Source organism: Aphis gossypii, chromosome X (genome assembly GCF_020184175.1).
Source record: "Aphis gossypii isolate Hap1 chromosome X, ASM2018417v2, whole genome shotgun sequence".
Lineage (NCBI taxonomy): Eukaryota > Metazoa > Arthropoda > Insecta > Hemiptera > Aphididae > Aphis > Aphis gossypii.
The window spans coordinates 29864765-29982292 of NC_065533.1; the positions used below are offsets into that span (position 1 = coordinate 29864765).

Sequence of the window (117528 nt, forward strand, 5' to 3'; positions counted from 1 at the left end):
TGTGTAGAGGTATAAATATATTATATTTGATATTTTATTTGTTATGAATCAATGTCCATAAAGTTGAATTAAATTATTATTTATTGTTCAAGTTTGAAGTATTTGTAGTATACACGTAAACATTTTACATTTATTTTATCATGGAATTAAATTGTTCATTAATATGCACTCGGACAGGATCCAACTGCCTCGTCTCTCGTCTATCCACTAAGGATGACTTCTTAAACGAGACCATCCTAGGCTTCAAATCAGCGGCTTATGGCTCTACAAAAATATGGTGTTAAATTGCAAAGAATCGCAAGGAAAATGACCTTTGTGTTCCGGTGGTCCCTGGAAACAGGCCAAGCACGTTATTAAAATACGTCTTTAACGGTGTTGCCCTGTTGCTACGGACTCCTGGAACACATGGGTAATTTTTCATGCGATATTTTGCAGTTTAACATTTCAACCTGAGGAGCAAGTCGAACGTTTTCCCGAGACGGGCTGTTTTCTCTAGAGTGGATACGTCTTTAAAAGCGTTTCAACGGATAGTAGCCTGGCAGTTTTCTCCACAGTGAATAGGTTCTTTTGGGCTGTTTTTTTCTCCATAGTGGATAAGCTCTTTATGCGTTTAAACGGATGGTAGAATTGCACAAACGTTCTGGTGAGTGCCGTCGTAATGGTGGTTTCGATCGCTTACGACCGTGCATTAGTAGGATAAAACTCACGTTCCCCTAAGTCAGACGCAGATCCAGAAGTCACAAATTTGTGCTCCACCATTTTACTATAAATGTGATATTTGTGATCAAATGTTTTCTCAATCAGATCATTTAAAAAATGATACAAGAATACATACTGGAAAAAGCAATATAAATGTGATATCTGTAAACAAATGTTTTCTTGAGCAGAGTATTTAAAAAAGCATGCAATAGTAGGTATATACTGGAGAATAGTCATATACATGTTATATCTGTGCATTTTATAACTATTGATTGACTAAATTTATACAGCGAAAATCATAATCACTCAAGAAAATGTGTATAAGTATAAATATATTATATTTGATTTGTTATGAATCAATGTCTATAAAATTGAATTAAATTATTGTTTATTATTCAAGTTTGTGTTCAGCAGCTGCAAACCAGAAACTAACTGGAAAATATTAATAAAACTGCAGTGAGTATTCACAATCGTATTCAAATACAATCCAAATTAGAAAATTTGTCAGTTCACAGTCATCACGAGGTTTTCCGTGTTCCGTCGAACGACTCGACCATCGAGTTGCCCAATGGGCATTATAATACGTAATACGTGATAATATCAGTATAATATAGTAAATATTATAGTACCTAGTACTGCAAGTCGTAAGTGTGACCAGTGACAGTGTGTTCATTTTAATTCGTTTAGTCGCGACCTACCCACCTCTATTTTCATAGATAACAAAAGAATATTATCTATGTCTAGTTCACAGTTTCACGCTGGTTATTATCATATTATCATGATATATTATAACGGTGAAAATTCAAAATGTTGACTGCGACTCATACTTTATATACATACACTTCATTTAATATTAAATAAAAATATTAGTTATGAATTAATGTTACTTGTTTGTGTAATGCATCTTCTTATTCTTATTATTATTACACTTATAATGTTGTGGAATACAACATGTGTGACACTGTTATATTATTTTGAAATAGTTATTTTTAAATACTCCAGCCCACGAGAGGCCATTTCTGGGGGGGGCGTCCTCAATTCGTCCGTTCACGGGCATTATCGCCACTTAACTCTCTAGAGTCTTAAGACCTATCCCTGTTAATTTTTCCGTGATATAACCACAGATTAGATAAAACCAGATGGTGCACTCCCTATTCGGCCCATGTAATTTTCAAAAATGTGAAAAAACAAAACCTACTTTTGAAAAACTATTTGCTTAATATGATAGTCGAATCAAGGTTTCTACCGTTCTGGTAGTAATAGGAATAGCCCTTTTATTGTTTGTAGATATCAATATCAGTCGTAGCCTTGCGTATTCTTCTGAGATTTTATTCCTTGCTATTTCACTTAATGCTGGTTTCATTATTTTTGAAATTTTTATATATTTATTATTATTTAATATAATCTTTTCAATTTGTCGATTTACTTCAAAATTGCAACAAACAATTGCAAATTAGTTTTCAATTTTTAGCCAACCTTGTTTGATTGAATTACATATTTTAAATACGTATAATAAATTGGCGTAATTGATATTATTATATACTTTAGTGATAAGGAGTACAAGACTATGACTGATCGATAACCGAACAGCTTATATTCGGCACATTGTAGGCGTTCTCAGTGGCGTAGTTATGGGGGGGGGATATGGGGATAGATCCCCCCCCAGAGCCTTTTTTTTAATGTTTAAATCATTGACTTATTGGAGCCCCCCACTTTATGTTTAACCAATAAATTGTATATCCCCCCCCAGAACAAAATCATAACTACGCCACTGGGCGTTCTACCTATCTGTTGTGTAATAATAATATTATTGTCGTCGTAAAATTCGCGACACGTCCGTAGTGAGTGACACGGGACGGACGCGCGTTCTCTTCGGTCACGACGCGGAAAAATAGACCTATAAAAAAATCAACTGTCGTCGGCGGATATCAGTTTATGGCGCTCGCTCTAAACTCAGCAAGTGATGTGCAATAAAAACAGTTAAAGCTCTCGTCTCCGACCCAAAACCACCCCTACCCGGACTCATCCCCTCGACTATGGGGTCGATTAAAATAACTATACGGTACGTGTCGCGTATACACTATACCGCTGACACAATGTATACAAGTGTGTGTATGTGTATGTGTATGTATACTAATATACATTTATTCGTACATATATATTATGTACAATTACATATATATATAGACCACGTTGTTTTGTAAAAAGAATTTCCGACAGCAGTCGCCCTCGCTAACCCCTCCGTCATTGCCTACCCCAGAAACGCCGTCGAAATAAAAATCGCTTTCACGCGAATTACGTTTCGCCTGTATTATATTATTGTATATATCACCATCCGCGGGGCTGCAGCCGTCGCCGCCGTGTCGTCGTATATTCGTGTGTATATATTATATATATATATATATACATTATATAGTCGATTTAAAGCGGCCGTCGGGAGGTTGTAATATAATATATATATACACATACACCACGGCCAACCCGGTCGGACCCCGACGATCCCCGTCACACCGCCACTCGATAAGTCGTTCTATTTTGAAATGCGATTTTTTTTTTTTTTTTAAATCTCTCCGGAATTTAATCAGCGACCAATACACCGTGTGCGCGCGGAATGCCTTGTCCGTCACCCACTCGGTATATATCATATTATCATGCACAATATAATATAATACATAGTGTAACTCGATTGTGCGTATAGAGCTCGCGCCAATTGCGCGTGAACAATTTAACGGTACAATTAAAATTTTAAAAAAAACTTCCCTCACCCCAAAAACTACCCTTACCTCTCCACATCCCTCAATTTTAGGGCTAGTGTGACGTGGACGAGTTATACGCTTGCCGACGAAATACGAGCTGCGGCGGGATATTAAATTTAAAATTAAAAAAAAATCCGTCCAATTGTGAAATCGAAACGCCGAACGGCTCGGCCCACGGATGGTATAGTAGTAATATATGATATACGTAAAATACGTATTATAGTTGCACATTATATTATACATAATATAATACAATCGCATCGGCCGGTGGCGGTATAACGAAAAATGCGTTTTAAACGAAAACATGTGCTCGACGTATTATACGCGTTGTATACAAATAGCCGATTCGAGAGCTAGCCGAAACGACCGTGAGAAATGTGCGACACGATTACCCGCAGTTTTGTAAATTACGTATATTATATTGTACACATTACACATGTGCGCGAGACGACGATGGACGTTTAAAAAAATTCGAAATTCGATTAAGAGGAGAGCTGTGTGTCGGAGCATTAGAGCGCGATCGCAATGACGGCGGCCATCACACCGATAGAAGGAACGCACATTTCACCCAAATCTCTATATACACATGCAGCCAAAACGAACAAAGACAATATAAATCATTCGGGCTGTCTGCGAGAGGGCCATTTAATCAAGTCTTCTGTAGAAAATGGTCCGACCAAAATAAGTTTACAAAAATTATAATACAGTGAATTTGAAAAAAAATAGTAGGTTATCAAAACAACGTATAGAAATACAACTATCTGTTTAAATTTTCGTACAACAACAATGCTATACTTAGATATCCCAGTCCCAGTTCGACGTCTAATGAATACTGCGTTGTACAATCTTTTAAAACTTAGTATTAAAAAAAAATTGAACAGATGTTTAACACAAGTATCGAATTAATATTTTATTTTTTTTGTTATTTAACTTGTAACCGTTTACAATTTATACAAAACGAAAAGAAAGATTTAACTTTAAACTTAACCAACATTTTTCTATTGTATCATAACTCAACGAGTTACACAAATATTAGGTGTATAATTAACTTTTCCACTCCTAACAATAATATAATGAAGGAAGTTATACCGGAAATTTGATTACTCCGATAAAGCAAATGATATAATTTTTCACAATTTTAAATTAGACTTATAGATATCATTTCTATGATTTAAAAATTTTTTAACTTAAGTATTTTACGCATACGCATCAAAACTTTATTTTTTTTCAATGGCAACCCCTATTTTAAATATCATTTTTGGATTGTTCTATTTTTTTTAAGTAATTTTGATGTATCAACTTGTATTGTAAACTCAAAATTGGCTAAATTAGAGCTAAAAATATAATTTAAAAAAAATCATTAAATTTGATTTTTTTTTTTTTTTTTTTTTTTTAATTGTAAATATTATTTTCTTCTTAACACCGTAATGTAGGTAATCATAATTATTATTATTAAAGTAATAAATTATTTACTATTTATGAATTATTATTTAATTATTGCTACACATTATGTACCTAATAACATATTTTAAACATGTATTTTTAGAAAACATAATTCTAAATTTCTATTTTATTTTATTTAACAATACTATACATTTTTATTTACAATTTAATTTACAGAAATTACTTACTATTTACTTATTGTACATGTATATGTTGAACATTAGTAATTTTATCTACTTTAAAATGTATGCAGCTAGGTATACTTCGTTCTGCTCTTTGGTTAGCTTGTTCGTCATATATTGCTTATTTCATTGCCGGTATTAAACCCTTGTAAAGCGACCTTGATATTTTTCTCATTCCTAAAGCACTGTTGAACCCGAGTTCGAGATATCCGTCAGAAAATCTATAGTAATCGTGTTGTATACTTCTGCCATTTTAACTTCGTTGAACTCGGTTTCCATTATACTTTATAGTTTTCATAATTCTAATACTTTATCTTGTTATATTACCAACTATTTAAATAAAACGAAATAAAATTACTATTTCGAGGTGCAAGGCGTATAAAACATTAAGGTTTAAATGGTTATGCTTTTTATTACTTTCGATTAACACTATCTCATAGATCCGACGAAACGCGATTATATTAGTCATTTTTAAATACATATACTGTGTGTACATTCTACCGCTGTGATAAAATAAAAATTTTCCACATATTATGCGGTTTAACATTTATATTGGGATTTTTGAATTTTTTGGTGTCGGTGAAACTTGACTCCCGAAAACGGCGCTTGAATTTGTTTTATTCACATCTCACACTACTGTGATTACCGTCATTATTGATATTTCTTAAAAATATTATAGGTGTGTTAACCACTTGCATACAATCGCCACCAATAACAATAATATTTTATATTATTATTATTGGATATAATATATTGTAATTTACGGTGTTCATTCCGTTGGAAACTCGCCAATTCAACGACACGATAATATTTATACTATCTCCCATCATAATGTTTTTATTAAAACCGCTGTCCGACACATAAATTACCCATCGTTTTAGGCCTTCTCTGAGCCAGCCACACAGTAAATTAAGGTGACTTGATCGTTTTGCGCTTAAAATATTCTTTTAATACAGTTGGATCGAATGATCTCCGCGGATAATTGAAGTTTTTACGTCAGCTGATCTGTATATAGTTAATGAACTTGTTCGTGATTTTAGTCAAGAGTTACCTTTCACACAATCGTCAAAAAATACTATTTATAATGTGCTACCTAATAATTAGTAACCTAATCTAACTACAAACAGTTGCGAATCATTTCATTCGAAACACATCCTAATACATTTTTGTTTTCGCATGTATTAAATTTGAAAGTTCAAACTGATATACCTATACAATATACATAATAATAAGAGGACTCGATAATAATAAATAATTAAAAATAAAAATTAGGAAAAAAACATATAGAAACGATTTTTGAAGACTATTTAAATAAAAAAAATTAATAGATTTAAGTGGGTATATAAAACTGGCATCAAAGCACTATTCTAGAAAATAAATCAATTAATATTATTATTGTAAAACATTATATTATTATTTACTATTATTTATTTTATTTTTTGCGTTTTTTACTATTTTAATACAATAATACATATTTTACTTACTGGAATGTTTGAATTGTTTTTTGAAATGTTTATATTTAAATTGAAAAAAATTATGGTAAACGGGGTGCATCTTTACCTAACTATTGATTAAAAAAAATACAGTCAGTGAAATCAATATAAACAAATATCCGGCGGAATTGATAAAACCCCGCCGCCCAGACTATTTCAAAAAGTTTAAATTTAATAGTTTCCGAAATTATTGATGTTTTACGTAAACAATTTGACTCTTTAGTTCTTACACGATATAGGTGAATATAGTGTTCTCATAGTTGCTGCGTAACAATCAAAGCATTTAGGTGCACCGAGTCCGCCGCGGCAGAGGATCAATACTATGTAATGTTATGGGGTATGCACACGAATTGCAGTTTCCCGAAAATCTTTCTATACCTACAGTATTTACACCGCGGTCATCTGTTATTATTCTTTGGTATTTTTCGACCGCAACAGTCGGTCACAATTATGTCGATGTCACGCGCCGCGCTGCAGCAGTTCGTTCTTATCGCGTCGTCTAACCTTCAACACCATTTCAGTTGGACGCCGTTCCGTAATGGTTAAAAAAAAAAAAAAAACCATAATAATAATAATATGTAGGTACACAATAATGTGATATATAGTTACAATCTACCTATGAACACTCGTATACACGCATTATATGCACACACGCTGAACGCGTCGATTTATTAAACGCGATTTATCATCGATTAATCCATTGTATCCGACCAAAGTGTATACCTGTACCGATGATTAATCGTTTACTAATAAATGTAGATTGTCATATTATTGTATAATGCGCGTTTATAATATAATAATATGTCAATGTAGGTAGGTACGTGTGTATTATACATAATTGAAACGATACGATTTATGGGAAAACGTTTTGAGGTAAAAAAAAATATACACCATTTAATATTATCTATTTTTTATTATAAGCGTATAATGTAACATAGACTTTGAGTAAATGAAATAACCTACTTTACGCGTTTGTGTTTTTTTTTCTAAAAGTTTCGTACATCATCATCACTTGACTTTAAGGAAAAATTTTCAAATTGTTCATATATAATCTTAGAACTATATCTTATGATAATTGTAATGATATATACGTTTTTATAAATATATCATCCGGTATAGCTACACAAACAATAATTAACGAAAGATGACTATTGTTAATTAGGTTAATTTTTGATTTAAGAAAATTAAATAGAATATTATCTGTATGATGTCAATCTGCAAATGATTAATGCCGCTATCTATAAATTCATGTACAAAGGCGGCATATTAATATCCTATAAAAAGGACTACGACAGTCAATAGGACGCTCAGTCACTCACCCAACACTTACTCAATATTCAAAATTTCTGTTAATTTTTATAAATGTAATAAATGAAATTTTTGGTTAACTCTATCTTTCGATTTGTCTATTAAAATATTTCAATATACCTTTTTTTTCTTCTAACTATATAATATCTACTACACCAAGTCGGACAAGATACAGCTGATGACCATGTTCGAAAGGTAAGTAAAAAATATTATACATAATAAATATCTACTTATAACTATATATTACCATCTCTTAGAAGGGAAAGATTTTCGTATCCATCCCTCATTTTTTGTATCTCATAGAGTGATGAGTTAAAGATACATTACTGAAGAAACTAATATTTAAATACAATTCCATACTTAAACAATATATCATATTTTTAACTTATTACATAATCATATACATCCGTGGTTTTGTGCTTTAGAGTGGTAATTTGTTTTCTAAAATTTTAATCTATGGTTGATGTATTATTTAACAAATATAATATATTCGAAGTACATTATTTATTTTTATAAATTAAGAGTTTGTGAGAATATATTTTAAACGTTATTTGTACCTATAGTATATTTTTAGATACTTAAATAAATAAATATCGATACATATTCAATTCGACCGTCAGCGACGCCGCACATAGGTCACGAAGTCGGGACCTAAATACCTAATCTCTGTGCAGGGTGGTAAATGGTAATTATTTTTATTATTGTTCCTCGATCGATTTTTTTTTTTTATAACTGTACGGTTCTTCGGCGATGTCATTTTATACGATGCCCCTCAAATCCAATATCTTAATTTCCAAATCACGGTATCGGGTTGATCAAAATTATTATAAAGATCGTTTAAAAGCTGCGATGCCTCCAGTAGTGAGATCAGAACCGTCGTCGTGAATTGATTCATTCAAAACCTGATTTTCAGATAAATTATACCTTTAATTTTTATAAGACATTCAGAGTCCAACGTTTTATAATAATATGCTGCGGTGTTGAATATATCTCTATATATACACAGATAATATATTATATATAGTCTAATAACCTCGATACACGGAATATTATACGATTGTAAAAGATTTTACGTCATCGTATGTAACAGTTACGCATATAATATACTATTCTACTACTATTATAAATATTATAAGCGTTCACACTTTTGGAGTGCACCTATATAATATAATACTATTGTACGTCCGTGTGTGACTTATTATTGTGTAATATTATTGCTGTAAATATTATTTTTTAACAAAGTCATTCCTTCGGATCGTGCGAAATTTACATATAAATTGTCCATAGTTATATTATTACAGTCATACAGGTACAATTCACCTGAAGAGGCGGGCGGTCTTGGATATCGAGACTTTCGATATTTTCACTCTTCGTCAGATAAACATTAATAATACATTTGTATTGCTCAACGGGTTACAAGTGGACTTCAAGTATATATCCGTATCGTGAATATGACGACGTTATTATAAATATTAACACGACGTGTACAATCGTTTTGTCCACTTCACGAAAATGGAACCTGTTCGTTTTATGCACTGAGAAATTAAGATTGTATTTACACAACGTGCATGGATTATACTTTTAGTACGGCGGATGATATTTTTTCAACATTTATTAGAAAATACACACAGTAAATATTATTTTTACAACAAGAGCAATTAAGTAGATTTAAACATGAAAATGGTTTGTAAGACGTGTGTGTGTTAGTTATCCAATGATAATAATGCTCTATTAAAAACGAAGTTTTTTTTTTTTTTTTAGTATTATTTATGACGTTGGGTTTATACATTAGAGTTTTCTGGTTGGATTTCCTGGAAGGGTGTTGGAGTTTCGCAAGGCAATTAAACAAAAACACTCATCATATAGTTTATTACATTTTAGTCCCATTATTATAAATGTGAAAAAAAACCAATTTATTATTATTTAAAAATATAATAAAATATATTTTTTTTACGCAGAAACTGGTTATGCTTTACAACGGTTATTTTTAAAATAACTTAAATTTAATCATACAATGGAAGTTAAAATTAATTTATCTTTGACAATTTATTCACGCGAATAACAGGGACAGTAAAACGTGAAAAAATCGTTAACACTTTAAATACAATTTCTCGTTTGAATTCTCAGCAGTAGTAGGTACTTATTAAAACGCGTATTTGCATACCCATTAAGCTCGCTACGTTTTACTACATCCATTTTACTACCGTGCATCAAATACCGTCCCAAACCCTGCTGTTAATAATATTACCTTTCTATGTATTTCACTCAATTTTAAAATATAAAAACGTGGGCATGTTAATTTTAATAAATCGAATCGAGATGTCAACTTGTATAGATTGGGTTCATATTTTAAATAAGGTTTTTACTTTTGCTCCGATCACTGTCAGCTGTTTATATATAGGTAATACGATAAAACAACATTTTACGAGGTGTACATATTTATGTGTAGGCAGTGTGTCAATTCAAAAGTCTGAAACCTTAGTTCAAGATACATAGTGTGAATATTTAATTTTGATTTTTTAATGCAATATTATATTACTGTGATCCACCGTGCATGATGTACCCATTTTACCTGTATAATATGTCATTTTGTGGATAGATAAGTGTGCGACTGGGTTGCACACAAACCTTTTTAAGAAAATGGACTGTATAATAATAATATGAAAGAAACAATGTTTCTGAGAATATGACGGAAAATATATATTATCGTATTACAATTTACATATAATATTTTCTTATATACTAATGTTAGTAATAAGAAATAACACGGTGACGATCACAGATCGATCAACACCAACAATTTAGATATAAAATAATAATAATAATAATACAAATAATACAATACAAAGAAATATACAATTTTTTACTACCTGAGGTATGTTGTCACCGGCGTACGTAGTTGAACGAAATGAAACGTTCGTTGACACTGATGGCCAACAACAAAATCGCGTGCGCGGCAAGGGCGCGACACGAAGAAAAGCCAAGAAAAAGGCTGGAGCGCACTGATGGCGGCGGGTTCACGACGGAGACGAACGGTCGTCGTAAGAACAAAAAAATTGGTGTTAGTGAATTTTTCCTTGTGGTAAGATGACGAATAATGACGACGGTCCGGCGTACGGCGACAAGGGCGGCGGTCGACATCACATACACGGAGGTGCAGAAAGTTCGCCGCCGCGCTCAGTGATGTTAAAAAAAAGAAAAACACAGCTGTACGGACGACAACAACACACAACGACGGTGTAATGCACCGGAGTATAAATTTTGTGTATGTGCGTGCGTTCCGTATCAGTAAGTATATTGAAAGAAACCTGTACTAAATTTATAAAAATATTCGCAATACGATCATGAATTAGAATAAAATAGGTGTGTGTATTTTCAAAATATTGTAACGTCCCACTTACCACCGGTTACTTCCCTCCGGAAAGTTACGTTTATATTTATAATATCAGCATATTAGCAATACAATATAGGTACCTTATCTAAAGAGTAATGTACGATGTCGATTGACGGCAATCGTTACAATATGAAGGACAATTTTATTTTTAATAATAATTATACTGTATAGTCGTTTAGGACATAGATTATATATGTTATGGTTATAGGTTATGCTATGCAAGTTAACATTTAATTGACAGTTGTCGTTAAGTTAGCACACGTGTTGTCGGCATAGTAGTTAGTTAAGTGTTATATGGAGAAAATCAGCTTTCAAACTCGTGGTTAATGACCCTGTGACCTAGGATATATATATAATACAACTGACGCAGGGTGGTCCATTTAACCCGGTACAACACGTTTTATCAATCATTTTTTTTCTTATAAAAATTATAACATTTAGGCATAATATATTTAGGTTTATACGTCTTATATAGTATGAGCAGAGGAGCGATAAATGTATTCATTTTTTAATGATGCTATTGTACTTCAGCTTACTGTATTAGTAATATAAAATATTTTCAATAAAATAAAATATTTTTATAGCAATATTAAAAGAATATAACATGACATATTATTATACTATATTACAGGCTGATGGACTGTCTCCGTTCAGAATCGTTTTTCGTATACATAAATGATGAATCATTTAATAATTTTAACACATTCATACTGTGACCCATTCGACACTGTACAGCAGAGCGGTAATACTTTTTTTATTCTGTGTAATGATGATAATTTTTTTTAATGATGGGAGATTCGGTCATTTGAACATCAAAATATAATACCCTATTAATAAGGTCTGAGATGTATTCTTTTACAACATTTAAAAATAACTTTTGTTTGATTATTTTAGGTATGGAGTGAAGATGTTAATAAAAATAGAACTTTTTTAGGCGATTATTGTATTATACATATTTATATTATGAAATTATCAAAAAAGATCTGAGAAAAAATCATAAAAAAACAGTAATAATTAGTTTTTCTCCTACAAAAACGTTAAACAGTTAACCTCATACAATTATATTACTTCCACTAACTACCAGCTGGTATATCGGTGGTCTCCACTAGGTTGTGTATAAATACTACTCGAACCTTTTTATTTTTTACCAAAACCGTGTAAAAACCGGATGAAATTATCGTTGTAGTCGTGTACTGGTTAAAATCTACAAAATATGGTTTAACGAATATTATTTATATTCGCTTAATGTGTGAGTACATATGTAATATTTATAATACGCTTGTATATACGACTGCACATGTCACGGTTTGTTACACGACGATAATAATAATAATATGACGTGTGTCGGCGCTTGTTCGCGGAACGCTATCGTCGTTGTTTGTTAAGAAATCGGTGCGAGAGAGAGAGAGAGAGAGAGAGAGTTAACGAATTAAAAACAAAAATCAAAAACGCACGACGACGGACTATTTCCTGCGTTGATTGAAATCGGAAACAAGACCGTTGGGGTGGTGGTATATGGATGAATATTTTACATTTCAAACCGTCCAGACGACCCCGGACGTACTCGTCTCAGCCGACGGCGACGACAACGTCTCCTGGACGATGTTTAATGTAATCTTTGGCGGCGCCGATTTCACTCGTTAAACTATTATACATACACCGCACCTATCTCATTGTTGAGTACCTAAATGCGCGAAGTGAGAAGAATTTTTTTATCGACGTAACATAATATTGTGTTTACGGCAGACAGTTATTGGCTTTAAAGACCACCTTAATACGTATCATGCAAATATAAAATTACGTAGGTGTGCAGATTTGCAATAAAAAAAAAAAAAATGTTTTTAGTAGTTGACGCCTCGTGTTCACATGGTCTCAGACTCGTTGCTTTCAGATTAAGTAGCTTTGTGTATGATATTTACAAAAAATGAAAATTAATAGATAATAATACTTTTTTTTTAAGTATAATATTAAATATATTGTCGGCGTGAGAAGAAAAAGTACAATTTTCAAAGGCATCGCCGAAACTATCAAAACGGGTTCTTGTTTGAAAAACATACGTTTAATTCGCCACAGAACCATGGGCGGAGATTTGATTGAATTCAAAATTTTTACGAATTCGCGTAACGATAACGATTTATCCTCAAACAATTTTAAATATTTGTCATTATTCAAATAGGTACAAATCGTGGATACTTGGAACTTCCATTTACTTGACGTTTTCTTTACATAATTTTATTTTCAAAGTATTTTGCTTATTTTAAGGTTGTTTATAGGCATATCCTTGGTTGACAAAATCATCTCCGTTCAGAATCGCTGTTTGTGTACAATGATATATGATGAAATTTAACTCATCCATTATAATGACCTACTCTATGTCCGAGGTCCACTCTATACCAACTGTACAGCAAAGCGTTACCCACTTGAACCACCCATTTTATCATTGCGATAATGTAATAAAAATCTGTCGCTATTATCACCCGGTGCGTGCCGATGACGAGTTTAGAGTACATGGGTGGTATAATAATTATTATACTGACAATACTTCGGGGAAGAAAATAAATTTGGTAAGTTCCAAGATTTTAGCAATTTTTGTAAAATAAGTACCTAATTCATACTTAAAAAATGTTCAATGATTTTGAAGGGGCTAGTCTCCGTCTATCCACAGAACCTTAAATAATACAAAAATCTCAAGAATTATTAAATAAAAAAATGTGGTTGAACTTGCTTGGTAAATCACTCTATATATAATTTAATTAATTTCGGTAAGTTTTAAGATGTATTATACCTACTCTTCTCTGAACCTAAGTGATGTTAAAAATAAAAAAATTATAAGTTTTTCTTGGTACTTATTGAAAATGAAAAATATCCAAAATATGCATTAAAATGGACGAAAGTAGAATTCACATGCAGGTTCATGAATTGCATTTTTTCATATAAATTGAATAGGTGTCTCTTTTTACCAACCATTGAAAAGATGAAAATGCTGAAATGTGTACAATAAATATCAACTCTAGTTATGTCCAAGTGCATAATGAGTTAATGTAGACAATTTAAATGTGATAAAAAAAATTGCATTCGAACATTTTCTATTTCTAAGCCAACACTTTGATAACAAAACAATTTAATATTCAGTCACGATCCCGTAATAATAATATGATAGATATAACAATATGTGACCAACCAAAATTGACAGTGACCCGCGGCTACTTGCTTTTATTGTTATGAAAATGTTGTTTTTAATTCTCAGAGATAGATTATTCGACATCTGAATATCTTGAGGTATCACTTTTTTTATTATTATTTAATGGGGTTACGAGGACATCAACATTGCTCTCAAAATTGTCAATTTCTCAATGCGAAAGCAGTTTATTTAAGTTTCAAATTTATTTGAATCCTGCATTTTTTTTTTTTTTTTGAACACATGATAAATAAAACTAAGAACGGTTCAATGTTGTACAAGACGTTTGTGGATCGACAAAATATTTATTAGTGTGAACTCGTTCATCTATTGCAATTATTATGGTAATAAAGTCGTTCTATCGCGTTTATCTTTGTCAATGGATATAGATACCTACCTGTACTTTCACTTTCTTCAGAAATTCGATTTTATTTTTATATCAAAGCCTCGTAGATTCCTATTAACTATGTAACTTGTAATAATCTATGTACATATTAATACCGAATTATTAAATTAATTTGGAGTAAATTTGTGCGGTCTATTAAATGGACCAACAGTTCATATATATCTATAACTTCTAAGTTTTTTGAATTTTAATCAGAGACGAGTGTGTATGATAGATAACAGTACAACGAACTTTGTTTTGTTTTTATGTAAGTATACTTAGTATAATGTACTTAATAAACAATGTCTTATGCATAATAATTTTGTACTATAGATTAAATTTTAATACTATACTAAAAATTTACATAATACGAAATTTACTAAGAAAAACATAGAAATCGACTGATGAAATGAACGATCAACAAAAACGTACGCCAGTCGTGTTGTAAATACATGCACTCCCGTTATTTAAATTAAAACCAATCCGTCGACAGATATTTGATGCCAAAAATCAAAAGTAACTAGCAAATATTCCGACGACTTTTTTTTAATTTAGTTTTGACTATGTATATATATATATTATTATATTGATATAACATTATTAAACGTTATAACGCATATCTTATACTTACCTACGTCTTACATCAATCATCATCGTAGGGGCCTTCCGTCTTTCACTCTTAATATTCTTTCTCTCTCGAAACCGGATCGCCCAAATATCTATTAATATTTGTACCTAAACGGCCAAACATAATATAGATTGAGTTTTTTTAATCATCCCGTACACATGTCATACCTTCTTTAATATTATACTACTGTTTTTTTTTTTTTTTTTAATATATATTAAAATCTAAACGAAATTGTTTATACCTATACGATTAGTTATAAATTTGATATAATATAATATTGTAAGAGGCGTAACTGATGTAAAAGTTGATAGTTGATGATACCTCGTTTGATTTAATTTATTTATAATATAGTACCCAACATACATACCCCATATTTGAATAAAAATGTTATCTGTATGTGGACTGTGTAACATTGTTCAAAGAAAACGATAATGTTGATGGTGTGTATATTTTTGTAAGTGCAAGTTTTTTAATTTTGGAAAACTGTTCACTGTAGATGGGACTAGGTGAATAGGAAAACTATAATATAATATCATTTCAAAAATGTTAAGTTTGACATCATCTCAAACATATCTACCAATTTTGACATTAGTCGATGAAACTAATATTAATCTCCACGTTAAGTCTTATTAAAAACTTTCTATCGTGTACCTAAATACAACAATTAATTAAAATAAAATTTATCTTATTTGAACCTATAATTAAACTACCAAAAACTTCATATTATAGTGAAATGTATTAAATAGAATATAGAAGTTTAATTCTAACTTTGTTTGGTCCTCAAAAATTATTCGTTAATCGGAAATCCATTGTATTTGTATGGTAGTGTCAGTAAATATAATTTACAATTATTAGTATCTAATCACATGTTTTAATCATTATTAGAGCAAGGACTTTAAATGCTCAAAAAAATTAATACACTAAAATGTATAGCTCTAAAAATTATATTTTTTTTTTTAAATATTTAATTTTAATAATTTTACACTATTTCTCTTTGACTATAAGTTTTAACTAAATTTGATATCACTATTGTAATATAATCTACAGATTCGCAATTAAGATAAAACGAGTCTCTATTGTCTTTATGAGAAATTATATAGAAACAGTGAATGAAGTGTAATAAATTGTGAAAAATATTCACCGAAGCACATGATTTTCGAAAAAACCTTCAAAATATGTTCTTAAACCCACAAATATCAAAATATACACTAAAAACTTAAAGCTTATGATCACACGATCACAAACATTGTGAAATTTATTGTTTACTTACTCTGCATACGAAAGTTAACCAGAAAAAATGTGCGAATGCATGAAAGTCCTTGCTCTAATCATTATATAATTTTATTTTGACCAATTACATTTTATCTTTGTTGTTTTAAATATAATAATATAATATTTCTTCAATCAACACATCAGATAATCAATATTTTTATTTTGTTTGTACTGTTTACAATATGACTATACGAGTTACCTGGCACTTGAAAGTATAGGTTTTTATAGTAAAATTAATAACATGTGACGCACCTGTACACCCAACAACAATATTCTTTAGATAGGTAAACATTTAATAATATTATGTATAATAAAACTTCGATTAACCGTCAGTCTCGAGACCACAGTTTAAACGGATAATCGAAAAGACGATTAAGCGAGTGACAAACATTTTTTAAACATAAATACATATTATTTATTATTTTTTAATAATTATGATATGCATATTGATATAATTAGGTACTATTACTAATTAGTACATTATTATTATTTTTTAATTTATTAAATTTTTTTATTATTTACAATTAGGTACATACCTACATACTTCGATTTTATTGCAACGTGCAAGTAGTCCGTGCAAATGTGGCCTGACGGTTAACCGAGAAAGACTGGTAATCGAGGTTCTACTGTATAATATGATGTTTACCAATAATTATGAAGTCGCAGATACCGGCTATAGTTGTAATAAATACCGTTTGTATTATCAGCACTTCGTACTACACCGTGTGATGGACCATTTTTGTTTTCAATTGCTTTAATTCTCTGTTAATACCACGTTCCAAACAAATTGTTCCGCAGTAGTTCGACAGCGTTTTTTTTTTATCAAACACACGAAAATAAATCAGTAGGCATAATGTTTGTTTTTGCTGTTTTTTCTAACTAAGAAATCGAATTTTTATATTATTATATAAATATATACATAGGTACACATAAAACTGCATTAAATATACAATATACAATATACAATATATATATATTATATAATATGGCTAACAAAACTAGTGTATAGGTTAATTTATTCGTACTTAACATAATAATATAGTAGGCAAATGTAACAAATTAATACAAAAGGAACTAATTTTTATTTTAAATTTAAAAATAAACATCTAAATCGTGTGCGGACACACGTTTTGATTAATGTTTTTCATTTGTTCGCTTTTAATATACAATTACACAAACTAATTTATCTCAAAAAGGTAATAAATCGCACACACATTTTTCAAACTATGTTACTGTACACATTTTACATTTTTTAAATCGGTCGTCTAAATGTACGCCGATCGTTTAATAAATATCTAAAATAAAAAATAATCATAAAAATGACGATATTTGAAGACTCGTACAGGACATACAGAACTCAATATGTAATCGAAATTGTGTATGTAAAATTCGCTTCTTCTCCGGCGATGTGCGAGGTCGTGATTTATGTGCGAATATCGCTCCAACACATTTTTCCCGACGATTGAATTACAAATATAATATATCGTACACTGTATACGGGTAAGTAGGTATAAACCCATTTCTCGCAACAGTGTTCAGGCACCACGTCGATCGTTGGCGTCGGGTGGGCAGCATCAGCGTTTGAGAGGTCGCCAAATAAAACGACGTTAAAAAAAAAGCTTATTCAGTCGTTGATTTCCATAGCCTGAAACACAAAAAATGAAACAAAACGCATAAATACACGTGATAATATAATATGACTTATGTTATGGGCTGGGCAATAACTGAAACAAAGATATCTGAGATACATAACTACTAAGTTCCATTCGAACCTTGTATTAAGACACATTTTTGTCTTTTGGTATAGTAACTTGTGATTAAAAGATACAAGTTACTGAAATATTATATTTTTTTTCTCATTAAAAATTTAGATTTTTTGTGCAACACTGTATAATTATAATAATTGGGAAAAATGTACACAATTCAAACACATTTCATAAATAAAATTGACGGGTATGGGTACAATAATAATTTTTTAATCTTTTTTGTTATGTAAATTATGCTATTTTAGCTAGGTACATATTTTCATTTAGTCTTCGGGACCAGGAAACAAAATAGAATTTTATTGTTTTTGCACTAAGATTTTTTTTTAATACATTTTTATGAATATTATGGACTTGGTGCGGATTTGTGTAACGTACTATTTTTATTAATAAAAAAGATGTTTAATGCATACACATGAACTGAATCTAAACTTTAAAAAAAAACTTTTGGAGAACAAACAGTATAACCTTTGGGTAACGCTAAATGATACTCAAATATTAATATATTTTATAATTTATGCACATAGTTTAAGTACCACCAATATATTATATTGATTTTATCAACATTTTGTAAAATAATAGGTAATTTTATTAAAACAATCTTTGCCAACTTGACTTCAAACTGATCTATAGGCTAGTTTGGACCAAACAAATACCATCCACGTGAATAGTGTGTGGTTATGCCAATATGTTTACTTATTCAAATGTAACCTTTATTCAAAAAAAAGCTTAAATAATCCCCCTCATTTAATTTCAAATCTCCGCCCTCGTTCGTTATTACAATCTATTATGTACACATAGTGTTGTTTGGGAAAATAATAGACAGTAATTATATTATTATGAAAACACTATAGCGCTAACGACCGACAATGTCTACACTGTGCAACGTATTTATATATACCTACCTATATATAGGTTCATAACCGACTCGAAAATGACTTTACCGAAGTCCGCTGAAAACAACGCCGGATATTGCGATAGGTACAGTAATTATTATATTATTATTATCATGGACACATGCGTCGACGTTTCGCCGGAAAATTACCCGCGCATTGTGTTTCTGTTAGTATTTTGTATTCGTATTTCCCATTACATATATATTATGCCATTACGAGAGTGGGCTTTTGATTTTCGCCTTCGTTGTTTTCTATTAACTTCTGCAATTTTACTGCAGACAAGAAATTCACTGCGGGTAGAGGTCTGTGTCTGTACAAAAACGTGATATAATGTGTGTTCTTATGCTCTAAACTTTTAATGTAATATTTTTAATGTAATTTCGAAACGTTGGCTAGTGCCGTCGGACTGCGAACGGCAATATAAATAGTATACGATTACCCCCGAAGTTTTCCCATTCCGTTTGTGCGGTATAACCGCCGACGATAATGATATAAGTTTTAAAACGGTCGTTGGTCACAACAATATCATTCTATTGTATATTGACCGTATGCATATCTTGCTATGTGTGTGTGTGAGTGTGTACGCGATATATTATAACATGGTTATTGTATATGACTATAAACTTTTCATAACCCAGTCCCTCCTCCTCCTCCTCCTCTAACGCCCGACTGTGTATCATACATATAAGTACACCATAATATTATAGTCTCTCGTGTCGACGTTGCCGTAGACCAGTCAAAATATTTTTATTGTCGGCTTGTACGTAGGTTCATAAAATATACCTATTAATATATCATATACCTAATAATATTATGATGGTCGGTCGACTGTCGACGACATACTCGTAAAAATAGTTGAGCTGTGGCCTGTTTGAAGAGAAAGCAAAATCGGGAATCGTCATAGGGCCAAAGGAAATTTGACTGAAAATGTACACATAGGTATCGACATTTTTTAAATAAAAAAATTATTTTGTTCCTCGCTGTTGCAGTTCTTTCGATTATTTAATCAGTAACTGTACATTTTTTATGTTATTATTGAAATCAAAAGAAATACATATATTGTTTCATTAAAAAAAAACAATACCTGCAGTTTGTTATAATAATTGAAAACCCATATGAAAAGTACCTACACATTTTAATTTAAATCATACATATTTCAACCTAACTTTTTTGTAAACTTTATTTTCTACGTACAGGCCGTACAGTTATTAAGGTGAATAGGTTATTATATTTTTAAAATATTTGAGAGTAGGGCCATGTAGATCTAAATAATGTGAGTTTTTTTTATATTAGCCGCCTAAATCCGGCTAAATGCCAATAGAAATCTATCTTGCTGCCAATTACAGTAATGGCACGAAGTGTAGGTATTACATAACTATTGATGAACATCTGTTGCAGTTCGTGACAGCCGCGAGAATCGACTATTACACGTAAATAATTAGGTAAATTACGCGTGTGTTTGTTTTCATTCATTATTGTTAGAGGAAAATATGGGAAGCAGATAATATAATACTGCAATATGTATTCATAAAATCATTGCGTGCGTTCGGATTAATTTTTGTACCAACGCGAGTACCTATGCGTGTTTTACGAGAACTCCTATCGAATTCGGTGTTGGCTTTGGTCGAGCCTCGAAATCGTGTAATAACTTCGACGAGTTTAAATAGTATTATAATTGAACAGAATAAATACGAGTAATATTATTGTGTTCAGTGCGAGATAGGTACATCTTAATAATATTAATTTTCGACTTTGTCAATATACAATATTACTTATATACTCACGAATACACTGCAATTGTTGTTATCCTATGCGATATTGGGCGAAAAAGGTCGAAACGGTGAAGAATCGAGGAGAGGGAGGGTAGGAACTCTTGCGGGATGGTAACCACTGGAGCTTTTTTGCTGCCGCGTTGCGGTGACTATAATATTATAATGACTATCGCGATTCACGGTCATAATATTATACTATGTGCGTCCTTAAAAGTGTATGTAGCCACAGTGATTATCCGTACAAAATACATAAACGGTCGTGCTGGGAGGGGTGTGTGTGGGGGGGACAGAGATCGAAACGAGTGAAAAACCTATTAAAAAGGCATAACCATACGGCGAACGCGTACGCAGCGGCGGCGACGATGACACGTTTATGAATGTTTAATAACGCCGCCGCCGGACCGAGATGAGACGGACGTATGTGCCGGTCGCGCGCGCTCGCGTGTGTGTGGTCCCCGGCACGATCAAACCCGACACGACGATCAATGGTGCCCAAACGGTGCCGAACAAGTTGCGAAAAGGACGATCGGGAATCGGATAATCGTCGTATGGCTTGCGACAGATGCAAAAAAAAAAAAAAAAAACGTAGGTACATCGCTATATGAACACAACCGCACCGACGATTCCATCGCATTTCTCCGACCGCATATTGTTTATATCTCGATGGAGCCTCGGAGGTCTTACATTATCGTGACTTATGCGTCATCGAAACTGTTTATACGAATGTCTTGTTTCCAACACTTTTTGTCTTATACTCGCGCAAAATAAAAAACAAACGAAATTCACCATTACCAGGGGACATGATAATACGACTATAGCCATATAAATGCGATATTTAATTAGGTAAATATACACGATTTTCCTGTATCCGAAATTCAATATAATATTATAATGTGATATATATTTTATAAGTTTGTGTGAGACGCACCCATAAATATAATACTGAAAAAAAAACGTTTTGCACTAATTTCTGCCTTTTTGTTTTAACTACTTTTGATTCACATAAATTACTCAAATTTATAGCGATGGACTAAGTGTAAACAGAAGAATAAATTACTATATGGCTAAACTTAAAACCACTTTTTACGGCACTAATTTTATGAGACTTTATCACTATCGAATAATTAGTAATCGTTTTTAGTGTACGTCTTTGGATATAAGAGGATACTAAGTAAATTGTCTTTTTAAATGCATACTTAAAATTGTAATTTTAACCAAATTTTTCTGTGAAATCGTGTAATAACAATCCAATAACGACGGGAGGCCCGCCTCAACACGCGTCGCCGCGGGCTTGACTTTTACAATATTATATTATTCACAATCTATTACACGACTACAATCACCATCATCGTTGGGCATTGTTAAATCATATATAAATATTACAACAGTCCGCATATGTTTTTTTATCAATAGGTTAGGTTAGGTTATCATAAGGTACTTATGATATTGTACGATTCTTTTTTCCCGGTCTACGCCAATGTGTAATATATACGGTCCTCGAACTGATTTCGGTGTAGGTATACTCTCGCACATGTACAAACGTACAGCACCCGTACGAAGTCGATTATTAAAACCACCACGGATATACCTAGAAGGAGATAATATTATTCTATTTTTTAGATTTAAGACACCCACGAAACAGGTTTCGGTGGGAGTTCGGCGGACGCATCGACAACGACCAAAACAAACACAAAATTTATCATTCCGCGTGCCTTATTATATTTATGTTTGGAAGTGTACATTTTCAATTACTGCAGTGCACCTGTTGTACTAATTTTGCTTGCTATACTTTTTATACTATATTTTTCGAGCTGTTTCATGCATCAGTTATAAGCACCTAATATCTCTGATTTCGAACACGTAAAGACTTAAGTTTTATTGGGCGTTGTCGTTGTCGAATAACCTACGTCATTCGAGAATGGTAGGTAATGGGCGATCTAGATTTATCGATAATGTGTATTGATACATAATATTTTTTTTTAAACCATAAGAGTTTTATAGCTTAATAAATTTATAAATATATACTAAGAAACGCTAGATACCTATCAATTATTTTTTATTATGTCTTAATATTTTTTTATGCGCTTTTATCGTTTTATCTGTTTTTAGACTTTTAGTGCATTAATCATTATCACTATTATCTGCTATATTTCAATGCACAGATATTTTAATAGCCACGTTTGTTCAAAAAATAGTGTATCAAACAATATTAAAAATTTTATTTGTTTGCTTAGAAACGACGACTTTTTATTGAATTATAAATTTATAATAATAATTAGTAAGCACTCACTTGTGCTGCAGCAAGCTGTTCCTCTTCCTCCTTAGTAACCATCACCGTGCTGTGATTGTATAGGCCCTGAGCCATCAACTGCAGGGCAAGCGGGTTCTTGGTGCCACTAGCCTTCTTGATCTTGGCCCGCTTATTCTGGAACCATATTTTTATCTGAGCTTCGTTCAAGCCCAGCTCGTTGGCCAGCTCTTGTCTCCGTCTTTCAGTCAAATACCGATTTTCGGTGAACTCTTTCTTAAGTCGGGCTAGCTGGTCACCACTAAATGCGGTCCGTGGCCTCTTCTCGTCCTGTTGTTGTTTATCTTTTTTCTTCGTTCGTCTTGTCCGAGGACCTGAAATGGAAAAACAAACGGTTACTAACGCCCGACTTTCGTACGCGATATCGCATTATCCCCGCTAACCAAGGATTCGCTCCTTGTTCGTTTAGGTGAAATTAGTTTAAAAAATGTACTTAAAAGTAAAATACAATTTAATATTAATAGTTTGACGGAATGTTATTTCGATTTTGAAAATATTATTCAAACAAGAAAAAAGTTCTTGAAAGAATGAACTATTAATAATGAATTATTTTAGATCTTTACCGACTCTGAACCCACGCATTTATAAAAACAAACACACACATTTATTAATTTACGAAATCTTAAAATAATTTCACTAATCATAACAACAACTCATTTTATTGCACGTTTAAGTACAATGATTTCATTCAAATAATCAGGGACTTACAATTAAATTAAAAGTTTTTCCGGGAAAAAAAAATGGGATAGACTCCTATTGACTTCCTAATTGGCGGCGATCAATTTTCGTCCGGCGGTGGTCAGACGCTTAGTCCCCATCTAGTCAAGCAATTCCGATCTGGTATGTTAGCGCTACGGAATAAAGTCACGCCCATGCGCAGAACTAGGCCACCAAGTAATGATCTCATTGTGAATAGGGTATAGCTGTGGATTATAGTATTGTAGCCTTATAGCCTATAGGTTAGTGGTTCTCAATCTTTTTAGTACCGTGATCCAAATTTCTCCCGAAAAATCTTTTGCGACCTACATGGTTTCACTTTTCAAAAATTAGTAAAAAAAAATGTTGTATTATATAAATATGTGTATATTTTTATTAGGTAGGTATTTAGTATGAATTATTATTTGTTACCTACGTAATTTTTGTTACTTAATTTCTATATCTAATAAAATTAATATATTTAATAATATAATAATATATTTAGTATTAATTTAACATAAATTTCTTAGAATCTATATTGTTCAAAAAAATTTTCGCGACCCACACTTTGAGAAACGTTGCTATAGGTTCACACGGATGTGAACGCATGGTGTATACATGTACCTATAATTATGTATAATGTACATCATAATGCGAGTTACCGATAGATACATAAACGATCTCCATTGTTAAAAATTTTCTATATTCTATGACAAGGCTCTAAAAATGCAATTGAAAAACAAAAATCTATGTCCTTATTATTTTTTATTGTTCTCAGAGTTGTGTGTTTTTTAAAAAAAATTAGTAATTTACTATAAAAATATAAAAAAAATAATACATTTTATAACTTGGTAATAAATTATACTTGTGGGCCGTGAGGAGCGTGGTACTGGGCCGTGAACCATATAGTATTAAATTTATATGCATATGAATACGTATAGGTGTGCTATTAGTAGATTTCAAAGATTTTTTTTACAAAATCGGTGGTCCGCACAATTAAAAAAGTTGAAAACCGCTGTACTAACATTTAATAATTAATTCTCAACACTATTTATATTTAAAGCAAATATTGTAATAGATATACATAACTATTACAGTAGTCACTCGATAATCCTAAATTCATGAATTTAGAATTATCGAGTGACTACTGCAGGGGATCGAGTTAAAAATTCGATTTATAGACGTTTTCGTTTTACCGAGTGTTTGTATAATCAAGGGGAAAAAATTAATTCGAATTAAAGAGAGGTAAAAAATTGTATGTATGTATATATTACATTTATTTTGACCAGTAGCGTAGCCAGCGGGTAGGCCCGGGCCTACCCACTTTTCTTCAAAAATAAATGTTTTATATTATGTTTTTTATTTAATAAAAATATTCATCGATAATCCTTATTACATCAAAATATCGGGCCTACCCAAGAAAAGATGTCTAGCTACGCCAATGATTTTGACATTTATTTATTATACATATAATTATATTTTACATTTATTAATTACAATTTATTTTTTATATTATTATATTTTACATATTAAAAAAATCTGTTAATTTTTTTTTGTGATAAATTGCTGACCACGATAGGCCAATACTCATTGGAAAGGTTTATTTTGGTAAAATTATACGATTAAAGTTTAGATTAGGTAGGTAAAGTACGATAATATTTAACCACCGTTGTTATTAGTTTCATTACGAGTATGTTAAGTAGATAGTACCTACATAATTTTTATACATATGAACTTACATATTATAATCGCGTTTAAGGAAATTCGAATTATAGAGGTTTGCGAAAAAATTATTGAGGGGACCGGAATACATGTATTTTCTTCAGATTACAGAAGTTTTCTCTCGGGACTTAGCGTTTATTTCGAATTATCGAGTGACTACTGTATTACCAAGTTAATTTATAAGCTAAATACGAGAGCTTTAAACTATAAAATACATCGTTGGTCTTAAATTCACGGTTGAAAACGTTTGCCATACCAAAGATTTAAATTTCAGATCTATGTCTCGATTCGCGAAGTTTGTAGAAAATTAATTTTTTAATCGTTATTTTTTTTTTGTGTGTCATTATAAATGCATTGCCCGCAAGACTCCTCGAACACAGGAAAACGTCATTTATCACGGTGTTTTCCAGTATGTATACCAATAGTGTTATTGCAGTATCGCGGCGTGAGACATTAAATATAAGCACAATTCTCGACTCATAACTCATTTCGAGATGTCATAACCACTGTACGGAGACTGCACGCCATATACAGTCATTTGACGACGGGGGTCGAACATATTGAAAATATCAAAACCCTGTGTAATGTACATAGATTACGATAATGTCGGACGCAGAAAGTCTACCGATAACTGCGGGTATCGGATCCTCCCGGCGAAACATGTGATGCGCATGTGGTACGTATATACTGTATAATATCACGGTGAACAAAAGACCGAGATATTAACGCATTAATATTGCATTGGTCACTCCGGTTTTGTCTCGGAAACGACCGTAATATATAATAATATTATGTACGAGTATACACTATATAATATAATGACTGCTGTAGGTCGTCGTTCGTCTAAGCGGCAGTGACATTTTCGCCGAAATCGACTTATCTTTGTTGCTGTGTAATGTTACAGACACACGTGATAAAAATATATTATTTTTCGTGTGCGGACCAACATAATATAGCGTAGGGTCTTATTATGCCTAATATATGGGCGGGCGAGTATTATCAATATTATGATGACCTTTAAAATTCATTTTAAGCTGTCGGACGGTCGACAAGTGTAATAGGTACCTACCGTGCACGATATTTTATGAGTGTGACGTATAATACTATTTGTTATTAATTCATTTTCGGTGAAATAACCCGAAGAAACCAACATGTGCCCGAAAATGGTTTGCAGACAATATAGGTACTACGGATACTGTTGGGGCGGAATCGTGGAAAAGGGTAGATTTCAGAGGTGATACGTATTATTGTATAATGTACGTGCACTTCTAGTGCGGGGGTAGCTACGTTATGCACAATGTTTGTTTTATAATGGCCTTCTAAACGCGGTGCAGCCATGGTAAAGCAGTATATATATATGTAATTTGTTATTTTATCTAAAAGTACATATTATTTGTTATAGAATATGCGACATGCGTGCGTGTGCATATCCGTTTGAGTTTGTATGTATGTATAATATTATATGTGTGTGTGTGTATGCATCGATGTAAAGATGTGTATGTGTAGATAGGCAATAACCGGTCGGATGTATCGTGTGTGGTCATACGAGCGGAAGTGGCGGTAATTATAAATTATTCAGATTCAAATTTGTTCGTAATTTTTTTTTTTTCATACGAAATTTTGCGACGGAGTCTGTTGTGTAGGTACTGCAGCGCGTGTTATTACTTTATATTATAATAATATGTACATACCTAAATTTACTGTATAATGTATATAGTTAAACGGGTAGGTATACCTACACACGAGTTTCGCATCAAACTCTCGGTCCTAAAGTCACATTTGCGCCTATATACGTATATGATTTGATATATAAATATATACCGACTGTAACAGACCCGCTTCGGATGTATCGCGTATCTATATTATAATATGTGTGCTGCTCGGAGACACTATATATACGCCGCGTGTCGGCGCGCCACAGTGATCCCACGCCGTGGCGTTTAATAGCGTCGTAAACGCAGGCGGCCAGGTCGGCGTCGTATAAAAAAACATAATAGGTATAGGAATGTGTTGTCGCTCGTTATTATACAGTATTACACCACCCCTCGGCCCGAGAATGCAAATCAATGCACACGGCTGTCGCCAGTTTTCAGGAAATACCATCACGAGATCGTGGTGCATCGTTTGCGACCAAGTCTATAGATATATATCAACATAACTCTTGATGACAAACGTACACTCCTACTCTGTGCGCACCATCAACCCTATATGACTTCCAAGTTTATACATGGAAAACGAAGACCGCTTCATAGGGATTTGCGAGGAAAATGGTTTCAAAATCGCCGCTATGGTCGCGAGCTGCAGCGGTCTCCCTAGTCCGGACAAGGCGATATGCCTACAGAGAAAAAATATATTGCCGTCGACGACATTGGCGTGGAGTTAACCTATATACGACGCTGATTTAACACCATAACATGCCTCCTCGTAGTCAAAGACGTCTTAAACGAATAATGTAGTGTTTCAAGTGATAATAAATAATAATAATAAAGGCTGTCAAAACCAACGACGTGTGAGTAGATACTCGCGTACATAATGATATCCAACTAATTGAAATTGCATGAACTCAGCAGTTGGCACGAATGTCGTGAAGTAAAAAACACTTATTATAACATTACGAGTACAAGAACTGAGGCATTGATTTATACAATATTTTACTCGTTTAGCCAACCGTTTGAATTCTATTTTAGTCATACGCATCTTAATATATTTATTTTTTGTTTTTGATGTTAATTTTTTTTAGTGCGACGATGTGATATTTTTACAAACAACGAATTTAATATTATAATACGTCTGTGATAGCTTTTATAATTATAATTAACTACTTAAATTTATATTATGGATTGTGCACACGTTTAAAAAACTGTATATCGCGCTATAATATCACATTTTAACTATGCTACAGAAATATTATATCATCATACCTACGGCTGATAGAATTGACACATACTTTTTGCAGACATTCAAATAGAGATTTTTTATACTGCATTAAACTTTCGAAATCATAATGCTTATATTCATTTATAAATGTATGTATAATTTTTTACACTGAAATTTCTATTTAATGAAGTCTCGTGGGGAACAAAAAAAATTCGTATTACATAGGAATTCGTTAAATATAATTAACAATGAAGGTCAAAAATAATTCGTTATACCTATGGAAGTTTCATCGTATTACATTATTTTTGCTGCAACATAATATACTCGTATGGTGTACGAAATCTGTAACGATCTACTGTGTGTCTATACTTATCAATTTATTCTACACAAATGGATAAACGATGTTTTAATATTTTGTACATGTGAGCTTAGCCACGTCGTCGTTATCGGTATGATTTTTTTTGCATTTATTATAAAGTGTATTTTGTATTTATTTTGCGATAAGTATTTACATATGACGGGTTATAAATGGGTGTTCCGGACTGGAAATCAGCTCGCGACTTCTTAGCTTATCTCTGGGGCGGGGTTTAACCCTAATGTTAGGTTCCCTAAGTACCTAACATCTGAGTATTAACTATATATGTATTAGTATATAAATGTATATCATTTACATTCAGCAATACAGCATGACATAGACAGATCCCTCGGGATACTTGTTGCACGTCACTGCAAGCGCGCCTTAGAGTTACACCCACACAATATGATTTCACTATGCATACAAACTACATATTATTATAATTATTTTATGTCATTATAAATGTATGACGCGTGTTCATCTATACGTCAGATATGCAAACATTTAAGTCGTAGGAGTTGTTTTATTTTGAAATAATTGTTAGTATTTTTAATACTGATGACGTCCATTCGGCAATTATTAATATTTTTCAATTTCGTTGCGAATAAACTATAGTTTACTTACAGAAACGTTAACCGTGCTTTGATTGTACACAATTAAATTTTTTCAAATGTGAAATTTTCTTGTCTTATTGTTAATTGTAAATGTGTAAATATAAGCTTTAAAGAGGTCATAAGTGATATCTACTAAAAAATTGAAAAATTAATATTTAAATAAATGCATAATCAAAGAAAATTTGGAGGTGTACTCGTATATGCTAATAGTAAATCATTTTATTTTTAGGTACTCGTTAATGATGTATTATAGTATATAAGGAAGAAAATCGCATCGCATACGGGAATGAACGTTTATTATTATTATTTTGTTATTTTTAAAAAGTTTGAATTCCCTTGATCGTTTCTAATTACGATTAAAACCCACGCAACACGGCCGTAAGGAGTATAGGTATTATTATGTATGGTTTGATCTAGTTCACCCGACGTAAACTACCTATACGTTCGCATAACGATACGTTGATTTATTATCGACGAATAAATTTTTTATAGATTTATAGTAAATCATTTAGCTCGGTGTTTATACGACAAACCCACATAATATATCTATCGCATAAAAAATAAAAATAATAATAATACCTAATAAAACGAGAAAACGATAGAAATGGACTTCGTGGGACCTTAAAACGTTATAGTTATCGAATGGATGTAACGGATGATACAATAACAAATTTTACTATATATACCGTCGATTGCAACAGTAAGGTACTTACAGAAAATCATCAATCACGTGTTGGACAAACGTCACATGACTGACGGTTATTGCGCAGCTGTCGTCATGTTATTATTACCACGATATCGTTATTTTCGAATATAAATACAAAAATAATTTAATAATCAAACGTATGGACACATTTTTATTATTACTGTATTATTGTGTTTAACCGATAAAATATATTTACTGTCTCGGTGCTGCAGGTCTGAATATTTTATGTCCATGCAATCATTAAAATAAATGTCAAATAGTCTGCAGCGCACGCCGTAATAATGTGTAATAAAATACATTATTATATATTATATCGTATAGGTACACATAATGTATAATATATGGTGTGAGATGAGTCATCCCGTCATCCATCGGACTCGTGCGTTATTCGAACGCGAAATAAGAACGTAGGTATACGTGTGTGATATGTATATGAAGTAATTTATAATATACCCAGTGGTTTAAAGACCCGTCTGAGGCGCACTAAAAACACACAAAAAACGTCACGGCAAAATAAAATGTATCGATTCGTAAGAAAATTATGAGAAAAATACGTAGGTATCATATTATTATGGAAAAATCGATTTCGTTCGATACGGGTCTACCTACGCCGCCGCCTAAATTCGCATTTCTGTTTCTGATCGATATTTGTCGTGATTTTTTCTCTGCAGATGGGAATCTCCCAGTTCATGCGTATGGTATGCACATCATAGGTACATTATTATTTAAATGGTGTAGACGTGAAGTACAACGAGTAAGTCTCTCCGTGCGGCAGTTACGCTTTAAAAAAAAAAAAAAAATAGCAACACACACTCGACGTACGAGTGTACGGGGTAACGAACGGATTATTATTTTATAGCTATTTTTTATTTTTGGATCCGTACTAGCGTACACGCGGCGACGAATCTGTCAAACCAACAAATCTTTCGGGCCCAAAAATATTAATACGTATATAACGAATACGCGGCGGTCCCGCCCACAGCTACTTTACGATATTATCATAATTTTAACTGTACAAACGGCGGCGGCGGCTCTATATATCACCCTCCCCGGCCCACTTAAATCGTTATATCCCGCTTGCACATTATACAGTTTCTCTGGATGAGTGTGTGTGTGGTAAAATGTTAATTATTATAAAATAAAATGTTAGGACGATGTGCGTATGATATGTTGATCCGTCGCATATTATTATTATATACATCGTATCGCATAATATTATGATGTGTGCCACAACTCCGATTCGGATATCGTTTATCGTATTTATTATAATATTAAATGTTATTATTTTTGTGTATGGCACCGTGGCAACAAGTGTATATATCATCTTAAAAAACTCGTTTCGAGTTCGAATGATAATAATTATGTTGATATAATATAATGATCTAACGACGTTCCCAGCGTCGATTGTATCGTTAATTTAGCGTCTACTATTATATTATAATATATACACTAGCTATTACCTATACGAACGTGTTTTTTAGGGATGAAGTGACCGCGACGACTGAAATATTAAAGAAATCTATAGAACAATGAATGATATAATGCCCTCTTACCGTTCAAACTCAACATTTTATATGATATCAGTGTAATTCGAATTAAGTAAATCGAAAAAATAAAAAAAACCTTAGTACGAGTATATTAATCGATACGGTATTCGTTTTACTGCAAGAATCACGTTTTTAAATATCTGAAATTGGAATTATAGTTATCAACGGTAAAACGTATCATTGTTATTATTGATACTGTTGTTGTTATAGGCAGGTTCGTGTCGTTTCATCCTTCACACGTCATTTCGAGGAGCCTAAAAAACGGCCACGATGATACCTGCTAATTATTATATTATAATTGTTTGGATCTCACTTTTTGTGTATTTTTGTTTTATGGTATTTTTTTTTTGTTTGTTTGGTGTTGGCAATCTTATTTTTTCAATACGTCAGCTTTTCGTGTACTTACTTCTTCCTATATTTGAATAAAACAAAACAAAAACAAATATTATTAAAATGTTAACATAATAATTATTGAAAATAGTACAAGTAATAAAAGGCAGGTGTAAAAATATTATAACATACAAAAATAAAGGTATAGGTACGGTTTAATGTTTACGATATTATTAACAATATAGGTACGTTCAATAAAAACATATTATTAAAAAAATAGGTTTAACTGCTTTCGAGAATATATGATAATATAAAATACCGTATTATTATCGATATTATTTATTGTGCTTGTGCAACTGCCACGCCGGCGACAAAACCCAATCTCAAGGACTCTTCCTGCGAGTATAGGTATAGGTACATTATTATAATACGTAGTACACATACCTACTATTATTATAGGAATATACCTATATTAACGATAAATCGTCGAAATATTGCTACGAACATGTGCGTGACCCAGATTCGTATTTTACGATATAGTCATTAGGTTTTATACATATATTATTTCATTCATCAATACCCCCCCCCTGCTCGCGTACGACCAGTAATAATAATTATAATGACCAATACGAGTATATAATGTCCATCTATGTATGCTAGTTAATAATATTAATTACCGCGAAGTCTGGGCCACGGCAATTTGCCCATATACATAACAACTAATAAGTGTGCGTGTGCTCATATATATACGCCGCACGCATGCATGATGGAAGTGGTGTCGACTCGACTTTGCCGGCTGTATATAGACGACGGTGTTGTGCATAATATTATTATACAGGATGACTTTTGACCGTTTGCGTGAACTGGCGAGGCGATGGTATTACACGAGTTCGCGAAATAAAAATTCGAGTTTATCTCGCCGTCGATTTTCGTCTTCGATCGTCGTCACTTGGACGCAAATAAAGCAGATATTATTCTAAACTATAAATCTAGTCTCCCTAAATTCAAACGATAAGAAAAGTCTTTTTTCGTTAAAAATGTGCTTAGAGAATAACACTTCGCACCGATATGGGTAAGTAAGTGTGTAAACGGTACAATTTGGGTACTAGGATACCGGGATTTTCAGATTTTAGAACGACAAAAATAACAAGGACGCATAAAACTGCAGTGGAATGTAGTGTAAACGCGTGTTAGACTAAAAAAACTGATTTTATTTACTCGGAGAGTTCGTGAATAATTTTTCTGTAAACGGCACCCTGTATGCATAATACTACGATAATATAATTACGGAGCGTCGCGGGGGCCGCTAGGGGAAAAAATGATTTCTTTCTTCTCTTGCGAGCTAGCGCGATACACATGAATAATTAAAATAATGACATGTCTAGTAGTCCAAATGGCACGCCATGCACAATATACTTATTATTATAATATCAATTAGTGCAATTTCGTATGATGTACACGAAATAACATGATACATATTATTATATTTGCGCGTTGTTAAACAAAGAGGATGGCGCGAGTGTGTGGTTGTCTCCGTCTTATAAACTACAAACGTACAACTCATATAAGTATGTAGCAAAATAGCGTTAAAAAAATACGTTAATTTCGATAATATCATCATAGTCCGCTATCAAATTAAAAAGTTTAAGAATATCGTTATAAGTGGAATTCGTGCAGGTTTATTTTTTTTTAATAATTTTTTACTTTAAAATGTGTTATCATAAAAATATTATAGTGCATTGATTAGTACTCGGTAATCTCGGAAACCACATAAGCTATTGAAGTAAAATTTGTAAACTCAGTTGGAGATCCCCTTGGTTTTTATTTTGATAGGATACCGTTAAAAAAAAAAAACATTTTTTTGGGCAATACAACCTTAGAATATAACAATTTAAAAATAACTCACTTAAAATTTAAACGAATATATAATATATTAAATACAAGTAAATCCGAAGAAATATACCCTGGATAAATAATTTTAAATTTGATAATAAGTCAACAATTCAATAAAAATTTGCTGTGATTAAGACGAGAGACGACAACAACAATCGCGGATGTAACGTCCAATTAACGTATTACGTGTATATTATTATGACGAGCATACTGCGATAAATCTGTGCTCTCTCTCTCTCTCTCTCTCTCTCTCTCTGTGTGTACTCGCGTGTAGACGAAACAATAATAATAAACACATTTCGCTATAGGAATGTTTATTTGTGCTGTGGCTTGTTTCCATAACGATCAAGACCGATCGATCGATCACACGTTTCGAAGTCGCGCGCAAAAACACGTAATCTACCTATAACATAAATATTTATAATCTTATACGCGAGCGGTGTTGAACCAACATTATGTTGAACTACGTGGTCTATATCTATCTCTCGTGTATATAATATATGAGATCTAATTAACAACGACCATTATCGACGTTTTCTACAAATGCTATATAGGTATGTACGTGTATCAGTTACATCCATATAATATGGCCGACGAGCGAGGTCAGTGTTTATACATACTGCACACGGTCGGTACGGTATTTAGACTTTTTACATACATCGATATTTCTTTGTTTGGATACTTTCTCGATCAAAAAAAGAATAACGCAATTCAGTATCATCTCAAATATAGATGTCAAACGTCAGGAAAAATATTTAATTTTCCGTCATCAACCTCCTCCATCTAGCTAAATTTGGCATTACTTGGAAGTCTTCCCGTGGTTTTTTTTAGAATTACTTCGAATTCCGTTTATTTGTTTTAAATAAATTAACAAAAATCGAGAAAAAAAACATTATATTATTATAATTCATGTGACCGTCTTCACGCATTTGTCTTTTCCGTATTATAGGTACGTGTATATTAGACGATATACCGCCCAGAGTACATATTATTAAATCATACAGGGCGATTCATATTCATTCCGTTTTATTTCCTTATGCACATTTTATTCAAATTTTGATTTTCGATATTTTTGAAAATACTCATTCTCAGACTATACAATTTAAAAGAAAAAAAATCAAAATTTTAATACAGTTAGTTCAGAGTTGATGTATAGTGCGCCTGCTCTCGTTGTAATTCGACAAGTACGGTCAATACGGGGATTGTCCTTAAAAGCTTGATAGCCGTTTGGGAATCCCATATTTTCCATCTTAAATTCCGGAAGTCCCTCGGAGGGCGACAAGAACACGTTCGGCGAATCGCTCTGTACACGACGCAGCACACTGCGCCTACTCGCGACGGCGTGCAGACCCGCAGAGCCACGCGGATGCGTTTTTCGCGTGCACAAAATTAAGAAAGAATTCGAAATAATTACGATACACGTACAATATATATATATATATTATACATTATTATTTTATACGTATACGCGTCTATAATAATATACACCGACCGATGGTCTCCCCGCCGCCGCCGTCGCAGCGGTATTATATAGGTACATAACGTCGTCGTCGGCGTGCGGAATCAGTATACATATATATAAATGCGCTCTTGTACGTATGTGTGTGTGTGTGTGTGTAAACGTATATATAAATACACATACATGATTCCAATTAAATTAGCGGCATTAATTTGTAGACTTACTAAAAGACCACCCATGGTGTTTGCTGGCCAGTTGCCTATCTCGCGCAGTGCGTGTGCGTCTGTGTGAGTGAGCGAGTGTGCTCGTGCGCGTGCGTGAGCGCCCGTTTGTGTGTGTTAGTGTGCGCGCGAGTTGATAAGTTTGCATATAGTGGTCCTTCAGCATTTTATGCGTATACGTTTACCGTATGCTGCGCGTACCTATATAATATTATTATAATAATATAATACACGAACACTTTTTTTTTTTTGTTATTATTTCTATTACTGTATACATATACTATCGCCGTACTTATATACACAATCGGTTTTTTTTTTTATATCCGTACGATATACATTCACGTGTAGGCACGCGTTTCGTTCTGTCGCAAACGTTTGGAGAAATAACGCTTTACATAATATAAACTGCACCTGCTGTATCGCAAGCTCGTATAATAATAATAATAATAATATGTGAAATATCGATTTTTGCAGAAAGACAGATCGACCGGAAATTAGAACATTATACGAATGTTGCAGGTCGCCTCGAGTGTCTTTCGACGTTTAGCGTGTACGTCGTTGACTGAGAGGGGGCAAAAACGTTGGAACCTAACTTAATTTTAATACGATGATGTATACTATGTGTTTTTTATATAGTCTATATTATATTTTATGGTTTGTTTAAAAAGTTAATTATTGTTTTAACTTTGTACCGACGCGAGAAAACGAATATTGTCCAACGGTTCGATTACGATACGGGCGACGTGCGTCGGGTAGGTACATATAAATCGAGAGAAAATCAGACGTCTCAGACGAACCCGTAATAGCCGCATATGAATAAGTCGTAACGATTTCGCGTCAACTGCAAATCGAATATTCCACGTGTCATTTTATGCGTAATATACGGCCGTATAGCGTCGTAAGACCGGAGAAATATGATTGGAATCGCAAACAAGATGTGATAATTACAAGACGAGTCCGCTTGGCGAGAACCCCAGGGGGGTAGTATCGAGGTCGCAAGCCATCGACTCTGCAGAATAAGATCGTTCCCTATCGGTGCTCGTTATAATATATTATTATATATTTTCAACCTCCTCTACGCGCGCCCAACTGTGCTGCACACGACGTCGATGTTAAATGGACATTTAGACACGGGCGTACCACCAGCTGCACTCGTATACACAATATAATAATATATACCCACTATTATCATTGATCTTTCGGATTATATGTACACAAACACATTTGGTCACAACGAATTATGTGTGGTCGGTTCGGTATAAACAGCCCCGCGCGATTTATAATTTTCTTTGCATCAACGCCGAATCGCACACATATGGATACCATATAGAATTTTATTTTCAAAAGCCATGTCATCGTTTATCATCTGTAGATCGTTTCCTCTGGTAGAATATTTTACTCCGATTTCGTTATTTTATTTTATTTATTTATTTATTTTTTTTTTACTTTGCAGCAACCCTAATCCTTATATAGTTGAAGATATAGTATTAATAATGTATACCTGGCCGATATTTATATAACGTCTAATCCTCTTTCCCGAGTCCTGTGCACTCTACGTAAATAAAATATAAAATACGAGAGGTATCAACAATAAATATTATGCGTATTATAAAAAAAATATTTTTAAATTATTTTGATAACGACTATTGTACGAATCCGGGTTGGTTACAACTTAAAATACGATAATAGCTATAGATACGTTTAAGAGACTTTTACTTCTTGCCGGTAATTGACGATGACGACGAACGTCCGCGAACGAAAATGTGTACCGACCACGCGAGTGCAAATTTCATTTTTTAATTTATGATCACACAACCTCCCACGAACGCAGTGTAAAATTTTAAATATTCCATGTAATTTATAATATATTATAATATATACGATGGCTGATTCTCAACGAGTGTGAACATGTACACTAGTGAAACCCGAGATTTTTACACAGTAAGTAATAAGTACTAATTACACATACTAATATTACTAGTCGATTATAAATTATACACTATGTGTTCCCTACAATTTGCCTCAGCATATATATATATTATACGTAAGAAATGTAGACTAAAACACGAAAAAGTTTTTTGGGGTTAAATATATCAACATTCAACCTTCTATATATAATTTATACACGCCTTTATTAAATTATATGTATACAGTATACCAAAATAGCTAAGTACCAGCATAATAACAACAAAATAAGGTTCGGATTTTTTTTTTTTTTAATCCGATCCTATAACTGCATTACAGCTACGTTATAATATGTGATTTAATTAGAAAGCCACAGCCTATATCTTTATTATGTAGGTATTGGCAATAATAATGTAATGTTTCTCATAGAAAATCGTATTTTTAAATTCTATTTCTGATATTATTGTTGGTACATACTATACGGATCTCTATGTATATATTATAATACATGTACTTACAATAAATTACTAGAATGCAAAAAAAACACAGAATTGAAACGTATACGTATATTTTTACGCGGTACGACATTCCACTTTAATTACGCACAACAATAATATGTTCTATACAAATATAATATAACTATGATATCCCTCCATAGCGTAAGTACTATGTTTTGATCAGACGTGGCATGCACCCACGGCCAAACTCGGGATTTCGAACGAACGCGCGTGACGCGTTTTATTTCTACCTACAGAGAGGAAACATATAATAGTAATAAAAATTAATAAATACTCGTCCTTATTTGTTGCGAGACATGTAGACATCACTTCAAATTTCATTGACAAGTCCAATTTATATTCAGCTTTATTACGTTGTTAATTCGGCGGAAAGAATCGCTTTAATAGGTAGGTTAGGGTTAGGGTATCCATTGAAATATGATATAGTATCATCGTTCAGACGAACCGTAATGACATTAACTATTTGTTTAATATATCAAATCAATTAAATTAAACGGAAACGCGTAAACATATAAAATACTATACAATGTTGTTTTATTATTTTAACTATAAATTAACTATTAAGTGTGATATTTATACTTGATGTTCAACTGTATTCCCATTAGTTAATAAGATTGTTTGTGGCATAATAATTAGGAATGCGAAGCGAAAGAAGCACGACGTATGGCTTATGTAATATGCCTCTGTGGAATCGTTGATAATAATTATATCATAAACTATAAATAAAATATAATGGGTAACCGAAATTTGGATTGAATAGTTGTATATTGACAGGTAACTTGGTGTATCAAACAAATTGCACCTTAACTTTTTTAAAGTAATACGAGAACAGAACTGAAAGTTTATAGCTAGTCATAAAAGTCTTGTGAATTTTCAATTGTTTTATTGATTTCCGAATGTTTTTTGGACTTTTATAATACATGTGCGATATTATGATATAAACTTGTGTACTATAGTTACCAATCATAAATTTAATTCGTAATTTTTGAAAAATTGTATTTATGTACAAGTTTACTGTAGCGCAGTGTAAAACAAATACATATTATATCATACACCAGTCATAATTGTTAAGCGGTTTATTACAACTATATAAGCATATAATTAATAATTATAAAGATAATTTATTTATTATACACTTCGATCAACGGGGCGCGGTATACTTTAGTTTTGTTATAATTTATTCACATCACAAGTGGTGCTTTTTCGCCCTTTGAGTTGGCTTAGTCGTCCTATATCCTTTGCCGCTTACGGTGAACTCTGTCACGTATACTGCACCCTAAACAACCCTTCAAAATGATAAACGAGGGACGGGACCACGCGCGACAAGGATTGCCTGAAAACAATTTGACTGGAATTTATCGGGGTCTATACAGAACGGTTAAGCGATTAAACACGTGTATAATGTTGCAAGGTCGTGTAATATACATAAACATGGATTTATTGGATTAACAATCTCAAAAGCTGCAGTATTATATGTATTATGAACACATGAATAATTTTTGTATGCGCAAAATCGAATAACGTTCGGGCGAGTCAAAGAGTTTATTGAATTGGTCGCATTTTTTTTTATTTTGTGTGTTGACTGCAACGATACACAGATATGGACCAAAAATCGGTCGTGTGTGTTAAAAGTGGTGGTTATGACGGCCAACGGCCCGGCGGGTGGGAAAACACAGACGCAGGTGACCGCGGTAATCGACAAGTGGTATTGTATGTATCGTCCGCGTGCGTGTGTGTGTTCCGGAGGACATCGGCTGCACAGTATAAGTATATATAATATACCTATACCTACACACGAGTGTTTCACATAATACGAGCGTGGCTACAATAATAATATAATACGAGTAGTAATGCGGCGTGGAGGACATAATATAATGATATATTAATAATAACAATAATAGTAATAATATGATGTTGTGCGCGACACGTCCGGCGGTGGAATCACGTCGTATTTTTATTATACCGATGTACGTATAGTATTATATATACTGACGGAGATCGCCAACGACGAAGCGCCAAAATCGCCGAAACAGATGTGTTAAATAATATAATATTTATTCTCGTCACAGCACGGCGAACGTCGGCTGTCTAAACGGTATATAATATCTGCAGCGCCGAAACCGGAATGGTCATTATCCGTCTATTAGGTACCTACGAACTTTCCGTTTTTCAAATGTATATTAGAACGAAAACCGCGCGTCGTGTATTTTAACAGGAAAAAAAGCGATCGTTTACGGTATCAGTGACCGTAACACTGGTGCAATCCGGTTTATTTGGCGAAAAATCAGCTAACGCGTTTTGTACACCCTATTTTTTTATTAATTCGAACCGACTTCTTTAACGATATTCGTATTGAGCAGAAACAGGTATAATCGTATTAGCCCTTGAGTAGTCTTAAAATAGATTTTGCGAAATTATCAGAGGCAAAGATGGCATAATGGGTATGTTTAGAAAGGCGTGTTGATCTGTAAAATATAAAGAAGCCGCCCTAAATTCAAATGAAAAAAACTCATCTTATACACCGGACAGATAATCAAGAATTTAATTAAACAGTTGTAGTACTCGGGTTAGTGAAAATAGTGAATGTCCAAATAACATATACATACGTAGATACACGCCTAATCAAATAATTATTATAATTCAGGACGTCAAAACAGCATTACGAGGCAAGATGCACTACAATGAACGCGATCAAAAATGGGTGACTATACATTGTATACGGTTTAAAAATATTGATATTCCAAGAACTGCGACGGACACTAAGTTAACTGTTAAATAGGTATTATTTGTCTACAACGATGTGATGTGAAAATAATGATGCGTTATTTATAAGACGTTGAGGTAAACTCTTTCGCCGTGCTGTATTTCATCTTTTTTTGTGGCTATCTCGCTGGTTTATACAATTAGAATATCAGATTAATACATAGCAACTTAAAAAAAAAATCATAAACCCTAATCCGATAATTAAAAAAAAAATTATGTTAAATATACAGTATGCATTATGTATGAAGTCGACTACTAATTAAGAAATAATCAATTCTTAAATTCTATCGACAAAGAATAATTTTATTTAAAATTAAATGCATATATTAATTTATAAATGATTGGTATAAACGACTACTGGTTATATAATATAAATAAACGAAACGATCTTTTTTTTTTCAACTCGAACCAAACACATTACAATTTAAATTAGGTAATTCAAATAACCGATGGCGTTTTATGCAAAATGTGTGTTCGCAAAAAGATCGTACAAGTTAACTCGATCCGAACGCAATATAATCTTACCGCATCGCGTTTATGAATTTCAACTGAAATATTTATACATAATAAATTTTTAACTTTTGATACCTATTAATTAATGGCACCCGAGATAAATTATTAAGCTTGTGCCGATTCGTATAGGTGCAACAAACATCTTTTATAATTACACTTCCGTTATTTTATTTTTATTTCGTCCAGTAGGTATATTTTAATTCTAGAAAAATTACCCTCCGCACACCAGCACCTATGTATAGCAGCTCGTCGACTTGGAGTACCGATGTCGTCGACCAAACGAACGTAGGTATTACGTTATACATGGTATGTATATTTGGGTGAATGCATTCCTCCGTTCGATTTTATCGTCACTATTCGGTATAATACGGGTAATAATGATATTATTATAATACGTGATGGTCCATCAGGTAGGTTAATCAGGTATATATACGTTACGTACGTCGGGGACCATTTATCCTCGTTAAGTATTTTTTTTTTTCTTCGCTCTGTACGCGCTGTAGGTATGCTCATACGGCGCAGGGGACTCACTCACCACCGGTGAAAATATCGTGTCGTCTCGCGATAAACACCGGCCGACACGCGGTTAATTAGGTTAAAAACAACGAAAAAAAACTCAAACTCTCGTTTCGGGCAAACGCCACAAATCGTGTGATTATGTCTCCTACCGTGCGTTTAGGTACGTTTACCGATCACGGCCGAAGAAACGTACGTCGGGTCCTGGTATAATTATTATAATATCATGGGTATGTGTACATAATATGTATACCTATACGTCTTCCCATTTTTCGTATCGCGAGGTTCGATCGTCGCCACTGCGGCAGAGATGGATCGTCCGCGTGTCTGACATTATTACAGTAATATACGCCACGGCTCTGTAATGGACGACCGGCACACGACACACGACAGCGATACCTAAGCGGTATTATTGTGGGTACCTTGATTTTTTTCCTCGTTCATACAGCATTATGTTATTATAGCGCATTAAGTTCACCGTACCGCGGTCGTTACGACGATGATTCGTTTTATCGATACCTCTCATACCTACGTACGTATACACACCGCACACGCGGCCGAATATCTTTCCGACGTCAGCCGCGGCACAAACCTGCAGCCTTATACCATTATTACATGACTCACGCGCCGATGGCATAATTTACGCCATCGTCGTATATGATCACACGGCAATATCAATGACTGTACGATCAATCAACAACTACAAACTGTGGGTTTGGAATTAAAGTTTGGTCAAAAATTATTGGAATCGTGAAAATACAACGCGAATTAACTATAATGAAAATTGAGCGCTAACATTCGCACGTAAACGTAATCATCAGAATATATTATCAGTTTGGCTGAAATCGAAAGCAAATATAGGCCATTTTTGAGTCGAATGGACAACGTCAAAATACACAACGATAACGTGACCTACAACCGCTGTAAGTGAAAAAATAGTATACTGTGTGCTTTGTGTCGAAAGAGGAGGTTCTCTTGGACCGGAAGGAAAAAAACAAAAAAAAAAAAATACAAATCTCATTCGTAATAAATTAAATCCTTTAAACGTCAACTAAACAAACCAGGACAGTGATGGATATTATGACGGATGGCGAGCGTATACCGCACACGTATACGTATTATATTTATAGACGTCACCGTCGGGGTGTTGGTGGCGATCCGGAAAAATGCGACCGACCGCGCGTCGGCGTTGCAGTACGAAAACCGTCATCGCGGCGTGACGCGTATATTATACGACCCGGTATGATGCGACACGTTGACATATTATCATCGACGACAAATACACGATCGAGGAGAAAATCATGATATAATGTATTATGTTATTATAAATCAGTTATATATGTATATATTGTTTCCGTCCAATTAAAACACGTCGTGTGTGTGTACGATATAATGTTTTTGTTGGACGAAACGCGCATGTGAGTGGCGTAAGGCGGTGACGTTGGTGGTCGATAGAGGTATATAAGCCGTGAACGTTTTGCTCCGAACACATTAATATGATATACACACACGGTAACAGTGTGTTGCGGAGGATATTATAATGTATTATGTCTCATGTGTGCGAGCGTATATTATACCTACTTAATATTATTAATGATAAAAAAATTAAAATTTAAAAACAATAATAAGCTGCGTTTTAATTAATGCGAAAAATCCTCATAAAATAACGTCTTAAGGTCGGAAATTAAAAAATAAAAATCACGTATTTATGTTTGTGTGTGTCGTATAGATATTTTTGACTTTTTTTTTGTATACGTAAAAATTATATTATTATATGTCCGATGTGTGTGTGTGTGGTGTTGTACGTACACCTATAAATCTGATGTATATTACAATAATATTACACACGTAGAATAAGCTCTATAGTCGTTAAATTTAATTATATAATAAAAAACATGATATAAGTATTAAAATAAAACACGCGCGCGGTTTTATAAACATATTTATGTGTTACAGTAAAAGTCTGATCACCGGTAAAAAACAAGGTTTTACAAGTAATTGCTAAAATTTACTGCATGAATACATTCAATAAAAGATCAGAACGTTTGATTTTTTCCGGTTTTTTTTTTTTTTTATATGTAATAAAAACGTTTAGTATGTTCTAGGATTCTACAGATTTAGTCAGTGAAAACCGAAGAACGAATTTAATTTTGTAATGAAATGACAAATAATATACTGATAATTCCCATTATTACTTTGCGTCTTATGATTATTATTTGTTTTCTTATCGATGTTTTTCCCATTGAGAATTTTCAATTTCTATTTCTACCACTTCATCAGTATAAAAACTTTTATAATTTATATAATAATTATTATGGACCTATTATTAGTTTGAAAATAATATCTGTGTGGTATATTTTTCTAATTATTACATTCTTATTTAACTTTGGTCTTCATAATATAATAGCTAACTATGAAAAGATTTACGTCAAGCTATCAATCAACTTTTATTCTTTGGTGGGTAAAAAACTATTTAGCTGTGATTGTCAAAATAAATGTGCCACTAGAAAACGTAAATGTCACCATCCAATAACCGTTTTAACTTGAAATATAATAGTCAGTACAAAATAAATAAATAGCTATTTATAATTTTAAGTTCAGAGCGGCGATTAAATTGTAAATTAGGTACTAGGATGTAATAACTTTTTAATAACATTACTAGTAAAAACCTTAATAATTAGACTTAGCTTATTTTATTAATAATCGAACTTTTATTGTAATCACGGGATGTTTCACGAAGTACCAATCAAACCATAGAAAACCGTTTACCCGACTATTTTAATAGGTAATACAGATTTACGATAAGTACGATACGTTTTGTTATACATACAAACTTACAAAAGATATTTTTCGTTTTAAATAAACTATTAACACCTGAAAAAATTCTAATACTTATATTTAAGGCTCGGATTTATATGTATTTACTATTTATATAACTAAAGTATGAATTTATACAACAAAAATATGTGTTTAAAAAATTCAAAATATGTTTTGAGGAAAACGCAATGAAAAAAATGTTTGAATTTAGCTTTCTATTTTTGTTCTCTTTGTGCTTATAAGTTAGTAAATGTTGTGTTACCTGAAACCATTGTTCAATTGATATTGATTTTTCTAAAGCAGTACAACAGAAAATTTGATCATCACTTTGTTGCCATAAATTCAGATAACCATACATTTGTCATTAATGGTTTTAAGACTTAAATAAAGAATAACAGCCACAATAAATTCGTGGATCACGTACTATACTGCAACTCATCGCAGTGTTCTCTCGTTCGTTGTTTAATACAAATTTGATAATCTTTACATACGATAAGGTATCTGATATTTCAGCCAATAAAATCGTATCTTAAAATAATTTTAAGGTATAATAATAATTGTAGGTACTAATGTAGAACACATAGAGTGCCACAATCGTCAGCGAGGTACTTGGAATAGCCACGTCAAAAGTACTTCCGGTCGATACCGCTAGATGATATTATGTAACAAAAATCATAAGCGATGTTGGTTTACTTAATGTCTTATGATAAGCTTTCAATTACTCCGAAGGAAACACGGTAAGACAGAAAAATTGTCTATGTATATGATAAAATATTGATAATTGTGAACAAATTTATCACTTGCCGAAATTATTTGATCATGTCATAGTGCAGTGGTTTTCAAACTTTTATTATATACGGCACACTCACCTTTTTCAGATGAACAAAATTGTTTTGAATTTATCATTAATTTATTTTCTTATATCACAATTCAACGCAATCGGTAATTTATAGAAAAACCGCGGCACACTAAGCCGATACTCGCGGCACCCAGCTTGAAAACCACTGTCATAGTGAAATATGTAGGTATTACATATAAATCCGAGTCCTATTAATGATGATCGTCCTAACTCCAGACTATGTAGTTATGCGAGCCAAGATTGTTCAGACGATTTACATAAAAAATAAGTTGTGTAATTATGTAAAGAGCAGTGGCTTTTTTATTTAGAAATTTTATATGACAGTTACAAAGGTGATTACATTTAATTTAATTGTGTAATTATAACTATGAAGATGTAAAAATATATACCTATACAAACATATATATATATATATATTTATATACAGGCACTTATCTTAGTTATGTATACTAAGTTTTTATGGAACTAGGATCGAGGCCCCCCACGATTATAATACCATAAATACACCAGTGACGTATAGAATGAAAACAATAATATAACTAAAACATGTCATTGTAGCGATTAAAGAATTAATAACCTTGATTTCGTTTTGTGTGATGTTTATAACCAACGAAAGAGTAAAATTTAAAAGATCTCAATACCCAGTTGTTGCCCGTTTAAATTTTTGATCTAGAATCAAATCTGCAGAGAAACGTTCTGGACTAGAAACTGATTGTACGTATTTGATACGTGTCCGAGATGGTAAGATGGGTTACAAATTACAATATGGTCAACGATTAAACGTAAATTATTTTTACCATATTTTACGATAACGTAAATATAAGTTCAAGTGTAAAAATAAATACTCGTAAATACAAGTATTTCAACAGTTCGTACGACTGCGCGTTATGTTATAGCTCATTCGCGCATTACGGGAGTGTGGAAAAAAGCTCCCGGGACTTTAGAGAACGGGAGGAAAGCGTGTGTCGACGTGTCGGGCTCGAGTACGCACTTTCGGTATGACACGTGCGGTGTAGGTGCGCCGTTTCTGTGCAAGCGGATTGTCGCGTATACAACAAACGGAGAGTGAGCGAGACGACGGTATAACACGACGGTGGTGAGAGAGTCGACGATACTCGAGAATAAGAGTCGGACCGCGTCGAAAACAAAATAAAATATTACAATCATTTTGACGCGGGTGGTCGTGTGCTGCGCGAGCGTCGTAGTTAAATCGAAAGAGGAAAAAAAAATTGTGCGGACGCGCGCAGACTTAAGGGCAGCGGACGACGCGCCGTCGGTCCGCCGAGCGAGGATATGGCTCTCGCGCGACGCGCACCGGGCCGCGGCGACTTTTTCAAAATATAAACGCTATAAATATAATATGTACGTATTATAACGTCGCGTCGGCGTGCGCGCGCAGGCACCGAGCGAGAGAGTCGCGCGGCGGCAACAGTAACGCGCGCGTATTATACATATATATATGTACCTCGACGCAATAATAATAATAATAATACGTACGGCGCAGACGGCCGGAGGAGACGGAGCGGCGATCGTAAACGGGGCGGGGGGGTCTCGACCGCCGCACACATCCGCGCGCGCGGCTTCTAATGAGGTAATGTTATGAAGGAGTTAGCGATGTGACATGGGCACTGTGGTGGGTCCGGCAGATCTGATGTCTCTATTAGGACCTCTCTCCGCGCCCGCCCCCCCTCGTCAGCAGCGTGCGCGTGTGTGTGTGCGCGCTCACGTCTGTTCCCCGCGCGCGCGACGTCCGCCGACGACGTCGATGACTGCGACTGCGACGACGACGACGACGACTACGACTACGGACTGCGGAGACGGCGGCGGCGGCGACGGCAACGAAAAAATACTCTCTCGACGGACCACACAACGCGGTCGTTGGTCGATCACAACGCCGCCGCCGCCGCGTTAACTTGCCGTTCGTCGCAGTCGTCGTACTATTATATACACGTCTACGCACGCACACACTTGGACTTTATATTATATTATACGACGTGTACACGGCTATTTTATTGTGGTATTTATTTTATATGGACGGTCGTCTTTGTCGTCTAAATAATCGCGAATACTATTATTATTCTTAAACGTCCGTTATCAGTGTGGTCGGGGGCACTGCGATCGGACGAAAACGGACGACCCTCTAGAAGAAAAACCCGACGTTCAGACGTGGGGAGGTATTTTACCCGCGCGCGAAACACACCACCATACGTCGCGATAAATTGTTTAGTCTCGTGACCTCGTTAACATAAAAAACCGCGCAGCCGGTCCCTCTTTTTTGTTTATGAGCCGCGAAATCCCGGCGACGACATTAATAATTATACGATTATTATTAGTTATTACGATTGCGACCGTTTCCGAAATTATTAATTACGCCGCGGGACGACGACCCGCGCGGGACCGGCAGTTGTTGTTTTACTCGTTATTAACGTCGTCGTCATCTCGTCCGCTCTTCCCCTCCCCACAACCGCCGCCGCACGTTAATACGTTTATAACGACGTGTACGTACACGTGTTTACAGGGGGATTAATCCCCACGGTAGTCACTTCGACGACCAACACGTTCGGTGTTATCGTTTTACGGCAACGCATACGTAGGTACTCGGACCCTGTATTTATTTATCCATTCAAATTTTTTATCGGTTAGTTCGTTTTGGAAGGTGGTGGGTTGTACGCTGGCGCTTTAGGATTGAATACACACGACCCAGTATAGACGGTTTAACTAATATTATGAGAAACCTTTGACGTCAAATTAAATTATAACTGTTTTTAGGTCACTCCAACTCGGGCGCATGTACGAATAAGACATGTAGGTATCCATCTGCGGTGGGCAAATTAAGTATAAAAATATACCAAGTAAAAAAAGAAAATTATACATGCTCGTCGTCCCTATATCCTATATGTTAGGTGTGTGTCATATACCGGGTTAGCCGTATCGTAATATATATAAAACCGCTTCGTTTTAACTCTGTTCACGATATTATTTGCAAATCACTGGTGGTATACACGTTTTTAAATCTGAAGACGAGTTTAACACCAATATTGTGTATTATATATTGAAATGGTATGTCGGTATAGGTGACTTTTGTAGGCTTTTATTACGTTTGCAGCTGCAGTACATAAAGGTAATATAGATCGTTACGGAACACTAGTCCGAATGTAACACGAATCCACAGTCTATATCTATATAGGTACATATAACATAAACATATTAATATGCTTTCGTAAGTATATACATACAATACACGACGCCCTTCACGCCCAAAAGACATAATATTGAGACGTACACCGCAGTTTATATTTTGGGTAGATACCGACACACGCTGCGATGCACAATAGACATTGCTCCCTTTTTCTTGTCCTCGGCGACGCGACGCCGTACGACAATAGCCTCCTATGCGTGTAAGGTACGCGTATATAATATTATAATTTTGTCAAACTCATCGGACCTGCTGCACATTATAGCGTTGGTTAAACATGCGAAATTTTATCGATTGATCATTTAGCAAATAATAATACAGATGTGTCGACATGAAAATACTATCAAAGTCGTTAATCGGTGTCCTGTGTTGTCTGTCACTCCTTCGAAACCATTAGCTCCGGGACAACGTAATAATATAATAATATCATAATTCATCATATTATAGGCGTCCACCTAATGAATTGAAATTAAAATAAATGTTCTTTACTTTGAAATTTGAATACAAAAAAGAAATGTAGGTAATTAATAAAATAAATACTTTAGACAGCACAATCAAAAATGTTACTGAGTCCTTGTACGATACCCATTATATTATATTATAAAGTTCCGATTATTAATTTATTTAAGCACTTGCATTTCAATTTTTTCGCATTGAATCATTACCGTTTTTCTCAAATTTAGATTCCGTCGACAAATAAAGTCGAAAATTACTACTCCTATAGTTACACATAGGCGTGGTTCCTACCACACACCATCATCTGTCTGCTACAGTGTGGCGGTTCAAAAGCCTGCGATCGTTTCATCTATACGAGTGTCATTGGTTTTGAATTCGGATTCGTGTTGTGCTAATCTGCAAATCCACAGCCACCGCGAGAGAGGTTATCGGCCCAAATCGATTTTCCCCGTCAGCGAACTAAAATAATATTCGTTGCGTGCGGACACGGAATCGGCCAGCGGGCTGACGGCCGGACGGGCGAGTAGATACTGACCCCACCGCCACCGCCCCGTGTGATTTTTGCCGTGTATACAAAATAATACGCCGCCGTACACGTCGTGTGTATTGTTTTTGAATTAACGATGACGTCACGACTGCGACGGCGACCGAGTCTCGCTCCTCTGGGGTTTCTTCGAAAATAATGATTGTTTCCAGTAAAACGGTTTTTAACGTCGCGGAAAAACGAAGAAAAACGACTTGTTACACTATAAGTGTCTATCGCTGTCGGTGGGTATTTTTTTTTTTACATTTTCCCCCCCGATCGTCAAACACGTTGTCGCCGTCGCAGCATAGGTACACACATAAGTCAGACGAGACGTGTATACTCTTTGGATTTAACGATTTATTAGTTCCGCGTGATTCTCTCTAGTGCGTACACCTCCTGTATATATATTTACGCGCGCGTGTGTGTGTATAGTGTGTTCTCTTGCAGTGCGGTCGTCCGATAATTTCAAGGATAAAACACTTTGAGCAATGCACGATGACAAAGCAAACTTTTCTGGATAAATCCTACGGTTTGATTTTTCTCTAGCCTACACCGCCCATCACTCCCACCCCATTTGCTCGCTCTGTCACCGTATCTTCTCACTCACTCGTCCTTTCTTTCTTTTTCTCTCTTTCTCACTCTCACGTCAAGAGTTTACGGATACCGGTCATAGATACTCTTCGTCGTACATTATATTATATTATGCAGAATGTTTCACCATGTCTGTCCGTTATTTTCTATTTAATAATGTTACTTTTGGTTCAGGTAAATAGTTTTAGTCGTATTACTTATTTCCATTGTAAGTATTTAAATAGTTATGTAAAGGTTTTAACGTTTGTACAAAAAGCTATGGTACGTGGAAGTAGATATTGCCGAGTGGTCGTGTACGCAGACAACTCAATTATATATTTATATCTAAATTAATAATAAATAACATAATATTGCACACGAACACCGATATTATATACCAACACTATTATTATTGAACTATTATTATTACTATACATATGCGCGTACATGACGTTTGATGATCGAATGATACACCTATTATACGTATAGAACTGTGTTGGCCTGTCAATATAAGTAGATAATCACTATTTATTAGATATACTACCTTTGTCGTATCACTGCAGACTGCAAGGTTATCTAGTAGTGCCCGCACAAGTAGAATTAATTCCTAGGGGAGACGAATCAATTTGGTTCGTTAAGATAGAAAAAAAATTGATTGGTACATAAATATATAGGTATACCAGTCGTTTATTAGGAACAACTGAAGAACTTAATCGTACAATTCAAATTAAATTCGTAAAACAAAATATTCTTTATTCTTTCGGTTTACAATTTATCCGGTGGTCTTCGTACGATAAATGCTTTTCATCTGGCTTCGAAATCGATACAGAAGTTTTTCAAACAAAATATGAAGCCCTGGTTTCCTACAACCATCAATTTCGTGATCACGGATGCGTAGTTGTAGGAAACCAGGGTTTAAACAACAACCGTAGAAAATAAAAGCCGACTGACGAAAACTATCATTACGCAATACTGCTCGTTGACCTTAAACGTCGCAATAAAATATAATATTATTACGTTTTGCACCGTTTCGTCGCGCAGTTTTCACGAATAAATAATCTCATCACGTTTAGGCGCCTCTCCGCGACGGACGTTCTCGAAATACCTACTCGATAAGTGGGACGGAGGGGAGGTGTGGCGAAAGATGTGCCCTTGAACTATACCTATCGTATATACCTAAAACACGGGGTCAAGATTCGTCGCGAATTTTTGGGACACGTCGGCGACGACTATATGCGAATAATCTCGTAACATATATGTAATATAATTTAATATTACTGCAGAGATCTTATTATAATATATTTATACGTATAATATTATACAAGTGTAGTACGATTGCGTTCGTGTGCATTATCGCGAGGCGTTAACGTGAAGGGAAGAGTACGTGTGTGTATCAGCATTACCGTAACGCATATATACGTATATCGTATTCTTATAAAAGTATGCTGTGCGTGTAGACGCGTAGTTCCTGGCTCCGAGTTGACTTTATACACACGACGAACAACTTATACTTAACTTGTTATTATGATTACCGGCGAAAAATCATTGTGTGTATCATTCGCGTGTCGATCGGTTATAGTCGATTTAATACAACGTAATTTCGTGTGTCTTCGTGTCGAATTATATATGAACAGTGAGCACCGTAAGCAGTTGTATAATTACACACGCATACAGATATAAACAATACGCGACATCCAGTAAATTACGTCGATATAAGTATGCCTCTGTATATAAATGTGTGCATGTCATACATATTATAGTTCTTTTTCTGTGTAGGTACACTTATAGATTAGTGTTGCTCGTGCGCGCGCACACAGCAAATGTACACACGATATAATATTATGTAGGTATATATTGCATAATGTGTGTACCCAAAGCCGATTTTACATTATAATATTTACCGGGCGGCCAACGTTATATAACATTGTATATTTGTATATTATGCGTGTACATCGCACGAGGAGGCGGTCTAGACCGTGACTGCTCGAATCCAGTTACACTCCCTTTTTTAACGAGCAAACTACCCTTAGTAGTACCCCCTCCACTAATTGCTCCACCAAGCCGTGACGTCGACGCGCGTACCGACTAGACTATAGTATATTACGCATATATACCTACCGTTAACGACACACGCGACTTGCACGAATAGTACTACCTATATACCTACGTCCTCTGTATAATACAAGTATACAATATTGATGTAAAAAAAAAAATAATAATAATAATAATATACAGTACAGGGAGAGTATGCGGGGGAGAGAAAAGAGTACCTCTGTGTATTTGTATGTCTCTTGTAGAATATATAATTATTCTCTACACTTCACACATAAATACTGAATGCCAGAATATATTATTTTTTTATTATGCTTATACGACTAAAACGCGTAAAACAACAACGCTACGTGACGTGTATATAGCTTATATAAGTGTATTATAGGCACCTATGACAACCCAAACAAACTCGGTGGCGCCACACTAAAAAAAAAAAAAATAAAAATAAAAAATTAATGGTTCAAAACTTTAACCGAGAACCATCCAACCACCATACCTATCGATCATTACCTATTTGAATAACCGATGGGCTGACGGCGCGCGGCGTCAGCAATGTTTTTTTTTTTTTTAACTATATAGTTAGAAAAATATTCAATGTCCAATGGCAGCAAATACTTCTATAGAAAACATACATGGACAAAAATAATAGTAGAAAATATATATTTTTCGTCCAAACATTATGTACATTTCGTGTAAATCACGACTGCATTATAAAAAGGACAAAAATACCTAATCGGCGTGCGGAAAATAATGTTTAGTTTATCGTGTACGAACAACATAATATAGCGTGACATGATCAACTTTTAATTGAGTTATTCCATGTGCACTGGTGTACGATTTCATTTTGTTACCGTCGTATTATAATATATTATTATTAGATACAATTTGTACGTATTATTGTATTAATTACATCCGGTATGCAGTATGATGGCGGGTTTTGCGGAAAAACCACCGTATTACGAGACACGATTAAGCCGTATATTAAAAAATGCATACGACGAATAATATCAAATAATAATATAATAGTATACAGAGTGTCACACTGTATTTACAATTTTGTCCTCGTACATTACTCGTTCGCCTATTTATTTAAAACCAACACCTATCTCTTGACTAAACTTGGTATACTTATAACTATATTATTTTAATAGATATATTTAACGGATAACATAAAAATAACTAGGTAATTTGTAAAATATCTTTTAATTTTGTTGTTTTAAACTGTAGTATACCCAATGCGTCTTGATAATTATTTTAAAACTGTGAAATCTCTTTATATTAAACACATTATTAAAAATCTTATTTCAAAAATTTCAATCACTAGAAAAAAAGTTGTTTATATATTTTTTTATGTTTATAGATTTAGATCTATAAGTTCGAAAATTACAGATGAGAAATTCCAATATCGCGGTAAGTACACTGCATATAATATGAGAATATAAAACACTAAACTATATATCCCATGTTCCCATAGTAAGTTATTTCAGTACCTATTCAGGCACAATAAGTATTATCTGTCTGCCGTCATATATGATAGGTAGGTAACCTAGTAATTATAATTTATATAATAATCATAGACATGCCACATGCCTATCATGTGTGACAGCAGACAGACAATACCTATTGCGCCAGAGTATACTGAAATAACTCACTATGGGACACATTTTAGTATTTTATATTCTTATATAGGCACAGGTATACTTAATACTTGTTGTAGTATTGGCATTTTTTATCTACTTATAATTTTTTGGGACGAAAGTAACGTGACGTAGCTGCGGCTCGAGTCCTTAGACGTAAAACATGTAAGTATAAATATTACACACACACACAGTGACTACCTCCTATATTATAATATACGTTAAACCAACGTAATAATGATAGATATATGACTACAATAATACGATATTGTGATATTATTATAAGTAAAAAAATCGATATTTATAAATGCAAACAAACATATACGCGCGCCAAACAAACATTATTACATTATTACAGGCGCGTTGGAAATCGAAGAAAAATCGTTACCCGTTTTTTATACACGCGGTAATATGAGAACGGGTAGGTAAAAACGCGCTACAGCACACGATATACATTATTATTATTATTATTATTATTTCGTCTTGTGTAATGGAATTATTTATCGTTTTTTATGCAAAACTATGTCGCTTTCAAAACGCATATCAACACGCCCGCTTTATAAACGAAACAAAGACTATACGGCGTTATAACACACGCATAATAGGTATACAATGGTGATTTTTTTTTTTTTTTTTTTTATTTATACATATATATATATATAAACATTTATACCGTTCAAAGCCGGGTCAGGACCCCGAGGACTATAATATTATATATATTGTGTATAATATATACTATATATAGACAAATCGCGCAGTGAAATAACGCCGCAATCTGCCTGTATAATATATTATGTGTATTAAACGTGTGTGTTCGCATTAACGATACATTATAACGTGATATGTATTATTATACGGCATAGATATACCGCCGTGGCCGATCCTCTCACCCTCGTCCCGTGGATATAATATTATTAAACTGCTTCCCCGTGACAACACGATCCGACAATCCTCGAACACATCACTTGCAACCACAGCAGCTATATACATTATGGGTGATCCCTTTCAACTCTAATTTGTATTATATACATGCGTATGTATAACACCACTACGTCGTCATGTCCATGGCTTGGTACCTTGCACATTTTATCGTTATTCTACGCACTCCTAATACCTCGCAACGTTGTTTGCAAGTAGATGTGAAAAAAATCGCTCAAAATTATAGAATATCAATCCCCAAATACGGTACTTATAGTACCGTGCATAAAAATTAGTGCAGTGTTCGTATATGGTTGTATAATAAATTAAAATATTATATATATATATACGGACCGTCGATGTTATTCCGTTTAAAAACGATTGTTAAACCAAAAATAATAATAATAAACAAAATTTATAAATATTACTGATCGGTACATTCAAATAGATTCGTATAGATTTTAATTATCTACGTATTTTATGTAAATTTAACAGTAGGTACTATTCCTATCAAACGTACTTCATTAGTTCTTGGTAAGACCACGAAAACAGTAAATACTTTCGTTTTCAATTGGGATATGAGAGTGGTTAGTAAAATGACTAGTACCTAAAATATTTTGAATAAAAATTTCGAATTAAATTAAAAATAGTTTTTTTCTTAAAGTTTAAGATGAAAAACACTTGTTTCATTTTTGTATAAGGTAAACATAAAATATGGGGCAGTGCTCTGCATTGTTTATGTATAGGTAGGATGTATAGGTACTTCTTCACATCTTCATATATCCTTACATCGAATATATAGGTAGGTAGAAATAGGTACGTCTTTTTTTCGAATTAAACACCGTCGCGTCGTCTGGTAAAACACTCGACCGACAAGTGGACGGTGAAGGGGTTATGTGTGTGTGCGTAGTACGTAAGTGTTTGTTTTAGCGTGGAAACGTTTGTATATATGTACAGAAACTGTATACAGACTACTTCGTTTAAGCGAGTGGAAATACTCGAAGGTCACTATTCACTGCCTTACATACATTTTTAGGCTCCTATGGGCGCATATGCTTATTTATAAATAATAATATATCAACTCCTAATAAGTTTCTGCGCTACAACAGTAACACAGTTGTACTAGGCCATGGATCGGCAACGAATCTGAACTACACAGCGCAGAAAACTCAAGATGCATATCGATTTATTATTATACGATTATCAATAAAAAAATTCTAAAAGTATATTATATTATAGACTCCGAAACGAATAAACGCGACGCATAATTGCGGTAATCACGGTAAATACCTAATATATACCTATCAGCTATAATGGGTATCGAATCCTACTGCCTCCTTCCATATATCAAAACATGGGTCCCGTTTGAGCGTTCGATTATTATTTTCAGCGATATCGTATAATAATATATGAACGTTTATTTTTTTTCGATTTCGCTGCGTGTCTGTACCGTAACATTTGTAACTCGCATCACATCACGGCCATAATAATAATATATAGTTGATATCGTTTGTGCCAGTAAACGATTGTTAAACCACGCAATTATTCTAAATAAGTACGTTATAATTTGCATTTTTGTTTGTTTTTTTTTTTAGCGATACGCCTAAGAATGAAAATCGTGTTAAATCGTCCAACGGGTTATATTTATTCAACAAATTGTCGGCGACAATATTATAACTACATTGAAAACAATAATATATGCGCGATATAATATAACTCGACTATAATATGCAAGTACACATACACACTCATACTTTATTTTCGTCCGGTCTAGTTCTCTCTCACGCACACGCGCTCTTCATATCTATCTCCGGTCTCTCCTTGGGTGGGAGCTACTCGGACAATTTATAATATAACCAATACGAATAAAAACAGCGACGGTATATTAGTTTGAAATTCATCGGCACATTAACGTCTTGTTTTCGAGACAGTAGTGGGTTTATCGCGCAGATGTATTATAATATACGCAGTGATCAACGCACTCGCTATACATTATACTATTTTAATATGTATTTATGTACGCGCATATTGATGTATTGTAATACTTTAAAACGCTTTTTAAGCCACTTATATAATATGGTGTGTCTATAATCGTTTTACCCGATCAGTACTAACGAAGACCAACTAATATATTGTGTTATAAATTACAAGAATTACGGATTTCGAATTTTGGAAGCATTTTTATTATTTCTGTCGGTCTATATACGGTCGTCATCCGTCATTTGATTCACACTATCGGTCGATTTTACGGATTACGATTTCATAACAGTCGTGCAAAGATTTAATAGTCATCGACGAGCTACCGCCGAGCCGGTACTTTTCGAAACTGATACTACCTATATATACTTATACGGTATAGGTATGTACGCGCAGGTACACATAACACACGATTCCGTATCTACGGGTCAATCGCGTCTTTTCGATTACAATACTATACTATATATATTATATGTATATAAATAGAAAAATTATTCTCAAGTGTCCAGCAGCAGCAGAAGCAACGGTGGCGATCCGCCGAGTGCTGCAGCAGTATAGGTATTATAATATACGGTACACAACACACACGCACCGGAGACGGTTTATAATGTACACACACACACACACACATAATATATAATAATAATATAATATAATACACGTATTATATGAATGAGCGATCGGCAGGTAAATCTCGGTCTGGTTAATGGAAATCGGAATGAACCAAAACCAATAATGCGTTTGGGTGGTCCGACGATCACTTGTAGCGCGCTCACGCGCGTAACACTCGCACACGCGCACCGGCTCGGAGACACGGACGGACGCGGACGGACAAGACGCGCACACACACTCTCTCGCTCACGGGTAGGGGTACATATTATTACATACATTATATGCCGAAGCTGAGCTATAACATAATATTATACAGTATTTCGTTGTGTGTATAATATACGTTTCGTGTGTGTGTGTGTGTGTCCGAGCCGATACCGTTTGACCGTCTCGTGTGTATAAGTACGCGTTGTCGTCGTCGGATACCGCCGCCCCGGTCGTGGTATTCGGATTCGAGAAGACCTCAGTAAACCGTCTAAACCACACATTAATAATAATTATACTCGCGGTCAGTCACAATGGGCTGAGCGGGCTCTAATACGCCGCGCGCGCGAGCTCACTAAACATCTATCCGATATAATATGTGTGTGTGTGTGTAATATATTAGGTATGCATTATAACGCGGTGTGAGCTCGATTTGTACGCAGACACACGACGTTTTTTTTTTTAATATTACAGTGTTATTTACGCGTTCCGACAAAATATTACCCAAAATTATAATTATCGTTTTTCGAGGTCCTCGCCGCAGCATATAATATAGCATAGTGCGTACGTCGTATAAAATAGTACGCGTGAACGACCGATCGCAAAATTAAAAAAAAAAAATCTGAACGGTGTCGCTGCAGTAGCTCGGCGATGGAATACAATCGTTAAACTTTCTCAGTAACTCCCGTGGTTTTTCTCTTCTTCCACATTAATTAAACGTCGACCAAATCGATTCCGGTCCTCGCGCACTGCAGCAGATAACATGCGCGGCCTATGAAAGTCCTTTTTCGTTTATTTTACTTGCCGCCGCCGCATCATTAGCATAAGTAGTCACTGCGTATATGGTATATGCTGCTGGTTGCTTTGACCCGACACGTATTATATGCACGAATTAGATCTTTTTTACCCGTATACGATTTAAAAAAAAAAAAATTATTAAAACGAAATCAACGTCCTATGCATATAAGAATCTATTTTATATCGTCATCATTCATCATCATCGTCATTCGATGTGTGACGGTCGATGCAGACGGCCGTAAAATGAATTTTTCGTCAGTTTTATAATAGGTTTATATATATATATTATATATAGGTTATAGTCGCTACTCGCTATAGACGTTATTATTTTGTACGACCACGGCGTATCGTCGGTATTCTGATATGATGTATCATCATTTTATTATAATGATATGATAATGTGTTGTGGATTGGTGCCGCAGTTATGGTAATAAAATGTGATAATGGCTCAACAAAATCAATAATAAATTTGACTTTTTTTTTTTAGAAATCGAACAACGTTCTGGGGTTTTTGCTTAATTTGAAATTTCACTTTAAGGGTCAAAAGCGACAGGGGCCTAGCTAAATCTGAAAACAATCTAGTAAATAATTAGGTGTACGAATAGAAATATTTTTTTTATTTGTAGAGCCTAATAGATAACTTAATTTGTTGGTTTGTTGTAACTTATAAGGTAAATAATAATCACAGTAGATGTATATGTATATAAATTATTTAATGTAGTTTAAATAGAATACTGTACTCGTATAGACAGAAATAAATAGTAACGTTGTGATCTCCATTTACAGAACAAAATGTCATTCCAATTTATTTCAAGAAATCGTATTTTATGTTGAGATAATTAAAATAAAACATAGGCACGTGTAAGTAATCACCATATTACGTAATACAACTCCGAGTGAGTATTTACAATAATTTATTATTCATAAATAAAAAGGTTTAAAATACACATTATACTGAAGGACCATCCTGAATTTTATATTTCTTATCTAAAAAAGTATCAATATTATAACTGTATAAATTTGTTGTATAATAAATTATTTTTTACTACTTATTAAAATTATTATTAATTTTTTCGATTTTTTATCAATACCACATTTTTATTTAATATTGTAATACAGTATATATTTCGGAAATTTCCATGCAGAAAATTTCAAATATACCTATACATTTTCTATTTGTATTCGTTTCTTAAGTTAGGTATGCAAAAAAAGGTTCCGAGTTTGCATAAAAATTTGCGTTTTCTATAATTTTTAGCTTTTTTTAATTTTTTTTTTACAAAACACTGATAGTTATCATTTTTAACCATAAAAAATTACATATTAGATTCAATACCACCCTCAAAGTTGAAGATTCAACTATATTTATCGAATACATTACACGCACACGCGCGCGCGCATATAATTGCAAAATAAATACATTAGTCGATACACAAGGTTAGTTGTTTTGTATAAACGCGTCTAGGTGGTATACTTTCTGTAAAAAAAAATACGCGATAGAAATGTTCATAATTACGAAACGATCGCCCGCCGTTGGATGTCGATATGCTTATATTTTCGATTGTAATCGCGTATAATTTAACATGGCAAAGCATTAATCACTATTGTAATATTCGATTGCCGAGCGGTGATTATATACCGTCGGCTATATTTGTTCAGGTATTGGGTATTGTAATATTATGCGTATAATGTATATACAAGTATGATGATTTGGACGTTCGACAAATGTCGTCGTTCCCGTTTGCCTACTATATAGTTAAACGAACTCGTTTGTAACCTTACGGTGCACGCCTCGGTGACTCGATATTCGTATGGCTATTATACGCGAACACGTTTATTATAGGTACAGCTGTAGTACGATTAGGTATATTATAATATATTATCATTTGTATAATAGTTAAATGTATGCTATTACACACATTAGTTTCGTTTACTTGTCTAATAAAGATATTATTCACAACTCGAAAATTGCAGCGACCGATAATTTAGTTATTGCGATTCAGTGATATAATATACCTACGTATAGTAGGTACTACCTAATACTATTATTGGAGCTCGTTGGCAAAGATTAACGGAAAAAAAATAACTTTATAGTTACTTAAATCAGTGAAATTGTGAGTTAATGCTCGAAGGTGACGACAGCCTAATATACGTTCAACGTACACAACATAATATATTATACGTATACCTAGGTAGCTATGTACCATATACGTAGTTATAATTATATTTTACATATATATTTATTTTATGTTCTTAATGATTATGAACGTTCAATGCTCCTTGACCATTGTTTGAACAATGGTTAATCTCGAGTAAACACAAACAAATACGCAAGTATGCGTTGTTTATAACCTACGTGCTATACTTATTATATGCACCTTTTTATTATATCTTATTTATGTATTCATATACGCACCGGTTGGCCGAATAATAAAATAATCGTATACATTTTTGCATTGTAATTTAATAGTAGAAAATAAAATGAAACATTGTGTAATTGTTTAATAGTCTGTTCTAAAAATGTCAAATATACCCACGTCAAGAACTGCGCAGTGTATCACTGTTATAACTCTACGTGTTATACGATTCTAATAGGCAATAATAGTTCTGCGCGGACATAAATCACTGGTAGATATATATGTTTATACCAAGAGTTACTTGATAATAATAATGAACACCGCATAATACATTGTAAGGTAAACTACACACACACGCGCACAGCAGTTCTTCATCAATATCGTTGCCCGCAAGCACTACTCAAGGACTTGACTACAAAACATACGACTCAACTGACCCATATTGTAGGTAATATTATAAATTTACTAAGTTTGTGAAATTGTACAGTTGTAATGCGCGTACTTCACCGAAGTCAATTTGAAAACGATCTACTTGATGATACAACTCAGTAATCGGCTGCATTAAATTGCGGCCGATTTATCCAGACAAGTAGACAACTATAGCCTGTAGGAGATGCTATTTAAATTATTCGCAATTAGCGTTCAGTGCGTGCACTACCCTAGCTACGCGGCGAAACTTACGTAAGAAGTCAACCGCCAATCGGTAGATAGAGAAGGTAATTTATATCTAGTAATAAGGTCAACAGACTTCCTCAGACAATTTATAACTGGAAAATAAGGTTAGTCTCCTATAAATAGTATCCCGTGAGTTTTTCTCGAAAAGGAAACGAAAATATTCAGATTTAAAAATAATGAATATTAATTGTTTAATTCGAAAACTATCAGAGTATTATTTAAATTCTCAAAAATTAAAATATAGGTAGATACTTCAATGATATGTATACAAAAATGTATGATGTACCAACAATTCAATACTGTTTAATCGACAAACTGACACTTCGGTGAAGTATAAATTAAAATTCATCAGTACATAAAGCATCATCTATATACAACGCGTCTATATAAACACATATGCAAATAGTAGCGTGTTATGCGTGTAATACATCACCAATAGTAAAAGATTTAATGTATATTAATATAACTATTCTACAAAATTATATTTATGCTTGTATAGTTGTATCTTATTACAGAAGGTACAATTGGAATTTTTTAACGTTTAATTGTGACAATCATTAATTTATAATGTCATTGCGTTTCATTTAATGTGCAATCTGTCCTTGAATTGATCATGCTTAATTATGATTTTATTAAATACGCTGATTATTATTATTATTTTTTTTAATTAGGTTTTTATCTTAATGATATTGTCTTGTTTTTATTCTATCATATACCTATTTATTTTTTTAACCTAGGGAGAGGGGTTGGTAAGTATTTAATAAATATCGTTGACAATAATAATTATTAATTCGTATACGAAATGACTCGTCGAAAGATTTTAGTTTCAATAATCAAACGATTAAACAAAAAAAAAAAAACCATTAGTGTGGGCATGTATTGATATTGTGCAGGTATAGGGGCGAAAGGGAGGAAGTATTTATCTGGAAGTTACGCTTACCGGAAGAAGGGCGATCCGAGTATCTGGTGCAGTACACCCAGGCCGGCCATTGTTGAGAGCCCTCTTTGTCGGCGACTGCGTTGATGGCTGCGTCTACGGAACCGGCGTTGGCGGTAACTTGTGTGGCGTTGGCGGCTACGGCAGCAGCGGTGCTGACGGCGGTCGCAGTCGAGTTGGCCGGGTTGACGCAAGTCTGCGAGTCGGAACACGACAGATCGATGGGCGAACTCAGCGGTTCGGTGGTGGACGACGACGAGGACCGTCGGCTGCTGTTGGATTTCTCGTGATCCGACAAAGTCGGGCCGACCGCGTCGTTGATGGCGGTGGCGGCCGCGCGAACCGCCGTGTTAGCGCCGGCGGCGTTGTGACCGAGCTGGTTGAGATGGTGCAGCTGATAGTTCAGGTGACTCAGACGGTCGATGTGGTTGAGGTGTTGTTGTTTATGTTGTTGTTGTTGGACGTTGTGATGGTGGGGTTGGTAGTGCCTGTGATGGCGGTCGTACGGGCTGAACGCCGCCGGAGGACTGCCGCCGGACGCGGTCAAGCTTCCGGTGCCGCCGCCGAATTCCGGTCGCAATATGTTGTCTATGCTGAACTTCAACGGGCGCTCGGCCGAACCGTTCAGACGACCGCCGGAAGTGGGCTGCACGCGGTCGTCGTTGTATTCGGTGGCCGAACCGTCGTCGCGACCGGCAGACTTGCAGCCGATCGATTGATCGCCGCCCCCGCTGTTCCGGCGGTGCAGTTCCATCGCCTGCATGGCCGCCGCCTCGGCGCACACGCTCTGCTGCAGACAGTTGGTCATCATCATCGTGTGTTATGCTATGTCTGTCCACCTGTTCCCACCTGTCTGTTCGTACGTCAGTTGCACTATATAAATGCGACGTGGTGTGCCTTATCGTCCGACCGCCGTCCAGTGACAGCGTCAACGACTGCAACGGTGATTCGGGTGCATCACTCGACGTTCGCGTTGGATCGAAGGTCCGCTATAACAACAAAATTAAAAGTTTATTGATATTATTATACGCATTATAAATTCATATACTCTATAAAAATTATGTATAGATTTAATAATTTGTCAAGTCTTATTTTCCTATTTATCGCCGCGTTATCTGCAAACTGACGAAATCTTGGGGCGGGAGCAGACGGCAATTACACATGGATCAGACCTTCCGCTCAACTCACGATTATCCGATTTAGTTTTTGGTCAATTATCAGTATTCTATAGCGTTTTCATTCTGTACCCACAAAAACTAGTCCGATTCAAAGGTCAATATTAGTATGTATAGAATATACATTGTGCTATATTAAAACTATTCGACATTAATGTACAAAAATTACAATGACCGTGTGCTGCTGTAGAGATACATAGATGACATGCATGCGAGAACGACGAATTTTATAAAACATCAAAAACAATTTCTGAGTTACACATGTATGCATAATATATTATGTATATGAATTTCAGAAAAACGCTTAAGACGATATTTGTATTAAATTATTTGTATTATTTGTATAGGTATATATATATATATATTATATCGTTGCACATTTGTTTTGATAATGTTTGAGTGACAAAAAATATCAAACGACTTCTAATTTCAACGAACGTATATTGAAGAATAAAATCTGAATGATCAATCGTGAGATCAGTATAAGAATTGTTCTATTATTACTTTCTTGTATTCCCTATTTTATATTTTAAATATATAGTGTAGTTAAGTCACTAGAGGTTAGAAACTAGGAATAAGAGAAAGATACATTTATCTTCCCCATTCGTATTATCATTTCGAAACAGTCCTTTTTAGAATATTTAAATGAATATCACAACCTTCACTTGCAAGCTGTGGCTATATTTATAGTCACTTTGAATTTGATAAAAATTAAAATCGTAAAAATATAACCATAGATATTTATTTTCGTTTGCACGGGTTAAATGAGAAATAATGTTTTACCACAAAGCTAAAATAACAACGGTTTATGTATTTTAATGTGTCATATATATTTTGTATTGTCTAATAGTTTGGTACCTATAATTAGATAATTAAATTCCATTTCGGTGTTTAAGCGCCGCACCTTTAACGATAAAGTCCATTAATTGTATAGGTATACCCACTTATAATAATGCCTACTATACATATTAATGCTATACATTGTAACATAAACTTAAATGATGTGTATACCTATATATTGGTAGTGTTACGTTGTTATAGTATTTGGCACGCAATTTTTTTTTTGAATATCGTGGAGGCCATGTCGCTGAAGTCATGGCGTCACGATTAGGTATATTATATATTATATGTAATGCTGATTTTTATCAATTTTTTTATCAACAGACCTCACTGTTTATATTAACATAATTATTGTAATTAATACATACAAAGCCAAAGCATACGTTGTCATCGCACTTGCAAAGTTGGCACCTTGTAAGAGAAAGGATTTATATTATTAAATAAAAAAAAAATACAAACACAAATCTGTTACTTATTTATTACCTATCAATTATAAAATATATACGATTCATATTAGGTAATAGTTGAAAAATATACCTAAACGCTAACAATAAAAACTTATGACTAATTTAATCGTGACTATATTTGTTATCATAAAAATATTTAGTAAAATGTTTTTTTAAATAATATGTTCAGTATAAATCGAGTACATCATACTCTGTTATATACTTAATATAATTTATTTAGTAGTTTTTCAGTTTTCTCCATTATTTACTATGATATACGAAATTTAATTTTTTTTTTTAATTAGTATATTAGTAGGTATATTTCATATCCAAGAGTTTTAACATTTGTGTAAGTATTATTATACTTCCTAAAGTACTTTTCAAAGTGTTATTTTTCGATATATATATCATTATAAAACGAGTTATGGCACAACCTCAATGTAGCTAAAAATATGTCCAAATAAATTTGTAGAATGTGAATAAAAAATTAATTCAATCTAAACGTATTTTTTTGATTACGGTCGACGTAGGTTTTCAAAGCAATAAATGACAAGCAGATCAACAATTTGTCATGCTTATACTATATAAAACGTATTGTATGCATATAAAATGATTTCGCCAGGATCCCTATAATAGTGCATCAGGTCTCCGAAAACGTGGAGGGTTCTGTTAAAAAATAATATATTTGATATCAATTCTGTCACAGGGTAGATTAGATGCACAAACCTATCCGACAAAAGAATTCGACATCGCACTAGAACCTGAACCGGTTTAAAAGGGTAACCTTTAGATGTGGTTTTTGACGTCGCTGGGTGGGATTTAAAATTTTGATTTATGAAAAAAATATTTGAGGGTAACGAATGACGATATAATGTATGTTTAAACACTGTGAAAGACTTTAATATATACATAATATTGTATAGGTATAGAGCATAATCCTATGTAATAAATATGATACCTATTATTATTGGAGAATTGATAAACATTATTATATAAGCTCCATTATAAGTGCGATAAATGCTAATAAAATATAATCAAACATGTATCTATTTTATCTGTCAATGTATTGTTGATAAATAAATGGTATTTATTTCAAATAGATAAACTAATTAAAAGGAATCCACATGTGTTGTCTTCGTCTTATAATCATACAACATGTATCAAATGGATTGGCTTATCATCAAACTTAAAAGGTAAAAATATATTAACTACATGTTTCTTATGGATATTCTACGATATTTTAAATTGTATTAAATTGTGTTTAATTATATGAACATTGATATTGTAATATTGTTATCCATTATATAAGGCAATTCTTTAACCTAACAAAACTCACTATTTAAAAATCTATTAAAGTTTTTGAAAATAACTTTGAAAAATTAAAAAAATATTCGAACTAATGGTTTTTTAGCTATTTATATTGGTGTAATAATATTAGTAATAGTACAGTGTTCATCTATGACAATGGGCTTAGAAGATTCGGAGCGATGGAATTTAAGCAATGGGTAAATCGATATGTCCATCAATATTAATAATGTGTAATAATAGTCCATAAGTTTAAGCACTATAAATCCAATAATATGACATTTATTTTTTTGTTTTTTGTAAAACCATTTTTAAGGACTAATATTATTATAATAAAAAATTCTTATTTTAATAAACAGATGTTTATATATTACCATGAAACATTCTCGAAAGAGTACATAATAATTTAAAACTATAAGATCTTAAAATTTAAAATCTCAAATTTTGAATAAATTAATTAAATGAAAAAATAGGGCGGAGAGCTGAGCATGTTAGGTGAATCATCCTGTATACGATACATATATACTATTATTTAGCCACGGGCATAATCCAAACCACACTCACATGCACACGTACACCTATACATACATATTATATAAGTACGAAAACAAAAACGGTATGCGCGCAAGTCGCAATTAATAGCTAATTAGTGCAACGGCGGCATATCTGTGTGTATAATAATATAACGTCTCTCGTTCATGTATATATATATAATGTGTATATAGCGACGCGTTGACGGCGAGCAATTAAAATAATCTCCGCATAGTCCGTAACAGCACTCGTCGTTTAAACCGTGTACAAAGGATATAAATAATACAGTAGTTATACGATAGGTGTGTGTGTGTGTGTGTGTGTGTGTATAAGTGCGGCTGCCGCTGGAAAGAAATCTGCCGGGAATGCCGACTTTTCGGCGGATTTTGAGCGGTAATAATTCGTGTACAGCACCCTCGCCGAGTTCCGTCATTGCAACGTTGTATATAATTATAGGTAAATACGCGCATAATATATTATAACACTGCACCGACTCGGAATCCTGCGCGAGTCCCGTGATTATAATAATATATTGCCCGACAAAATGTGGATCTCTTTACGCGCCCAGCTACTTGCATACGTGCATTATTATGCGTGTGGGGAAATTAGCCTCGGAATTCCGTAGGGAAACGGATGGGGGGGGGGGGGGGCAGGGACACGAGTGATATTTTAAACGTGCGGAAATCTTTTTAACTCGTCGTCTTGTATAGTATAGTTGGATCAATTGAGATACGAACATCACATTATTGATTGTTATTATAATTATAATATTATGTACTGATATTATTATATGTGCACTCGAAAATGACAAAATATGCTAAAATACAACAATGATTGTTAATATTTATAAAATTGCATTGCAAAGTTTTATAAGACGTACAGGTGTACCTAAAGTTTTATATTTTATTGAACGTACATATACGTATAACCTGTGTGTATGACACGTAAAATATATATACATTTTACGATTTTAACCTTACGTTGAATATAGCTCGTAGTATCTAGAAATATATTAGATATATTGTATATAAATTATAAATAATTAATAATTAAGGCCAATTTCGCGCGTTCATAATTTAAATTATTTAAAATTCGAGTTTGTTTTCCGTCGTCCCGCGGCTAACGTTTAAAATTATTAATTGTTAATTCATTCGGTCATTTATTGAGCTCGCTCTTCGTCAGCGACCAAACACGGCTCACGATCGCGTATATTATATCCTCAAACTGAGACATTACCGAGTGATTTAGTACTTTAATTATTATAATATACTTATTTATATAAGCGTAAATTTAAACCTTTGGACAAAATCCAAAATAAAAATATTAAGATTTCGGACTATGGGATTAGTGAATTTGTTTTGTGAGGATAATAAATAATAATGTATATTTCTATAATTCTGGTTTATAACAGGTAACTATATTATCTTATATTAATAATTATCAGAAAAACGAATCTAATTTTATATAAAATAACTAATTTTACGGGTTACGTTTTATTGCGTGCATAAATCATATAAGTAGCAATATATATTGTACCTATAATTTTTTATCTATATACATTAAAAATGTATAGAGGTACTTAATATGATGTAAAGAAAGAAACACATAATTTATAACTCATATATTAATTGAGTAATTTAGATTAACTAGATGTTCTGAAGAGTAAAATAAATTATTTTAAGAGCTATATAGGTACCCATTAAAGACAAGAAATATAAAAAATAAATCTTTTAAATAAAAACATTTTATGTATTATATATTATACCTATATTTTTTTTTGTATTTTACGCGTAAACTACTTATCAGCTATTTGTCAGTTTAAAATTATGACATGATTTATATAATATATAATATTAAATACGTTTTGTCCGCATAATTTAATATAATATAGAAAATATAGTTTTTAAAATTATAATAGGTGTATAAATCGTGCATGCACGTTATTTAATTTCAAATTCACAAAAGTGTACCTACCAAAGGTGACTAAAACTTTTCTGTATAAAAAAACACATTTATACGTACGCATTGTTGTGATTGCAATTGCTGCTTTTTCAAAATATTCAGAATCTAAAAAAAATGAATTACCTTCCTGTAATATTCACTAAATTTGTTATTGCATTTAAGTTACATAGGTACATCAGTATTTTTTTTTAATGTAACTAAAAAAAAAAAAAAATTATAATTTATCTAAGAAAACTTTTCACACTTTAAAAATAATATAATAGCAGGTAGGTAGGTAGGTATATTTTATGTGTAACATGGCACAGTTTTGCAAAGTTATTTATAATATTTTTTCACGTATTTCGGACATTAATAACGGATTCATAAACATAAAAGTTAACCGCTAAGATTAATGTATCAGTCACACACTGTCGCGTGTAAAAATTTTCAGGCTTATGTAAGTTCAGAGCCGGAATAATAATAATATACATATTGTGTTGTATCATATATGTATATACCTTTATGGAACTATATGAGCGGACCGACGAAACATGTATACCCACTTAATATTAAATGTGTTATAATAATATGTTATTCTTATAGTGTTGTGTGTGTGTGTGTGTGTGTTTTATGATTTTTATTTTTCAGCCGTGTCGTTTTGCGATAAAGGCATGTACATACATTTGCTTAATCTATAAGCGGCGCGTGACTTTACGGCGAAATTATTAATATCGCCGCCCAGCAGTCGTTACACGATGTATGCATATACTAATAATAATAATATAGTACATGTCCACATATACGAGCCAAAAAAAACGAATCGAGTTATTATTATTTTTTGTTTTATAAAATATTACTATAATTTATGGTTTGTTTTCGTTTCGTCCATCGCAAAGTCTGAGGCCGGTAGCGACGTCAAATAGTGTTAATATAATGTATCTAACAGTATAGTATTATTGTGTTATTCCGTGTACACGTGTACACGGTAGATATGTATGCAGACGCGGAGGTGTGTAATACTTTAGTAACACTAATAACGCAGCTATGACGATTTGCAAAAATAAATTCTCGACGATTCGTAGTGCTTTTTGATTAGTATTATAATAAGTGCTGCAGCGATATAATAATTCGTAGTTACAACGAACACCTATTACCTATAACGCTTAAGTTCACCATTGAAATACGATAAAGAAATCTGGAAAAAATATTTTTGTATAGAAAAAACCTAAGTGATTAAAAGTTTCTAGTAATTTTCTAAATATTTCGCAAGTTTTTTTTATTATACAACTATTTACATTTAAGAGATTACCTTATAATATTACAGCAGATATAGGTTCGAGTAGACCAATCAATTATCTGTATTTATGTACTATATACATGGGTACATTTCAGTTATGAATTTACCGAATATGTTGTGAATCGAAAACAATATTTAATACATTTTAATAGCAGAAACATAGCCAATTTGTAAATGGCGTAGGAAAAGGGTATTATTACATCGTATTAGCGTGTGATGTTACTGATGTTAGTGACTGTAACTAAGGGTATAACTTATACATATATGATAATATTAGTATCTACTACCTATAGCTGCATAGAGATATGATATTTTAAGAGTATATAATATATACACATAAAATATATATATATATATATAACTATATGGGAGCTTGTAGATTTATTATTATTATTTCATCCGCTGACTGAATTTAAGAAAATACATTATTTTTCGGTTGACACGTGTTGTGCCGACGACGACTTGTCTGTTCTCATTTGTGCCGTATAATTAAACACGAGTGATTATTCAAAAATATATATATTATAATGCATTAATAATATGATGTGCGGTCTCCCCCTCGTCATGATCGCCCACGTTTCGGATTAGCGGACACACGTCATCCACTATACGCGTTATACTACGTTTCAATTGTGGTGTATGGTAGTCGCTGTTGTAGCGGTTGTCAACGTATGTCACCCGAAACGTTATGAATAGCATTTACTCCATGTACTGATCTACACTGTATACGTGTAGGTATAACAATAGTATCCATATTATCCTCGAATTATAGTAAACACTATATTTAGAATATGATATATAAGGTATACATTATTAAGGATTATACATACAGCTAGGTAGATATAAATTATTCAAATTATTATCGGTACAATATGTGAACAGGAACATTAATTTTATGAGTGCAGCTGCAAAGTGATTTTGGATGAATTTCATATTTCTATGTAAAAAACATATTATATGTATACATATGATACCTATACTCGTTAACTGCAGTAGATGTATAAAATATGTTATGCAAGTACAATAATATGACATAATGTGTTCATTTTATTTTTTTTAAATCATCAAATATGTGGTCATTTTTTTATATGACTACGAGTTTAATTGATTTCGTATATTAAGATGTATACATTACCGAGAATATATGTATGTACTTAAAGTTCAATTAAATTTTTTATACAAGCAATTTTAAATATACGTTCATTTTTACTAGTATACACGTTTTTAAACTCACGCGTGTCTATATTACATACAGACACGACAATCGTAAATGTTTAATTAATATGTCATTTTAAATTGTTCATCTATGGACCCGCTATACAGTATACACACATATGGTACACAATAATATTGACAATATAATATAGTCAATAAATCAATATGTTTACTTTTCTTTGTTGTAAATAAACAATAATACGTATGACTTTATTTTTGACGCACAGGTTAAATTCACACAATAAAATTGTTTTTCATCTCTTTATATTTGTATAAATATATGCACCGCGTCAAGGGCTGGAGAGGATAACTGCTGGTCGTTTTCTATATTTTTTTTTTATACATATATATATATATATATATAGTGTGTGTGTGTGTGTGTGGTGTGTGTGTGTGTGTGTGGTGTGTGTGTGTGTGTGTGTGTGTGTGTGTGGTGTGTGTGTGTGTGTGTGTTCTAACTTTTAAGTGGTACTTTTTTGTAGATACTTACCTATAATATATTCAATACATTTGTTAAGTTATTATTTATTAAATAACAATGTCACCACTTAATAAATAATATAAAGAATATCAAGAAATATCAGGGATCCACCTAAATGGTGATATAGGTATATAATAATCGTACATCTATAATAGTTTTCAATCTGAATGACAATGTGTAATTGCCATTATTACAGAAAAATAACAAGGAAATTCTACAATTGTACTGGATATAATTGTATCAACAAAGTACCTGGTATACTATCTATATATATACTTATTCAAGAAAGATAAAAATAACACATTTATATTGAAGGACGAGTATGGTTTTAAAATTTTATGGGTAACAAATCAAGTATGACAAAAAAAAAATACATTTTAGTACAAACCAGACAGGACTGTCTATATAAAATATAGTAGGTAAATCACATGCAACTTAATAAAATTTAGTCTCTGTAGAAACTATGTATGTGCGTGTGTGGACATGTGGTGTATGTATAAATGGTCAATAGATTTTTTTTCTTTAGAGTTTAGACATTTAATTGGCTTGTTATTTACCTATATTTTGTCATGCTACGGTGAAGTGCATATAACATAGAATACGATTATGTTACGGTCACATCTTCTTGCCGATACCATGGTTAATTAAACATGGTTAACCACATTTTGTGCTATACTGCAGAGTTTCACACATGCTGTTTATATAAAAATGATTACAGAAATTTAATTAGTAAATTATCTGTTTTTGAATCAAAATTGAATGAACAGACTTCTTTTAGTAACTGTCTACGAGTACCTACATATTTTTTTTTCAAAGGATTCTATTTAGATTTAAAGCAAAGTTAGTGTTTTTTCATTAAATATATAGGTAATGCAAATAGTTCGTTTTTATTTTGGGTTAGGTTACGTTAGCTAACGTTCTATAATAATATCGATAAGATGCGTTATATTTATTACTAGATGGCTTATTTATATTATGGGTATTAGTTTATTACATTACAATCGAGGATTTTATTAAATAATTTGAGTAGATAATTACATAAAAAAAATGTTCTATTGTTTTTGAAAACAAAGGATAAACATATTTATTTATTAAAAGCCCTCTCATGTTTTTTTATTCTTTTGAAAATGTTTTTGATAAAAAAACATAGTTTGTTTGAATTTATATAATAAGAAGTCAAGTAATTAAAATATAGATGCATTCAAATTACGATTGCTAGACATAAATATTATGTTAAATATACCTATAGTATACGATGCACAATGTACCCACTTACCATTTACGACCTATCATTAAATGATAAAATATATTTATTCATTAATTTTTAACTAACCAAAAACAATCCATTTACAAAATTGTTTTTTGTGAATCTATATATATCTACATGTTAATAGGTATAAACATGCTCGTGTGTAATAAATATATATCTACTTTTAAAAAATTAATGAAAATTGTGTAATGATAATTTTTGATCAAATTTCCTGTTTATTACTCACAACCTTAATCAACATTAGATAAAAAGTTCAATTTCCATTAACTCGACACATAGGTACTCTACTATATACGTAGGTATATCTGTTCAACTTAATTATATACTTATAAATTTGTGTGGAACATTCGTCCGAAATACTATTTTGCAGTGAAGTATTGTGTACAATGCACATGGCGTAGTTATTATTACTTAAGTATCGATATCATTACTTTATGTAATATATGTTTATAATTTTACTGCGTATTCTCTTCACTTGTACAAAATGTTAATTATGTATAAAAAGATAAGACTTGAAAATGTATCTGCGTGCGAACTTCACGTATACCTATAACATAGCTGACCCTCTTTCATAAATTATTCACCATAATTTGAGCTTAGGTACTTTATGTTTAATTGTACATATTTTAATTATGCCAACTATGCCTATCTTAACAGAACACAAACACATTAATAAAGTAGTAAGAAATAACTTAGTACCTATATATACACGCATATAGGTGCGTATAACATGTATAATATATTATATACTATACAATATTATAACTCTAACTATAAAATATATATAATACATAACCAGTATGACTGTATTAAATACAGCAAACCTATATAAATGAATAAGCAACTTCTGTGGTAGAAATAGGTACCATTGTTCCAGCAATAAAGTAAAAAATAGGCGGAGCGTAGACGACATACTGAATTTTGTTTTTTTTTAGGTTTAGCCGTTTTAGAGATCGTTTTTTAATTGTAATTCTCAAAATACCCAGACGCCTAAAAAATCAAATAAAAATGGACCCAGTTTGCGCTTGTGGTAGTTTAAAACTTAAGTAATTGTTTGAATAATATAGGTATAATCTGTAGGCACTTAAATCCAGATAGTAATTGATACAAGACATTATACTATAAATGTTAATAATGTTACAATCAATAATTATATTTTTTTTAAACGATTTTTTTTACAATAAAAATAATTTAATGGACTACTATAAAAATTGTAGAAAATTTGATATTTATTTTATTTTTTTTATTTTAATTTACTAATATTTAAATAAACGTAGACATGTGTGACTATACTCTTTATCGTGTATATTTTATAATTATGAATAAAGCAATTTACTTCCGTAAATTAAAAATATAACAGATGTTTGACGTTAACATAATATCATTTAGATGTACAGCTAACGTTAACTGTTGGAGAAAATAAATCATATACATATTAAACAATATATGTTTTTATATTAGACAGTATAAACTAAGCACGTACCTATAATTAAGTATGCAGTAATTTTGTTCAAAATATCTGAAATATCAATTTATTTATTCATCTTTAGCAAGGAAATATTTAGATAGATTAACATCTAGATATATTTACGTTTATTTTAAATTAAACAATTATAAATTAATGAAATAGCTATTCAACTCTAAATTTTTAACATATTTAATATACTTGGTTATATTCAAATACGAAGAAATTAAATACTGCAAACTATATTGGCTCATATTATGAATAATATGCATATTGCATATACAATAATCTTTTATTGGTATAATATGGAAAAATGGAAAATTTTGAAGTGGATGTAATTTAAAAAATATATACTTAATATTATTATTTATTCACGATAGATTTAGATGTACATGTAGATATATATTCTTATATAGACATATATTTCTATAATTTATGTTAAATTACCTATAACCGGATTTATGAAGTACCTAACTAAATATTTTAAATAATTAAAATAAATAATGGCCTATTTATTTAATGACAACGGCACAAACAAAATTGTAATATTGCTTATAAAAAACTGATTTCAAATTAAATATTGTTATAAAAATATTTTAAAGTGTAGAATTTTTAATCGCGGTTCGCGAACCAAATGTGGTATACCCATGTAGTTTCCCATTTGGTTTTCATCGAGTTTTTCACAATATTGTACTTGATTGATAAATATTTATAACGTTTGTACATAGGTATACTAGGTATTTCAAACAACAATTCAGTATATTCCTTATACTTACTAATATTTTATCTCGGTTGACACAAAATTGAAAAGTGTAGACATGTTCAATAATAACAATGTGGCAAAATGTTATATGTGGATATCCTTATAAGTAATATTAAACAACCTTGTGTATTGAATTAATTAAATTAATTTTATATTGTCAATCATTTATCGGTTTTATATACATTATAAGAAATGTACCTATATATTGTTTATATATACATATGTGTATACTTAACGTGCTGCTTATAAAGTGACTCGTGATTTCTATTTTTCTACACTTTTACATCATTTTTATTTTTTTTCATTACTCATAAATTACTAAGTGAATGGACACTTGAGTCTAATAACAATTCATATACTATTAAAGTATAAGTATAATATTAATGTTAATCAATTACTGATTGATTATTTAATATATATATATAATACTAACAACGAATGTATATACATACATCTGCAAATGCGTATTTATTATACACATGTAATCCTTGGGCTTATAATCACACAAATACTTCCAAAGATTTTTAGTTGCAGCTAATTATAATGCATAGATATTTAAAATTATATATATATATTATAATAGGCATTTATATATATTTACCTTTTATTTAAATATGTTTACAATTTTAAAGTTACACTAAAAAATACTCTAGTTTTGTCCGTTCAATAGTTCTTTTTTACTAGAATATAGTACCAATAGGCTATAACGCATTATTAAATATTTCAAATGAATTAAATATAACGTATTAAAATAAAACAAAATATAACAAATACCTACTAAAATCTGAAAAAATACCGTATAACCTTATTATACGTGTTTGTTACTTTGCGATTAAATACGACTTTATAAATATAGGTAGGTTATATGTGTATAATATATCTATAATTAATGTTTAATGTAAAAAGTTGTCAATTAAAATTAGACACTTAATTGGTGATAATTAGTATGATAATAAGCATTAACATTTACATTTTATATTAACTGAATTTTTATTGTTAACAAAACCTATCAAATACCTTATCAATAAATTCAATCAAATTTTACTTAGTTTAGTTAACCAATTTATCACGCTACATTTAAAAAAATTACAATTCATTTATATTAACTTGCGTAAGTTATTATAGTATGAAAACATTTATAGTTTATTGATTTATGACTTATGCACATACCACATACACGACATATGTAAATATTTTGATTAAAACATTAAATTATAAATAATTACCGAAAATTCCATTAATAACATTAAAAAAATAATAATAATAACAATATAATAACCATGATTAACAAATGCATTTTGGTTTAAATAAAATAATCTATTAATGTTGTTAATGATCAAGATACATAATGATTAAACAAAATCTTGGCTTAATAAATATCTCTAAATATTTCAATAAATATCGATAAATTAATATCTTAAACTTAAGTTAATTAATATTTTTAGAATGTGTATATTTTCTGAATTAAGATATTAGGTAATATAGGAATATTATATGTTATATTTTAATCGTGTGTTGTATTTTTTAATATTTTTTTTGTGTTACATTGAGACAAATAATTACAGTACGGGTATTTTTTTGTTATTAAAGGGGCATTCGAATGTCTTGAACATTATTCCAGTAATTAAATTCCGTAAATAACTAATGAAAAAACTTTTTAAAACAGTTTTCCTTTTTTTTTGCAGTAAATTATTTTATAGTTTTATACCATTGTCCATTATCATATAATGTATGTAGGTATGCACATAATTGTAGGTACCTACATTATTAATTTAGGTTAGTAATAATGTTTGTATTTACTTAGAAAGGAAGTTGACAAAAATGACCATAATTAAACATTATAAGCGGATTTTTCACGTTTTTCTCCAGCTTTAATTATATTATACAAAAACCTATTTAAAATAAATATATATACATTTAATATACCCTCAATAATTTAAGACAAATATATCTACCTACAGTAATGACCGATTCAACGGTATATAAATATTATACACCTATTGATGTTGTAATTAGGTATATACCTAATAGATAATATTCAAAACAAATTTAAAGATTAAAAAAAAATCATTGTTAGTAATCTGGTAAGCGGGAAACCAGATAAATGTTATATATTTATATAGTACCTATACCTATCTAAGTATAAAATAATACATCTTTAGTTTTCGACATAAGTATTACATACTTTTTTTTTTAAATATGATATCTTAGTTTATGTTACCAACAACTTAAACAACTGGCATACGATAAATTAGTTATTACCTATTTAGTAAATTAAGTGCAAGACGTAGGTAAGTGTGCCTGTGTACAATTATTTAAATTTTAAACTCGCAATTATTACTCATTATCAAATTAAAAGTATAGATATTTAATATTTCTATATACCTATGTACATTAATAACAGAAACTAATAACTAGAAAAATATAGCCTGTATTTACCTACAATAACTAAATGAAAAATTAGAAAAATAATTTTAACTTATCCATCCACATACACCTTTCAAATCGTTTTAATTTTTAAGAAGCAGCAATTGACTATGATTGAATGTAACCGTCTGTAAATTTTCTGATATTATTTGTCCATAATCAAGAACTTAAGTGTATATAACTGATTAATACGCAATAGTAAGATCAGAGAAATAGTATACCTAATGAAGTTAGCTAAACACGTTAAAATACATTTTTACATAAATTTATTAGGTAGGTAGTGGGATTAGAAAAATAACTTGAATACAATTCAAATAAAATAAATATGCAGCCGTCAAACTAGGGTTTTAATAATTAACTTTTGTCATTATATTGATCTAAATTATTATGTGGCTATATTTTATTTTATATCTATTATTTAAACATGTTTAAGTTTAGATTATGTTATTTATAAATGTGAATAGTGATAGTTATTAAATAGGTAAAATTAAACAAAAATTGGACACCTCTTCAAATTCTAATATACCATTGCATAATAATATTACAGAAACCTAGGTAAATTGATTAATATACCTAATACACACACACACACACACACACCGAATAGAAACGTGTATTTAAACAATACGATTTATTTTATACTTATTATAGAAATATCTGCAGATATTTCAATCGGACATACAATTAATTACAATACCAATACCTATATAAAGTCGTGATATTCAACTCGTTAATAATGTGCCTACGTCTATTCGGTAAAAATCGATTATCGCGTATATTGGCACCCGCACTATACCTACCAACAAACAAATTGCCCGCGAATGTAACTAATATCAAATACCCTCGGGGGCTACACCTATAAGCGTTATACGGCGGCTATACGCCGAAATAAATACGAATAATACAAACGATCTGTATAGGTAATTAAGTACCTGGTCGTCCGGGAACGTGAAGTCTGCCGCAGAACTCTGCCGATTCGAAGACGTAAATTCGAAAAATCTGTAAAACTCTTGTCGTATAGTAGACCCGGGCGGGCAGGTACGGCGGCGTTGATGTAATGTCGGATATTAGGTGGTGTATATCACCCGCGTGTTTTTTTTTTTTTTTTTATTATTATCTTAAATCGAAATCGGAATTACCGGGCACTAGGCGTGCGCGTGCGCGTGCGGAGTTAAATAATAATAATAGTAATAATGATAAATATTTGTATTCCGTAGGTGCGCGCGCGACCTCTCGAATCTGACTGGAGCGCGGCAGCACTGCCGAGACCTGATGACCGGACGGACGGGCGTACGGCGGACGGATGCGGCGGCGGTGGCGGTCGTGGTCGGTCGGCGGCGGACCGTTGGCTGCCGGCCGGCTCGGGGTGGGGGTAAAACGGAAAAATGGCGTCGGCAGCCCGGGCGCCGCCCACCTGGGCGCGGTGGCGGCGGCGGCGTCGGGGTCCGCGTCGAGAAGGGGCGACCGTCGCCAGCGCGCGCGCACACCAATGGACGACCGGCGGCGGCGGCGGCGGTTGAGACTGCGGCGGCGGCGGCGGCGACGGCTTCGTGTGTGGTCTTTTAGCCGCCGCGGCGTTCTCTATTATACGTCCGTCGTTGCGCTGGCGTGTACGCTCTCTCTCTCTCCGTCGCACGCACAACACTTGTACATAATAAATTGCATAATATATATAAGAAGAGAGAAAAAAAAAAAAACATCACGTCCGTCTCCTTCTCGCCGCCGCCGCCGCCGTCGTCTCGCTCGCTCTATAGTGCGACGCGCGAGCATCATTATTATATACTATTCGGTCCTCTTGTCGTTTCGCCGCCGCGGTTGCTATCTGTTATACCTGTACACATTAGGTATCGTACGCGTATATAATATATATAATTCTTTCCTCCCCTCCCGACCTATAACGTAATATATATTATTTGGAATCGCTTTTCGGATTTCTGTTTGTAGTGTGCACCTCTATATATACACTTACACGTATTATACGATATTATAATATATATATTTCAGACGGCGGCGGCAAATACACGACCGCACAATAACGTAGGTATGAGGTATACCTAACCTATAGGTCCCACTTACAAACGACCGCGGCGGACCGAGTTAACCGCGCGTTTATACTCTGGTCCGCGACTGCCGCGCACACGCATAATGTGTATTAAAAAATGAAAAAAAAAACCACGCACACGTTGCATCGCCGTCGCTGCGCGATGTTCGTATCATATTGTTTCTATTACTATATTATTCACACGCACTTTTTTACATATATATTAGGTACATCGTTATTATAGGTATAGGTAGATACGACACATATTATAAGCGTGATATTATTTGTATAGGTAAATACGATTTTTCTTGTGTAATGTAGGTACCTATATATAGGTATGTGTGTGTACCTATCTATAGTTTTGTGCTTACGGGCGGTGAAAACAGTGTCACCAGCAGCTGCAGTCTTATATAATTTTACATTACATTATCTATATTTTGATGGTTACCAAAACTAAAACCAAACGAGATTATATGGTCATAGGACGGTAGGTATTATAAAAAAATTACAGTTACATAAAATTTTGTATTTCTCTTAACACGATTTCAGAAAACAAAATACGCCTACACCTACAATTATTTCGGATTAGTAACAATAAAAAAAAAAAAAAAAAATAGAAAATTGTCAACTATATAGATACGTATATATATTGTACTTATTATTAGTACCTGCAGAGGTCTCATAAATACCTACTTATTTACGATTAAAATTTTGGGATAAGTTACAGAAATGCATCGCACCATGAAAACCATGTGCAATGTACCTACCTACGCCAATATTATTGCTATATATTATTTACATTAATACCTAAAACTATAGTTACCTATATACTTTTTTTTTCAATTTCTGTTTCTGAAATCACTTTTACTGAATAGATACATATTTATTCTAAAACTGTTGGAAAAAAATAAGATATTTGTACTTTATATTTATATATACCATAAAATATAGGTATATTGTTTAATAAATTATAAAATTAAAAAAGTATTTATATCATGTTATATTTTATTTTTGTATTCGAATTAGATTATTATAGATATAGCTAATATATCTAATAGGCACTGAAAAAATAACATGTTTATATCGTTTAGTTTTATTATTTTTTATTCTAACATAAAGTTATTATAAATAATTATATATTTATACCGAAACAATGTACATAATAATTTTTTACAAAGTACCTATGTATAATATTATTGCTTTAAATACTCAATTATATGCTATCAAATTTAATTTTTAAATGTTTTATTGTATTTATTTACCTAGAAGTTATAGTGTGTAGCGTATAAACGGTTTTGCTTCGCCTTCCCCTAAAGGTAAAGGTAAATATTTCATAATATTATGATCTATATTCTACAGGTAATAAGTACTAATTAACTTTCTTTTTAATGACTAATTAAAATTTATAATTTCTTTTTAATTTACTTTGTATTTATAGGGTTATTACGTATAGGTTAATGTATATAGGTATAAATAGGTATGTTGGTATCTATATGATAATGTATAAATTATAAACTTATAAATCAAAGCGTAAGATGACTATAAATACTGCAATTTCTCGCACACCATTATATCATAGTCACCTGAAAAATCTAAACAACTGAATGAGCTGATATAGGTATACCTACGGTGTGCCTAAATAATACAATAATATATAAAACGCGTGTAAAAGATGAAAATCGCAGCTGCCATTATACATTATTGCGGCTAGTGCCTACACATAAAATGTATAATATGTATAATCTCGTTAACTCGGTGGCTGCAACGCCTGCAGCCGAATAATATTGCAGCGCACTTTGTAGATAATAGTGTGAATATCTATAGATGATACACGCGTACTTCAAATATATATACTATATAGACTTTTATAAATGATAGTGAATATAAATTAATACGAAAGTATAATAATTTCGACGTCAATCATCTATGTATATAAGTATATTATTATATATATAGGTAATAATAAATAATAAATATATGTATCCTATATATATAGCTATAAACAAGCGGCTATAACAAATACAATATTTATATTTATATATATCTATATAGGTTTAGTATACTACGCCTGTATAGGTAGGTATATACCTCAATATATTATATGACTGCATCGTACTATATTAACGATTAACATATATTATATAACATTTATATAGCACCTATAATATAGGTATACGTGTAAATATATACACCTATATAATATAGCAACATCTACCAATGTCCAATATAAATATATAATACGCGTATGTAGTTACTAGCTATATATCTGACAGCTATAGTAAATTGTACTTTTTCAATTCTGTAATGAGCGCGGACCCATCACTCTTATTATATTTATTTAATCTACCTAGAAATTATAATATATTTTGTGTTTACATATGCTTGTATATTACTATACTAGCTAAAAGTAATTTTAAAAACGGGCCGATCGTATACCTATACTGTTTATTTTGAGATTTATTTTCTTTATATATATTATATTACCTACCTACATAATATTTAATTCCGTTGTTGTAGTGTATAACATCTAAAGTGCCTATAACTATCCAAATCAGGAGTGTCATCATTGGAGAGGAACGCCTAATTGTACTACTTATAATTGTTTATAATTTGCTGTTTATGCATGAGGCCTTCTGCTAAAATAAATACCTAGGTAATTTGAATCTATAATATGTTTTGACTAATTTATACTTTTTTCGAGACCTATATATATTTTAAATACGGCGGAATATATAATACAATTTACGGATGCCACATAATTATATTCTTACATAAATAATCTGATAAATTTAAAACCTATTTTCTAGGTTCAATATTAAATATATATAAATATATAATATACGTACACTTACTAGATAGGTATCAGATTACAAAATAACTATTTACAACATAAATAGGTACTTAAACACATTTTTTTTCTTAATTATAATTGTAATTTCCTTTTATCATAAGTTTATTTAATTATTATTTAAACTGATTTTGAAAACACTATTTTATTGACTAAACCAATTGTATGCATTTTGTCAAGTTTAAGACCATAAAAAGGTCATAAAAATATCTACCCGGTTATATTGTATAATAAATCGTTAATTTTTTGGTTGGGGCGGACAAACGGTCGATCGCGGACAATTTCTAAGTCGATCATGTTAGACTTTATTTTATGTGCATATTGTTCACTTTATATGCAAGAATGTTTCTTACTTAATTATAGTTATTCAATAATGAAAAAAATATTCTATGGAAGTCGATCCTTAAAATTGAAGTATATTTTTAGTAGTTCGTGACCAAAAAAAGTTTGGCTACTCCTGGTATAATTGATATGAAAGATCGGACACTGATTTTTTAAACTATTGGTAGGTATATATCTTAACTAATTTTATTTTTGAGAATTATTTAAAAAATATAGTACTGCGTCCTATATTAAGGTTCTATTATTGTTCAAAAATATTTATGCTTCATTTTTATTTTAATTAAATATATCTACAATCTACATTATAATTTGTAAATAATTAATAATAACTATAATATATTTATTTCTTGAAAAATCGTATAGATACAATAATCATTTTAGATTTTAACTTGTAGGTACTAATAAAATGTTATATTTATTTGATGTAAAACATACCTGTATTCGTTATTTCAAAAATCCAATAACGCACCTTTTCATTTATAGTATTATATTTCAAATTTTTTATACTCATATAAAGCGTTAATTTTCGTAATTCTATATTTTTGTTGTATGGTTTTTAGTATACATATTGCAATGGCTCATTAAAAATTAGGTAAGACTACTTTTATAAAGATTTTGCCAGTTTTGATTAGTATTTTTGAATTTTTTTTTATTCTTTTATTGCTTTGAATTGCGTGTACAATAGTTGTGGATGAAAGGACTTGGATGCCAATAAGATTACAATCCACATTTTAATTAGATAAAGTAGGTATACCTGTTGTGCTGGCCTGCGTTTGTAATCGACCTTTTCATCATCTGTTGTATTTTACAGAACCAGTCTACTGCAGTTAACATATTATATTTAATCTGCCCAACATAGGCAAAATAATATATTATATAGGTACTATAAATAATTGTATTCGTTTATACATAATATATATTAATTGTATACTAATTACAGTTATTGTTATATTAAAGATTCTAAGAGTATGTGTACGTAAACGTAATATGACGGAAGTTTATAATTAATTATCAGGTCTGTGAAGTGTATTAAATTGTTATCAATGCAATATGTATAATTAAAAAGATTGTACCAGTATGTATGTATCATATAAATACAAATTGTTTGTGCTATAGGCTATAGTTCTTATTCAAGTTACATTTACATTATTCAAGTACCTATACTTTTGTCTTTTTTTTTTTTTAAGTCGATATTTGAAAAGTATGTAGACAACTAATTTTGTAAAAGTATATAAAAATTAGAATTTATATACATAATACAATGTATAATTATAATATATTATATTTTGATGTTGCATTAGATATAGATACGTTCAATAAATTATTATACCCATTCCCCTCTACATATGGGCACTATATATATTTATATATTATAATACCTATATCTATGCACTATACAAAGGTATATACGCATAAAATATTCGTCAACTGTAATAGTACAAGCAACAATGTACAATAAGTAACTATAAGTACTGACTGTAACCTACTGATTATATTTTTATAATCGTTTATCGTAGACAGTGGTTATACTTTATGTTTAGTGATCAGTGATCACTTCTACATTTAGACAATTTAGTGTCAAGCGTTTATTTAAACGCTTCGTTTTATTTTTGCGCCGACCTTTTATAGGCGCATTGCCTATTTATTGTTCTGTATAGACTGAATTCACACCCTACCTAATTATACTGTAGCAAATTGCTGGCTATAATATAATTACATACCATTGCACATAATATAACGTAACACACATAACAAACGTGGTAGGTATGTATAAAAACTACACGTAATGTTTACATGAATTATTTAATAAAAATCAAAAACAATATACCTATAAGATAATGTGTAGATACAAAATACATAAAAATACAAATTTTAATATTTAATATTTTTTTTTGGAACTCAAGTGTATATATAGGTACTTACCGAGTAGTTGTTGAAAACTCTAAAATATATAGCTAGGTATAATCTTTATTGTTTCTCAAATCTATTATTTTCTTTTATGCTTTCATTCGTGTTTCTAAACTATTATACCTATATATTACCTAATTGTATACAATAAATTATTCTGAAACGTTAAAATATTACGAACGAAATTCTGAGAATATAAAAGGTATACCATAGGTACCTACTTTTAATTTTATTTCTGGTATTTAAGCATAAATTAAATAGAAAATAAATCTACTAAACCTACTATAAATCGTTGGATCGAAAATAGGTAACAAGACTATTTTACCGAAAATATTTTTAACTTAAAATGTTGCGGATGTATGATAATAATACGGGTGTTATTGCATTTGGGACATCTTTCGGCCCAGACGAGATCGTCAGAGCCATCTATTGCAATCGTTTTAAACCGTTCAATGAACGAGTCCGCGCGAGGAGGAACTACAACCACTGCCGCTCACTTCATTTGAAAGATAGAGCTGCTGTTTAAAATGTTTGTTATTTCTGGTGAGAACGTTTTTTTGATCTACGATAATTTGTTAGAATAATTAATTTCAACATTTCATAGCATTAATTGTTCATGTTAAATGTATTTTATAAGAAAAACATTTAATTTTCTTTATTAATTTAATGTTGAAAAATAAAATTGTACATAGGTAGGTAATCGTTTAACATTTTATATTTAAATTTTAAAGTTATACCTAATGTCAACAATATGATTCAAATTTGATTTTAATTATTTATAAGTCATAATAAAAATAAAAGTAAATTAACAGATTATTTACTGTTTATCTTTGTTTAAATATTTCAAACTATGAACCTTCAACAGATAATCTGATTTAATTTAATAATATTTTAAGTTTTTAAAGTATTTTTAGATTCGGAACGAATGATGAATGTATTGATTTTACAATGATGTGTGTTTTTGTATGTGTGTACAGTATATAACTTGTCGAAATAATGCTTCAATTTAAAACTTCAGGAGTGATTTCCGATGCCAAATTGAATATTCTTGGTGCATTATATAGGTACAGGTCAAAAGTAAACATTTTCCAACAGTTTTCAAAAATCAATTTTTTTATATTGTTGTAACTAAAAAAAATATCACTATAAATGTATAAATACTTAAAATGTTAACCAAATTTTTATATTAGCGTTATTTATATCTACATGGTTAAATTTTCAAAATATTCTATTTTATAGACAACTGAGATTTTCAATTACATATACAGGGGCGGAATGGCTCCAAAATTCTTACCAGGCAAACCGATATTTTCAGGACACTTTTTAATATTAGCACTATGTACATCGACATACTAATTTTTTTTTTTTATGTCCAATCAATGTACACAAAACACTGATTAGTGATCACTCATTACATATGTCTTCTTATTGTTTTATCTGTATTGTTTTCAGTTTTACTGTAAACTTTTATAATATTATAGGTCCTTATACTAATATATTAATTTACGATAAACATATTTTTATATTTTTTTAGTGAATTATGTTTTTCCCACCGATCTTATGGAATTTTTCAACTAAAAGTTATTTGTTTTATTTGATTTTAGCTGTAAATAATGTACAAATTAAACAGTATTAGGTTTAAGGTTTCAAAAAAATTACAAATACTTTACAACGTTTAGTTATGTCCTTTTATTTAATACAAAACAAAACTTATACTTATTAAGAAGCATTTACATACCTACATGTTTAACAAATAATAATTATTAATGTAATTATACAATAATAATTTACTTAAAAGATTACTTTTAGTACCCAGTTCATTAATTATAATATAATTATCTAGTTCCATTAGAGTTGATTTTTCTATATACCTACATATTAACATAAATGCTTCTAGATTATCGTTTGTCATTGAATTTCTCAATCTTTTTTTTAGATATTTAAGTGTAGAAAAAGATCTTTCACGAGAGACTTGAGTAACTGGCAAATTTAACAGATATTTATATGCTAAGGTTAATAAGCTATATGCACTAGAGACTAGAAAATAAGTTGTTGTTTTCAAAGGCGGATCTTGGATATTTTGATAGGGGGGGGGGGGGCATATAAATTGTATATTATTCTTTAATCATAATTAATAATACATAAATACTCTTATTTTTAAACAAAATTGGTATTTGGTAATATATATTTAATATAATGTTGATTCCATAATATCACACACCAAAATAATAATTTATACATATAGGCAAGTTGTTATATATATATATATGTAGTCATTAATAAGCAGGGCTAGGATTTGTATGCAATAAAAAATTGTAAAATATGTTTTTTATTTACTAAAATATGCATTTAAATTTTTATAAGATTTTTTTTTTTTTTATTAAGAAAAAAAAACAATGTAAAATCAGTCATAAAACTATAACTTAAAAAATATTAGATTATAAAGTGTTTTAAAACATGTGTTCCTACTATCAAAAAAATTTAATTAAAAATTATTTATTTTATTATACCTACGTATACCTATACATTTTGTATATTAGATTTATTTTATGAATTCTTATTTTTTATGATTATCTATATTTATTTCGACTATAATATTATTGTTCATTGCAGCTAAAGGCATTATTATCATATGATTTTTATTAAATTAAATTAGCAGTACTGCAGAACCAGAAGAGTTTACATGTTTCCGTCAGGTAATACTGGAGTAGACCCAGGAGAGTTTACAATCGTCCGTTTGTAACAGTGTATTGCACAGTGGGTATATATAACGATTTATCCACAAACGATTTTTAGTATTTGTTATTATTCTAAAAGTATAAATCTTATAGATATTTGTAAATTTTACCAGTTATTTAAATTGGCATTTTCTTTACATAATTTAATTTTCAAAATATTTAATATTTAGGCTATTTATAGGCATTTAAAATATTTGTTTATGTTTAGTTTTTTTTTTTAATTTTGATAAAAAATTGTTGGCTAAGCCAAAATACTTAAACATTTTATAAAAAGTTTCTTGTGAGTTAGTTGAATAGTGATTTAAAAATTATAAGAATACATAATATACACAATGTTTTTGATTAGCGTTTGAAGTTCAAATATTGACAAAAAATCGTCAAAATCATGAATATTTACTAGGAAAGTATATTAGAAGGAAAAATACCTGGTGACTTGAATGAATTCATAGCCGTTGTCATTGTAGCAGCTTTAACAAAAACTAATCCAAAAATTTCTGCTACATGCTTAAATGGTTAATACTTCACTAGGATGACTGCGAAGCCAGTTAGTAATCTCCTTATCGTAGTAAACACTAAAAGGTTTCATTAAACCCACATCCAGTGGTTGTAGTCTGTGTGTACAGTGTGGAGGAAAGCATAAGAGAATTACTCCACGGCTATCACGAGCCAAATTTATGAGTTCTATGTTTTTGGTATGAGTGGAGTGTCCATCTGTGAACAAAATAAATATATTTATTTAGGTACCTATTACAATTAAATAGTAAAGTAATTAAAAATGCAATAGGTAGGTAGGTATCTACCTACTATTTTAAATTAACTAACCTAGTAATAACAATACTGGAGATTCTTTTGATGAATTTTAAAAGATAATGAAATGTTGTAACCAACGTTCAAATATGGATTTCTGCATCCAGCTACTAGGGTGAAATTTTACATAAGAACCTGGAGGAGCATTTCTCATGAATTCCATATTATACCGCTGTCTGGGAAAAATGAACAATGGTGGCATATATCTTCTAACAGAATTCATGCACATTTCGACTGTCACAGTTTCACCATGTTCAGCAGATGTTATTGAACCAACTTGTTTTCGGCCTTTGGTGGCTATTATTTAAGCTTTGCTTTTGGGGACTGAAGAATTACCAGTCTCGTCACAATTGTATATCTGATCTGGAGTGAATTTATATCTGTCTATAAGCTCACCCAGGAGTTTGAAAAATTTCATAAACCTTAAAACCTCTAATGCCTTAGAGTTCATACATGAATGTGGATATGTTCATTGGGATATAAAATGTCAAAATATATTTATTGGTAAAGAACCGTTGAATAATCATGTGTATTTAGGAGATTTTGGTATGGTAACTAAATATAAGACTGAAGATGTTAAGCCAGATATTAAATGTGCAAATAATGGTACACTAAATTATATAGCTCTAGATGGCCACCTTGGAAGTAATTATTGGTTTAATTTTTAATTATTCAAATTTTTTTATTGAATTTATTATACATTTTATAAAAATTGTATTTACTTTGCAGTGCATACTCGAAGAGGTGATCTTGAAAGTTTAATGTACAATGGTTTAGAATGGTTAAAAATAAAATTGCCCTGGACAAATTTTACAATACCAAAAACCATTAAATCTAAAACTGAGATGAAAGATACAATTTTAGCTACAGGGTCAAATAAAGAAAAAAATTTATTTAATAACGTACCCAATTGTAAGTATTATAAATTCTTTTAATTAAAAAATAACAAAAATAAAACATTTACTAGAAATTAAGATAAATATATTATTAAAACTTGAAATAACCTAAGGATTATTTCAGTCACTATGTAAATATTATATTGTTATATTTAAATGTTCAATTATGACTTCACACAATGTAATCATATTGTTATTTACAGGTTATTTTGAAACCATGATTTCGATTTATAATCTTGAACCTACTAAAAAACCAAATTATGCTTTGTTAAAAAACCTGTTAAATTTATTGTAAAATGTTATAATGTTTTATTTTTGATATAATTAATTATTAATTATATGAATTAAATAAAAAAAGTCAAGTTCATATAAAGTATAAAATCATATATTATAGTTATTGTTCCACTTATATCCAAATAATTACAATAATATTTAATTTTCACAATACTATTTTTTTCAATATGATCATATCTTGAAACGAGAGTATGATGAATGTAATTATTATATTCAAGGTTGTATATGCCAGATCCTTTTTGAACTGATATATACATTGACTGTTGAAGTTTTAAGCTAAGTCCTTTACCTATACACAAGTTTTAATGTTTTTAGGTGTTATATACAATATTCAACAAACAAAAATTAAAAAAATATACTGAAAGATACCTTGTAAAAAGTCAAATAAACTTCCATTTTTCATAAATTCAGAAATAATATAAATTGGCATTTTCATAGTGCAAATAGCGTATAGTTGAATTAATATGGCATGTGTGTGAATTTTCATAATTTTCTTTTCCATGGTATCTGCATTGCAAAATACATAAATTAGTTAAAATAGTTTAGCATCATCAGCGAATAAAAGAATATTAACTGAGTTATCAAAAATAGATGGTAAATCATTAATAAATAATATAAATAAGAGGGGTTCTAAGTGTGATCCATAGTTAACCAAAAATTCATTAGAAACATAAGTATTAATTTTTACCACCTGGTTAGGTTATGGTTATTTTATTTTTTTAATTACTACGAACAATAATATTTTTTGACGAACCAAAATAACGTCATTTTCAACCCATAATTTCGGTCTTAGGGTTGATAAAAAATTTCCAACGGTAAAATATGAGTAAAAATACCATTCTGAACATTTAAAAAAAAAAAATCAAGTCGATATGTGCAATATTAAAGAAAATAGGTTTTTCTAGATTTTTGTTAAAGTCCAGGCTGCTTACGTGTAGCTGTGAATACGTTGTTTTTTAACTCTGCGCACAAAATGTAGAAGAAAAGCTGTATTTCTCAACAAAACTCTATAAATTTATATTTTTCTGATAGATAATATCACGCTGAATCTTTATATGTACTAAACATACCTTAACTTCAAATATTTTCGCAGAAATCACATTTTGAACATAAATATTTGGCATATTTTCATCCATTTAGCGGGTTATTTTGGTATTGAACATAAGCCTATAAAACTTTTATTTCTTACCTAAACTTTATGAAGTTGTACTTTTCTGATAGACCAGGTCATGGAAATTAAGAAAATATAACTTTTGTCCTAGTAAAATAGATACCTATTTTTTTCCTAAATTACTTCGAAAAAATGTATATTGTGATAATCCAAAATATCGTAATTGCAGTGGTTTCTTTTTTGAACAAAAGTCTATTTACCCTTTAATTTTTACCTAAACTTTATGAAATTATATTTTTCTGATAGACCATTTTATGACGAATAATCATTTTTTGTTTGAACATGAGGCTATTTAAATTTTATTTCTTACCTAAAACTCATGAAGTTGTATATGTTCTATATTTATTTTATTTTTTTAATAGACGAGTTTATGCCAGATAAATACATTTATGTTTTGTCAACATTAGGGAAAATAGGTTAATAGAGAAAAGAAGACTATTTTTATTTTGTCATTGTTTATTTTTTTTATGGTTATTACAGTTTTTTTCCCATTCATTAATAATTTCTTTTATTCTCTGATTACACAGAAAAAAAATGTGGTTAAAATAACCATTTAAATGGTTATTCGACACTATAATTTTGGTGTGGTATAGTGACAGCCACACGCCATAGGTAAAGTTACCATATTAATTCGGTTGATGCATTATGGTTATTATAACTGTGTAATATAGTTATGTTAGCTATAACCAAATATGGTATTACAACCAAATTGAAATGTAATAATAATCATACTATTAAGTCACTTATACTATAAAATATGGGTAATCTCACTTAAATTGTTATTTAAACTGGCTAAAGAAGAAAGTAACTGTTACCATATTATTAATTTATTTTTACTTTAAAATATAGGTGCCGTACTAATCTTTTTATTTGAATCTACCCAAGAAATAAATAACTGTTACCATAATTTGTATTTATCCATACTGTATAAAATAGTTGATTGTACTCATGTATGTATTCAATTTAACCAAAAAAAAAAATGCTAGTGTTACATTAGTATGTATAGTTCACTTAACTTTTTATTATGTGTAAGTAATATAGTCGTAGAATGGGGGGGCTAAGGGGGCTACAACCCCCCAGAGTTCCACTAAGCCCCTCCGGAATTCTGTTTAGCCGGCCCTTGTGTAAAAATGTAACTGAAATGAAAAAAATACTATAGCCCCCCCCCCCCCCCCCAAAAAAAAAAAAAATTCATTACTATTTACGCCTATGGTAACCTATGTGTATAAAATAATAACATTCTGCATTCATAATATATTGTATGAAATTTAATGTTTAATATGTACCTATTTACTACTGCAGTAGCATTAGACACTTGTGCTTTGATCATTTTCTATAAAATGTAGACATGTAATCAAAATAATAATAATAATAATAATAATATTATACAGTTATTTCATACAATATAAGTATATAACATTTTAAGAGTATTTTACTATCTTATGAATGCATTGAATATACTTATAATATGTACAATAACTAATAGGTTGAAATTTGAGCTATACTATTATACTGTTTTGAAAAATGAATAGATAGTTGCATTACATACTACATAGTCAATTAAACAATAAAAAATTAAATATCTAATGTAAATACTTATATATTAATATTATGGTTGATTTAGATATTAGATACATGTACTTAATAGGAGAAATATGCAGGAATTGTAGGATTATAAAAATAGGTATATAAAATTTGTTGTTTGTAATATATAATAACATTTTATTTATTTATTATTTAAAAAATACAAAAAACTATGTAATATAATATATTAAACCATTCGGGTGAATATGATAACTAGTTGGTTTTTTATATGGTAATTCTGTTATTTTAATTTTTACAATTTCTTTGGTATTATTTACAATATATGATTGATAATGGTCATCAAAACCATTTGTATAAAATAAAGAGCAAATAGCTACAGGAATCATGTCTGGTAAAATATATATATGCTTTATTAATCCATACACAGGTAAACTGGTTACTTCATTTATAGATATAACAACACACATATTGTTAATGGAATAATGAGTACCATTTACATCAACCCATGAAATAAATGTATAACCAATAACACCATTCAAGACACTAGAAATATTTTTTAGTTCCTCCTCAGAAATAAAAATTGTTTTACCAATCTTAAATAGGGTGGATGGATCAAAATTAATACTGTTGGCTACTCGATGAGCAACTTTGAGTTGGTTTTTCAAAAATAAAGTATAGCAGATATTTTTTCTGCTAGTTATAGCTTGTGCAGCAACTTTTGACTCCTTGTGTTTAGCCTCAAAACGCATTGACCAAATATTTATCAAAGGGCCTACTTTTTTCATTATAGACGGATAGTGCAATAGGTGATGGTGCTTAGGCTTTAAATTTGTTTTGAAAATTTTTGTATATAATTGATGATGTTCATCAATTAAGTTTTTTAATATAAATGGACATTCAGATCCAACACTATTTGATGTGACTATACCTAAAATTTTATTTAATAGAATATATAATTGCCAGATTTCTGAATTTCTAGGCACCATATCTCCTATTAACAGACCTAGATATCTAGTTAAGCACCACATTTCACTAGCAGTAGTCTTTAACATTAATGGATTGTTATTCTTTAAATTATTTTCTGAAATTATCTGAGGTCTATTTCTTATGTCGGTAGGACCATATCCAAAATACTGTATCCTTTGATTTAGTGTCTCTAAACTAAAATATTTAAAATCAATTATAAAGAGCCTTAAAATGCCTGTTAAATCATAATTACAAACACCCTCTAGTAAGTCGTGCATGAGGTCGACAGAATAATTATGAACAACATAAAAAGAGGTAACATCATTCCAAATACAAGATTCGACAACACCAGTTGTGGATAAGTTTTTAATGTTAACATCAATTGAATAATTTTCCACTGTTCTAAGTTTAGAAGTATCTTGAAGTGTTAAAGAATCACATTCAGCCTTCGAACATTTGCAAAATCTACAAGGATAATTTGCGTTAAAACTTTCCGAAAACCCTAAAATGCTGTGTAATCCTAAATTATCACCTAAAATTAGAGCTAATGATAAATATATTTGAATATTTTGTTTATCAATACATATTTGAATACCCATGGACTCCAAATCATTAATTTCTGAAATTATGTGTTTGAAGAGTTCCCGATTCCCTACTAGTTTCTTGTCAATAGTGTTAAACAATAAAACCATAAAAATGTTTTCTAACTTAGAAGCAAATTCGGTAGGGCAACCAGGCAAACTTACATAAATTGCTCCTAATTTCTGTATTCCAGCATGACTTCCTAGAGGGTTATTTGTTTCAAACTCATCGAAATATAGAAAAAAGGGAATAAATATTTTATCAGAGTGTAAAATTTTATCTCTCCACATTTGACTTTGTATAAAATTATGGATCAAATTATCATTGGCTTCTATTAAAGTTTCTGAATATTTTAAAAAGGTATAATATACATTTGGTATTTCAAAAAATTGTCTAAATAATTTCTCTAGTTGTACGCTATAGATTTTGATAGGAATTGATTTAATAATCACTTCTCCTCTTTGGAGAGAATCATTAGGTCTATAACCAACAACAGATCCAAGTGGTTTTATCAATGTACCCAAGCTGTCTAATGCTTTAAATCTTTTATGTTCAGTATTTAAATTTTTGAAAGGATTACACAAAATATTAAACTTAACATTCAGGGCTATATTATGGAATCGCCAGCCAAATTTGAATCTACCTCAGTTTTCAAAGGAGGAACTATATCATTTAAAAATGTTGTTATATCATTCATAATACTTTGAACTTTATTTCTTGGTAACCCTGACTCGTTATACCATTTTGACAATAATCCTACTGCTTTATTATTTACAAATGATTCATAGTTATCACTATTGTCAGTTTCAACATTGATGGACTCATCTATTACATTATCATTTATAATATTAATAATAGATGCATCAGGTAGGTCAAAATGATTGTTGTTAGAAATGTTATTCAAATCATGAGAAATAGGAGAATTGTTAATATGAGATTTTACATGTTTTTTAAATGAATTTAAGCTACTAAAAGACCTTAAACAGTTATCTTCAAGGCACTTGTAAAATGTTATATTGTTTGCATGATAAACTTTGAAATGTAAAAATAATAAATTAAAATTTGCAAGATTTGATAAACATTTAAAACATTTAGGCATTTTTAATTTAAGAATTATACACACATTTACAAATAAATAGATATACAAAGTACAATGTAATTTATATAGGCAATAGTCTAATAATTGTAGGTACTATGTTTTTATAGGTAGACATTATAAATATATAGATATTAATAATTTAAATATTATAGAATGATAATATAAAATTATCAAAAAAGTATAATAAATAGGTGTATGATTACATTGATTATATAATATTTAATTATATGATAAGAACTAATATTTTACCTATATAAACAAAAAAAAATTGATTAATTAACCAAATTGTTTTAAATCATTTAAGATTATATTTGTGGATGTGAATCGTTTGTCGTGATCAGTGGTAATATTATAAAAATATTTTTGGATAAATTCCCATAAATGTTCAGATTCTTTCGGATACTTGAGATTTAACGAAAAAAAACTTTTAAACGCCAGATCAACTGCCTTCATAGGTGTTTCCACTTTAAATTGGTACTTATTAATTATAACATAAGATGCAGTTACCTTAAGAGGATTTTCAATGTCTAGACATAACAAAGTAATATATGGTTGTACTGTTGTGTTTCATCTTTTAGCCTTGCTTTCTTTTTGGCAATATATGTCATTCATTTGAGTTGCAGACTATAAACATAATAGTAAAATTATTTTTGTTAAGTATTTAGTTATGTATATAATGTAGGTACTAGGTGACTAGATATGATAGGGTATATATCATATATTATGTAAATTATGAAACAATTACTTTAGCAAAACAAACAAATCCATCAGCAATTTCTTCAGATGAAGGTCTCCACTTTTCAATTTTTCTTTTCTTTGAACCATTTGAGGTAGATGAGCAAATTGTTTTCGATTGAAATATTCTTGGAAGAATATATAATGCAGCTATATTAATGTCTAAAATTATAAATATTAAAATATTAATTGTTAAGTAAAGAAAATTAAAAACGCCCATATATATCATAGTTAGGTTAGGTTAGATGTATCCGTAGCGCTTGATCTGTAGGCTTAGCCGTCAAACCAAACAAAAATGTTAGATACAGGTATCCTGTATATAGAAATATTGTACCTTTGTAGATTAAATTACCTGGATGTTCTAGTTTGCTTAGCACTTCTAAATAGCTAGAATATTGTATTTCCTTCACAATTTTAGTTTGACACTTTTCTAAATACTTGTAAAAAATGTTGACAAAATGTTGAAAACTATTATAAAATGCGACTTCTTTATTTGGAAAAAGTAAGTCAAAATCCAGATCAATCTAAAATAATATTACAAACATTATAATTAAATACAATTATTAAAATAATAGCCGGTAGGTATAATAATACTTTAAACATTTAGACATATTATACAATAAAGGTTTCAGGTAAATAATATATTAAAAAATCATAATTTTACTTTCCCCCTCTAATTGATCTCTCATTATATAAAAAAATATAATATTATTATATAATTTACATTAGTATATATTATTTGTACTTAGCTACGTAGGATGCTTTTACATTTTTACATAAAGGTATTATAACCAATATATTTTAAACTATTGTTTTTAAGAGGATAGCAAAACTAAGTTTTTAATTATATATATATACGTTTATCATATAAGACTGTAAATTAAATCAAAGATTGGCCTAATGACAAATTATGACAATTAAAAGGACCTACAGGATGTCTTTAATTTTTATATGATATTATTCAAACCATCATGTTTTAATGCATACCTATTGGCTATTTTTAAATTTAAATGATTATCTATTCCCATGTAAGTAGTAGGTATAAAACTTTAAAAACTTCAGAATTTGTTTAGTTTACCTATTGTAATTTATACTAACCAACTGACACGCATTTACACCTCTCATGGCTGGATAACTAATAAAATATTCTAGCTCTTGGTCACTTTCTAATAATTTCTTGTACCTATAAGCACTTGTTTTTTCCCATTTGTCTAGTACAACAGTTATCGGTTCATCATTATTTCTTAGCCAAATTATCATATCATCCAAAACTATTTTTAAAAAAATTCTAAAATATTAATATTTAAATAAAAAAAAAAAAAAAAAACAATGTGTTTTAATAAAATAATACAAAGGAAAAATTAGAACCTTCATTTGCTTCGATGGTTTCAAATAATGTATTTGGTTTTACTTTAGAACTGTTTTGTAACTTCCGAATGTCTTTTCGTACATTGCAGTAACGGTCCCATAATTTACCCCTTGCTAATCTTATATTTTTATTTATTTTTTGATATGGAGTATAATAAACAAATTCCGACTCAGTTTGAAAACATTCAACAATCTCCTTTGCTAACTGTTGAATTTGGGCTGAAGATAATGTCTCATTTAAACTTTCTTTTAGTTCATGATCAATAATTAAGTTAACCATTTTATTTCTCATTCTCATATTGCATATATTATTTTGTTCATAAAGTCTAAGTATCATATTTCCCTCTTGAGACTTTTTAAGTATATTTTTTATTTTACCATTATTACTTCCAGTAGTTCTTGGTTGTATATAAACCTATATGAGATAAGATGGATATATAGATATTAAAAATCTAATTATTAAAGTATATACTATAATATATTACCTACAATTACATTAAAGAATTACAATAATTTATTACTTTGGAAGATTGTGGTGATGTCTGAACAGAATCTTGGTAATTATCAGTGGAATCATTTCTTATATCCTCAAGTGGTTCAAATTCAATCAAATTAATATCATCTATGTTTATTTCATTTTGACTGGATTCAGAGGTTACCAGTTCTAACACCTTTAATACAAGATGCATAGAGTTTGATATAGGTATATATGTAGGTTTATGAAGAAAAATGTGTACTTTGGATATTAAAAGGAAAATTGAGTAAAAAGCATTAATTATTTACTTACTGGAACAGTAATACTATTTTTAAATAAATTAAATTTGTTTAAAAATTTTGACCGATAACAATTTTTGGGATCAATGTTTTGATCATATCTTCATTCAGATTCATCAATGCTGCTCTGTCTACCCCTTCATCTATACGTTTGTTTAAACCAATATTATAAATAGGTAATTTTCAAAACAATAAAATTTAACATGGTGATTCTGTAGTATAAAATTGGGATCAAAACTAAGTTAAGATTATAAAATAATATAATATGTAGATATTATGCATCTTATATATATATTAGGTATATACCTATTCTTAAAAAAACTTTTTCATTGTTTGTGTAGTGGTATTTTATTTTTTTATTGAATTAACTAATTTTTAAATGATAATAGTTTATTGAAGTTGTTAATAATAATTAGAAAAATATTAATTTTTATTTTTTTGGTTGATTATATAAGTAGGTATACTATAGGTAGTAAAAATACTGTAGCAGGGGCTATAATGCTGTGTCCCCTGAAATTAAAATTGTGTCTACTGAATTACAAATGAGTATCCCAAATTGTATAACATGTCTTAATTTTTAATTATAGATATAACAAACATATTGGATTTCAACACAAATGTATTATAATTTTTTATTTAATATAAATTGATAACAACTTCTTTGTGATAATTTTATACAAATATAATAAACTTTAACATTAATAGAAAAATTAAAACTGATTGCCAATTGGATTTTAAAAATTAGCTAGTTATTTTGACTTAATTAATAAATATAATTGACTAAAGGACTATTATTCTTTATATAAATAATAATAATACAACAGTTTACTGAACTAAAAAAGCTAATATTATTTTCTAAATATAATCAATTATTATTGTTTTTTAAAAAACCTTGAATATTCTTAAAAAGCGTTATAATATAAATTATATTTTAATTAATGATGAGCACCTATAAACATATTTAAAAAATTTTCTGATGTCTATGTTTCTATTGTACAAAATTTAGTAGGTACATATTCTCATTTACTACAATACTACCTATATAATATGGGCATTATATACATCATATACTGCTTTTAATGATTTAAAATAACTATAAAAGTTACCTCACTCATTAACTTACATCACATAAAAATTGTTTAACTATTGTTTTTGTTTTATAATGATGTAGGTACTATACATACACACATTTATTTAAAATAGTATATTATGTATTTTATAGCATAACAATCTTCATACAGTACAGATGATCATTGATCAACTTGAGCAATCAACTAATGATCTATCTAATAAGTTTTTTTATTTTAAATTGTTTTATTTTACTATTAGAAAAATATTAAAGTGTGCCCCCTAAAATCAGATGTATTTTAGGCCCTATACCTACTCTAGTAATAGGTACCTCTAATAAATGTTAATAGATTCATTGTGTATAATTATAATAAATATACACATAATAGATAAGCATATGAAATACATATAAATTATAATTACATAACTAGAAACCTACATTTACAATGATGAACTAATTAGGCAATATTGAGCTTTTACTGCCAAAGAAAAATATGTTCCTATATAGGTACATATAAGTAAAATTTAAGTACCACAAATTTAAATAATAATATAAAAACATACACATACCTAATAAGCCAAATGTACAAAATGCATAAATTAATTAACAATGCAGATCATAAAAACAAGGAACCTAATGAATAAACTGTGTAAAATGTAATATAGGTAGGTAAACAATAAACATACCTTCAAATGTTTCAACCAGCATCCCCAAATTCCATTCATTTAATATTTTTTTTGTAAATTCGTCTGCCATGATCTATACATATAAAATATTAAATTATAGTATTATACCTACTCTCTATTTTTATTGTTGTACCTATTTATAACCTAGTAACTATCAGTAATTATAATAAAATAGACGTATATTGTTCTATACCGACTCATCTCTTTAAAAGGTAGGAAGTATTTATGTCCCATTGTAATAAAACTTGAGTATATACCTACTCTATAAAATATATAAGCATAAGTTATAGTCAATTTGATGATTTTTAAATGACGGAAAGGGGAAGTCGACCATTTGCGGCACCCCGAGATAGTAAATCGTAAATAGGTAGGTACTAGGTAAATTATGAAAATAACTAAAAAATAATATACGTATGATATGTATATAGGTACTTACCGAAAGATGAGTTTTTATTTATACAAACTTGAATTAATATACTTATATAGGTAGTTATATACGTAAGACGTGAACACTGAAAATTAATTTCTTACTCTAAGGTCGCAGTCTCGGAGGTCTAAAACTGCAATGAATACAAAACAAGAATTTCACTTTTGCATTTGCACTGAGAATACCGGCACATTACCAAAGTCCGAAACAAAGAAAAATAATTTCGACGAGTTCCAAGTATACCTAATATACAATAATCTGTATGTAGACAAAGAAAATAGGAAATTCCCGTGACCCGTATACAACGAACATATTAACATGGTTGATTTAACTATAGGAAATAATTAGTGTACATATTTATTTGGTCAATTTAACTATAAGTTAATAACTAAAACTACATTGTATTTTTCACCAAACAGGCATAGTTATAACCAATATATTATAGTAATATAAACTATAATATTTTTAACCATTTACCATACCAAAATTATTTTTTTCCGTGTAATAGACTTAATATGAGGAGTTTTGCATGACATTGGTTTTTCCTACACAAACAAAACAAAATCATGGGCATTAATGTATATATTTATTTATTATTTAAATATTGTAATATATTTTCTTCATATGTTTTTATATTTTTTCTATGATACCTTGATAGATTTTTAGCACTCCATTTAAGTGGTTTAAATTTGCCGTCAATTACCTGTGGTAAAAAAGGTTTCACATATTTTTTTTTATATGTGTATGGACTGGTGTCCGCAGATTTCGGAAAAAAAACTGTGACAGTGTCAGTATCTGATTTAATAACAACAGCAGCATAGTAAGGCATTCCATCGGTAGTAACATTTACCACGGTGCCCTCATGAAAAATTTCTTCATTTATGGAATCTTTTCCTTGGACTGTTTCTGTAGGTGGTTTGTCGGATTCAACAACAGGCGCCTGTTAAACATAATGTCTAAGTATTAATAATGATTTTTACATACATTTTATTTAAAAAATAAACCTGAGCTGCTAAATATCTAATATACAATGTACTTACATCACAATGATTGACGTTTTCACTCTGCTTTTCTGTAGGTGGTTTGTCGGATTCAACAACAGGCGCCTGTTAAACATAATGTCTAAGTATTAATAATGATTTTTACATACATTTTATTTAAAAAATAAACCTGAGCTGATAAATATCTAATATACAATATACTTACAGTACAACGATTGACGACCTTTTTACTTTGCTTTTTTGTAGGTTTTGTAGGTGGTTTGTCGGTTTCAACAACTGGCGCCTGTTAAACATAATGTCTAAGTATTAATAATGATTTTTACATACATTTTATTTAAAAAATAAACCTGAGCTGCTAAATATCTAATATACAATATACTTACATTACAATCAGAGTTTTCATTTTGCACATCACATGGGTAGGGCTTAAATCTTTTCCTTGTTTCCCATTGACAATACCCGCTGTTTGATGGGAACCCTTTATAGTTTGTAGCTATATACGTCCACTTTTTTTCTGTAGGATTTTTCGGGTCACCATATTTTTCTATTATTAATTTCATTTCATTGATTGTAATTTCACTGGGAATTATCTCTAACCCAAGTATATACCACTTTTCTATTATAATTTTTTTATAGTCCGGGTATGTATGTGATCCTTCCATAGGGCGTTCTCTACAGTCAATATGTGCTTGTTGAAAAAGGGTCTGAAAAAAATAAAAGTGTCAACTTTAGCTGTACATTAAGAGGACGCTACCCAGTGGCGGCGAGATACAGGGTAGCCGGGTCCGGGTGGGTGTATAATTGTAAGATCTCAACATAAATATCATGATAAATATTATAATTAGTATAATAATACAAAAGAATGAAGAAAATTCATCACTTACATCACAAAAAATTACTAAAGTTTTATCTAACTACAATTTGAGTCAAACTTTCCCCAATTTATAGTTGGCTTACAAAGGTTTACTAACAATACCCGCCTCATCTGAATCTAGATAGCATTTTCAAAGGTAATTTTGCGTTATTAACATAATATTATTAATTTTATTTAATTTGAAATATCTATTTATCTTAATAAAAAATAGTTTGAATTTTGAAGTCATAGTATTTCATATACATTTTATTATACAGGTTAAATTAATCAAGACTAGACTACGTTCAACCATTGGACAAGACCGATTGGAAAGTCTGATGATTCTTAGCTGTGAAAGAGATATAAGTATCAATTATGAAGAAGCAATTAATGTGTATGCTATGGCATCAGATTTATTAAGAGATAGCTGTTATTTAAATGATTATGCCACTTCTGCAGTTATAAAAAATAACTGTACTAAATATACAATATGCTTCAAAGACTAAAAAAGTTCGCGCCGCCACTGACGCTACCCATACATTTATTAATTTATAGAGGTTACTTACTGAACTTAATGGATGTTTTCGCCTAATCCACATTGCTATAACGTTTGTGGCTGCATCGTCGACATCACATTGTCCACATAAGACCACTAGGATATCCCGCACTAGGCGCGATATTGTAGCACGTGGTTTTTTTGAAGTCTCCAAAAAGTTTTCATATTCAATTAGTTGATTTCTTTCATACTTTTTTTTTCAATTAACCCATTAACCATATTAACCCATTGCACGTGCTGCCGATGTAGCTTCTGGTTTTCTAAGCGATAACTCTGGGTGTCTTGACATAAACCCCTTATACCAGTCATAACCAGCTTCTTGTTTTATGTGAGAGAAATTTTGTTTCTTGTTATTTTTTATAGCAAGTTGATAGGCCAACTTCCTACAATCAACTGTACTAAAACCAAAGAGATGGCCTTCCATTAGTTGTAGGTATGAAACTAGTTTCTTCTCTTCAGCAGTGGTAAAAACGGTTTGTGTGAGTTCTAATGAATCTTTCAATGCAGGATCATATTTATCATCTTTACTTAATTTTTTTACCTATAAGCCAACAATTAAATTTATTTTACAAATTACTCCTTCACAGTTCTAAGACACAGTACAATACAGTGTGTAAATATTAGTTAAGCTTGTTTTAATCAATTTACTGAAAAGACATTTTTATGTACAACACTATAATAATAGGAAAGCTATACCTATTATGCTTTCATATAGTTGAGTCTGACTAATGTAATAAAGAATATTAAAATATATGTATTTACCTTTCTTAGTAATGTACTTCTAGGTACATTAAAATATGTTGATGCTTCTTTGTAGGTTTGACTTTTATTGATGATAGCTAAAACAGCATTGTTCAATCCCAGTTTTGTCTGGATGTAACTCTTTTCCTATTCTTGTCATGTTTCTTTATTATAGGTATCTTAATAATTATTTAAACATAATATATAACTATTATTAATGCTTGGCAACAAATGTAGAAAGAATATTTAATGAGGAAAACTTGAGATTAAAAATACCAGTAGGTACCTATCTTGATATTGCACTATTACAAAATAGTAAATATCAAGTGAGGACAAGATGAGAGTATGGGACGTCCCATCTTACACCTAATAAAATGTCCCATCTTGCCTCCTTGTGCTTTATATTACTTAAGTACATTTAAAATCAAAAATATCAATCGCAGTGTATTACAATTGAGACCAATAAATGCGCAATAAAATTTACTACAGTAAAAGTTTACCAGAATAAAAAATAATTAAATATATACATACCCAAGAACAGTGTTCGGATTAGATAAGTATTTTTTTATCTAAACTCATATTCATCTAGATAAAGATAAAGATAGATACTTTTTTATCTAGATAAAAAAAGTTAAATTTTTTTTTAATAATTTTAAAATAGGTGTATGGTACAGGTTAGGTTCTAACAGGTCTAACACTTTATAAAATGTACCGTCAAACAAATAATTGTTTTTAAATTTATCAACTTCGGTAGTTGATTGAGCTAAAGGATTATAAACCATTGATTCATCTGAGCTAAGTGAAACAGGTGGAGGATCATCGATTGCTTCTTGAATCAATTTTTTATTATTTTCAGAACGTGTAACTAAAAAACGTTTCATTATGTTTAATAATTAACAGTTTTTACCGTAGCGTTTTGAAATTTTATTATTTTTCTGACTTATTAACAAATGCTGAAATCAATAACGTGACACACTGATGACTGAAGACAGTGAAGACAGAAAAAATGAATAAATGACAACTGACAAAGAATGACAATCGATTATCGGGAAACAGAGACAACACACTCAACAAACCAAACTATAAATAAAATCTAAAATAATTCGAATGCGTATTGACTATATTGGTATATTGTGTATATTGTGTTTGTCGCTGGTAAGTCATAGGCTGTAACATTGTCAGTGTGTTTTGTGGGCTTCGGCGACCGTTCTTTTTATCTAAGTTGTAACTATATACTTAATATTATAATTGTATAAAATATAAATAGTCCATAATAGATATCCGTCGATAATAACCAGACAACGGCAAGCATCTATTCCTAAAATAGACGAATTGTACATTTTTAATTTTCACTTTCTACGACATGCGACAATGGGAAATGAATAAACACGGTCGTTATTTTACGTGTTTTGTACATATTATTATAAATTGTATTATTTATAAATAATACATTAAAACCTTTTATAGGGTAGAGGGAAATTATTTCCCACCTTAGACAAAAAAATCGTGTAGCTTGTGATCGTAGGGAAATAATTTCCCACTTATATCAAACGAATGTTCATCATTTTCTGCGTTTATTATTATATAGGTATTTTTACCCTAGCGCACTCTAGTAATGAGTTATTGCAATAAAACGTTTCAGGTGGGAAATAATTTCCCACTGCCCACTCACGGTATCCGATTATTCCGTGAGTTATTTATAATTTTGTTTAAATTGAAATTGATTGTTGATTAAATCGTTGAATTTATCTGTAATCAGTATGATTAAATTGCTTAGTTTTTGTTCTTTATTTTAGTGTGATAATGAAATATCATATCATACTTCAAGTACTATTATTATTAATTTTTCGTGACAAATTTTTAATATCAATTTTTATTTTACTCAAACTAAAACGACCACAACAGAAGATTTATTGCTGTTAGGAATTCAAAGTATGTATCAATTTAACAAATAAGTCTTAAGGAATCAATATATATATACAGTAAGTGTATTACATTCACCACAAACTTAATATTTTCACTTTATTGTGAATTTTTAATGAATTCAATTAATTTTTACATTAATAATTGCAGATGGATTTTAAACTTAAGAACGAAGACATAATATATGAGCTGTTTAATATAACAGATGATATGGCAATAGATTCAGATATTGGTGGAGATTCTGATGCTGATGATATTACACCAATTAGTCAACAAATAACATCATCAGGTAGTAATATATAGAATTTTTAATATCAAATTGTGAATCTAACATAGGCACTAAGCAGATGCTATTTTTTTATGAAATATTTTAATTTTCACATGTGTTTAAGCAAAAGAACAAGATCAAATATACAAACAACTGAAGCAACTAATCACTGTGAAAATATTGATCTTCATGGACAATGTACTACTACTCTAGGTAAGTTATTTTTACATATTTAATTATGTTTTATAAATAAATTGTAATACATATAAAATATATATTTGTTTGTTTTATGTAAATATATATTTATAATAATAGTAAAATTAATAATTTATAAAATCAATAAAAGTGTCCTTTTAAAATATAATAATAAAAGTTGTGAATATGTATAATAAACTGTTATATTTTTTCTTAGTGAATGCCAGTTTTTCAGATCAAGATAAACCATCTTCAAGTGGTTGTAATTCTAGAACTAGACGAAGCTTATACAAAGTTATTGAGACAGCTTCAGATGGTTAAGTATGAATCATTAGTTTTTACTTATTTATATTAACATGTACATTGTACATAATTTAAAACTTATATTACAGATGAATGGGGTTCAAATTCTGAGTCAGACGCAGATGATACGGATAAAGACAAAGATTATGAGCCATATCCTGTATCAAATGAAATAAATATTAGCTTTAGTGATGACGATGCTGATGATAGTTATACTGATTTGAATGAAAAAAATATTTCAAATGTAGGATCTACTAGTAATTATGTAGAAAATAAATTGAGAAAAGATTCCAACACTAATACATTTAATTTTACCAAAATTGGTAAACAACCTGAACATTTTTCAAAATCAACTTTCCAAATGAAAAGTCCCATTAGTGATAATATTTTTCAATTAACTCAAGTAAACATTTGGGAAAAAATATTTTCTCCTCTTATTGATTTAATTGTTAGAGAATCAAATCTTTATGCTGTACAAAGTAATAATTTGTTGGATACAACTCCTGAAGAAATTAAAGCATTCATTGGGACACTTATAATTATGGGTTTCCATTCATTACCAAGCATTCGTCATTATTGGTCTAATGATAAAAACTTTTTTTGTGATAGAGTGGCAAGTATTATGACAGTAAAAAAGTTTTTAAAGTTAATAAGATTTTTGCACATAAATGATAATTCTAAAATGCCCCCTCGAGGTCCTGATTTTGATAAATTATTTAAAGTTCGACCATTAATTAATCATTTACAAGCAATGTATTCAAGTTTAGAATGTCTTTCTAGGCACTTATCAATTGATGAAAGTATGATTGCCTTCAAGGGTAGATCAGGGATGAAACAATACATGCCCATGAAGCCAATTAAAAGAGGTTTCAAAGTATGGGCATTAGCTGACTCTGCAAGTGGTTACCTTATTAATTTTGATATCTATACTGGTAAAAACACTAATAATTTAACAGAATTTGGATTAGGAGAAAATGTTGTACTAAATCTTTGCCAATATTTAGAAATGAAATGTCATTGCATTTATTTTGATAATTTTTTTTACTAGTTTGCCACTTGCTAAAAAGTTATTAAATAATGATATATTCTCATGTGGGACTTTTCTAATAAATAAAAAATATTACCCAAAAGATTTGATGAAAAAAGATTCACTTTATAAGCCTGGAGATATTGAATTTGCTCAGTGTGATGATATCAGTGTTTGTAGATGGAAGGACAGGGGTTCAAAACCAGTAACTGTAATTAGTAGTATGCATAATGCTTCCCACTCAGAAATTGTGCACAGAAAAAACTCTAGAGGTGAAAAGATAGCAATTTCATGTCCATCTAGTATTGCAGATTACAATAGATATATGAGGGGTGTTGATAAATTTGATCAATATATGGCTGCCTACAGTATTTGTCAAAAATCACGCCGTTGGTGGGTTAAACTATTTTATTATTTACTAGCTGGCTCCGTGCACTTCGTTGCCCGTTAAAAATGCCAATTCTATATAATATGATTCGAATTTTGATTAATAAGCTTATAATATCTAACACTTAAGTTTTAAAGTTATATCATTTTTTTATTTTACTACGGTGGGTAAAATACAATAATGTGCCATCTCGTAATTTTTATATTGTTGCCTGTTGGTAAAACAATAAAACTTGGTATAACTTGTTATGTTAGTTTATTGCTGTGAATTTGAAATTTACTATAGACATTGACTTATTTTGCTAATTCTTATTTTTGTTGTTATAGTTTTAACAAAATATAACAACAGGTCTATAATTATTATATTCAATCATAATCAATAGTGACCTTAATATAGTTTATTTTCTTGCTGGACAGCAGTGACAGTTGTTGTTTTTTTACATCCAGATTCCGAAGTTTTCTGGTGGATTTTACTAAAATTGTACTACATAACTACATAAGCATCTTCTCTTGCGACCAATAGGAGCGAATCATCAGTGAAAAATGTTACAAAAATGGGGAAAATAAATAATAATAACAAAAAAATTGTTACCATGATTACCGAAAATAAAATAGTAATAATAATAATAATAATAATAGTAATAGTAGTCATCGGTATTTTTTATTTTTCATTGTATTTTTTTTTAATTTTCCGTGCAATTTTCTTAACTTTTTCTTACATAAGAACCTTCTCCTGGAAATTACGACCCAAACAAAATAAGAATGAGCGAAATCGATCCAGCCGTTCTCAATTGATGAAATGTTATACATTTTTGTCTCTATTTTTATATATATAGAAGATAGAAGATAGATAGATTATTGTGAACTAAAAAAAAATTCACTCAACAAATTTCAAATTTCCAAACTAAAATAACTATAGAAACCATAGATTATATTGATTGTACATCGAGCTGATGTTTAGGTGTCTACCATAGAGTAAATAAAGACAATGGTATCGAGTTCAAATCCCAGACATCAATGAATAGATTTTGCACTTTTTCTACTTATTCGGTTGACTTTTTAAAAATTTTCTTTCGTAAAAACCTTCTCCAGACAATAACAAATACTCCTAAAAAATAATTAGCGAAATCTGTTCAGCTGTTCTCAATTGATGAATTTTTATGTATTTTTGTCTCCATTTTTATGTATAAAAATTTGTAATTTCTTTTTTTACTATGACAACGATTTAAGTTTGTATGTCTATTTGCACGCATTTTTAAAAACATTTTAAATAAATGATTTATTTTATTTAAATGGTTGCCATTGACTACCAAAAATAATTTAGTTGACTATTTGCTGGATAGATGGCGCTTCTGTAATTTCATCACCACCTCGTCATATTTCTCTAACCCGATAACTTTCTCAAATTTTTCGTCCGTAAGAACCTTCTCCTGGCAATTACGACCCAAACAAAAAAAGAATGAGCGAAATCGGTCCAGGCGTTGTTGAGTTATGCGCTTACAACACTTTTGCGATTCATTTTTATATTATAGATTAGATACATCTATGGTAAATTCGTTTTTGATGTATAAAAAAAGCTGCAATAGTCATAAAACAAAATATATGAGTCATTTAGAGTTTAGATCTACATTAGCAAATGAACTCATATCAAATTATTCATCTCGTCAAAGACCTACTATATCACCATCCCAAAAAAGATCAAAATCAAATGTGGAAGTAATTTCAACCTTCGAATCACATATTGTAACTAAAATTGTTACATATAGGCGCTGTTTTAGATGTAGTACCAAAAAACATGACAAAAGATCTAATATAATGTGTGCAACTTGCAAAAAAGTTTTATGCAAAGATTGTTTTGCTGAGTACCATAAAACTTAGTATATTTTATTGATTATATTGCCCAATTGGCAATTACTACAGTTGATATTGTTTTTTTTTAGAAAGTTAATTTAATTTTTATTTTGAAAAGTTGATTTTATTTATTTTTATTATAATTTTATATAATGTGAAGTCTGAAATGTGAATCAAGATAATTCTACAAAGGTTTTTATTTATGTTTTCATTATTAATTATTTTTCGTTTGTTCTATTGTTATAATAAATTATAAGGTTTACTATAATATCATATGAATTTATTTTATCAGTTGAGAAGATTTGTATCTTTAGGTGTCATAAATCCTAAAATACAATTAAATACTTATTTAGCATGCCATATTATACACATTTGTTTGCATAAAAATAGTTAAAATTAAAAATAAATTGTATATAGTATTAAGTGGGAAATTATTTCCCTCTGCCCATGGTCCATAACCATGACATTAAATGCTCAGTGGGAAATTATTTCCCACCCTTTTTTTACCAATGCAAATAAAGTTACGAATTTTTTGACATTTTTTACAGTAACTTACATCTGTTAAGAAGTAAATTTGAAAATTTGGTAGGTAGTGCCTTATAAAGGGTTAAATAAACATTTAAAAAATCGTTTGGCCAATTTTTACGATTTTCATCAATAAAAAAAAGTATCTAGATGAATTTATTTAGATTAGTAAACTATTTAAAGTCAATATTTTAGACAACAGTAAATTTTCTTCACTGAATACATTGTTTAATATATAGCATCTTACAATATGGTCTTACAAAATTGCTCATTGTATCAAGCTTAGTGTAAAAATGTATCAAAACTTCAGTATCAAGATACTGGTACCAACAATTTGGCAGTGTTATTTTATTTACATTTTCAATAATTGTTGTATGCAAAACCTATTACCAAAAAGTTTGAAAATTGCATAATACTACATGATCAAAATTGAAGTAACTATTTAAACATTTTACTTATAATTTAAAGTAAATAACATTTTTATAAATATTTACCTCATGACTAGTTAGTTTGTTTGTATTTAAGTAGGGTGGTTCTCCACTGGCCATGATAATTGTCTCTTACACTTAATTACTTTTTGTGGACTGTCTTTGTTAATTATTTTTGTAGATTGCTACCTCATTAAACAATTGGGGAATTGCACCTTTCACCAAACTAGGTTTTACTTTTTGAGGAAAGTCTAAATCCTATATTGTTAAAGTATTTAAATTTTAGTTTTTAATTATTGCTAATTTATGTATCTCAAAATAAATGAAAATGTGTATATAAATTTAACTATGAATTAAAAATTGTACTTTATTAATCATTTAACTTATGAAAAAATGATTATAAATTATAGAGAATCTTAATCCTATTTATATTTATTCGTACCTGAATGCCAGCATAAACTTTAACTATATCTTGAGGAAGAAAATGTTTCTCACAAACAAATTTCATTTTAGTTTTACATCCATTAATTTTTTTAATTATTTCTGTCCAAAAAGATATGGATGTTTTAGTAATACTGAAAAAAGTGCATTCCCCATCAAAACTTTTACAACTAATAACAGAACAATTTCGGGACATTGTAAGTAGGTATTTAAGCCAATAAATGTTTGTATATACTGTAGTATTGCATAGTACAAGGAACTAGACTAGAATCAGTAGAATATTTCAATATGTGTTTTATTATTTTTTCATTACATGAAAAGTTTAATACAGTTTCTAACCAGTAATTTTCATGTTCAGTTATGTTTGTAATTTGTATAAAGCGTATAAAGTGGCGGATTTAAAGGTGGGAGGGGGTGCTTAGGAGCTGAAGCTCCCACCGTTTCGCATATTTTTATTTAAATTACTAATGTCTAATAATTCGCCGAGTGGCAAAAACATTGTATTGTTATGTACCCAATTATTAAAAAATATTAATATATCTTAAATTATGTATAAGTAGTTCCGCCTCGCTTTTGTGGTGTGCTAGCTCAAGTCCCTTTGCCTGCATCCAGGCGTCAATGGATTCTAGCACGGGGTTCACGGAGTCCTCGAGGAGTGCTGCTTGTTTGGCGATGTTCAGGACGTAATCGATGGCCGACTCGGTGCTAACCCCCTTACGGAAGCCGAACCGGTTGCTGGCTCTCCTCTGGCCGCCGTGGGCGTCGAGGTGCGACTACAGCCTATGGAGCAGGAGACTCTCCAGGAGTTCACCAGAGTTATCCAGCATATAAATGGGCCTGAAGCTGTACGGCTGATCTGCTGGCTTGTCCGGACCCTTTCTGATCAGCACGAGACGTGCTCTTTTCCACTGTGACGGAAAGGTGAGCACTGACAGGAAGTCATTGAAGACTTGTAGGACACTGCGCTGATGACGGACGACCGAGGCTTAAATAATCTCATTTGGTATTCCTGACGGTCCCGGAGAATTGCCCGATGTGAGCCTCTTGGCAGCCCTAACCAGCTCGGCTGACGTGAAGGCCAGTATGACTCTGGTAAATTCTAGCGTGTTCCTGACTGGGTCAAATGCTTCGAAGATGTTGAACACAGCTGGCGAGGGGGCCTCGTCCCAGTTTCTTATGGCTGCCGCTGGGAAAAGGAAGTCGGCGATGGTGGACTCATTCCCTCTAGAGTCTGCTCCGGATGGCCTGCCCCTGAATTTCTTCATTAAGATTTATTTTTATTTGAAAAATAAATAATTTAGTTAATATAATGAATTCCAATACTAAAACATATGGCTTACAAGCAAACATTAACTCATACAGCAATTAAGTAAAATTTCATTATTATTGAATAACATAACATAACATTGTGAATACATTTATTTAGTACTTGGTATTTTTTTATTTTAATTATTATAACACAGTAATTAATGTTTTCTTAAAAAATTATAGAAATTACTTATTTACCATTTTATCATACTCTGTTTTTCATGGATTATTGTGGATATTATTGACTATTTAAATAAGAAGAAATCAGATATTCCAGACCATAATTTTCGATTTTTCTAGTCTAACAGAAAAAGGATTGATAGTGTCATTAAACAGCACATTACAATTGGTTAAATAAAAATTTATTCACAAATATAAACGATTATTCTTACCTCATAACTAAGCATATTAATCAAGATGCATTAGAGGTATGAATAGTTTTAACATTTATTTTGTTTAAATGAGTGCTAATTAATATGCAAAATTATTTTTTTATCAGCATTTGTTTGGCTGTTTACGTCAAGCGTGTGGCTCCAATCAGAACTCAGATCCAAAACAATTCATCCAAGTTTCTGGGTTATTATCATGTTATTCATTAATAAAAACCACCACGAAGAAGTGGTGGAGAAATGATAAATAATCTTGTCAACATTCAAATGTCATCAAAAGAAGATAAACAACTTAAATTATATCTAGAAAAAAAATTGGATGAAATATTTAATGATCACTAATATTGTGAAGATCAAATTACGTCTCATACAGACAAACCGGCTCTAACTTACTTTGTTGGTTATGTTGCTTGAAATTCCAAGAAACATGCACTGACAAAAACTTGCAATGATTGTTTTAATTCTCTAATTTCAACATCAGATGATAAACTCATCTTGAAGTAGAAGATCAAGAATTTATAAACATGAGAAGTCGAGGACATTTGCTCAGTCCATCAGAATATTTAATGAATATAATATATTCTTTAGAGATAGTTATTATAAATGTCATAAATAACAAAAGTATTAGTAGACATACTCGTATTTTGGAACATGGTTAGTATTTTAGTGTACCAATTAATTTAATTCATGTTCTTTATTAAAAATGTTTGTTCATGATTCTATAGTTATGGATGAAGTTAACATTATTGGAGTCCTTTCCAAAGTTGGCTGTCTGACACATCAAAATGAATTAACCAAATATGTTGTTAATTTCTATTTGAACACTAGAATGATATTTGCACGTAAAAGGCATAATGATCAAATATTATACAAGAAAAATACAATTAAAAGATGAAAAAAATGTATCAAAATTAATATAAATAAAAACTCTAACTGATCTACTTGTTACTATACTGTAATTGTAAATGTTTTCGAAACTATTAAGATGTATGAATTACAAGTACCATATACACATATAATACGTTTTAAGTTATACTATTTAAAATATAAAATAAATAATATTAGGGCATGAAGTCCATAACCCTTGTAATTCCTAAATATATTAAGAAATAGGAACAAATAAATTAAAAAATGCATTACGTGCCATACAGATTTTAATTCGTTAGAGCCCTCATCGGGTAGTCAACGCTCCCGGTGGCAGTCTCAAGTGGTGTACTTTTTTCGGCCAACTTTCATAATGATACAATATAGAAAGTGTTTACACCTCTATAAATCTACCTTGATTATTTGCATTAATTATCACATAATGCAGATAACTCATAACTAATAACTTGTTATGAGACAGCCCGTTTAACTAGCAGCGCCAACCTAGTGGATATTATTACAACTACTTGAACTGTAACGAGTTGTGACCAGGCAGTTATATATAAATCATATTACCGACGTCTAACCTGTTCTTTATAATTATGCACGATGTATAGAAGAGAAGGTGATAACACTTCGTGAAAAAAGCGGCACGATTTTTTATACCATTCATTTAGTTAACATGAATACCGCCAGGCATCGACTCATTACTCAAAGGCCGATAACATTAAATATTTGCTATTTTGGTGCATAGAATCATGAAGATTAGAGATTAGGAGACCTAACTACTATAGTTGTCCTTTTTTAAAAGTGGCCCAATAAAATTCACACGGTTATTCTGCCACCAGTAGCGCGTCGTTCGATAAGAGGCCTACATTTTACCACATATACGTTCTTTACTATAAAATGTTCGTTTTTTTTTTTGAATTTTAATGAAATATAAAATGTGATTTATGATTCATTATTTATTACCTGGTTATTTCTAAGTATACCTTAATATACAATTTAAGTTTAAAGGTGTTTGCTATAAAAAAAGTTTAAAATTCAAAATATTCTATTATGACTACGAGTCTAATAAATAATGATAAATGATACATATATAATATATAAATAATACATTAATCATAGTTTTGATAATTTTCTACTACCTACATTTGATTTTTTTCTTTTTTTGTAGTTTCATTGTATTTTGATGCCTTACAATAAAATGCATAGGTACGCATTGTAATAAAAAAAGCGTACAATACCTACTTAAAATAATAAATAACCTTAGGTGGCTAGGTAATACAAAATACCTATATGAAATAGCAAGTTCGGAAGTATAAATAGTTCTGTCCCTGCTTATGTAACAAATATATAATATGGAAATGATTATTCATAAATAAGTTTAAAATATTTTGCTTTTTTTTACTTTGGGTGCTTTAAATAAACTTTTATTTTTTAATTCAATTGTTTTTTGTTGTTTGACATCTAAAGCATATCTAACCAGTATTACACCAAAAAAAAAAAAATAAATCTTAACATTATTTATGATTATAATTTCTTAGTAAATTATTTGTTACATATGTTGTTTAGAATTGCTACAGTTTTAGCAAATTCACATAGAGCTATATCTAGAAAAGATAAAATGCTTATAGAAAGGTATTCTGTGTGTAAATTGAATTTTGAAGAGAATGATATTCTTTCTTTTGATGAAACTATCTTAAATGATAAAAGAATCAATAAAATTAAAATAATTAGAACTATATTAAAAGCAGGGGCAGTTCCATGTATATTTTCGAACTTCCTATTTTATTTAATTATTGTAAGTTAGTATTGCAAGTTCTCCTTCGATATTTCTTTTCTTCCAAAAATCATGAGTCCATGTTCGTTTTCTTTTTTTTACTACTTTTTTTTTCTGTTGCTTCATCTTCATCTAATAGTATAGCAATCATTGCTAAATCCTCTATTTTTAAATTTTCCATCATAATAGACTTATAGTATAAAACGTTCTTGACATAAGTTCTATTTGCTGATGAATTTTTAAATTAAATCTACTCAAGTAGTATACACAATAAAATACCGAACGGCACAGTGACATGTAAGAATTACATGCCATCAGACTGTACTTTCACTGAACGGCCAGTACGGCCAGTACGGATATGGGCCGGACATGTGTGAATAGACCTTAAAATATTAAAGTATTTATAAATATAATTTATCTATACAATTTTTTGTTCTTAGATTAAATAATTACTTTCCAACAGTCAGATATTATCGTTGTCCCTGTTAAAATCCACTACTTTATAATTTTGAGAAAAGTCGTTTTATCCCAGTTTTAAAATATTCACAAAAGCATTTGTGTTCTCCATTTTTTGGAATTAAATTCTATTCTCGGAGTAGAATAATAAGATCTTCATTAATTTTAACGGAGGTTTGGCAGTTGAAAATCTTGAAAAGATTTTAACTTGACATTATAATATTCATTAACATTAATGTTAAAATATCTAAACTAAAGAATTAAAAAAAATAATGATTGTCTCCAATGTGAAATTTTCATGCCCACATTGAAAAAAAACATTACTGTTCCTATTAAGTAATAACAAAAATGTCAAGTTGAAGTAGGTATAAATAGTAAGCGTTAACTAACATTAAACTAAGTTTATCATTTATAGGTAAAACTAATCGATTTGTATAGCACGGACATTAGTCTTACGCACACATCGGTCATCGATTGCTGTTAATATGTTTTTGTTTTATATACTTATAAATAAGACGCATAATATTAACCTAATAATACGAGCGAAAATAAAATAATTTTTTAACACAATTGGTAGCATTATTTGCTATAGTTGGTAAATAATAATTTGAATACAACAAATATTTTTGAGTTGTTATTATTATTTTCTTATGGATTGCAATATTTACAAAATGTTTTGTAAATCAAACATTTTACTTTTTTCATTCTCAGACAAACCGGGACAATTGGGTGAATAAATGTTCGGCGTAGATAACATTTCGTCGATAACAACGCTTTACTATTTTAAGGCCACAATAAAATTATTATCGATGTCTCGTCAACAATTTCGTGTTAAAAATAACTGGATTTTACACGTACTCGTATTATCTGCGTACGCCGTACAGCCGCCGCCGTCGCTGACACCACCGCCACTGCCCCCCACCGACACCGCCGATGGTCACGATTCACGAATAACCGATTACTTATGTCTAATGTTCATTTACCATTTGGCGACCGGCGGCGAACGCGCTACGCGTCTGGTCAGTTCTTCAGGTTTTTTCAGTTGTCCGTTTTGATTTAATTAATTGTTCGTAATTAATAATGTGTGATACTGATTTGTTTAACTTGACGACGTGAAATATTTATTTATTAAGATTTATTATTGATATTGTATGTCGAGGTAAGTTTTATCGACTTGGTACTTGTACTAGGTAGTACCTAGTGGATAAATACTATTGAACTTATTACTCGAAGTTCTGGAGATGTATAATTGGTACATATAAGTACACAAGACATTGAAATATGAAAATAAATACATGAAATATGGATGTACTTTGTAATTTGGTACTTTTACACATACACATTAATTGTTACAATTTATAATGTAACATCTACGTGAAAACACGTGTTTTTAAAGGTTACGGTTACTTATATAGTGATTATATCACTGTACCGCCTCCGTACTTATGTGTGTGATGTGTATCTCATATTACAATTTGTAATTTAAGTACCCAAAAATTTATGATCTTGAAAATGTTTTGTGGTACATTTTACATATTATCTAATGACATTGATATGAAGTTTTTTTCGTGTTTACCGAAAATTTAATTAAAGAACAGAATTCCTGTAATTGGACTTGGAGCAAAGTGGCGAAGCCTAGTACATTGGACAATTATTGCTTTGCCAAAAAATTTTGAAGTTTTCTTAAATTAATATAAGAAATTATTAAGATATCAGTTTTTTTTTAATTATAACTGAATGTTCTTAGTCATCGTACCACATGTTTTTGGTATTGACATGACTTTTGCAATATCTATTGTTCAAATGTAATAGCATACATTATAGCCAGTTGGTAAAATTTCATTACACGAATAGTTAATGATTATCTTTAATTTTTAATGCTGGCAAAAGTGCCTAAGCACAAATTTATAGTTAACATTAAAAATTGAAAATGGAATACCTAATATAGAATAATAATAAGTACTTAAAATAGGTACACACAATAATTACAATTTATAAAAGACTTACCTATGAGTATAACCCTCCCAAAAAAAAAATTGTTTGTTTAATTGAATAATAAGTTCTAACGTGTACTGTATAA

The 117528-nt window shown here is 31.0% G+C and overlaps 2 protein-coding genes across 3 annotated transcripts; one reads left to right on the forward strand and one right to left on the reverse strand.

Annotated features, from left to right (window-relative positions):
* Nucleotides 1–17737: 17737 nt before the first annotated feature.
* LOC114129817 (homeobox protein invected-like) lies at nt 17738–79301 on the reverse strand. Of its 2 annotated transcripts, none has more exons than XM_027994663.2 (4): nt 78786–79301; nt 62701–63686; nt 23460–23791; nt 17738–18383 (listed from the first exon to the last, which is right to left on the reverse strand). In XM_027994663.2, the coding sequence occupies exons 2-4, from the start codon at nt 63509–63511 to the stop codon at nt 18363–18365; spliced, it is 1164 nt and encodes a 387-aa protein (XP_027850464.2). In that variant the 5' UTR covers nt 63512–63686; nt 78786–79301; the 3' UTR covers nt 17738–18362. The 2 variants fall into 2 exon arrangements, with proteins under 2 accessions (XP_027850464.2, XP_050061106.1); XM_050205149.1 differs by having other exon boundaries at nt 62695–63686; nt 78786–79289.
* A 9598-nt stretch (nt 79302–88899) lies between these two features.
* LOC126552460 (nucleosomal histone kinase 1-like) lies at nt 88900–89728 on the forward strand (the record flags this gene model as incomplete). The annotated part of the gene is made up of 3 exons (XM_050207157.1): nt 88900–89182; nt 89267–89449; nt 89637–89728. Coding segments are annotated over 3 exons (558 nt in total), but the record flags the coding sequence as incomplete, so codon positions are not given.
* Nucleotides 89729–117528: the final 27800 nt, after the last annotated feature.

Bases quoted from the DNA above. Each gene is read 5' to 3' on its own strand.
- LOC114129817 (XM_050205149.1), bottom strand. From the start codon at position 63,511: ATGATGATGACCAACTGTCTGCAGCAGAGCGTGTGCGCCGAGGCGGCG. The intron at 23,792-62,694 runs GTAACTTCCAGA...TTTCCATTTCAG, and splicing joins TCGCCCTTCTTCCGGTAAGC to GTCCTCGGACAAGACGAACG. The intron at 18,384-23,459 runs GTGAGTGCTTAC...TTTGTGTTTCAG, and splicing joins AACAGCTTGCTGCAGCACAA to GCTATGGAAATCAACGACTG.